Below are 134,466 nucleotides of genomic sequence, written 5' to 3' on the forward strand. Positions count from 1 at the left end.
AAAAACCCCCGAGATCCCCCTTGGGCGGGACCTAAGAGAGGACATCATAATCGTTAGTAGATAGTAAGCAGCAAACCTCTCCCCAAAAAGAGGAAGAGAACACAACAGTAGCAGCGCTAAACAAACACACACGCTTGCAAGCCCAACCATGGCGTGTTGGCATGTTTCAATCTGTACAGCAGTGAGCCGTGAGACATAATGGTAAACATTCTCTGCAATTTGAACTGAGCGACTAAGAGCTGAATAATGAATCACAACCTAGTACAGTACTAGTACAGGACAGGGTGGCTGGAAAGCTGATCCGACTGCTGCTGCAATCGAGCTGTACAGAGCGCAAACGGTAACAGTGAACTTATTTCTAGCGAGCTAAGATTCGTGCAAAATTCTAGTGTATTTGATGTATGTGCATTACTCAAACAAACAAGTACCCCTCTGCTGCAGACGAAAAAATGGAGAAAAAGAAAAGAAAAAGAAAATACGAGCAAACCCACAACAACACTACTACGTCTAACTACTACCAGAACCTACTGTCAAGCGCTTTAGTATTATGTGAATATGTGTTTACGTGAAATCGATCAAACAAAAACAAAAGCAAAAACAAAAAAAAACCATAACAAAACAAGCTAGACAACCAGATAAGATAAGAAAACGTCACACGGAAACACGTTGACGTATTGCAGAAGCGAGAAAAGAACAGTAAAGCGAAGTGAACAAAAAAATAGAAAAAAAGAAGAGAAATGGAAAATACGATACGGAAGATAACCGAAAAAAAATGAAATGAATAAGAACAAGCACTATCTATTTTCAAACTCGAAAGCAATAATAGCGTCACGCCAATTTTTAAACCCTCAGAATGTCTCCCCCCGCTCTCTGCGTGTGACGTGTTTCGGTGTTTTACCCCAACGATATTATGGCCATTCAGGTCAAGGTCAGAAGATTGGTTTTCTTTTCCCTTATTTCTTCATTTTTGGTGCTTACTCTGAGCGGGAGTATTATTAAAAGGTAAGTCAGGATTAAGAGCGTGATGGGTTAGGCGCTCGACGAAAGATGAACGACCACGCGTCTCCATCGAGCAGGGAAGCTTGACCGTGTGCTCGAGCAAATCTAGTAGCCAGTGAGTGATCACTACCCGCTGACGCTGTAGAAACAGGGACACTGCATTGAGTAACCATGCAGAATAAGAGAGAGAGAGAGAGTTAGAATGGAAGAGAGTAAGCAAAGTATGTATGTATGTATGTGTGTGTGTAGGTTTAAAGGCACACAGTTGCAAGCAAAGGGTGAGATTTTAATTTCCTTACATATCTTGTCGGTGCGCGAGGATAGGCGAATGTGCGCAGAGTAAACAGAATGGTGGATATTTAAGAAAGTAAAACAAAAAAACAAGTGAACAGTATACTAATCTGATCTCATAGATCTTACCAGTACGTACAAGCGGCCCGGGCAGAAGTGTAAAATAGTGTGGTTATGTTGCAAGAGGGAAGCGAATCACTCCCAAGGAGGAGTACGCTGCATAGCGCTAGGGTTATGTGTCGTTGTTTCCCTCTACTACCACTACCACTGCTACACTACACTCCACTGCGCTGTTCGCACATTGGTAATCATCACCCTCCCCCCCCCCCCCCCCCCCCCCATAGAGTAAAGCATAGGACCCCAAAGTTACAAACACACGCGATCCCACTATATACACTCACACGCTAGGTTAAGTGGATAAGTAGATTGATGGTATAACAACAACAAAAACACACACACACACGCGCGCATAACTGAATGCACACACTCACCCCCATACCACAATACATTCGCAAAAGGTACGAGCAATCGTTCCGTAGGTATTTTTAAGTCTCAAAACTCTGTACATTTGGACCGACAGTCTTTGTATGTGTGCGTGTGCGTGTGTGTGTGGTGAATGGTATTAAGTAAAAAACAAACAAAAAATTATCGAAAGAAAAGCTAAAGGGAAGCGTTGTGTGGGTGTGTTCCTGCGCAAATTCCTGGTCGAGCGAGCTATTATTTAAAGGAAGGTTTAAAAAAAAACAATGGAACAGAAAACAATTTGTGTAATGATTGTAATAAAATTGTAGATAAAGTATAAAATTGTATACAAAACCACAGAAAAAGGTAACTTATTGAAAATAAAGTAAATTAATAATAATGCTAATGGCGTACATCGGTGCATTGGGGATTCTTGTCCGAAATCAGACCGACCGGTCATCTACGACAAATGGGAGGTGTTAGTAGTTCAAAGAGGAATACCTTTTTCAGTACCTAGTTTCCTCCTTATCCTTGAAAGATTCATATTTCTATTTCAAAATTTCGAATTTCCTATTTCAAATTTCATTTTTCTCTTTTGTGTATTCATATTTGTCGTTCATAGTTTCATGTTTCTATTCTTTGTTTAGTCAAGTTTTTGTATTTCCCCCTTTCAAGTTTCATACATCTCTTTCAAGGTTTGATATTTATATTGGAATGTTTAGTATTTCTTTTAAGTTTCCCAATTATTTTAATTTATCTAACGATTTACTGACCATTCCCCACGTGATTTTGTAACGGTTCCGTGATTAATTGGCATCGTCCCAACATTGTCTAAACAGCAGATGTGTTTAAGAAAAATTGTGAATCATTCAACATTGTGGGAACATATTAACAGTCAATATTGTGGGATTCGGGAATCGATGGGGAGTAGTCAAACAAATCGTGAGAAAAATGCAAAACATTATCGGGAAACGTAGAAAATCTCTTTGCAAACCCTTTAAGAAATATATGAAAGCTTAGATATCGCCATATTAGGGGTATCCAGCCACAGAGATTGCCAAAAGGTATTAGTTAGACTTAGTAAATAGAAATTAACGGTTAGTTAAGTCTGCAGGTGGGGTTTACCATTTCAATCTCACCCAAAATGTCGGATATTATGTTCAGAAAGAAGTTCACGATTAATGATCCACCAATGTATTAACTATCATCTGTGACGACTTTTGTTATGTTTTGCGACACCTTCCGGTAAAAATCGAATATCTTTTCCACCGCTTTCCGGCACACACTCACGACTTGCTCGTACTCCTCGAACGTGAAGCTGCCGTGCACGTACGACGTGACCGTGTTCTTCCCAATGCTATCGAACACAAACGTGAACGAGCTGCGGGCCAGCTTCAGCTGTTTGTGATCGGGATCGAGTATCATTGCACCGTCCTCGGTCATGATGCAGTGTACGGCGGCGACGGTAAAGTTAAGCTCGACCCCACTCGTGATCAGTGCCAGGCAGGACGCATTGATGGAACAGGCAAGTAGCTGAAAGCGAAACGACATGGTCATTGTGACTGAGCTACAGAAATCTAGCGCAACGGAACACTCACCCCACCCCGATCGGTCATTTCCTGCACATAAATGTAGACGGCACTGCGACAGAACGCGGGCGTCGCGATAACGCGCACAAACGAGCGCTTTATAAGACTCTCCATCAGCCGGTGCTGGATGTCTTCTTGCCCCGCATTCGAGCGGTACTGTACCTCTAGATGGCAGTTTTCCGATTCGGCATTTTTAAACTTTACCTCGGCGGGACCATTGGCAGCCACCATCACCTGTGTTGCACCTGGAACGAACAAAACAAACGATGAATTTGTGCCACCAATCGAGCAAAGCGAACCGATACATACCTTGTGATAATGCTGCCGAACAGTCCGACCGGGAAAGCACGTTCGTTTCACATACCATCCGCCGTAGGTTGAGCGAATTTGCCATCGTTTTTGTTGAATCCGTAACCATGTTTTCTCGGTGCGCCGCGTTTTGGAGGTTTGTTGTTATGCCGGAACGATGTGTCAAGTAATGTTTATAAACAAAGGGGTTTCATCGTGGACGGTATGTCTTTTCTGAGCTTTCTTTAATACATCACGATTTTGACGTTTTATGCCAACAAGTGAAGGATGTATTCCACTTTTAACTATACATTTTTCTAGGCTAAAAAGTCTATTTTTATCAAGAAATGGCGTTGGAAATAATACTAAAAATAATATTACCTAGGTTTTCTTCCACATTAAGAGTGATTTTATTTTATTTATCGTTTCTACATAATTGGTAATGTTTGGACATTCTACCGGTTCTACCGGTTGTATGACAGTTTTGTTCTCGCACTTGCGTGCAATATTCGTTAGAACGCAGCCTAAACTTAGCGCCTCGTTTGAAATTTGATTTGAGCTGTGGCAAAAAAGGCAAAAATAACGACCAGCGCAAGGTAAACAGCTACTAAATGTTAATCACTAAAATACTGTGAGATATCCTCGGTTCAACATACCACTAGGTGTTCAAATGCATTCCTTTATTTATATTATCAAAGATGAAATTTATTTGTTCACATAATGATTTTAGGGTTGATGTTGATGTTATTGTTCGCACTGTGGTCAAGGGGGTGGTGGGGTATACTACTACTGCCGTCACTTGCTAGTGCTGCCGCTAATGCTGCTGCTGCTGCTGCTGCTGCTGCCGCCAGTTCGATTATGTGAGTACAATAGTATACATTTACCCATTTGTTTTGGCGCATCTTTGCCCAAATCGGTACAACAAAATCATCACTTGCTAGATAGTTGGTTTTTAGTAAATATAGTTGCATTTGTATTTTATACGTCTATATACAAATCAATACGCTTAGAGGACGAATGATGGAGCTGATACGGAGTAACGGATGGAGCAAAATAGATATTCAAAAAAAATCCAACAACCCAACGCGGAACTATCGATAGAATCTTCCTTTGGAAATGTAATAACGGGTGCACTATCCTCTTCACCTATCTCTCTGTCTCTCTGCTATGTATAAATAGACAACAATTGAAACCGGACGGTATCCATCGCTCGGAACGGTGTGCGCTCCACCACGTTGGGCCTTCCTGTTGCAATCGTTTTCCTTACAGCCCTTCACCTTGTCTCGCTGCCCCGGGAGTGTCTCGGCCCAACCAGACCAGACCTGAGTGTAGCTAGCTGGGCTAACCGCGAACCGAACGGAAAATGGGATTGGATTTGTGTTCGGTGCCGCACACACGCACACACCAACACAGTTCACATTTCTTAGACGTTCCACACCCTCCCAGACTGACCCCGGCAGGAGGTTGGTAAGGGTTGGTTAACATGCTGGTTTAAAGTGCTGTTCGTGCTTCCATTGAATTAGATGATGTTGGCAAGCTGCTCTACAAGGTAAGAGATATACAGCTCTTCTCAGCTACCCCTCATGAACATAAATACTACAAACATTCATATGTATAAATATATATATCTATGTATATATGTATAGAGATCTATATATGCGCTATGCTGCCATTCCAGGACACCATATACCTGTGGGGCGTACTGGTTGTGTAGAAGGTTTTTATATGTGTCTTAGCAGTGTGGTGTATATATGTGTGCACGTTTGTAGGTTGGTATTTGTGTACGTGTACGTGTACGTGTGTGTGAGTTACATTACAGACGGTTACATTTTAATTGCCGTCCTTATCTTCGTGAGCTTTCTTTACAATCGCCAGCTTGGAGTGGGGCGAAGCCGGAGACAGCGTTTGGTACGGCGGGTCCTTGGTACCGTGCAGCACGAGCGAAAACTCCTTGATCCAGCCGGAGCGACTTTCCTGCGAGTTGAAGGTGGCCTGTGCAAAGTGCAATGGAGGGGGTAAAAAGGGAGCGGTTTGCATTAGCATTAGCAGCGGTTTAGCATTATTTGGGGCAAAGTGTATGCGCGAGGCAATGCTGCCCCCTGTCTCCTACCTCCAACATCCACGTGCCCTGCGGATATTCGCCCCAGGTGTGGGTCGTCATGAACGGCCACTTGGTGAAGCCATCGCGTCGATCATCGTCATTGGCCCGTTTGCTCAGTATCATTGATCTGGTGGGATAGAGCAGCAGTTAAGTATTTCGCCAATATTTTTGTGACCAGTGCTGCAAAATGTCACTGTCAATGTCATAAAAAATCTGACAAAATCCATGTCAACCTCACGTACGCCATTGTCATGATCAGAGGTGATACTCAAAACGATTGGCGTGATCAATGCATGCTTCGTGACATTTTTACGTCCAACGGTTGGTCAGTCACTTTATCATGACTTTTTTTTACTGTGTTCAGTTCTGCAAAATGTCAATGTCTTAAAAAATCTGACTGAAACAAAATCCATGTCAGCGTCACGCACTCAATTGTGATAATCAGAGATGATACTCTAAATGATTGGTGTGATCAATGCATACTTCGTGACATTTTTACGAGCAATGGTTGGTCAGTCACTTTGTCATGACTTTTTTTGTGTGTTCTGTTCTGCTATATGTAACTGACATAGTTATGACAAATTCGGGCTGAAACAAAATCATGTCAGCGTCACGAGCTCTACTATGATGATCAGAGGTGAGACTCAAACAGTTGTTGCGACCATCACATGACATTTGATGACATTTTCAGTCGGTGATCATCCCGATAGTCATGGGAAATATGGGGTGCGTGCGAGTGGTTCCAAGCGACAAAATGAGCATGATTTCTCGCTCTGTTTGACCCGACAGACCATCAAACAGATTTTGCTTGCGGCGGCATTAAGCTTAGCTTGAGAGTCAGTGTATCGCGGTTCACTCAAGCACGCGCATGTCGTGTTCGGCATGTCAAGGCGCTCTTTCATTGAGTATCAGCAATGAGCATCAATCTAACACGGCTATGTTTTTTGTTTTCGTTGGTGATGCTCATGACATTTTGCAGCACTGCGTGTGGACACCATACTTTACCTAGTGCCCATCGGGGAGGTGAGGAACAGCTCCAAATCCCCACGTCTGCTGGCGTTCGCCGTGATGACGGCCTGCACATGCTCCAGATAGCGTACCTCCGTGTCGGTTCCCTTGCAAGCGTTCGTCTTGATCGGCAGGTACAGCGAGCCCGACGAAGGTATCCGGCTGAAATCACAGAGCGTCGGTTAGCACAAGCGCAGCTGTGTTGGCCGGCCGCTAGCCATTGCTACTACTCACTGCATCTGGGTGATTGCGCCGGCTTCGCAATGGTAGCGTGGTGGCACCGTTCGCCATTTCTTCGCCAGCGCAACCATCGCACCGGCGTCGAGCACGCCGAACCCGAACAGATGGTTAAACTCCAGCCCGACCCCATTCATCGTCCAGTGGAACCGGTTCTTGGCGTCAAAGAGCGAGTTGCGCTTCGACGTCAGCACGGTCAGATGCTGCATATCGCGCCAGGACAGCGATGGGCTGTGGGTGCAAGAAAAGTGTTGGTCAATATATTGCATGAAATACACCGAACCCCGACCGGCACCTACTTTGCTTCCAGTGCGAGGGCAAACACTCCGGCCGCTTCCGGTGCTGCCGCACTAGTGCCCGAGTGGGTCGTTGTACACTTCCCGTACAGGTCCGTCGTGGCCTGTTGCGATGTAAAAGCGGAAGAGAATAGAAGCAAACCGTTATTCACGTGCGAACTTGCGAATTTCCCCTTGTGCAGCGTGATTTTCCCCCACTTACCACACCGGTGTTCGGATCCTTCGCGCCATTGCTGAACGTGCTGGCCAGCGTGGAGCTGCAGCTCTCGTCGTAGTGCGCATTCTGCCCATCGTTGATCGCACTGTTGATCGAGATGGTCCACATGGAGGCGGCATACCCGTCGCAGTTGCAATCGTCCTCCTCGCCCCCGTCACCGGACGCCCACACGTAAATGTTGCCCAGCCCGTTCCGGCCCTCGTTGACGCCCTGTACGATCGCGCGCATCGTCGCGTTCCGGGGGCCGTCCACCGTTTTGCCGTCGTCGGTCGGGCCCCAGGACGCGCTGTAGATGTGGATCTTGTGCGGCTCGTGCCCCATCGAGTTCGCCTCGATCAGATCGGTCATGTACGGCTGGTCCAGCATCCGGATGCCGGCGATCTTCGAATCGTACGCCACGCCCACCCCGCAGATGCCGTTGTCCCGGGCGGCGGCCACCTCACCGGCGCACCGTGTGCCATGGCTGAAAAGGGGGAGAGAGGGAGGGGGGAGAAAACAGTGATCAGTCTTAGAGAACTTGCACACTGTTGTCTTGTCCTGTTGTGACGCACCTATTGAACCAATCGTCCGTGTACCGTGGGTAAGGGAACGGATCGTTGCTGCTAAAATCGTAACTCGCTTCGGCATTCTGTCAGAGTGAAAGGAAGGAACATAATCAGAAAATAAAACCCACCCGTCAGTGGCGTCACCATAGCAAGCAAGAATCACTTCGGAATACATACATAATTAAACTTCAGATCCGCGTGCATGTAATCAACGCCTACAGCGGGAAACGAATGGAAAAACGTATTGAAAATCAGTTTGTGCCCCGGACCTGGGCGAGGGAGACGTCTGCCTACATACCGTCGTCCATGATGGCGGTGGTAATGTTTTTCCCGGTAATGCCTTGGTCCCACGCAGCCAGCACGTTGAGGTCGAGCTTCGCTTTGCCGCCGTTTTGTCCCGTGTTTTTCAAGTACCACTGGAACGGGAAGTACGGATCGGTCGGCACATTCTCGCCACCGTACCCGGGCGCCTTGTCCGGGATGTAGTTCAGCGGGACGGCATGGCGGAAGCCGCGCTTGACGCGCTTAAATCCGGACTGCTGTATTGCGGTGTGTATCTGCGGGTAGGGAGTGGAGTGGAGAGAAAAAGGTTGAGATAAATCAAGTTCAAAAAAGGTAAAATATGTTTTGCGATTGCAAATTCTTCGCAAGGTTGGTGGTTCGGTCCTTCTTCATTCCATTGTTGTCCCAGGAGAGAGGAACGTTTCTTTTTTTTTCTACTCAGGATTTCTTTAAACTACGCCAAAGCGCAAGATGGACGCTTCCTCAGCAAACGGCTTCTTACGGTGAGACATTCATCAGGTTTTAAATATCCCTGCGAGCTTTTATGCTGCCATTTTATGGAGGAGCCTTGTGGCCGGTTTTAAAGACACGCGATCGCAAAGTTTATGACGTTTTGTGATTGAATTTATGCAATAACTTTATCCGTTGGAGTTGGTGACCACCGCCCAAGGTTTCGTTCTTCCCCGTCCGTGTTTGAGGCGCGGGTCCGGCGTACATGAGGACGACCCTACTAAGCCATCAAGCTTAATAATTAAAAAGATAATGTTATCAGCTGCTACCACCCACACGGATGTGACGTTAATCCACGAAGGGTTATCTGCATATCGATCCGCAGGGCGCAAATGGAGTGATTAGGAGTTATCGTTTTAGTGCCAAAAATGGAACATGCCCACACAGACACACACACACACAACATACCCAAGAGCGCCATACTCTGTAGCCGAGGCAGTCTAATTAACGGTTTCCCCTTCCACCCACCCTCTTTAACCACACAACCCCGGCAACTGCTTAGTCTTCCACCAAAAACAAAACTGTCGTCGTTCGCAACGACGTCCATTACGTCAATCGCTCACAGCACGACCGGGAAAAAACGCTGCAATCAACCGCACACGACACGAAAAGTGATTCTCCCGGCTCGAAACGACCCCAAAATAACCCAAAATGAAAGAAGCAGGTTTCAAGCATTCCAGTCATGTGGCGAAACAGAAGCTTTTTCCATCGCCAGGCCCGGTATTGGGCGGGATTCACGTTTCGTTCGATTGCAGAGATCGGATTTCAGCCAATTTTCACCCCAATCTCCATTTTGCCACGGCTGCATCCTTACAGCACTACCGCGCTGGGTTCAATACCATACACTACTGGGTTCGTGTCGTCTCCATCCGGATCGTGTTCGATGTAGTGCCTTTACAGGGTTTGCCAGGAGTTCTCATAGCTGTGGGACACTTTATTAACTGCTTCTTACGTGAAATGCACTTAATGTAATAGGAATTGGACTCTATAGCACCCTTGTGGGACAAATCCAATAGGAATTCACAAGTAGCCTGTCTAAAACGGGTAGCCTAGTGTCAAATTTCCATCATAGTTCACTTCCCATAGGAAAGAGTCAAGGAAGTGTGAGAACCCGCTGGAAACAACTATGAGAACCCGCTGGAAAACCCTGTAACCCAGTAGGCAAGGCGTGCAAATTACATCCCGCGCAACAGTGAGCACGTTGATCGGCACAGGATGCGCCACATGTGCCACACGCCGTACTGCTCGCGCTCGAAATAGATGCATTGCCAAGGGGGAACACCATGGTTACAACAGTATGCGGCAATGTGTTTGCTTTCTGGGGAAAATCTAATCTATCAAATTATGTTTGATTTAATTAGTAAAATATTACTCCAAATTTTAATGTCCCCATTTCCGCTTGTAATAGGATGCCCCTGGGCATCACCACGCTGTACGTTGATCCTTGCCGTTGCACAATGTGTGTATTGCTACCACCGGGAACGACCGCGGCAGGATCCTCAGCGAGCCATAATTGGTGCCATTATTGTAGCAACGGCACCGACCAAACAGCGAGTGAAGAATAAATTAAGTTTTCCCAACCGACCCTTTTTTAAAGAGGACCGTCCACCTCACACTTGACTGCATCGCATCACCCGCGAAGGACACGCGCACACACACACACACACACACACACACACGCACACCCACACAGCTCAACAACATAAAGCATGTTGTGCTGAACGACAGCGGCAGCAGCAGCCGCCATGCGACGCGCTGTGTGTGACGTAAATCGGTACGTGGGAAAAGCATCCTTCCGATGCCGGGTGGAGGAACGTCAGCGGTGGAAATGGAAGTAAGGGAAGTGAGGGAAATCCATCCGCCATCTTCCCCATCTCGCCGCACACACGTGCGCGGTGGGGTAATAGGGGTAACAACAAAAAGGCACGGAAAAAAAAGAGAGAAAGAAACCGAAACGGGGACGATAATGGAAAACAACATAAATATACACACCGAGAGCCGAACTTTGCGGCTGCGTTGTGTGACCCCCATCTCCCCTGTAGCTCCTCCACCGCTCCACCATGCTCCCCGGCGTACTCCTCTTCACCCTGAGGGCGATCCGACTGTGTTCTCATACCCCTGCACACTTACCAGTGGTTCCTTTTTAAGCACACGCGTATGGGAGATGCTTCGCCTGGTGCGTACCAACGGCAGGGTGGTGTGCTTGAAGTGAAACTCCTTACCATTGCTGCCAGGAAGCTGAAAGTACGGGGGGGGAGAAAGAGAGAGAAAAACGAATGTTCCCAATCAACACACACACACGCATAGACGAACACTTTTCACTTTTTTTACACTTGTTCACACAGTGCCACCACGGCGGCCATATGTTTTGTATGGGAGCGTGACAAAGCACCAGCTTGCAGCAGAAGGCTCTCCAGCATCGACGATGCCATTCATGCCGCCTTTTTCCATCACAATAAAACCCCCACCCTCCTCGTTCTCCCAAAACACACACACACACACACACACACACACAAACAACTCCCCAACAAGGACGATGGGTAGAGTTTGTACGGAAGTACGGAATGCTTACCTCGCCCAAATTTTGGAATCCATTCCGCGAGGCAATCTCGTGTACCAGCTGCTTGTCCAGGCTGCGCTTGAACCGCACCAGAAAGGAGCTGGTGAACACGTCCCCCGTCTGGTGGCCCCCTGGGCCCTTGGCAGCCGATCCCGCCAGTCCGGTCGCGGCGATGCACCCAATGCCAAACAGGCAGACCGCCACCACCATCAAGTAGGCGAGCTTCTTCACGAACATGGTTGGCGCTGATGCTGGGACACAACTAGCGATGCTGTAACTTTTGCCCTTTAATCTCGGTATCCTTGCTGCTCGCGCGCGTCCCCCCTTTCGGTTTGTTTCGGAAGGGCCTCTACTGCTTCTGCTACCCTTTACAAAGCACACGCACAGCTACTGATTCGCACTAAACCGAGGCCCCATTTGGCAGGCGCTCTCCGGGCGATGTGCGTCACTTCCCGTACAAGCACCAGCAGCAGCAGCACACTACAACCTCCGTTAAGCCGCCATTCCCTCCGATTGCGTTCGGAGCTGGTGGAGAACTGTTTTCCCTGCTGTGCTTTTGAAATTTTCCAAATGTGCTTTCACTTATCCACACACACACACACACAGAGACACGGGCCCGATAAGCGACGGATGTGCGCGGCCAACCTTCCGACACTGAACTAAAGAGTGTGGAGGAGATCAGCTTTTCAACGCTGTGGCAGCCTGAATCTCGACTAACTATAACCGAACCCGACTGCACAGACAGAGAGAGAGAGGGAGAGGGAGATTGAGTTGCGACCAAATTCAGTGTGAATCGACGGCGACGACGTGTGAACTTTTTTTTTTTGTGTTGCCAACTCCCTTCTGTGCCGAGAGGTAGCTTTTGTAATTCATGGACTTGTTGGAAAAGTTTCCGTCAACTTTTTTTTTGTTTTGCCGTATTTTTTGGCGCAGGCGCACTCCAACCCTGCACATGATTTTCCGTATGGTGTGTGTGTGTGTGTGTTGTACCTGTTACTGGCTGCCGGCACAGCGGAAGGCAGTTGGGAGTGTGGGTTGGCTCGTGCGGAAAGGGAAGCAATCCGCCAGCAGTCCGGCGGCATACACGACCCAGCGTGCTATCAACCGTTGCCCGTCACACCAGCGCACCGCGAGTAGCTGCTGGGCCCAGTGCGGCCCTTGTGCGTTGTGATTTATGAGCACTTTCTCGTTCTATGCTGCCTTCACGTGTAGGGGGGGGTGGGAACCACCCGTATATTACGGCTGAGCTTTTCGGCACAGAAGCGTTGGCACAGAAATCGCAAGAAGTGCGACCACTTTGCCAAAGGGTACAGTTTTACCATGAGGGGGGGGGGGGATTGATGCAGGTCCCATTATTGAAGCCGGAGGTGAACGATAAAAGTCACGTCACGTTAGCCAGTGCCGGTAGGAAAAGGGTCACCGAACGGAGGGCTGTGTCTTCAAAGTGTTTAATCCTGCCCTGTTTGTGCCATCCTTGAGCGATTGGGTTTAATTGTCGCCCTGCTTTCACGTATGGGTGTTGGATGGAGCGCGTCCCTTGGCTATAATAATTAAATTAATATGATTTCTCATTTGCGTTTTCTTTCCACATAAAGTTTTTTGTTTATGGAGCGAGAGAGCTTTAACTGAATGTGGGGAGGCTATGTGCTGTTAAAGTTTGTTGTAAATAAACGTTTACTTAATGGCAGTTGATATAATAATAATAGTACCGCGGCAATGCGGTGTGCAGAAAGTTTTACTTTTGGTGTTTAAACTTAAGCCATATGGTTCAACGTGCGTTTGCGGCTGCTAACTTTGTGAGTAATATGTTAACATATGTTTTATAAAAAGCTCTTTACAGTACAACCATTCATATGGTGATAACGAATTACTGTATCCCTATCTAATATCGAGAAAAAGAATTAAACAAGTTTCAAATGAAGCTACAATTACAAAACGGCACACTGGCAGCCGTACGTTGGGCATTAAAACAAAATTGACTTACGGTGTTTATTTTCCATTAAATGTTCCACAATAAACAGGCGAATTATCATTCGTTACGCAAACCCCCGCCTATCAAACCGCCTAAGCACTCGCCACTGCCGTATCGGTCACAATCAGATGCACGGTAAGCCAGAACGCCAGCACCGGCTGCAGCCCGGTCACGAGAAACAGAAAATAGAGCTTACGCTTGCGTCCTAGGTTGTGGTCGGTGTGCTGCTGATGCTGCTGCTGCTGCTGCCCGTACGGATCGTACCCGACCGCGCTTTGCGTTTGATCCTGCCCGGACAGTACCTTGGCCTTCATCGTCCGCAGCTGGGATAAGGGGATTTGAAGGAGCGGAACCGGTTTTTTTTTAAGTCAAATTACACTCTAGCTGGCTAAATGCGACTGCGCCCGCCCGCCTACTTACCAGAAACAGTGCCAACATGGCGGAGGAATAAAACAGTGCCAAATAGTAGCCGGTGCGTTTGAGCAGTATCGTACCGGCGACGGTTACCACGATCGCCGCATACTTGTACCCGCTCAGTGCCAGCAGATCCAACGTGCTCAGTGACGTTGATATGTTCCCTATGTACAGTGTCAGGGTGTAGATGACGATCTCGAAAATGCTGTACGCCAGCGCACTCGACGCCTGGATGCCAAGCTGCTCCGACGAGAATCTATTCTGCATGCCTGCAAAAAAAAACGAGACGAGTGTGATTAGCGCCACATCGAGCCATCCTGCGGGCCGTCGCATCGCTTACCCAGTGCAATACCCGCTAACACGACGTACGTTATGTAGCTCATCGATGGAATATACATGTCCGGTGCATTGATGTCGTACCGGGGCTGAACCGGATTATCGTGATCGTACTTCATCCCCCAGTCCTGCGAATAACATGAAACTGGTTTTAGGCACTGGTTCTGTCGTGACCCCACAAACGCACACGATCGTACGTACCTTTTGCAAGAACGGAAAGAAAATGATTTTCAGCTTGTTCACCACGTAGCTGTTGTCGACCGAGAAATAGTACTTCAGCTTCGACATTGGCAAGTACTTCTCGATGTGGCTGTGCACAATCTCCTTGCCCTGGTCGGCAAGCTTCTGACCGTACTGCATGGCCATATCCTGGACGATGGGCTGCTGGAACATGGTGAATTGCCCCCCGCCCATCCCCGGCATCGACGTTGGCTGGCCGGGTTGCCTTGGGCCACCGGTCGGCTGTGGCTGCTGCGGTTGAGGGATGTAGTAGTTTGGCTGCTGCTGCTGCTGCTGCTGGTCCATCGGGAACTGTTGCGGTGCATACTGTGGCTGTCCGTACACTTGGGTAAGGCGAGCAAAGAATTACGAAACAGTAAAGCCAATGTAAATTTATCCCCATTCACTCACGATTGTTAGGATCAGCGGGCATGTACTGGTTGGTCGGCATTTGTGATGTCATCTGTTGGTACGGAATGGTGGAACCAATAGCATTCACATCGCTGACTCGTTTGGGCTTCTTCGAGACGGACCGGTGGGCTGCATGTACACAAAAACACAAATGCATCCATTAGATTCCGGCAAAGTACTGCAATGTGGCGTTACAACTTACCCCGTCCATCGGCACCAGCTTGAGCGTTGAAATTCATGATTGCAACCGCAGAATTCCCTCCGGATAAGACGATACTTTGGCCACAATCAAGCAAAAGCCAACTTGCCAGTTTTTAACTTGCTGGCTGACGTTTGTCATAATAAAGATCCGTCAACTCGGGTGGAAACCCGCAGAGCAAGGAGAGGGTTTTTGACGTTCGAAAATAGCTGCATCTCGCTCACTTTCTCTAGCCGTCCTTTACTCGCTTACATTGCTCGCTCGAGAGGTGAGCTTCTGTGCCCCCCTTTACAGTCATTATCCGATATACGCTATCGTACGGGACCGAGCGCAATAGCGTATCTCGAGTTATCGCGTATAACGGATTCCTATGGAAAATTAGTTTACACTACCGGTTCAAGGGTTGAAAAATATCGCCACAAAGTTTTGCATTGAAGTTTTTTGTTATAAAACAGGTATCTTTTGCACAAATTCAATGCAAAATGCATTAAGAACATTAAAGAAATTCAAAGAGAGCATCAAATATTTCAAAGAATTAAAATATTTGCAAAAAACACATGGAGCTGTCAAATTTAGAGGAATCGCGTACTGCGAATTCGCGTATATCGAGTATCACGTACTGCAGATAATTGCTGTACTGTTGTGGACGGAATCAAAGTTGCGCAACATTGTGCTCTGGGCCGCTCGCTACGTGCGACGGTTTTCAGACGCTAGAGCTGTCAGCAACCACGTGCAGCTAAAGGGCGCAGCCATCGCGATCCTTCCGAGGACCGAGATCGGGACGACGACCTCGGGGTGACCGTTGACATACACTTCACTGCAGGCCATCCACGATAAGAGGTGCGAGCGTGAGCATTAGGGACTAGCGGGCGTATAGTTTTTTTGTATGTAAAGTTTTAATGCGTTGTACATCGTTATTGTAATATAGTGTTTTAAGTACTTTTTATCCTGGTGTTCGGATTGTTTATTTATGTGTTAAAGAACATAAAATGTACCACGTCGCTCCAAACACTTCAAACATCTTTGTCCATATGCCTTTTCGCTCAATTTGTCGTACCATCTCTTTCGCTCATGTGGACGTAAACTGGAACGTAAACAAACTCGGCGGTGATGTGAATTAGAAATGCACAATTTTGTTGATAATTTGCATTGAAATTGACTTTAGTTTATTGCAAATGTTATTACTATTAATGAGTAAGGACCATAAGAATGCTGCGCAACGGTGTTTAAAGCGGCCGCAGCAGCGCAAGAATGTGACCAGGATGTTACATTTGGTGCCAATAAGTTTTGAGGCAGGCCAAGACCGCAAAGCGGTTGTAGCGCCGGATAAGTAAGTAAGTAAGTAAGTAAGTTTTGTTACGAAATGCTTGATCTTAAGTATCAGATTAACAACGGGTGCTATTCTTGACCTTATAGATAAATAAAATGTGATGCTGTGTGACAAGAGTGTAAGAGCTGTAGGAAATGTTTTTGAAGAGGCTGGTTCGGTAGTGTAACGCTAGTACGCTTATCCGGATGTGTTTATTTTTTATTGTGCAGCAAATTGTGTGGTGGAATAAATCCGGCGCTGCAGCACCATCCAAACCCAAAAATTTGACAAACTTAAAATTAACTTGAGGAAAGGTAGGTAATTTTTATCCGATAACTGTATGGCTCGGAAAATGATATTACCACCGGAAATGCAAATAATGGCAGTGTTGCCAGTTGTCATTGAAAAGAAATTTATGTTTTTATTTTTAATTTCTTGCTGATAACGGTTACACACATTTCCAAATATTCTATATCTACCCGATGTTGAATATATATATATCGTGTAAACGGCTTTTGGAGAAAAAATAATACCTTATGGAACATTGTTTTAAATAAAATACACGATTTCCTATATTCTGATTCTTCCATTTCGGTTATAAACTTTATATTCACAGATATTCGACATACGACTATTTTGACTTACGCCTTGCTTTGAGACATTTTTACGATCCCAAATACAGTCGTGTATCGGGGGACACCTGTACTTACAAAACGCTTCGCCAGCGAGGGAAACCGCACCGATTTGGAGCGTTGGCGAGCTCGTAAAAACTGGTTTTGGATCGGCGGGATGAGACAGTAGAGTCCTTTTGATAGAGATGGGAACAGTTCGGAACAATCCTATCCAATGTAACAAATTCTCACTTCTCATCTCTCGTTCGATTTCAATTCAGCTCACTTCTTTTGCCTCGTTGTGGCAATATCTCGGGGATACGCGTTTATTTTTAATTTAGACAGTTCTTGGAACTAGCTTTACCAACTTAACGTATACACTGGTTAATGGAAAATAATTCACGTTTGAGTTGAATTATTGGCATTATTTAAAACCATACAATGTAAAGGACGGCTAGAGAAAGTGAGCGAGATGCAGCTATTTTCGAACGTCAAAAACCCTCTCCTTGCCCAACGGGTACCGGCGGGCGATTGAAAACAATTAGCCTACGCTGGAAAGTGATGTTATTTTTCGTTCTTCGTATCAAATCAGTGAAATGAGCAGCCGCAAAAGCAGATTGAGCCTCTCGAAAGACTTCCACAAGGACAAAGATGGTAAGACCGGTTGCTTTGCGACTTGCACTGCATGTGCACTATTTAACACACATTCCATCACACCTACCCCTTCTAGTGAAAACCCCGAACGCACGACGCACATCCGCACGCACATCCTTGGCCTGGAAGAGTCCCGAAACGCACCGGAATGGGGATAGCTGTGAAGTCTCGCCCTCACAGAGCAGCGACTACTCGCCCCTGGTATCGCTGACGCAGGACAGTTCGTTTCACGCCATAAACGGTGTGTCGTGGGAATGGAACAGCCCGCAGCGGCTTCGCGAACAGCAGAATGTGCGCACGGTTGCCGTCAAAACAAAGCCTCCACTGAGGCCGAAGTACACGGAAACGGTTCCGGACATTGTTCCGAAAAAACCGACCGGATTCAACAAATTCATCTCCAAGCTAAATCTACTGATGGAGAAGGAAAACTTGGGCGAGCAGCAGTTGAGCGCGCCCGAACCGGAAACGTCCCACGAGCACTTAAACGCAGCCGAATCGAATTCACCCCATGAGCAGCAACAGCAGCAGGATGAACAACAACAGCTCGATCTTCCCGGAGATTCATGTTTTATGGATGATTTTTTCGTAAACGTCGATAGCAAGGAGACTGCGGCGATCAGCAACAGCGGAGAGAGTGATGATGACATTTTCCAGGAGCACGTTATAGCAACACCCGTTAAAACGAGCCCATCTATCACCGAGCTGGACGATTCTAAGCTCGATAACTTGCTGATCGAGGCTAGTCAAACGATAGAGCAGAAGCTTAATCAGCCAATAGCTGTGCCACCGACGTCACCGCCACTGCCACCGGTTGCTGTGGAAACAAAAAAAGTCGAATCAAATCTAACCATTCCGATCGAAATGAACGATTCAGACATGGACGGGTTCCTAATACAGGCGTCACTTATGGTGGAGGAAAAGCTGAGCGACAGTTCGCAGGAATCAACGTCCCACGGCAACAACGCACAAAAGCAAGCGACCCATCCGGGCGGTAGCTTAGCGACCACGAACTCTGCTCTTCCGCCGAACACTGGTTGCGATAAGCAAGAAACTAAATGTTCGGCAACATCCAACGAAGGTACATGACCGAAAGTCCTTTTCCCAGGGACCTTAACTAATTCATTTTTCTCTTTTCTTTTGCCATCGTTTCGTTTTTCTTTAGGTACGAGCGAAATAACCATGTCGCAGGAGGAGCTGAAGGCACTGATCGAGAAGAAGCGACAGGAAGCGCTGCGACGGTTGCAAAACAATCGGCTGAAAAGGGGCATGAAAGGACCATCCTATCATGGATAGCGTTGTGATCGAATGAAAGCAGATTTTTTTTCTTCTTTAAATTTGTTATGAACAATTATCAAGTGTAATCCCTTCTATACGGTTCTATAAAGCAAACGCAAGTATTAAGAGAGTCCCTCTGCGAACGTGCGCTGTTTGGTTTCATTCTTTCCTTTCGGTTCGGTACAGGTTCGGTTCTGACCGTGGAAGTAAAGAAAATAGGCTTGCTTTGATTTTGATAGGGTTACGTACTTATTCTTTACTTTTACTCGTACGGATATTAAAATGTGTGTCGTCTCGTTTTTATTCCGCAACATAAAGAACATGTAATAGGATAAGGTGCGTCGTCCTCCTATACTGTTGGATGGCTAGGAAAGTCAGAGGACCCGAACGGAGTGTGTTGTGGGGAGATTGGTGAAGTGGGAGAGTAAGGTATGGGAGGGTATGGTGGTTGTGAACATTCAATAGTTAAACTTAAAATATTTACACTACCGTTCCCCCAGGCGGTGCCGACGGTGTTGAAGATAAATGCTGTGGAATATTCTACCGTTGCGGAGCGGTCGGAATGCATGGAATGGATGGAAAGATGGGACATAAGATTTTTTTGTGTATGTGTTGTAGCGTGTTGGAGCGTCGTTGAAGCCACATTGCGCGCCATGCCCCCGCGCGTCGGTCATGATAATTGAGGCGTTGTGTGTTGGTTTGGTTGGTTGGTTGATTGGAATGGCGATGAAACGGAATGGAAAGAGAGGTGCAAAAAGGGAAAGTAAAATGAAAAAAAAAAAACAAAAAGTCAGGACACACTGGTTAAACGAGAATCGATCCAAAACCACAAATGGCACGCCTTCCAAGCCCAGCATTGAAGCACACGCGCCGGCGCGGCTTCAAAACTCGCTCGGCCGCACGGCCGCTCGCAGGATGGATGCGGACGAAGAGCTACTTACAACAAAGCCCGGCCGTGCCCACGTGTACACGAACCCGTCCTGGCACGCGGTCAGAAAGCAGTCCTCGCGGAAGATGAGCGCCGTCAGCCGCTCGTGCGCGATCTTTTTACATATCAGCGGCTCTAATACTGGACAGTCGTCGAAGCGCGGGCAGGCGGGCGTACCGATCAGCTTCATCGGATCGTACGACGACACGATCCGGCCGCACGGTGCAAAGCCGCCGGCACCGATCGCCCCGCCGCCCGAGCCCTTGCCCTTCGTCAGCGACGACGTCATGATGGAGGTGAACGTGCTGGACATGCCGCCCGATGGCGAACCGGACACGGCCGGCTGCTGGCCGCCGCTGCTGCTTAGGATGCTGCCGCCATGAAGCGCATGATGATTGTTGTTAAGAGTGTTGCTATTGCTGTTGCTATTGCTGCTGCTGCTAAAACTTTTGCCACCGAGCGCAATGATGCTGCGCTTGCCGGCGCCTCCGCCTCCGCCGCCACCGATGGTCGACTTGCTGCCGCCGGACTTGTCGTTCTTATCACAGCTGCTTCCGCTGCTGGTACTGCTCGTACCACTGCCTCCGCTTCCGAAGCTTAGACTCGTCAAGCGTTGCGTTATTGAGTTGAACGTGCTGCTGGAATGGTGTTGCGTGCCGGTTCCACTGCAACCACCGCCGCCACCTGCGCCGTCGCCGCTTCCTCCGCCCTTGGACTTTTTGCCACCGGAGGACGATTTGCCGCCGGTGGGCGGGGCGGCTGCATCGGGCTCGCCCGCATTGCTGTTCGCCGCCGACCGCTTAACAGTTTTACTATCGACCGATTCCTTATCACTGATACTACTGTCGCTATTAGCTTTATCATCACAATTCATATTAGCGTAAGTGCTACTACTGCTAGTGGGTTTGATGCTGCCGCTATACAAACTATTATTACCAATTGCGCCTAATGTAGGGGGGATTATCTGTTGTTTAAAGCTAGCATTATCAACTACATCGTCCGACGGTTTGCTGCTGCCTTTGGGTGGGCCACACTTGTCCAGCTTGCAGCCCCCGCCGCTCTCGCTATCCCCATTGGATAGTCCGTTCACCATCACTTCTCTGCGGGAAAATGGGGGAGGGCAAAACGTAGAAAAACGTGATTAGTGTCATTCGACCACAGGTGCATCAAACGAATTTGTAACACTACACCGTACTTACCTTTTGCCCGTATGGTTGGCCGATTTGACGACGCGTCCGAACGATTGCCTCAGCACGTCCTCCGTTATGTCCCACAGACATATCTGAGTATCCTGGCTAACCGAGCCCAGCCGGTAGCACGTGGCAAGCCTGTTCTGCGCCTGCGACAGCTTATCGCAGCCCGCCGCCGCCGCTGCTGGTGGTCCGCCGGACTGCTTCCCACCACCGTCCGGCAGACAGTAACCGCCGGCAGCACCGTGATGGTGATGATGGTTACGCTGCTGCTCGCCGTGCGACACCACCTCCTCGTCCGACAGATCCTCCTCCTCCTCCTCCTCGAGCGCACTGTACGAGGTGGTGTACGGGTCGAATGCGACCACGGACACCCAGGACCGGTGGCCCTGGCCGCGCGCCACCACACGCTGCTCGTGGAGCGAAAACACCGTCACCAGGTCGTCCTCGCCGCCCACCACCACGTACTTGCCGTCCGGGCTCCAGCACACGCACAGAAACCCGCCAAAGTACGACCGCGCGATGCCGACCAGCTCCATGTGCTCGTAGTGGAAGATGCGCAGAAAGCCGTCCTGCGACACCACGGCCAGATGCTGGCCGCACGGCGAGAAGCAAAACTCGTTGACGCTCGCGTTCTCGTGCTGGCCGAAGCACCACTTGTGCAGCGGGTTTTTCGTTGCCTTCGATTTGCTGGCCAGCACGACGAACCCGTCGCCGGCTTTGCACGGCTGGTAGCTCGGGGTGGCCGGCGTGCAGGGCAGCTCGTCGTTATACAGATATATACAGCCACTTGCGTGCGAAACCAAAAACTGATTCTGAGATCCCGGTATCCACTTTAAGCAGGTAACTTTAGTTTTGTCGATATTCCTCTGAAAGTGAACCGATTAACGGGTGATGTGGAAGATGTTGCATTTCAGTAATTGTGTGACGATGGGTGCAAGTTGGGTGTTACCTCTTCGTTGAATAGTTTGCCCTGTTCCCGGCGGCCCGGATGGACCAGCTGAATTTGCCCGGTGCTGAAGCCCACCAGCAGCGGGGCTCCCTCGCACGTTGCCGCCGTTGCGTTGAAGTCATGGCAGCTGGGCGAGGTTCCTTTGTAGAGCTTCTTATCTATAGGCTTGTTGAGGTCCGTTGCCTGTGCGGTTCCGGTAATTGGAACCAATATACGAGAGAGAAAAAAAAAACATTTCTTTTAGTAAATTGATAGTGAACCATAAAAGGTGCAGAAAATATAACAAAGAATAATAATATAACGGAATATTCATAGTGAAATTGTAGTCCAGCATTTCAAGGACAGTAATAGTACTAACGAGACCGATTCCTTTCACCGATGCATAAAACATCGCCATTCCCCCTGTGGGGAGAGAGGGTAGAGAATTCTCTAGCATCAAGATCAATGCCACCCCCGGGTTACAAAATGTGTGCATTATGTCATCCATATCGTGCATTATCGTGATAAGAACAAACAGCAACAATAACAACAAAAAACCCATCTGTGCTGGAGGGCAGGGGGTGCGCTTTCTCCAGCGGATACACTCCCCTTACTCTCCGCACACGAGATACAGTACTTTCTCGAGCCATGTGCAAAATTGGCAAACACAAAGGCACTTCCCATCGTTACTACAGAGCAATGTTTGCTTTGATTTAATTGCTGGGTTTTTTTTTTCAGCACGGATTTTGCAATTTAGCACCTTTTGGTGTGTGCGGTATCTTTCAAGATTAGGAGAGCACTGTGCACGATGGACAGACACACACACACACATATGCGCATAATTACCTTCTTAGCTCCTCGGTATGAGTAAACGTACAGCTCCTTGCCGTAATTGAAACATATCCGATCGCCCCCGACCGGTGTGCTGAATCCGGGCGCCGTCTGATGTTCCAGGCCGTTCGTAAAGGATTGCTGCTTCGGGAGGGCGATATTATTGCTGTTCGCGGTTGCCGCCGCCCCGGCCAGCTGACCACCGACAACACCACCACCACCACCGATGGCTGGGGGCGGCTGCGGCGGTGGCGGCGATGGCAACGACACGATCGACACGCGCACCTGGGGACTGCTCTGATTGTTCTGATATCCGACACGGTTGGGCCGCGAGTACTCCGAGAGCGTCATTAGTCTGTACTCTCCCTCGCGCGTTGCGAACTGCGTTTTCAAATCATCTTTTCCGCTGGTGTCTAATTGCACAGCCATCTTTCGAGCCGCGAGCCACCTTGCTATCGGAAGAATTCGTCGTCGTCGTCGTCGGGCGGGCGGGACGTGTACACACGCACTACCGGGCACGAACACGATGCACAACCGGGCGAGCACACCTTACTATTTCACCATCGCAGCTCGATCATAAACAAATGGGTTTGCGGAGTAAAATACATTTTCTTCCCATCGGCACATACTTTTTTTTTTGCTGGATACGTCAAATGTTATTTGATTACTTAATATCGGTGCGAGGAAGGGTGGTGCGCTGCCTGGGAACGGGGGGAGGGAGTGGGTGGACGAGGGGATTTGGAGAGGGTGTCTCGGGGGCACTTCAGTGACAGCTGCAGCACGGGCAGTGGCAGAGTGAACCAAAAGCGACGACCGCGACGGCGACTGGAATCGGTGCAGGCTTCACATTCACGCGGCACGGCATCTTACGGGCGGGCCGATGGAGCGCGGTCCGCGTACGGTGCGGTAACGTAATTAATGTGCTATTGATTGATGAACCGTCCGTCGTTTTCTTGGCTTTTGATGCTGTAAGCACTTTTTCCTAAATACAATTCGATTCCTGAAACAATTATTGACGTTTTGCGCAACTGACAGCTGTCGTGTGCTGTCAGTGGGCGGTCTGGTTATGGCTGCTCGTCCAATGCTTGGCGCGCCGCGAAAAGGTACGACTGTTTCAAATTGCCTTTCAGTGACCGTTATTTGCGTACAGTTTTTAGTACAAAAGATTTTTAATTCGTACCCTGTTTAATGATAAAACAATTAGTTTACTTGTTGTTGTAAAGGTAGAGCTTTGATAGATTCTAAATCTGAAAAATGTTACTTTAAGTATACACAAAATATCTTATTGTACAACCGTTTCTTTCAAGCAAATTGTTATTTATAATATCAATGTTTCATGAAAACTTAAAACTATTGTCTGCTTTAGGTTTAATTAAAAGCTTTTAAAACGAAAATAGTCCATTACATAAAATACGGTTAAATCTAACGCTAGCATAAGGAATGCTTTTTTGGTTAGACGTAATGAATCCTTCAAGAATGAATCCCATTCGGATCGTATTTTCCGTATGAATGATTCACGGACCTGTGGTGGGTGAAAATGGATAGCAAAAATGTGTTATGCAAAATAATTTGCAGAGAAAAGTCCAGGGTGTGAGAAACCCTATTTTTAATAAATAACCAAATTCCATGGTGCCTCTGCAACCCACGATGCACAAAAACGGAATATGATCGATTACCAGAAGTGAAATTTAACTTAAATCCGCACCCGTTCTGAGACCAAGTCTTAACCCATAGTGATACTGGAATTGATCTTTATTGCAGAATGGTCCTGAAACTAATACAACATCCTCGTCGATCCTGCAACATACCCATTACCAAAACCCGTATCGGTCTAGGAACTGATACTGAATCCATGCTAACCCCTGGAATTGATTCCCAGATCCATATCGGCCCTGGAACTTTTCCTGAACCACTACCGGTCGTTGAACAGATAGTGTATCCATATCGTTCCTAGAACTGATCCCAAACCCAGACCATTGCCCGAACTAATCCCTAGTACTAGGAACTACTCTCGCACCTAATAGGCTCGAACCTCGAGCCTAAAACTGCTCCCTTTATTATTCCGATTCAAGCATTGTTTTTGGATCTGTCTCGTGGATGGAACGTATCGCAGACCGAAACAGAACCGATACTCAAATCCAGTAACTTCGTTCAGTCAGTGTAGAAATATAACCATCTTATCAGCCAGGAAATAACAAAACTAACGCATCTTACCCCTTACTAGGATTGGCTTTCAAAGATGTGAATATACAGATGTGCAGTCAGTATAATATCAGTTATACTATCTTCCAAAATCACCTTGGAGGCTCAATAAACGCAACTGTTTTCTATGTAGAATGACTTGTTATCAGATTTATTTCTGCATTTGTGTTTTTCTCTAATGGTTTTTTTTTGTTATATAAAAATTACATTTTCCAATTTTATTGTTTTTTTTTTTCGTTACTTTTGTATTACTTTTTTTATTATGTACAACTTCGCTACCACACAAATTACAAATGAAAAGATTCAAACAAAATCACTGTAACTGCGTTTGCTTTGCTCGTTCGTGTTCCTCGGTTGCTGCCAGTATGTGTGTGTGTTTGTGTTGTGTTGTTTGGTTTTGGTTTCCCTATTATTACATTATCCTTTTGCAGGCAAGCGAACCAATCCACTATCTCTTGTGTGCATGTAATGTTTGTTGATTTTTCCTTCTCATGTCCGTCTTCGGGCTGTTACATCATGTTCGTGTTCGTCTTGTAACCGTTTCCATCCTATTTTTTTTTGCTTTATTATTTTCTTCGTATCCACTAAATTGATCTTTTCTTTGCCTTTGTTTCGTGTAATCAGTTATTTTCTTTCCATTTTCCCTTTTTATATGACATTCCCTTCAGCAATTACACTACTATCTCGCAATTACACAAAAACTTGCTAACCGCCATACATATTGCACTTTGTAGTGTTTGGCCTTATTGGGAACCAAACGACCTAAATAATCCCACCGTATCCAGCAGGTGGGGTTTTACAGCATTACTCTGGCTCGCATCCTTTCGCATCCTAAAATGTACTGCTGCTGTTGCTACTCATGTGCTGCGCGCAATTTTGCCTGCCTAGTAAGGTGTGAAGGCTTAGATCTACATCTCAACTTAAAAGTGAAAAATCACAATCCTGAAGGAGTCGGAAATTATATACGCACTAATTCACTGCAATTGCACTGTCTCCGCACCCTTCCCCTGCTACCGCTGCGGCCGGCAGCCTATGCTGCTGCCGCGGCTGCCTATTGCTACTAGAATGCCTGTTGATTGATGCCTAACCTTAAATGCATTACTTCCATATGTACAACAATCCTAGAGTTATCTGTTATTCTTCAATTGGTTCCCGTTCTATTTTATGTGTCGTAATTTGTAGTATGCACCTCCTCCTTTTGCATAAACACTACCATCGTGACCTTCTCCTCTCCCCCCCCCTCCTCCCTTCCCATCTCCACTCACTTGCTTCAATGTTTGCTCAGGCCCGTATTGCTTTCTGGCGTATGTTTGCCGTTTCCTGGTGGTGGTGTTCTATTGCTACCCTTCCTCGCCACCGCTTAAAACGACACTAGTAGACTAATATCCAAAACCAGCTACGTTGCTACCACTAGTAAAAGTCACACTATTCCCTAACTCGTGCTGCCCGTCCTGCGAAGGTCAGTGCTGGGCCGCAAACTTCATGCGCTTCTGTTTCTGGCGTTGGTTGCAGAACCATACGCGGACGACATTCTTTTTCAAGTCCAGCTTCTCCGCTATTGCTGCGATCTTCTCGCCCGAGGGTCTCGGTTGGACGGCAAAGTATGCTTCGAGGGAACGCTTTTCCGGTGCAGCGATGGAAGTCCTTTTTCTTGAAAAAAGACTCGATATAGATTACTTTTATTAAAACAACGGCGCTCTAAAACCAAATCAAATGAAACATGTGCACGGTAAAGAAATAGCAGATAAGCAGCGGCAAATGAGCGGAGCTAATGAACACAGCAAGGACAGACCATCTTCCGTGCTGTCGGGTGCGCTAACGTAACGGAAAACGAAATGAAGAGTCGAACGAATTAGAAATGAAATGAAATGATACAACGAAACACATACACACACAACTGAAACAAAAGAACAACAAAAAGAAGGAAACGAAAATGAAATAAAATAAAAAGAAAAATAGTACATATGAAAACAAACAGAACCATAACGCACGAAAACAAAACAACAACAAAAAAAAGCTGTCCACCGGAATCAGAAACGGGCGCTACCTTTTTTTCTCTCCCGCCGGCAGTACGCTCGGAGCATCCGGGTCTCTTCGCTTGTTCTTGGCCTGAGCTTCGGCCTCCTCCAGCCACGCCTGCAGGATCGGTTTCAGTGCTATCATGTTGTTGTGGGACAGGGTTAAGCTCTCGAAACGGCAGATGGTGCTCTGGGACAGTGCACCGACGCCTGGTAACTTTAGGTTCGCTAGCGCCTTGCCAACATCGGCCTGGGTTACACCTGGGGACAGAAAGGTGAGACGGATTTTGAATATTTAGTTGATGGTTTAAACAGTCGCAAAAATCGGGATTTGTAAGATTTTCATCGTATTGAACTTAACAAGTAGTCTTATTATTATTTGGAAAGTGTCCCTCATAAAGACTTTTCCAACAGTCCAATAGGGTTCCCAACGCTGTTCGTTTTGCAAACAATTTTTTTTTATTTGTTTCAACACATTAAGGACTCCTGACACATGGTTGAACTCCTGAGGGCTAAATTACAGGGTTTTCCGAGTCAATTTCCAATGTCTACAGCTTACATACGTCTTGGAAGTGGTGAATAATGATGTGCACATTCCGATTTCAAAACTCTACTTTTTCGAAAATCCTGCCGAGTACGGGGTCTGATATCTAGACAATTTGAAGATGTCTCAATATTATGATACTGGAACTTCTGACGACCATATTATTTGGTCTTATAAGGTCTTGGAGATCTTTTCCGAAGTCCTATCAGTCTACCTGAAGGCGTATTAGGAAACGACGCTAAACCTGGATATAGAAGACACACTACCCTCGAAGCCTCTAAAACGACAGGGACCCTGGAGTACATTTCTGGTTTCATCAGCATGCCGACCGAACTAAATGGCGTTTTCGGGCATGAACATCGAATTATTTATACAATTCTAGGAGTTTCTGTCTCATACACAAACTCGAAGATCCACGAAAAATGCATTACATTTGTTAGGATATAATGTGCTGTCTGTGTTGTTTGGATGATGCGGGACTTTTTAACGCTGGATATTCTGTAAAAATCTTTCCATAATCATCAGGAATGAGAAAACTCCCTCTATTCAGTAATTTGAATCAAAGGGGTCGTAAGGTTTGCAATATTTAACTCACTCTAAACATTAATAAGAACAATAAAAGATTGAGATTTTACTCGCTAAATCAATGGAAAGTAACTCCCAACAGGTTTATCCACAATAAAATGGAATAAATAGTGTAAAGATTCATATCGAACTCCTTTGAATCTGAATCTGTACAGTTAATTGTAGGATTCAACGGTTTCACTCACTCCTACTCAGTATCACCATCTGTAGTACATGTACAAAACGTCGATTGAGCAAATTAATCGTGCTCGATTTGAGCATCAATAATAACAAGCATAAACCAATAACCAGTGAAATGTGAAAGTGCCCTTGCAAGAATTAGAAACATCCTTCTGCATCGCTACTACAGCCCAGAATAGGGAAAACTGTTGCCAATAAAATAGATTCTAATTCACTGAACGCTTATGACAGAACGACACAATTTAAAGCCAATCAAAAGCCCCTCCACCCGAAGGTAGAACATAAAATTTAATACCATTACAAAACAAACCAAAAAACACCTTCAAACGGCGATTCTGTGGAAGTTTTTATCGCCCCTATCTCCCCCCCCCCCCTCCCCATCCATCCCCACTGGCCTCCTGAAGCAGATGTTTCCAATTTTTATTGCCAACCAGTAATGATAAGTTATACTCATCACAAATCGCACGTTAGGAGTTGCGCCCGGCGTACGAGCAAATCTGTCGCGGTTCGAACCCTGCACCCCGGCTGCCTCTCTATTTCTCACTCTCACCCTCTCGTTGCAGAAATTGCAAACACAGACGACGAAGTGCCATTTTCTTCCTCTTCCACAACCGAACAACAGTTTAATTGACTTGCTGAAGCGAAAAGTCCCTTCGTTTTCCCTAGCGATTATGCGCGATGTGCTTCCGCACCACTTGTGCCGTGTCATTGTACGTGATATGCGCGAAAACCCCCATACCGCTTCCCGTTGGTTTCGAGTGCCTTCGGTACTGTCGATCGATTTATATTGTCTTTTCAGCGTTCCCCTCGTGTATTTTTTTGAATTTGCTGCTTCAAATATAAAAGGGAAGAAAATTGTACTGCAAATTACGCCCCGCGTTATCATACGTTGCGTGTGTAATCATACCCGGTGCGGTGTAATGGGCGATGCGAGCGAAAACAAACCATCGCCCGCCGGAGGTGGTCTATCGGAAAATGGTTAGTGTTGCATCGTCAATTCTGCAACACAGTGTGCAGTTGTGTGTCAGCAGGGAGGGTCCATTTGTGCGTTTGATAAGTTGCTCTCTTGGTACCCGGGACCCGAACACCAAGGAAAGGGAAAATCAATTTTAACCACCCCGTGGTGTTTGATGTACTACCACTGCCTTGCGGACTAGAGCGCTCGGCGGATCGAAGGCAAAAGACAGAGCGTACCTTCCCGGCATTGCAAGACATACTCCTTCCCGGGTACCGGTTCATCTTCAATATTTATCACAATCCATTCACCACGATTCACCGTCCCGGCTTGTCGGATAATTTAAATGACAAATATATGAGCACCATCTTCTAAGGCAGGGCAAGAGTCGTGTATGCATATTGAAGGGATTCGTTCGCTCCCAACCTCCAACTTCTGTGTGCGATACGAGTCCCCGAGAGTTGCTGCAACATTGCATCCCGTGCAATCTTTGAACTTTCCCCAACCCCGAGCAGGCAGGGCACATAATCTGGCCAGTGTTGATTAGATCTTGGATGCACCGGGCATCCCTACCCTGCCCTACCCTGCCACCGTCAAAGCCAGCTGCGCAAGCCCTTACCTAGCTTTATTCGCCGCTGCTTAAACCGCTCGGCGAACGCTTCCAATTCCCTCGGATCCGTATCGGTGTCCGGGTGCAGACCGGCCGCCGCCACCGCGGCAGCCATCGCCGGATGATGGGCCCCCAGGAAGCCATCTGCGAAGATTGCATTATAGGTTGCATTAGAGACGCAACTCCCGGCCGCGCCCGGGTGCTCCCGGTCCGCGCCCGCATCCGTACTACCTGGCGTGTGGTTTCCGAGATGACTGCTGTGATGGTGGCTCATCATGTGATTCATGCTATGGTAGGAACCGTGCAGCTGGTGATGGGACGAGGTGATCGGCGTTTCCGCCATCGGTGTCAGCGTCGTCATCGAGCCGGACGGATCGAGCATATCGATGCCATCCATCGTATGGTGCATCTGCAAGTGTGGGGAGGGGGAAAGAGAGCAATTGCCGTTGATTAGTGGGATGGCCAAGATAAGAGAAATTGCTTCAAAGGAGGCTGGTTGTTGGCAGTGATGGTGCGGAAGAGGGTTTTAGCGAAAGTACACGTTAATAATAAACTATTAAGAAAAGTCTGCTTCAATATATAAAAGATTCCTGTTTTTAATGTCATGTTATTATCAATTAAGTGTAAATTATTGTCTTTTTTTCGAGTACGCTCGAATAAAAGGAATTGACAAGGAGAAAATGCTTGCCATTTGTTATCTTTCTATTTGTTAAAAAAATACTTATTTTTTATCTTAGCTGTCGATTAAATCATTTTTTTTATCTTAACTGTCCAGTGGGCTAGCTCAATCAATAAAATGCGCCTGTAGTTAAGTTACCATTCGAAAGATCAAAATAAACATAATTTGAGGCAACTACTCCAAAAACAGACCAAGAAAATCGAGCCTTTAACACACTTAAACGAGACTTACGAGACTTAAACACAGCGCAGAAACCCTGCTTCATTGCGAGCAATTGTATAGGAAAGCCCCTACGTTGCGACAGTGGTCTCCAACCTTCGACCCGCGAGTCTAATGCTACCTACAAGAGCCTCTTTCAATAAAATGTGACCTATAAGGTTATTCAAAAAAAAATATTTTTAATATTGATGAAAATTTGTCTAATAAGTAAAATAAGAACAATACATATCAGTGTCAGTCTCAGAATATCAGTTGTCTTCATCAACAAACATTTGGTGGATGACCCCTGGACACAATCCTGTTTATGATTTAATATTATGTAACGTGTAAATGAAGCTACTCAAGTTACTAAAAGTGAATTGGCAAGTAATCTTCTTCTTCTTTCTTTTGGCTCAACAACCGTTGTCGGTCAAGGCCTGCCTGTACCACTTGTAGACTTGGCTTTCAGTGACTTATTGATTTCCTCCCATAATAGGACAGTCAGTCCTACGTATGGCGGCACGGTCCTTTCGAGGCTTGAGCCCATGACGAGCATTTTGTTAAGTCGTACGAGTTGACGAATGTACCACAAGTCTGGCTAAGTAATATCTAATTTAAAAAAAAACTTATACTCAATACTTAATACTTATATGCGTATTTAAAAAAACAGTTAGTTACAGGAAAAGTATTTCGGGAGTTGGTAATAAAATCCTCAGGAAATGCGTATCCCTCATAAATTCTCGAAAAATAAAACTATACCGAACCGTTCCGTAAGCCAAATGGCATTGCCAATTCGTCGTAGTACCTCAGCGGGGCAAGCATAACCTTCCAACAGACAGGTTAGCCATTTTAAATTTGCCCACTTCTTAATTACACCGCATTTCATTTGCTACGGCCACTAACTATCGCACCCGACCGTTACCGGGATCAACCGGGACCCGTACGGCCGAAAGGATAATGCGCAGCATGGGCCCACGGCCACGGTGGTGGTGGTGGTGGACCTGAAACCATTCCGGGATGAATATTAAACCAAACCGCAAATATGCTCCCATTTGTGGCAGCAAGCAATACACACACACACATGCCAGGGCCGATACACCGCTGCACCGGCGTAGTTTGTGCCGGCAAGTTCATTACTATTTGCAAACCAATTTTCCGAAGATGTATCTCGGTCGGACGCAAACAGATGGCCGTGAAGCCGTTTTAATAATGGCCCGGCGCCACCGATACGCACGGTTTATTAATTTATGCCAAACGATAGCACGCCATAAAAGTTAATTGATGTTTACCAGCGCCGAACTGTTTATATTACTGCATGCGTGAATGTTTTCCATAAATTCGATTCAGCTCGTACATTCCCGCACAGTGCTCGCCGTATTTCGACAGCCCGTACTTGGTCGACTGTGTGTCCTGGCTACCCTGTGAGCGTGATTTTGAGCTCCCATCCCTTGCTAGCTATTGTCCGGCGGTGCATTTCCACGCTGTTCCAACTGCGGTGACTTCGTGCAGTGAAGCGTGTTACTCTTGCGCCGCGCTATCTTTGTGCGAAGAGATTTCTGTTTGTCCTGTTTGCCGCAGACCCGGGCTCGGGACGGGTCCCCAAGACCATCTGCCTACAAACTTCTGTTGCTGTTTGCCTTTCATTAACCTTGTTTAACCCCGCATCTTCGTCCCCGTTGGCCGCAGCGAAACAGCTAATGGAAAGTACGGCACGGCACGGAAGCAAGGGGTAGGGTCGTAGCGGGAAATCTATTGGGAAACGGTCAGTTCGCTCTGGCACAACAGCAACAGTGAGCAGAAACCATCCGAGATGTATTTGCCGTGCGCTGCCTTCCGTTCGCCCTAGACGGCGTAGCAAGTTTTGTAAGCCAAATCTAACATTCATTGCGAAATGTACGGATAGAAGAGACGCAGAATGGACGGCAAAATGGGGAAAACACACAGTTGAAACGGCGCGATTGATTCCTTTCCACCCCTTTTCATCTTGCATCCAGCCGACCAGCGCAAGCAGCAGCAACGGCAGCAGGCTCGGCGAGAGACAGAGCGAGCATACGTCACACATTACGGTGGTAATTTGTAAATAATGTGTATTGAGCGCCTCGGCCCGGAGAAATAAAGGATAATAGCAATCGAATTGGGGTGCGCCCGGTAGGCAACCACTTCCACCGTGTGCTGCGGATCATGTTTTAATCTCATCACAATCGAATGGAAAAGTTATTCCCAAACGTTTTAACTACGTACAAATTACAAGGAAATCGAGGCGTTCAGCAGCCCTTCTCGGCACCCTTCTCGAACGGTGTTTCGGGCCGCGGCCCCCTTAAACTCGAGCAGGGCTGGCAAATTTATTCATGGCCCCGGAAACAAGTTGGTTACGGATAATGCAAAAATATTGTAGGACACCAGTTGATCCTGTGCGGTGGTGCGGTGGCAGAGTTTCACGGCAGCCTGCCGAGGCGGTCTTCCTGTGCGGTGATCTTTATTATTTCGCTTCTTCCTTGCGGGGTAGAAAACTAGAGGAAAACTTGTTTGTTTTTCCCCTTGTTTTTTTCTTGTTGTTGTTTCTTTCTCCTTAGCTGTCAGGGTACGCCTAAAAGGGAAAATATGTTGCCAGATTTACAGCGCGCTCACTTACGCCAAAAACGCCCATCCGTTTAGGAGGCGAAGCTACACTTGTTCCGCAGTGTTCGCTGAGACCGGCAGGCTCAAATGAGGGGGAAAATTATCATCCCCCGCGCGTACACGGTGCGACAAGGGTTAGGCAGAACCGTCTCCGATGACCCGCTGTCTGTGTTTTGACTGTAGCGTTACTGCAAAATGGTTAATCTACACCACTGGAAGGATGTGAGAAAACGCGCAACCCGCCCTCGGATGTTTCGTCAATTTTTGAATTGCGCTCGGTTGCGCTTTTTTTTTTTTGCTGTTGGCTCCGTTGTTCCCCGTTCGTTAACACTTTGAAGTGGACCGGCAGCCGGGTTGACACGTCAGCGCGCAAAGAGCATTTGCTGGCCACTTGAATGTTGACAGATGTTCACCGACAGCAAGGCTCGGGACATGGTGCCGACACGGTTCACATCCGAGGACAGAAGCGGCCGGGCAGCACAGGGCCCGCGAGATTATCATCGAGCACTCACCGGGAGGGACGTGGATGGCCCTCCTTGCGGACCCATACTTTAATCGCATTTATTACTATTATTTTATCCACTTCCCGGGACAGCATTACAGGTTTATTTCCGATTACGACGGTGTATGATTTTTGCAATGGTACTTTTGGTTGAGCTCCCTTTTTCTTCGTGTGCGTATGCGTGTGTGTGTGTGAGTCCATTACAAAACACTGCATTAGGATGTTGGGTACAGTTCTCCTGGTAAAAGGGAGTCAATCCGATGACCGGAGATGGTCGAACATTGGACCATGTCAGCTTGCACGCTAAAGCCGATTACCGGTAGTCTTTGTTTTCGATCCATTTACAAAAGTACAAATCGTCCTGTCCAAGGGCTGTTTTGACTGGTGAGCTGCTTGTTGTTACAAGCCGGACGTAAGACGTTTTGGGAAATTAAATTTGCATCCAAGCAGAAAGTGAAGGTAACTTACTGCTTTTAGAACGACAATGTTGTATGCAAAGTTCGACAATATGCAAAGCAACAATAAATCTTGTTCAATCACAGTGAATCAGAGAAATCCACTTTGGGTGATCTGACGATTAAACATGCGAGTTTACCAGTAGCAGCAAAGTCAACATATCAAGATTAGAGGACAAAAAAACATAAATAGAGTAGTTATAGGGATTGGCCATTTTTTGCCCCTAAGACAATAAAACCATATAAAAACAATACTGAAATGCCAGAAATGACTAATTTAAATAGTACTAATAGGACAAACATTAAAAGACAGAGCAGTTCAAAAGAACTGGTAATGAACCGCATCTCCATTCTAGTTGTGCACAGTGATTTGTTAAACATATTAAACCTCCCTTAGGCTAATTTCGCTTTCATAATGATTAAGGACTAAATCCCGTTCCAAACACTGCAAGAAGCTTGCTTCCTTCATCGACCACAAAGCCAGGAGTTTGTCTTGAGTCTCCCGCCCTTCGTCGTGCCGCTCACCGGTCAATCATTGTTTGCTAATAGAATAAACTACCACACACACCCGAACAAAATGGCTTGTTGAGCAACGGCGGTAATGAATTGCCCGTGTAAATTAATTACGCTCATCATATGGTTTGCCGCCCGAGGGGCAACGCTCATTTGTCAAAAGGCACCCTTTTTCGGTCCGGGTGGGATCTCTTCTCATGCCCGCGAGGATGCGGTAAGTACGCTTTCCAGTCCCGTAGCAGCAAAGAAAGCAAAGGCAAAAAATACAACCAAACGCGTTCTAAAAACTGATGAGCCTCATTAATTTGCACGGTGTAATTATTAATCTGTCATAGTTCAAACTTCAACAACCCAGCAGCTCCTTGGGCGAGCAAGCGGTGCGGCGACAGGCCGGAGAGCGAAAGAAGATTAATCATGTCGTCGGTTCGTAGTCTGGGTTGCTGAATTCCATACCACCGGCGACAGTGTTGTGAGACCTGTTGTGCCCGGATGCCTGTTGAGCGCACTAATTCCTTCACACCGGTGGCGACTGGCAGGGAATGCGCTTTTGCTGCACGAGCTCGAATTTCCTCGCAAACCTCGGAGATGAAAGCCTGTAGTAGCGAAAATGGAAAATGGAGATGGCGGGGGTATGCTCGAGCACGGGAGGCAATCCGTCCTAATTGAAATAAATGTAACCTTTACGAGATAGGGGCTATAATTCGATCCATAAATTACAATTACAAGTAGCACCGTGGCTTGGGCCCACCAGCGACTAACAAAACGACAAACGGAAGGAGCGGCCCAAGGTAAATAGAAACAAATGCACACCTTGCGAGCAGACTTACGACTGGATTCATTTTCTTGCAACGTTGGGCGGTCGTGGGCATTGCGGCGTGGGTGACGACGACTGTCTTTGATGTAGTTACTTTTGTTCCCCCTGGCACAGTCATTGTTTTTATTTTCTCTCGTTTGCACCCGTAACAGGTTTACCGCAAGCACGTAACAAGAAGTCACCCTCGCGATAAAATACACCAGCCGAGGGAAGTTTAACCAAAAAGGTAGCAGCAATAGCAGAAAAACACACACACACACACACACACACACACACACACACACACACAATCCGTAGTAGTTTGATTGTTGTGCACCGAAGCGTGTAGAGAGCCGTGTTGTCGACATGAAAACCGCACACACCTGACACAGGTCGGGCGGCCCGTAGAGCGGGCTTTAAGGACCTTCGGGAAAGTCGTCCCACTGTCTGTGACGATCGAGGCAGCGAAAATTGCCCGCAATCGTACGAGGGGGTACCCCCGGTAATCACGAGGGAGAGAACAAGGGTGGGAGAAGAACTTGATACCACCTGACACAGAGGGAAAGAAAATGATTCGTCCCATTCCCATGGCCGGCTGGAGTACAGTGTCTTCTTCCCCGTGAAGTACTCGCATGAATCTTTCTCCCCTCTATCGTTGCGTACCAGCAGGTGCAGTGTTGGGGAGAGGGCAGAAAGTCCACCAGGACACCGCGTCCGGTGCACCTCCAGCGTTCGCCCCGTGGAAGGGATACATCACCAGCAACAAATGGGTGTTGGCGATTGTTTTGAAGTTTCATTTCCAACCATTGAGAGGTGGTAGCACTCCGGGAGTTACTTACTGTCTCACCCTTAACTGAGTGCGTGTGGAAGTGTGTGTGTGTGTGTGATAACCTATCGTGCCGTACCAAAAGAGGAGCATCATCGACCAAATTTCAACAACAAAGAGATATAATCCTACCACCACCAGGGATACACGGTTCGGGAACGGTCGTGGGGCTCGGGCTGTTTTCAGAAACGAAGAAGCCAAGAACCTATCCGCAAACGTCCGGGAGAAACCGAGAAACGAGATCACACCACCAAACCATGCACCGGCCGTAATCCGACCGTTTTTTACGAGTCCTAAGACAGTCTAATAAAATGGTACACGCCCAACGTGGGAGAGCGGGAAGGGAAAAGACATGAACTCCACACTAAAAGACGGTTTTACATCTTTATTGAAAACCGGAAAAAAACTTGTTACCAATGTGAAGTGAAGAAATGGCATCGTTGACCCTTTTTCTGTTGTTTTGTCTTGAGGTATTTCGCAATGGCACCGCAATGTGACCCAGGCGAAACGGGCAGACCGGTTTCCGTAACGAACTGTCAGATACTATAACACCATCCGAGCATGCAACCATCGGCGGCTGAAGCGAATCCATTTGAAATCCCTTTAAAAAAGCAATCCTACAACGGGAGCAGAACCATTTGAGAGGAACCTTGTTACCGTTTTTGGGCTCTACCGTCAATGGGCTCTGCCATTCCAGGTTGCCGTTATGCCGTACGCTACGCTATAAAAGCAATTGAGTTCTCCCCGGAGTGCATAATCTTTCTCTGTCTCCGTGTGTGTGTGAGTGTGTCGGTGTATTCGCTTCCCTCTTTGATGGGGGAAAAAAGGTGAATAAAAAAGGAAGTAAAACAGAAACAACAGCAAACAGGCAAGACACAAAACCATCATCCTGGGCCTGAGTTGTTTTTTTTTATTCGCTCTTACGACACAAGTTGAAAGGATTTTCCCTATTGTGATTGCTGTTTTGACTGGTTCAGCACAGCTTTTACATCTTTGCTCTCGTTTCAGCACCTTCCCCGCGTACAATCGATTGCTGAGCTGGTCGTTACTACCAGGCCAGGGCTGCTTTCCACGCCACACACGCCGGTTCCGTGGCGAGGGTTCGTGCGCCTTTTATTTCCCGCGAGGGTTTAGCCGCGATGGCCCCGGATAACCCGAACAATTAGATACAACAATGATGCGAACGCTGAAGGTCGGAGGAAACACCAAAAAGCGCATCTGTCCGTAACGCACCAAGTGTCAGCCGAGTTTGTGTGTGTGTGTTCTTTAGCCAAGTGCACAGATTGACACACGGAGTGGAACGGGAACAAGATCATAGAAATCCTATTAGCGAACGCATCATCAAGTGCTTAAGATCGGTGCGCACTGATAGCCGGGGCGACGGGTAGCTGTTACACTGAGAGAGCGGGGCAATAAATCTGCGCTAATGTTTGGGCTTTTGCAGGCCCGTATTCCGAAAGCATATCTGTCGGCGGGGATCAAAATCCAGGGAAGAACGGAACACTTTCAGCCCGCAGCTAATAGAATACGCATTCGCGGCCAAACGCTGTCAGGGGTAGCATTATTGACAAACTGTACTGATAGTGTTGCTGTAACAGATACAGATCAGACGCAGTAAGTAATAGGCCACTCTTTGCCGGTACGCACTGTTGAGCAAAATATGACAAATGCTTGTAATAATTCCTTCCCGGGATGATTCACGGCCTCGCCACTGCTTTTAAGTACCAACTAGTGGCAGCATAAATCAGGGCCAAAACAAATTGGCCTACCTAATTTAATTAACTGCTGTTTTTCGAGTTTGTCTATTAGCAATTAGTTCCATTTATAAAGTGCGAAATGATTCACGGAACAAAGACACAACAGCGAGCAAACAAAAAAAAACAACTGAAACCCCCCTAGAAGAAAAACAAAACCCTCCGTCAGATTCGGCTTTCATCGCCTGTTCCCGGTCCAGTTCCAAAAAACACCCGGGCCGCGTTATGATATTTTCATTAAATGAATATTTCTTCCGCCCTGAAAAATGAATTCACTTCCCAAGAAAGGCGACGGGCCAGAGAAGCCTACGAGTGTGTGTGTGTTTTTTTGCTTTTTAGGTTTTTTTATTCATTCATTCACTTGTCGCGTCACACAGCCCTCCACGCGGCACAGTGGTACCCTCCTCTGATCTCGTTCGCTTTGCTGTTTTGTTACATTTTTTTCTTCGCTTGCCTCGTTTTTGTTTTTTACCTCAACTTATATCCATTTCGAACCTGTTTCAATTTATTTTACGCTACGGTGCGTTTTTTTATCATTTCATTTTCATGCCTTTTCTTTCTCTCTCTCTCTTACTGTGTGTTTGTGATGTTCCTTTTTTTGTTAGCTCGCAATAAACTGAACAAAACAAAAAAGCACACAACAGATAAAAACACAGAATCGAAAATGGCCTGATTCCCATTGAACGCGGAATGGCCGGCCGAAACGAAACGCATCCTCTGCGTGCGTGCCTCTGGTTGGGCCACGGCGCGATGGCCATTTCCGGGCGGCATCATTTCGGGAATGATACAAATGGCTGAGCAGCGCGACCGTAGCAAATAGCAATCCAGGCCCGCAATCACCCGGATGGAACGGGCCGGGATGAACAATGCCAAATGCCGATGCCAACCCCCAGACACAATATGCTCGGACGTGGGGCGAAATGGGGCGAAAAGGTGGTGTGTTTCGCGCAGACGCACACCGCGCCCAATCATGCCGGTGTTGTTCGTTTCGTACGGTACGTTTGGCGCACTGCTTCCGGTATGCTAAAAGGCTTTCCAGCGGGTGCCCTTTCCTCTGCCGAGAGCACCGGATGGATGATGTTGTTGCGACCCGTTTCGATTAGTTTCCGGCCGGAGATGTCGAGCTACGCACACCCGGGGAGCCGGGTACGGACAATCGGGTCCGGTGGAATAGATTTATTCAAATGATCCTGCCAAGCGAATGGTGCGGATATGCGGACTGTCCAGCTCCTACAATGGAACATCCTTTCCAATGCATGAAAACGGGCACCAGTCTCTTTCTCTCCCTCAGCACTCCCAATTTCAACAATATCGATTTATTTACGCACAATAGTTAGTGGCCGGACGAACGAACCAACGAACGGGTTGCTCCTTTTAACTCACTTATCAAGCATTGTTGGGAGCGGGCAAAACAAATAGCTCCCCATTGGAAAACCGACACAGACCGCAAACAATTTCATCGTCATCATCGTCATCATGCCGTCCATCTAGTTCAACGCAACATGTAACGCAGAGCTAGTTGGGCGACTTGTTTTAAAAACCTCCATGATAAATCATCATCATTGTCCCTGCATCAAAGTTTTGCCTAACCAATCAGGTGAAATGGTGCCTCGTCGTCATCGCCGGGGCACTGCGCTTTTCGTGAGCGACGTGGCCATGGGAAGCCCGGGGACAAGTGTCTACCGCCGGTGATGGTGCGTATCGGCGGCAGGATCAGGAGTGGTAGCGTCGCACACTTAATTTGTTTCATCTCTCCCAGGCCCACTCTCCCGGCGAGCTGACTGAATGTTGATGTTGATATCGATTTTTCAAAACCTTCACCATCTTGTTTCCTCCCAGCTTGCGCGCACTCGCTCGCCGAACCTTCAGCACCGTCGACGGTGCCGCCTTCGTCGTTCATTACTTATTTATGAAGGCTTATGCTTTTCGACAACTCGGAGGTTGTAAGAAGCAGCGGCAATAGCAGCAGCAGCAGCAGCAGCATACCAACCAGGGCAACATTAGTATGATCCAACCGGGCTCAAGCCGACGAGACGGGAATGAGATTTGGTTGCCTAAACAAGAACCAACCTTCTACCCCGGGCTTCGCCTTCGACCAGGATCACGCTCCATCACGGGGCGAAGGAGGGTGCTTTCGGCTTTGTGGTTGCGTTTTGTAAAGCTTACCAATGCTGTTGCCCCCGCAGGGTTCATCTTTAGCACGCATCGATCGGAGAGGCAAGGAGGGCACGGCGACCGCACTACACTGCCAAGGCGATGCAAGATTTGCTGCGGATTTATAAAGGCTTTGTTGGATATAAACAATGACTAAAAGTATAAACAGCAGGGAGCACACAAACAATTATGCCTCTTCCTGGTGCCCACTTCCGGCTTGGGGCGGCTACATTTCGTTCATTGTGTTCGTACGCATGGGGAAACATTGTTTAAACAGTTTAAAACCATTCGCCGAATTCGATGAACGTCTTATATCGTACATTTGATCGCAATGGACTCCGAATGGTTTCATTAGCATAGCAAGCGAAATGTTTGATGGACAAGATAGTATCCGTATCCAAGATAGTATTCTATAAAGAATTCATCGAAACAAACAGTTTGCAAAGAGCCTATGATGACACGGAATACACGAAATGGCCGTTCCCATAGTACAACATACTCACTTAAGAGTAGGTATAACTTATCAGGTATTAGTTGTTTGGCCAGTTTAAGAGAAATATTGTTACTAATAGCCAGAGGCGGATTTACTCATCTCGGGGCCCTAAGCGGGGGATCGAAACAGGGCCCCTAGTTTCTACAAAGGATCTCAAAATTTGACAATATCAAAAAAAACCCTTCACATGTTTACGAATACCAATTGCATAATCCTGAATTTGTTAAGGATTAATTATCTTCTGTCCTTTTATATGGTAGTTATTAAATTAATGTAATAGTATCCATAGTTTTCGTGTAATCAGGTCTACATAATTTGCATATTTTACGTTGTCCGTCATCGGTGTTTGCGGTAGTGATTATTGTTTCAAAACCATTATCAAATACTAGCCAGTGTTTGGTGGAAAACATTTTTCAATTTCTACAGAAGTCTTTCATAACAAATACGCATTTGGTCGTTTTTCTAAGCTAAGAGAAGTGTAGATTGAAATGTAAGCAATGAAAAGATTAACTGTCGTCATTAAAACTCCAGACTTTCCAGAATCTTCAGTACTGATCCAGGTGGTCTATGCAGTTGCAGATTGCAGTTTGTGCAGATGCGGTTGCCCTGAACTTGGCCAATTTGACCACTGTAGCAACCTGTCAATTCCTCTAGTCTAGTACACTTAAAAGACATATTTGGTAAGCCTAACAACAAACCCGAATTTTACTCTTTTGTAGTTTTGTATTTGTAAAGAAGATTTTCCTATGCATTTGTTTGCTTAATTATATGAAAGGTATATAAGAGGTGAAATGCACAAAGTTGTCGCGATTTCCTGTTTCCTGTATTTTCTTGTACACGCGTATTTATAGACTTGTCATCCTTGCAATTGAGACCATCAACGAAGTTCATGAAAAAATAATTAAATGTCCCAGCAGCTTTTTCATGCTTTCTTGTGATGAGAGGTTTTATTGCTAATATGGAAGAGCGGGAAAATATGTCAAGTTTTTATATCTAAACCTTATAAAATTATCTCTAACCCTAACAACCTAACAACGTTTCATTGCTCTAAACGTTTTCAACACATTCTACACATTTACTTGTAAGAATGTACTACTTTGAGAAAGTTTAAGTTTTCCATTGATATGTACATTACTGAAATAAAAATCAATTGCATATACAAACGAATTAACATCTGGAGACTGTTGCCGCTTTAGGCCGGGGGCCCCCGCGGCCGCTCAGACCGGATATAGGAATATCCGCCATTGCTAATAGCAATCAATTCCAATCTTTCTATTTGGCTTAACGTTCTACGCGGACATTCCGGCCTATACAGGCTTCCGAGACTTATGTAGTCCCATGCAGCCAGATAGTAAGTCCTTGCTACGGGCGGGACGGTTATGATTATTCCACAATTTTGGCAGGATTGTTTGCGTGCAATTATCCGGGAATGATAATAGAGGTGGAAAAGAGTTTAATTTGAACAGTAATTATAGACTTATTAAACTTCCATTCGGTATCTAAATTATAGTTTTTTAGGATATTGATTATCATGCATACTAAAATAAATTCAAATAAAAGCTAATTGTTTCTGATCAAGAATAAAAAAAATCTACAAGAATGAGCTACAAATAAAGTACATGTACGACCTGATTTAGGCCAAGTGACAGTTTTGCGTTTCCTGGATCTTTTGCGTTCCCTTTCTCCTTGCAACAAACTTTCTACTGCATGGCTTCGGAAAACACTTAGCTCAAACTGCCCAAATATATCGCTCCAAATGATCATTAACCTTAATATTGCTCCACTACGCAACGGCAATCGTGTTCACCAAACTCCAAAAGCAATGGAACAACCGACTCGACCAAAAGCACAAGTGTTACTCCTTGCTGCATTAAACCTTACCTCCACTATTCGATTGGCTTGTGGGCGAAAGCAACCGCAGCCACCTTGAAAACCTTCCCTTAAAGCATGATAAAAACAAAAGACAAATAAAAACAACTATAAAACAATTTGCAACGACGGCGCGCAACATTACAGCCGTTAAATTTGTGGCAATCGACACGGGGCGTGCGGGCGTTCGGGCGCACCGGGACCACAACCACCAACAACGGTACCATGACGGTCCGTGGTGCGAACAGCGGGCCTCCTGTGTGTCATGTAAAGTGCAATTTTCCCGTTTGCTTCTCATTACCGTAATTGATTTTGTTTGTGATCAATTACAACCGAGGGGAAAGGCGGGACAGGAAACGATCGACAGGCGGGAAGCGCCAAGCCCTGTCCCTGCCGCCTGCCCGCCATTGCTCCCAGTTAAGAAGCAACAAAACTAACAGCAAGCGTGTGCGTGTGTCCCTGTGTGTACCGACAATCATAAATATCAATTGAAACAAAATATCTTTACACTCCGGCTTTTGCGCCGGAGCGATGGAACCATACACACGGGCAGGCGAGGGAGTGTGGAACTTCGAGAGGGTCACGTGTCGTTCACGTGCCGCCCGGCGGCGGGTACGGCCACGGGAGAATAGAGATGTCGTAACGCACAAGAGTGTCGCGTCACCATCGACGTTGTCCAAAGTGCAAACACACACACACACACACACACACACACACACACACACGCACCTACATGTACAGATCCCTCAAGGAACAGGTCGGGTAACGTCATACAGCACTGTTCCCAATCACGACGACCACGAACACGGAAAATTTACATGTGTTTTTGGAGCAGTTCTTTACCACACGCAGACACGGCAGCACCAAAGCAGTGCTGTTTGATCGGCCGCACACACACACACACACACACACACTCCCGCTTATGATAAGCGGAAGCAAACTGTTTGAGAACTGTTTTATCAACAGCAAACCTCCATTGTTGTGCTATATTATGCATTGAATGGGCCCGCTGGGGGAAACAAAACGAGAAGAAGTCGTCGTCCTCGGCCCATCGCTACAATTCCCCGAAGGTAATAATGGGTAAGTTTTTCCTTGTTTTCCTTGCTTTTTTGCGGCGCGGCCCTTTGCGCACCGGGATGCGGACCGAGGGAATTGTGAATAGGTTGGGTTCCAAACAGGTCTCTCTTCCCTTGCCATCTCCCTTGCCCATTAGTTCATCCTACCCCCCCCCCTCTCTCCGCCCCAACCCCATCATTGCTTTATTGTTAGCCCCGCTCGATTGGTGTTTGCGTAGGGAGATGGAAATCTTCTTGGCTGGTCCGAATGGGGCAATTGAAGGGCAAGTAATTGTAATAAAAGTGAAACGAATGAAAATGCAGAGCAATAGACCGAGCACAACCACATTCCAGAGGGGCAAACATTATAACACTCAAAACAAAACCTCTCTCCCACACACCCTTACCGCATGTGTGTCTGGGTATGTGTGTTTTCTTGCTATTTTTTTTTTCTTTTCTCTATTAACTTCTTCAAATATTTTGCACAGGAGTTTTAGTGCTCCTGCTCCTGTACCGTGAGCTTAGCTTTCCAGCGGGTTCATTTTCCTGCGACGGCGACGGGTCTCATTTGTGTGTAGGGCGCGCGCGCGCGTTAAAACCACTCCACTCAACAAAAGGGATATAAAAACCTTACACCACTTGTTGTTGTTCGCCCAAGCGACGCAGCGAAAACATACAAAAAAACACCATACCAGGGGAGGGTTCGATCATGCACCCGGCACTCGGCCAGAAACGTGCCACGTCAATCGTGGCAAATTAGAATGGGAAACGCACAATTTCCTTCCAGCTATTTGCCACCGCCAAGGCGCGGACAGTGGCGGCGGTGGGTGGTTATGGCTCACGGCAAAAATCACATTTGCTACTACACCACCGGCACGACGACCAGAAGCGGGGCCGCCGGGCCGGCTGGCTGCCAGTTCGTTCCGGTGGTTAGCAAAAGGCCAAACACCATAACCAGCTGGGGATGGGGAGGGGGGAGAAGGGCTGTGGGAAGGGAGGGAAACCGAGCGCGCGGTACGCACCAAATCGCCGGGAGGAAATTGAAAATTATTTTAATCCACCCGAAAAGGCCCTATGAATGGCTGACGGCATCATCGACGGCGTAAACCTCGCTTCCCCTCGCTTCCCCATCCCAGCACAAGCTTACGATTGGTTTGATTGTTTAAATTTCAATCTTACAACAGGTTCTTGTGGGGTTTTTTTTTGCCGTTCACGTCTAACCGAAACAGTTGGCAAGCGGGAAATGTCTACCGAACTGCGGGTGTTTATTGTTTTCCTGCCGTAGGGTACGTGTAATAGGATAATTATAAAACTGGTTCCGAGTTTTCCTCGGTTTCCCACTTGCAGCGGGACCTGCGTCTAGGGTTACGGCGATCGACTATCTGCGTTGGTTGGTCGATTGAAAAGCCGTAATCGTTTGTAATTATCGTGCAAGATTTACAGTAATCTCATGCTAGTCCGTTGTACGGGCGGTAATCAGTTTTGTATAATGTTTAGAATTTCGATGATGAGTTTAGAATTAGCTGGATTATTTACTTGTGCAGGGAACAAAGTTATGCATCAAACAGTTCCTTCAGTTATCCCTGCTCATTGCTGTTTGTTGCTGTAATGTAAAATGTTATAATAATCCTGTGTCATTGCAAGACTTTAATTTGGATTTTGGTTCATTCGATCATAAACTTTAAGCCATCCATCCGTCGCACTTGAGCCTCAATTCGTAGATTTAATATAGTTTACGTTGTAATAAAAGTACATCCAACGAACCAATTCTATTTGGATATTAAAATTTTCTGCTAAATAAAAATGTGTTAGCATTCAGATTGATATGAAAATCTATTGATTCTAAATTCTAATACACAATTAACTTAATAAAGCTACTTATCGAACTGCTTAAACAATAATATTTTACTAATAATTCATTATTGGGGACAGTGCTACAAAATGACAGTGCTGCAAAATGAGCATCACGTGACGATCACCAATGAAAACAATGAACATATCCGTGTTAGATTGATACTCATTGCTGATACTCAATGCAAGTGCGTCATGATATGACAGACAACCTGATCTTAACACCGTCGCAAGCATAAACTTGGCGTATGGTTCCATTCAACAAAATGCTTTCTCGCTCTGTCTGGTTTGATGGTCTGTGGTTTCAAACGCACGCCATATGGCCCATGACTATCATGACAATCACCGACAGAAAATGTCGCGACCAAATGACTCATCAAGAGTTGGTTGCACACAAAGTCACCAAGCATGCGATGGTCGCAACAACTGTTTGTGTCTCACCTCTGATCATCGCAGTATAGCTCGTGATGCTGACATTATTTTTTTTTTCAGCCGGAATTTGCCATGGTTATGTTAGTGACCTTTTTGCTGAACCACACTCATTGAAAAAAAGTCGTGACAAAGTCAATAACCTAGAGTTAGTTGGTAAAATGTCACCAAGCATGTATTGGGGCGGTCCCGTGGTACAGTCGTCAACTCGTACGACGCAATAACATGACCGTCATGGGTTTAAACCTAGAATGGACCGCCTCTCCGTAGCAAAGGCTAACTATTCGGCTTTGTGGTAATGAATTAAGTCTCGAAAGCCTCTATAGGTCGGCATATCCGCGTAGGACGTTACGCCAAATAGAAGAAGAAGATGTATTGGAAACACCAACTGTTTGAGAATCAACTCTGATTATCACAATTGAGTACGTGACGCTGATATGGATTTTGTTTTAGTCAGAATTTTTGATGACATTGACAGTGACATTTTGCAGCACTGATTGGGGTATACATAATATCCCCAAAGAGGCATGGAGCCGCCCAGTGCTTTGTACTTGTACCTTGAATCTTGTGAGTATTTATTAAAATTCGAACTTCGATGTCTAGAAATTCTACGTTAAGAACAACATTTCAACTAAAAACCCTCTCCTCTAATATTGATTAATTATTAACTAACGAATTTGTTTTAATAAATTACACGCACCACACTGCAAACTACCACAATCCGTCGGGTCAATGTCGATCACCTACCTGTAGCGGCCTCTGTGGCGGCGCGCCCATCCCATGATGGTACATGACGTCATGCTTTAGCTGCGTTGCCATCTGTGGATGATTGTTCTGATGCTTGCCAATATCGACAGCGGCCAGCGCTTCCGCTCTGCTCAAAATTCCATCGTTCAGGCCCGAAAAGATGTCCCCCTGCGAACGAAACCAAACGACATCAACAAATGAACGACTATGTCTGTGTGTGTATTTGTGTATGAGTGCAAAGTGTTAGATTCAACTGCATAATGTATGTGGTGCCTGGTTTTGGCCGTGGCCGCTTTTATGCCTGCCCACCAGCCCGGTAACGGATACCGTCGTTTCAAGTTTTCGGTAAAGGGGGTTCGGCGAAAATTCGAGAGGGATCGGGGCCAAACTTTTCATAAACCTAAATGAGCAACAAAACGATATTTTCTACACAATTAAAAATCCACATGCTCGCCTCGAGCAACACTCGCTACTTCATCAAGTGGACGATAAATTTCCATTCCGGCTAGCAAAGGCCCGGGCGGGCGGAAACCCAGCCAACCATCTGACCAGCAAATTTCATGCTGACGCCTTTCTAATTAACGTCAACAGTCCCAGCGGAAACATTTTTGAGCAGGCAAAATCAAAGGGTTAATTGTCACTTTTCGGTCGGAGACCATGCCAACGATGATGCTGATGGTGCCGATGATGATGATGACGACGGGCACGCCTCGGTGTGCCGGCATTAGGGCTTAACCCTGTCCTACGCGCAAACGCAGGGTTCCCAGTTCCAGGGGCCAGAGTAGCAGGGGAAGCTGGAAAGCTTATTAGTTATCTTGTAATAATTTTGCCACCAGATTGCCAGCTGTCTCCCACTCTTCTACTTTGTCGAGCTAGGGTCGAGCGCAGTGAAAACCTGTCACATTTCGATTTTACAATCAGCGTAAGGGATTTACCCCCGACATCGGTCGAGTGGATCTGCTGCAAATGGGTTTTAGAATTGATACGGGTTCAAAAGATGAGCTAAACGGGACAGGCCGAAGGGTGTGGAACTGTTCTGAGCTACGGTGGGATGGTTAAAATTTATAGCATATTTGTGGTGGTGGCATTCAAATTTTAATGATTTTTAACGATTTCAAGCGAGTAGGTTTATTATTCGAACATTAAAATTGACTGCTATTGTACGTACGGAAATGTTACGGAAATGTAAGCAAATCTGAGCATCGGAGCATGCTGAGCAAAAACATCAAACCAAATTATTACGATTAGTCATAACAACATGTTTATGGCGGTAGCAATACAATGCAATACAGGCTGCTTTGGTTTATACATATAAAGGTAACGGTGTGATGTAACTTTTTAGTTAAACACTTAAATCCTGATAATTGCATATTAAATTAGGAACGCATATGTGTCTTACAGCTCTCCAAGCCTGCCATTTCTATTTCTCTATACTCTTTTTACTTCAATTAAACTAGGACTGGCTCAGAAAGGTTTGATACGAGAACATTTAAATGGAAAAGACCATTGCACTTGTTTAACTCTAAGCAGCAAGGCTTCTAGCTGTATTGTTATGTTTAGTTTATTATTTATTCATCAAATCTTATTGTATCCAGCACTACGAATCAAATCTCAATATATCAATAAAATCATAAACACGATCTCCTTAATCTCCAATAAAACCTTAATTCCAAACCACCCTTCACAATGGAACACACCGAGAAGATCATCCAATTCGTTCTCTTCCTGAGCCAATTTGTCATTTCTTTAAGCACACACTTTAAGCGAGCAGCGTGAACCAATAGCGCCCGCACCGTAAACGGGAGCACAGCACAGCAGAATCAAACTTCCGTACAACTTCTCTCAACCTCAATCAAACCGACACCGACCGAACCTTGAGCCCCTGGGTTTAACGTGCTCGATATTGTTTCCCTTTCTTCGCTGGAAGGAGTCCCCAGAAGAAGAAGAAGCAACAGAAAAAACAACCCGAAATCGAAGCTACAGAAATATATTGGCATTAGGCAACGGTAATCCTAATTTAACGCAAACTTTCACCAAGCGGTGGAGTGTTCGGTTTACGAATCATTTGATCCAATTTGGGCCACAGTAGCAATATCCCACTTGTAATTTTCGTAAACCACTAACACACAACGCAATGGAGCGGAAGAGAGCCGGAAAAGGTGGAACAGCGTATCGGTGGGAAAAAAGGGATACCTTACTGGGGAAGGTTACACCATGCGGCGGGACACAAAAACGTACATATGTACGCGCACACATATGTTTGATTTTTGATGGATGATGACTCGTTCGGGCGTGGGTAGCATAGCAGTAGGCAGGAAGTGGTAAAGAAAGGAAGCAGAACAAAATGCCAACCTGTCGAATCGATTCTACCAGGGGGGGGGGGGCAGACTACGGCAAGGGCCTGCAAAGACACGTGACCGGATGTTATTTGTGGTTTTCTTGTAATAGTGGCTCGCGTTTACCACTCGAAGCCGGGGAAAAGCGAAACAATAACGCAAAGTACACTTGCACGATGGTCACGATAGTGTTCTGTTTGAACTGGAGCATATGTCGCTGCTGGACAGTTGAATTCCCTTTCCCAAATGAAAAAAAGAGCCGTTCACCCTACCGCGTACACGAAGAGAAGGGCCGCAGAGGCCCGGAGCGTTGAGGAGTTGAGCTGAGGCTCATAATTTTGTAGCCGGTAAAACGTTTACGAATCAAGATCGATATCAGTAGACGGAAGGCGTTGAGTGCGTTGACGGATTACCCTTTGCTAGAAAATTCAGAAAAATTCCCGACCATGTTTTACGTGCAATTACTGTTCTCATCACAGTGTTCTCTTCTTCTTCACTCATACAAGAAATGTGTGATCCTTCGTCTAACAGTGTAACAATTGGGCGGGTTCCAGTACGGGTATGTAACAGTATCAAGCAACACAGGAAAAGATTCTCTTTGATGTGTGCAAGATTTGCTTCTCGTTAGTGCAGGTAAACCCGTTTGCTTATCCCGAGACCAAAAAAAAAGAGGGAAAGTACACCGCACATAAAACCGTAAACCATCGACATTCATCGTGCGAAGTGCTACATAAATTTGTTAATTATCATACAAAAGCACTTGATGTCAAGTGCATGTCTCACCCCTTTGCCCCCGGCTCGGACGAAATTTATCGAAGAGCCGAAGAGGTCCGGGTCCGGGGAAGAAGCTACAACATTACGCCCCAACCGAAATTCGGGCCCAGCAAAAGCTAGAAATCATCATCGAGCGAGCGAAAGGCGGCGAATGGGAAATAAAATCCCTCCCTTTTGTGCACGGTGCGCTGTACAGTGGGCTGCGTACCCTCTCTCTCTCTCTCTCCTTCTATCTCTCTGTGGGGAAGGACCAAGTGCCGAGTTACGGGAGATTTAGGAGCGAACATCGTCGAGGACCCATTTCCGGAGCATACAAGGCGGCAAACAAAAAGGGGTACGCACGAGGGGACCGAAAAGAAAAGGGTCCCGTTGTCGTTAACGCAGCTCTTACGGTGCTGCGGGTTGCTCGAGGAAGGGTGGCACGGTGTGTGTGTGTGCGTATGAAGTATGGTGCAACAGTCCATCAAGGGCCCACCCGCCCTATATCATGGTTTATTTTCCGCAGTGAGTTTATTTTATTTTTATTGAAGGACTTCCCAACAGTAACAGGTGTATTTATAGGCTTTACGAAGCGAAGGGGCGAACACAACTGCAGCTTGAGGGGTGGTTGCGTTCCCGCACCACTACCCGCCTGGCACCATGGGCCGGGGACGGAAAATTGTATTTACACTTGCTGCCGCTCTCACCGCACCAGGCAGCATGGGACGGAACATGGGTGGCAAAGGGAACTCGATCCCGAAAACCCGGGCCATTATTTGCTACTGAAACATATTTTCGTCCCTTATTATTTCAACATTGATTTGCTTGCCAGCTTTCCCGGCCCGGTCGTTCCACCTGCCCCGCCCGACGGTTGGCCTTTCGAAAGGTAAAGGTACAACTATTTGAGAATCGTTGCAATTTCCAGCAGCTCTGAGTGCTGTCAAAATTTCTGCGTCATCGCACTACGCACCACACACAGTGTGTGTGTGTGTGTGTGTGTGTGTGTGTGTGTGTGTGTGTGTGGTGTGTGTGTGTGTGTGTGTGTGTGTGTGTGGTGTGTGTGTGTGTGTGTGTGTGTGGTGTGTGTGTGTGTGTGTGTGTGTGTGTGTGTGTGGTGTGTGTGTGTGTGGTGTGTGTGTGTGTGGTGTGTGTGTGTGTGTGTGTGTGTGTGTGTGTGTGTGTGTGTGTGTGTGTGTGTGTGTGGCGTAGGACGATTTGATTGACGAGAAACGGTGCAAGTACTGCCGCGGTGCATTGAAGTAGACGAGCGTATAATTTGGATAATTGAAACATGTGCCAACCGATGGAAAAGTGTCCGTCGTTTTAGCGTGCGTTCCCGGGCAGAAAGGGTAAGGGGAATGAACCGCGATGGACGCTACGGAACATATCCAACCCTTCTGCTGAGGGTTGGCTAATGGGGGATTGGAGTTTCTCTCTCTTCTTTTTTTTTGCTCTGTCAGTTCCTCAGGGCACCATTCCTACCTACACGCGTTCCAATCGTTCACCTCTACCGGCTACTTACTAGTGACATATTTGGTTCCTTCTCGCAACGAAGTTTCGGGGAAAAACGTTTCCTGATGTGTCCTGAAGCTGAAGACAACAAAACGGAAAAAAAACAAAAATACACTTTTCCCCCACAACGCTATTTTCCCGGTGGCAGGTGAAACTTACGTCCGTATGACATGTTGGTCAGTTGGTGTGTCGAGGTGGACAGTTATTGTTTTTTACCACCTGTCAGGAATGAAAATATTTCCTCGCTACGGTGCGATAGTGACAATAGCATTTCCTGCGACTAATTTGACGCGCGTGTGGTACGCTTTCGAATGGTTTGTAACAACATTTGATAGCTGCTACACATCATATATCAAAACGCTTTCGGGCACCTAAATAACGTAATCACATTAAACAATGTCAATAGACTTTCGGTGACGGAGCGGTCACGTGTCGTGGTGGAGTTTGTGTCACCGTCACCGCTCCAGAACTCCAAAGATAGAAAAAAACGGAACAAACCTGTCCACCACGATAAGGCTCGAAAGCTCGTAACGACCTTAACCAGCCAGCGATGACAGGTGGCCCTACAGTGAGGGCAGAAGTTTGCCCAAAGATCTACCCAAACGTCCCGTTTGCACCACTCCACACTAATGGTAACATAACATTAGGATCAATCTGTCAACTCATTGTTTTTATTTTGGTCTTCCACTGTCAACACCTGGCCTGGATAGGTGAAAGCATCAAGGGCATGCTTTCAGTGAGTTGAATTTTCGACCAGCAAAGTGGGGGGAAATAGTAACTTCATTTTGATTACTAGTAACGTTAATTCAATTCTGTTCACACCGTATGGCCTAGTTCTATTCAAACAATTAATAACGAAAGCCAGAAGGTGGTTAGATGAAGCTACGCGTCGTGTCATGTTTATGTACAGTCGCTGCACTAAAATGATTAACTAGGTGGCATTCAGGTGCTGATTGACAGGATTGCTATTAGCGTTCTAAAGGTTCAGAATGAAAAAGTACATTGAATTTATCCTAAACCAAATTAATGTAACGAATAGCTTTACATAGCTTCCTTACTACAAAACAAAAATAGAAACATCTCCCCACCTTACGAGATTAAAACAATGCCAAGCAAGTACCATCCAAACTGTGGCACATTTCCATGCCAATTACTTGCCAGAGCCCTCGACAAACGCTGCTACTCCTCCCGAAGACTAGAAGCCTTCAGATGTTTCCCAGCCCGCTTGACATCGCTGTCAGGCGGGGAAAGACACCGGAAAGAACTTAGCATTATCCCACTCGAGAAATGTCAACTCTCGGCCCTCCCGGTGACAGTCGGAATCGACATTCTCGCTCAAATGACACTTAAAACATTACAGTAATCAATACGGATGGCACGGAAGACACGAGACGGTGACAAAACAGAGGGCAACAGCATCGGGTAATCGTGCCTCTACCGTATCCAGTTTGGTTTTTCACACACTGCACACGCTGGTGGTGGCTGTGTGCAATGCTGTGTTGTTTCCCGTGCCATGCGAGTCGGATCGATACCGGCTCGTGATGTTAAGCCGGAAGCTACGAAGTACTGCGGGAGGTGCTGGGAAGAGAAACGCGCGAGACCGGTAAACTTTTCTTCCGAAGTGAAAAGAGCAAACGCAGACCAAGTTCATACAAGAGTTTTTTTTTTGTAACCGTCGAGTAAATTCAGGCCTGCAGGACATGTGCGAGTGTGTGAGTGTGTTGTTTTTTTTTATCATTCATCCGGGCCCGGTGACTGGTGGATGAGCCTGAAGTCTGAAGTTTTACAGAGCGCGTACAGGCATGGAGGAGATGGTAAAAATAAAAACAAAACCTCAACATTTTCAAGGCCCGTTGCTTCGGACTGACCGTCGTCATGTGCGGGACGACGACCAGCGAAGTAGTTTCGAGATCGTCAAACTCAGGTTTAAACGGGACCGGGTGCTAGCAACGGTGGAGCTTCCGTTTTTACAACCCGTTGAACTTCGATGGTTGGGGTGCAGGGAAAAATCGTTGCCCAATCGTTGAGGGAAGGGAGAGCGAAACTAAAACATCTAAAGTTGGGTTTTATTCACTTCAACTCCAGTGAACTGTATTTTCTGGAAGTTGTAAAGCGTTTAGTTTCTTATTTCTATCACGCTGCAGTTCAACTCACACGAAACAAAGCTAGTAGAGTGTGCTGTGGGCTGGTGGTAAAGCATTTGGGGTGCAGTTTGCAGACGAACGTTGAAATACTTACATTATGCCTAGGTGACCAGGAGTTACACATCAGCGATGCATCCTCCAGGAATCGACTCTGGAGAGGGAAAGTTGCAAGAAGAAAGAATAGCATTGTCACAACGGTGCATGAGGAATATTATAAAAAAATGAAACTAAGAGATGGATATGTAAATAAGATAAGTAAAGGTATGAAAATTCGTTTGTTTGCGCATACGAGAACATTGCCATAAGCACTGGGTCGATCTCAATACAGACTGTGGGGGCCTTCGCGATTCTAGTCAGTTTTTTGTATGAAGTTTGACAGTTGGAGGCTGAAATCTTGTAAACACTCCATACAAAACCACACAAAAAACTAGCCTGCAATTTTCAGTCTAGATTATTCTAGCCACAAAGCTAGAATTAGATTCAAGTACCTGCTCGAAAACACGGAGTTGTTTACATTTATCCCAAGGTGCATTAAAGAAATCAGGTGATCGAATCTGGAATCAAAGTGTATGTAGTCCAGGTGGTCTCAAAGCATTTTTTATAACCAAATTTGAATATCACTTTTTGACAGAACGAGTGAAAACTTTTGCTCCAACGAGCTTTCTGGAGGCTTGACGAATACTCAAAACACTCTTAAAATCTTCATTGAGAAGCAGAAGCGATAAAAATCAGTCTTCTAAATTCATACACCTTGGGATAAGTCCACCTGTATATTATACTCACTTAGATAGCTGCTCGAAAACTGCGATACAATGCAAACAGCTGACAGGCTGAAATTTCAGCCTACGAGCTTCAAACGGAAAGGGCCCCTGTATTGGTAAAAAAGTAACAGGACGCTTAAACTGAATAATAAATAAAACTTAATAAAGCCAGAACGAGTATCTCATGTTTATGATATTCTTTACGAATTTTTAAATTAGAAGAGTCCTGTCTCCTTATTCATAATATACAAATAATCTGGTATCGGATATCTTAGATCATGTTTACGTGGTTTGGACTAACTAAGTAGTTAGTGCAACAAGGGCAAGGGCTACTTGTTTCTTCAGCTCGGCAAACCTACAACATTACTCCTGCTAATATGCTTCTTCTCGAAGCACTCCGGGAGCTTAAAATATTGCTATAAATTAGTCGACGTTGTTCAAGAAACGTTGTTCAAGAAAATAGTTGTTCATATTCAAGAAAATAGTCTATTGTTTGTATAGTATGAATCCTATAGACATGCAAAAAAATAAGATAAATAACTGAAGGTAAACAAATTTCAATCGCAAACATCACCAACACCACGTTTTCGCATCGCACCACGAGCTGTACTGGCTAATTCGCTTGATATTGCCCTCAGTTAGTGAAGAACTTGGCAAACATTCGCTGATGAATGGTTCATAAATTTTCCAACATCCAAAAGCCAACAGTTTGGCAAGAAATAAACTATCCAATTGGGTTTTATACCAATGCGTACCGGCTCCATATACTGTACATTGATTTGCATGCCACTACACTAAGCTCTGCTCGATCACGTTCGGGATCGGCAGTTGTCAGAAGCACCTAATAAAACCGACCATTCTGGTTCGTAATTATTTTACCGTATGCTGACAAATGGCGAGTGTAAAAAGAAGGGAAACCCCATCCCAAACTTTACCATGGCTACGCGTGTCCTGCGAACGGGGACACTCGTAAACGTGTGCAGCGCACAGACCACGTACCGACCATCAAAACCGTGGGTCCGCAAAAATTAAAGCCACGGATATCAATTTAGTGGACTATAAATCTGACCGATGGCGGACTCCGGACTTGGCAAACACTGGACAATTTAACTTTATCGAACTGGTGCGGGAAATGCAAACATTCGAAACCCATCACTCCTCCAGCTGCCGCAGCACGATGGAGAAAACGTGTCTTCGTGCAAAGCAAGACATGCTTTCGTGAGGGGTTTCATTTTATTTTATTGAGATACTATAAACTTTTTTCTCGATGTTCGTTACTTGATTTAGGCTTTATTGTTTTGATAAAAAAAGAAGCGTAACCTCAACCAATGCTGTACAACTCTTACATTGTTGGGTACCGAATTTGAAGTAAAAATAGAGCTTCCCCTAGAGGACGTTCTATGCAGGTAAAGAAGATTTATTGAATTTTACTTTGAGCTCATCCGCCGGGTCCACTGCGAAAGGAACCTATTGGCAACTTTCCCTGACGTAGCGAGACCAGTCACCGTGTGGTACACCCGGTAAAATCCACAGTTGGCAACGTTCACCTATACCGTTGCGGAAAGACGAAGATTGACGGCTCGGCGCAGTGGGAGACACTGATTAATTTTGTTAATTTTGCTAATGAAGCGAGAAGAACCATTTGCGAAGCGAGCGACCAATTCCCGCACTAATTGTGGCCACGTACGTCCCGGGGCCGCGTGCACCGCAGTACGCGTGATATTTATCTCACTTTTACCCGCCGGCCCAACGCCGAGGCGAAGGCTCCCAGTCCCAGTCGCTCCCGGTGCATTGGTTATTCATTGCTATTTCATCGCCAAAATAGGGCAATCCGGCCAAATGTCCATCCATGGCCCTGCTCTGTATCCTCTTCCCCCCCCCCCCCTTCCCGTTTTCGCCCGAGGTGGTAACAATCGACCATCATTATCATCAACGCTTCCGCTAGGCCGGACGGTCCAGCAAGGTGAAATAGGGAGCTTTCCGGAGGGGGTAGCCGGCAGCAGTGGACGTGCTTGGGGACATCACACTCTTAGGCAATTGCACTTAGACCGACACGCTTACGTAAGGATTGGCACAAGCCCGTTGCGGATATTGAGGGGGTGGATTGTGGTAAAGGGGCAGATGGCCCCAGGACCCAATAGCTTATGAAAGTTTGATTTTACGCTTGACTAGCTATGGGAAGGGGAAAGGAAATGGTGATCCATTTCCTGAACCAAACGCTACTGCTCTGCCACGCTGGAAAATGATAAATCAAGCAGCACTTGAGAAAATTTAACTGATGTGGTCAATACGGTGGACGCCCCAGCACCTACAAGGCCGGACAGGATCGATTCTCATATGGAGCGTACTAACGACTCCATATAATAGATGTATTATTATATGAAACCAATTAAAGGAGTTTAAAAAAAAACAATTCTATTCCAACAAATAAGTCAGTAAATTATCACGATTCCTATGAAGCTCTCACAGGCGTCTGCTTTAATTATCTTAGTATTGCTTTTTAACATGATCTCTTGAAAAAAAAAACAGAAACAAGCCCTAAACAAAGAGGAAAAGGTTACTACTTTTGAGCACACTGGCTCGTTAATTTTTAATGTTTTCCTACACAAAGTTACCCTTTTCCAACAGTCGGGAGTTTCTTCCGTTCACAGATTTGTTTAAGGTCATAGTTTAAAGGTCTAAATGTGTGAATGGAAAATGGAAGATTAAAAAAGCACTCGAATAATAAACCTTAAATGTAGACGAAATAACAAAATTAATGCAACTTTGCATTTAATGAAGAAATTTGACTGATAACGACAATTTAAAGTACGGACAACACAGAAGAAAAACATAAACTTACCGATGGGTTCGCCATACACCGTCGCATCTGCTCGGGCCCCCTGTAGGTGGGACTGTATCGACCGGGAAAGCAGCTCGGAGTACTCATTTTCATTTTATCGGCTGACGGATAAACGGGCATAGTCATGCCGGTAAATTCGTCCTCCAGCTTTAACGCCTTGGAGGCGTCTAAAGGCGTCGGTGAGTAAATCTTGACGTCGTTGTAATGCACTGCGGACACGGCACGAAAAGGATTGATGCTAAGGATCGGTGCGTTCTGCCCGTCCCGACTGTCCGTATACGGCCAGCAGTGCGTGGAGCTGGTATACACTTTGTTATCTTGATGTTTCCTTCGCGCTGGGTTTTTGGTTTTATTTATTCTAGTCTAGTAGTTCAATTTACCCTGGCCAGTATCGTGAGAGCCAGTTTGGTTTCTGCTCAATACACTTTACACACTCTGTTACACTTGGTTGCATACACGGTGTTCACTGGTTTTAAGTTAGTTAACTTGTCGCATTGTTTTGTGTGATCTATAAAGAAAGAAGATGGCGAAACAGAAATGCTATTAACGAATACGAAGTGTCCGGTTCAAAGTATCTCTGTAGCCGAACTGGTCACACTTTTCATCGAATTCCTTCCAAATTCGATATGCTGATCATTAAGACAGTTATCAAATGGTGTGAAATTCATTATGCACCAAAAATTCAGGCCAATAATTAAATTCGAAGAACTGCGGAACCATAAATTGGATTGTTCGAGAAGTACTACTGCCCAAAATTCGCCATTTAATTGGTTTTCAGCCCACATCGGTATGATAATTTAGTGCTATCGTTAATTTTCGATTTATGGGACTTATATCGAACGCATCGGGAGCGCATGCATATAGCTGCAGTCCGTACGACCATCAATTGCATTCGCGTTCACATACCCGTCACATACACACTACTGTTGTTGTTGTTTTATTTTTTTACGAGGCTTTTTAGCATTCGCCTCTCTTACACACTACTGTACGCAGCAGACTTTATTGGAGAAATAAGAAACAAAAAACTCACTCACACTCATCCAAACCTCAGAACACACGACACATGTCTGCATTTTTATGCACTTTTCGTGCAAAGCTTTTACTACCCCTTTGCTGCTGTAACAATACTCACACCACACACACACACACACAGGGACACATTGGACAGGGCAAAGTTCAGCGGTTACTATGTTTCGTACGGTTGTAGCTCTTTCTTTTTTTCCCCCTCAACACAAACCAACCAAGGCAAGGATTCGCGCTACCAACACAAACGCAACCCGTCGAGGTGCGAATGAACGAATTCGACACAATCACCATCAGCCCTCATTCCAACTGAGCCCCGCGTGTTGTTTGAGTTACGCTTAGATTTGTGGCCGTTGTCGCTTACCATCGAACTCTTGCTTTGTTTTTTTTTTTTTTGGTTTCTCTTTCAGTTTTTTGTTGTGTTGTGTGTCGTGGTACCTCCGCCTGTGTCTGTACCGATTTGCGCTCCGCCAGCAAACGCCAAACAGATTAATTATGGATGCATTTGATTAGGGGTCATGATTATATTAACCATGCTGTGGTCATTTTCGGTTGAACCAGTTACCGACGCCGTGCGCTGTAAACAACATCCTCGAGCCAGCCGTGCCCGCCAGCACACAAGCACGCTCTGTGTGTGTGTGTATATATGTGAGAAAGCTTCCTCTTTTTTTGTTTGCTTCCTCTAATAGCAACACTTCTATTGGTATTGGTAAAGTTTGCTGCCACAATTTAGTTTGCCCATAGTTTCGTGTTTGCACAATTAACGTTCGCTCGATCGTCATTGACGGAAATGCTTCACGCTGCCGGAGGGGGAAGCATGCTTTCGAAAACATTTCTCGCAACCACGGGAAGCGCGGGAGCGAGGCGTCTAATCAAAGTTTTCGACGGTTTTAGACAGGCTGGAAAGGAAAATTTGGTCTATAATGGAGTGCGATTCGGCGAGTGATAATGGCGTAAACTCTGGCGCCATTGTTCGATTGGCAAGGCGATGTTTACCGGGCGCTACCGTACCAGATTACAGCTATTTATGCTGTCGTATTATCGATGATTGGTATGAAAATGAAGAGTTTTTAGGGAAGAGCATGGGGAGGTACTTTTTTCGAGTGGAAAATCCAGTAAGGAAACTGAAATGAGAGCTAGGAGGAGGATTTTGCCGAAAATAAAAATTATTCAGAAGCAGAACGCATATTTTCTTCTTGAATGTTTGTGCTTTCTCCAAAGCGCTAGAGACCTGGCAGGGACATTTATGTCATTGTGAATTTGTTCCTGGAAAATACTTCTTCTTATTTTTCTTCTTCCTCATCTATTCATCAGATTATCTCAATAGAATCGTCCCAAACAGTTCCTGTTAGATAAAGTACTCAGAGGATTATAATAGTTGATGCACACAAAAGCCCAAGAAGATGGCCAGTTTTGGTTATTATTCCTGTCTCTTTCTTAACCAGTTACTGTCACTCATTGTTACTGCTTATATTCTTGCAATTGTTTGCAGTTCTTTTCATTTTCTATGTATTTCATTCCAGTAAATGTACCAAAAACCTTCAATGCTTCAACTCCGATAGCTGTCTAGGATCCAACATTGATCTCATATTTAATGGATTCGATTTCAAACCTGACGTTCTACACAGAATCCAACTAGCTCTGTTTAATATTAGTTCCAATTTTGTTATCAGATGCTTTGTGTATCGCGAGATTGCTTCCCCTCAAGCAAAGGTTTGTTTGGAGTAATGCATCTTGGGCAGTGCGCGAAACTAATCACTTGCTAGTAGAGAGATGTCGCTAAATCGTAGAATTGATGCATAGCGTTGGTTGGCTAACTCATCGAAACAGAGTAGCAAAAATACCTCACAGAGATAAGAATCATAGACACAGGTATCGTTGAAATAAGTATTTTTTGTACATATAAATATATAGAAACATGGCAAATACGTCAAACAGGTTTCCAAAAATGTGTTCACCATCACTCCTTGCCCAATGTGAAAATAGTCCTCAAACCTGCTCACGGCAACCGTCGTATCACGCTCGTTCGAGCCAAATTCAGCTAAATCCTGTCAACGCGCAAACCCTCAACCCCCAGGTACAGTCAAATCGTATGAATTTTGAAGCAGTACTTCCGCTAAACGACATCAACGGTCTGCTGCTACCGGGGCCGCGCAACAACGAGTCACGTCCGATGCACTGCGCCGGCCATCGGCGTACGAGGTCCCCAGATGCGTACCGCGATTGTTTTGTACTACGCGGGCAGCCTTTGTATATTTTATTTCCCGCACAACTCGTTATCCTCATCGATAAATCTCAGGCCAAAAATGTCATCGTTCGCTCCCGGAATACCGGCTTTCGTGAATCAATGAAACAAACACGACCAAACGAAATGTGTATCCACACAGCATCCGGAACGTGAACGAAACAGATTGAAAGCACCCGTTCGAATTGTCAAACAGTGGCCAAACCTTCGCGAAGATGAAACGGAATTTGGCCGCTGCTGCGGCTGATGACGCGGTGACTCCATACATCGGAGCATCGGTTTCCATGCCGCAGGCAAACGCGGCTGGAACCCGGAACCGGAAGGTGAAACAGAATTAGTTCTGTTCCGCGAACCGTAGCTCGATTGCAAACTTCATGCACCCGCGTGCATAATCAATCATTCCCCCGGTTGGATGTGTGGAATTTTGTGTTGCTAAAATCGTATTGTATTTCCTTCCTCCCCCATTCGCATTGGTTGGGATGGTGGAGTGGAAATATTCAACGCACGATATAACACGGTTTAAGAATTTTCCTGCAGCAAACTGTAAAACATCCTGTACAAGTATTGAAATGTTGTTCAAATGTATTTATTCTCAACGAACGCCAATCTCGTACAAAATGTATGATACCGTCTATCTACCCACCCATTACCAACAATACATTTGCTTTTGTCCATTAAAATAAATTTCTCCTTTCTATTATCAGTCTTTGGCTCTTTGTTCGCGAAATTATCTCCAGCTATGTTTTGTGCCTTCGAGGGCCGTTCCTTGCGACGTACGTACCCCGTCAAGTAAGCACACACTCAAAAGGTGGAGCTCCGCGAACGCATTCGAACTACTGTACTGTTTGGGCCCCTGGTTTCCCATTGCATTGTTTTTCACTTTTATGGAAGCCAATTATGTTATGCTGCCGCGGTGGAAACAATAAAACCTCGTAAAAGAAACCATCTCCCACCCGTCGCCCTCGCCCTCAATTCTTTTCACACGATGGGGGGCGAACGTTTTGACGATAGCGTATGAGCTTTTTCTTACATTTACGGTTTCTCTCCATCTTTCTCGCTCGCTGTTGGTTGTACTGTTGGTACTGTGTAATGTTTGCGTTTTTGTTGTTGTTGTCTTACGGGTTTTCCCCTACTTCTGCAACCACCCCAAACGGTACAGAACTAGGACCAGGAATGGTCGCAATAACCGCGGCCAGCAGAACACACTGTACCACCAAAATGCATTTATCATCTTACAATTCCACCTTCTCGGCGTATCACTGTGTGTGTGTAACCGGTAGGAAGTAACCATTGCACCGTTGAAATATGTTTATGGTCGCTACATTCGGTACACGTGTGGCCATAAATTCCTTTTTCGTACTTGTGTGTTCTTGGGCAGTTCCTTTTTTTTTTGTTTCATCTTTTTGGCTTTGTTTGTGGCTTTCTGTTGGAGATTTGTTTGAAGTGTTGCTATGCTGAGAAACAATGGGTTTATTCCCGTGAAATGTGTAGTTTCTTAAGACAATAAAGTGCAAGAAACATTATATGTGAATTGTATGAAAAATTGTAAATACTATTTATTGATTAATCACATTTTTTGTTGCATCATGCAGCACTTTAATTAATTGTTAAAAAAACGAAAAATTAAAGTAGGTTTTTTTATTAAACATCAAAAAAGGATAGCTCTGTGTATCATTTCAGACAGTTTCACCCAACTATATTTCATTTTCTACGAAAAAAAAATCGCGCCCAATGTATCATGTCACCGATATTTACCCACGGTAATCGATTTCCAATAAACTAATGCAATCTAACCGTGCAGAAGTAATTATGGTTTGCATGTCGAGCAAACATTGCGACCCCGTTTGATGAGTTTGTGCTTGCCTGCAATCAGCGGAAACGCAATACTATCTGTATTTTATTTGGCAGCCCACTGTTTGATCAGTTAAAGCGATCGAGTTTTTTGTTTTATCGTCCTTTCTGTTCCGTCCCTCATCTCGCACACAGCCTGCCATTTCAAATTAGCGCAGTTTTGTTTGTCGTTGCTTGAACTCCATGCTGGTATTAAATAAACGGCCGCCAATGGGTATGATGCCATGCCCCGGGCACCACCACTCCCCAATGTTACCAGCACCCGAAACAGGCAAGTGGAAAATCGCTTCTTTTTTGCTTGCCTCATCAGAACCCCTTTCACCGCTGCGTTCAGGTGAACAAAAAGCACTAATAAAACTGAGTGAAAAACCACTCGCAAATATTAGCTCATTAGCGAAATGTTCAATCGGTTACGTAAGCCTCCATTTTCCATTGCGCAAAGTCCATTTCCCTTTTGCGCCACGCATCACGTCCGCCCGCCCACCCGCCCAGGCGAACAACTATAACGTTTCGCGAAGGGATGGCAAATTTAAAAGCATAAGCATGGCACCGAAAAAAGTATCAACCAGCGCAAAAGTACAATTGTAATAGAGACAAAAAATTATGTACTCTACCATTTGGGGAGGGGAGGGGGGTGGTAGGAGACGGCACGGAACAGACCTTTCGCGGCTCTCTCCCTTTTGTGTCAGCAGGGACGTGATTTTGTACTCATCCGATTGGGACTCTGGGTATGTATAAATGAGTAGATGTAAGCGGCCCACCGCTTGTCGCGCGTTCAGAAATGCATAAATTATCGCTATCCAAAAGGAACGACACAAAAAAAACTTGCGCGCACACACACACGGAAAGGAAAATAGAAAAATCTTGCGCTCTTACGCCGTTGTCATCATTCGTTGCCGTTGTCTTTGCCGGGAGTTCGGCCGGTTTGCCTATGCTGAGACTCCCATGCTTTGTGCTTCAATCGGCAGCCTTTTTTCCCTCCTCCCCCCCCCACCCCCCCGAGCGCGAATGCTGTGACCCTTTGGAACTCCCTCGACCCCCCAGCAGGCCTGGGCTGGGCTTTAAGTCGCTAGCACCAGCAGCAGCAGTAGCAGCAGCAGTGTGGCGCAATGGAGCACGCGACGGGGGAAAACGTTTAGGATTAAATATTCAGCGCCGTAGTCAGATTCCACCTTTAAAGTGAAACCGTGGCACACATCTATAGTACGCCACTTGATACGCGTGTGGTGCTGGATCAAAGGGGCGTTTACGCGATTGCTAAGAAGTTGCGGGGGTTGTGTTTTCTTTCTTTTCTTTCTTTTTTGTTATTTTGTTGGTGTTTAAATTTTAACGGGCTTACGATTGTTGCGAATCGTTCGGGGAGGCGAACGAACGCTAGAAATATTAGGCACGGGGTTTGAAACATACACCGCTGCATATCATAATAATGCGTCGTAACATCTTTCGTAACAATGAATCTATCTTTCTTTAAAACACGTTACAAAGTTTGTGGGTTTTACTACTTCTTCTGTGTAGTAGTAATCGAGTCCGCTCTATAGCGAGACTTATTAGTATCACACAGCCAGTGGTAATTCATTCCTTGGTACGGTCCCGGATGGTAATCGATATCGTTCGGTCTTGTTGGAGCCGATGATTCTATAGAATAGACCGGCCCATTGGTCCCTGGTATGGTATACTGAAACATATTTTGTGCATCTTTGTGTTTCATTTTCTCCACGTTTATTCAATTGTGTTAGTTATGTGTCTTTGCCAACTTCATTTAACTTCTTATTCTGCTACACATATAAAGTTACGAGCTTTCAAGACTTATGAGGATTATAAGATATTAAATGTATCGGACAAGCAGTCGAATAGCCATGTTCTTGTTACGAGAAACCAAACAGAAGGGTTCCCCTTTTAGGCCTTGCGAGAGCCGAAAAGCTATCCAACGGACGAAAAGGTAGTATCTCTTACAGATATAATCTGTTATCTATAATCAAATTATCTTTTAATCGTACATAGTAAAAATACTTCCACAGCTCAACACACCGTTGCAAACTCAGTGTCAATACTACCATTTTAAACTTCTGAAGGAAGGAGTGCTCGCTACCTTTTTAGGATCGCGGACCACTTGGCTTTGAAACTTCATATGCACATCCATTGAGGGCATACATTTAGTGGACTTACTTCAAAGTTTTTTGTCAAAAATATGTTTTAGTTTTATTATGGACATGCCTGTTAAAAATATAATATTAATTATAGGAAAAATTGCTGTATAATAATAAGCTTTTCTTTTTCAAAAATAAATTCTTTCGCGGACCAAGTCTGTTTACGACACGGACCATAAATGGTCCGCGGATCACAGGTTGGAGACCACTGCCTTAAGGAACCTTAAGGTATTTACATGGCATCAACTGTAAACAGAACGTTCCTGGAATCAAATCCTGCCAATACAGTTGACGCTCTTTCTCGATGTTTTATGGACACGGACACATTTTTGAATATTCTTTCAACTTTTTGAAGATCAATAAGTGCACGCATTAGTTTGTTTGGTCAGTTAAGTCTCTCTGCGTGAATTGCTACATTAAGGCTGTCCATTTATGTCCAAGTTATTGGCCTTCTACGTAACATTGTTCGTTAAGAAACGGTAGCGTTCAAACAGCGTCCTCTCATTGATCGATTGCTCTGCGATTTAGATTGCAATCTGCATAAGGGTCAAGTAAGGCGTCATTTAACTCTGAGCGAGCAAATTCAACTACGCTAATTCAACTCACCTATGCTTCCATTGTAACTGTTTTTAATAAGACTACATGTGTATTTACATTTCTGCTACTACACTTGTAAGTTTTACCCAAATTAAGCTAATTCGTCTAGCTTCGTTTAAAACTAGTCGCAATCATTAACTACTAACAACTGTAATAATTGGCACCGGTCCCATGCGCACTTAATCAACATCCCAACCTATGAATGACAATTGTGTTGCCCTTTCCCCCCCCCCCCCCCCCTTAACAAGCATTACACCTAATTAGTGTTTGTGCGCATATGGTACCGTGACCCGCGACATAATCAACTTAAAAGTATTCAGCTAGCTAATTCACTTGGCTTAATTAGAACCGGTTGAGAGATTACTTTGTCTATCGAACGTCAACCTGAGTGCCCGCTGTACGGTGACAATGCCCATCTTCAGCCCCTACGGCATAGGCACCACGGGCCACATGAATGACAAATTATTATGATAAATGGCACACCTTTCCTTCCTGTCCTCGTGTGCATGTACCGTACAACGCATACAGCTACACAACTGTCAATTGCATTTGGAAATGGAGTCAAATTGTATGTTCGTGCAGCAGAAAGCCACTCTTTGCTACGATTGCTACGGAACCCAAAGGCGTCGTGCACGGAAAGTTGCATGGTAAAAGAGCCAGCACCGCAGTGCCCAGAGCTCGGGAAGACATGCGGGCACACAAAGCTTCGTGCCTTCGAGGCGATCGATATTGTTGGGCCACGTCGATGTTGGGTAGGGTTGGTTTATGACGGAGCGCTTACTTTCGTAAGCTACTAATAAACGTACACCAAGCTGCTGCCCCCGCCCGACGTGCTGCGGGGTTTATGATTGGACAGTCGTTCGTAATAATCACCGGCAACTCCTACCGATGGTACACGTAAAAATAACCGAATGGCTGTAATGAACATTTACAAAGCCTACATTAAACTCGGTCTCCCTATGTGCCGTTGTGTCTGAATAAAGCTTTCCCCGTAATGCTGCACGATTTGTACTCCATTTTCTATTCCTGCCTGCCCTGCTAGCCTGGCTGAAGTGTTTGCTCCCCAACAGCCAACTGTGTGTGCCAGTGAATTGAGCTCACCAATACAGCCGTACGTTAGACGGAGCTCCCACCAGCTTAGAGCCTGAAGTTGGGTTGGGGGGGGGGGGGTGGGGTGAAGATTCTAGGGATCAAACACACACACACATACACAAAGACACATACCGTGAAAATGTTGCATTTTAGTGGAAAAGGTAATTATTTGCTCACGAAGCGAAGGTGGCGTTGGAGTGGGAAGCAGAGTTAAGAGAGGGAAAGGAGTATTGATCATCAACACCGGAACGGCGAAAGCTTTAACCCCCTCCCCCCCTTCATGGCAGGAATGGGGACGGATTTTCAGAGAAAAACACCCTTTCCCCTTCGCTTCTCCCACCGCTATTATTGTTGGAGCTGGACGTGGTAAGCAGATGGTGCGCATGTCCGGAACGCACGGGGACACAGCGACATGATGACACATTCACCATTGCCACTGCTAGTACATCCACTGTGCTAGCACTCACACACACACCCACACACACACACACTTATACAATCCACCTGAAAGCGGAAAAGGATTTAATGCCGAGGCCGATCATCGAGCAAAAAGCAAGGAGGTAAATCGTGCATCGGAAATGGAAATGTTTCGTATGCGAAGTGACACGGAAAACTGCCGTTTTAATTATGTGCTGGTGCCATCTTTTACGCGCTGCCGCATCTCACATTCACGGCGAGTGGGGTATTTTGGCGCGAGGGTTTTTGTTGTTTTCAAATGAATTGAATTTGCATAACGTGAGCGATAATTTTTTTGAAATGGTTGTAAACAGCACGTCCCTTAAAAAAGTGTATGACGTAAAAGGATGATCTGTTAAAATTTACAACATCGTGTTAAGTTCTGATATATTTTACGGAGTTAACATTTTCTTTAAACCTCCTAATCTAATTCCAAACTAATCTAATCGAACACCCAAAACATAGTAATGAAACCAACAGGAAAAATGAACAATATGCAAAATTTTCAAAAATGATATCAAACTCGATCTATCTTCGAGGAATACATAACATACAATTGCAAAATAAATTGCAATCACCTTTAACATTCATTAACTTAGGAGAATCATGTGAAAACATAGGATCATTAGGATGTTAAAAGCACAAAAAATTCTAAACCAAAAAAGAACACTCGTCTACCGCACTAAAACAATGCCGATGCATATTGCAATTGAACGGCAACAATGGATATAAATAAATATAAATTAACCCTAACATGTTTAATTTCGTTGTCTTGTTTTTATGAAGAATTAATAAAAAAGCTCTTCCAACAACAACAACAACAACAATACAAACTCCATTTGTTTTCCAATCTCTTTTTACGTTCATATGTTAATCTCAATTGTACAGTTGAAGTTCAAACACAACTGTGCCCCTTCTCCAACGTGGTGATGATCGTTACACCGATCTAATTGAATTATGGTCACTGTGGAGTGAATGACAAATCTGGTTTAGATTCAAACTACTCAACGGCAACCATCAGCAAAAAAAAAAGGAAGCCATCGCACACACGCTTAAATGGCTAACCCTGAATTTATTCTACTAAACCTGTTGCCAGCGTCCAGCGCGTCGCTTGGTTGAATTTATTAAACATTTATCATTCATTCATCATTCAGCGAGCATTTATTGAGGGTTTTGCGGTTAAAACCATTGCAACGCCTCGGACAAACGCACTAACCCGCCCATCGTCCATTCGCAGATCGAATTTATTGCAGTTTAGGTGGGTTAGATAAGCGTTAAATCGTTTGCACGCATCACTGAAATAAAAAAACCAATGCACTCAAACCCATTCTACCCACAGATCCTAACTTAACTAAACTGTTGTGTGCTTACAAATTAACAGCTCCATAGTGAAAAAAGGTAGTTCATGATAGTTTTCACAAAAATAATGTTTGTTGCAGCAAATAATTGTTATTAGTAGTCCGTGTGAATGATCTTAAACATGATTTTTACCCTGAGTACAGTAAAATGTTACAGCTTAAAGAAAATTGACTGTAGTTACACTGAAGCTTGTAATTGGCTGTAATAAAACCACCGAAAACGCAAATTCAATGTTCAATGCATTTGTTAACAGCTCAGCGGGAACAGTGTTTAGTTTAATCGAACGTAAAACGTGTTTGCGCTTATTCCACGTACAAGACAATACAATTTCAACATTAAAAAAAAAACATTCCGAATCTTCAGGAAAATGCACATTGCAATTAAAATAAAACCAGCAAGTTAAATGTTGAACAACATAATTCGATAGGGATCAAACCAAACAGATACATTTGCTGGCCAATTCTCTTCACATTTGTCCCCATTCGCTTTGGTTCACCCTTTCATCAACTACGTACGCAGCCGACACGTGTGTTTATTTAAGGTAATTTGAGTGCAAACACAAACAGGGATATTATAGTTTTTTTAACTGTATAACTGTTGATCCTTGGTCGTTGACAAATAACTAATCACAGCGTAGTGTTCAATGAACAATAATGTAATATACACCCCATGAGTTTTATCTTGCATCAAATGATAAATATGGCTTAAACGCACGTATTTTGTCCTGTGTTTTTATGAAAATATTCACTTCTTTGTTTAGCAAAACTGTACTTTTAAGCGGTACAACACGATATTTACCGGGAAATCGTTGTGTTAACAAATAGTATAATTAATAGCATAGTGCCATCAGCAACAAATTGTTTGATTTTAAAAGGATGTAACATGATTTTGTATTGTATTGTATTGTATTGTATTGTATTGTTCATTTTAAATAGGGTAATTGGTCAAGGTAATAAATTGTTTCTTTAATGTGAACATTTTGACGAACTCGTCGTATTTCAACCATTGGATGTCTTTTCAAGATGAATATCTCTTCAAGTTGTACATTCTCTAAGTTGTATATGCAATTTGGTAGCCCAAATTCTCTATGACAAATGACAGTTCACAAAATATCGGTCAAAGAAGGACAAGTTTTCTCATAGATTCTTGGATACCTTATAACAAGCACCTTCATTAGTTTTCCTGAACATGAATATCTCCCTAAGCTGCTCTTAGTTCTTTGAAGCTTAATTTTAGAGAGATTTCACTGTAGTTGGGTCCTGAGAGGTCGATAGTTGTGAAATTTAAAAAAAAAATTCTGGAAATAAGTGATATTGCATTGTAATAAATACACTATTATCATCTGATTGGTACAATAGTATTGTAGTTATTACTTTAAAAACTCAATGACAAACTAATAATTTCAGACAACTCACTAAATATGTATGTAAAAAAAACAACTATGTTAGTATGCATGTAATTGCAAGAATGATAAACTAATGAGTTAAAAAAGGAAGAGCTCTTAAATATAAAAAAATAATTATTTATGTTTAAAATTGCACTAGTGGTTAAAATCATTGTATTAGTATATACTAATTAAATTAAATAGCAAAACTAAATTCTTTAAAAATCCACCTCATAACGAATAAACGAATCATTGACGTATACCATTTCTAATTCGTACCGTCTCACCAAAACTCAGACTGATCATCCGATAAATCAGTAAATTAACTCATTTTTTTAATGCCGACGCTATCGCATAATGCGTAAGACATTATCAACTTGAACTTTACTGTAATTTTTTTATAATTTAATAGAATAACATTTAATTTTTTTTGTCATGTGCTTTTTCACGTATGATGCCTAGAATCGTCTTGTGGCAGAAGTAATATATACCTACGGCAAAAGAGATTATCCTGTTATACTTCTTTGAGCACACTAAACTCACACTCACGTTCATCAACAACTACTCAGTAATATCACACACTAATATGCTCGACAGAAACACGTGTCCACAAAGCATTTGATTTTATTTTTTTTTTTTTAATAGTTTCGGACAACACGTGACAGTCAACCTAGATACATAATGCCATTTGCAGAGGAGTGTATCGACATTTCCTAGATGATTGCAGCCTGAAATTGTGTATCCAAATGTAACTTCATTTCTTATATCAATTCAATTGAAATATCAATTGTCTGTATTGAAGATCACCTGGACAGCAGAGGTTACAACTGTCACTGGTTCATTTTTGTTTTCTGTTGGCAATACAATCAATCAATCACATATAAACAAACTAAACTTGTTCATCAAGTTTGCTTAAGTTCATCACACTGTTATTGTGTAAACTGTTCAGCCACGTTGTCACTCGCAATTTTCGACCAATAAACGCTCTGCAACAATGTGCATCTCCGTACAATATCACAATTCACCATTTGCAGTAACCACGAATAATCCTGAACCACCAGATATCGGATATCCATCGGGTCCACATCCGCGGCAAGGCAGATTCACAATTGACGGTATCGCCGTATCGCCATGCAGCACCATCGGACGCGGAGTGAAATTTAAATGAAATCCTGTCCACAACAATACGGTGTGCTGTGGGCGAATGTCCGGAAACGTCAAACCCGATCCCGCGCCAAACGTCAACTCAAACACGGAATCGATCGATCGACCTGCTCCGTATCGTTATGCGGAACAAACACACATTTAACGCGCGGATTACGGGCGTGCACGAGAACATGGGGAAGGAGGTTGCGGGGGGGGGGGGGGTAGTGCAAAGGGAATTCGGGAACACAGGCACGACAATAGAAGGATACGCACGCGCACCAGCACTGATTGTAGTGGCCATAGTTCCCGGGCACAAATCATTCGAGTTTCGTTCGCTTTGCACTGTTCCTTTCTTTGTTCCTTTCTCTGTTTTAGTTTCACAATGTCCATCTGACTCAACCTTTCAGGCTAACTTTAGCCGCATATTAGCGATTAATTGTATCCTTTTCATTTCGTTTAAGCGCGATAGGTTGCGGACGCCACATTGCTTCCAGCACGTACCTGGCTTTTATTATCACTGCAATAGGTAAGGAAAGCAAACACGTGCTTACTGAAGAACCAACACACAAACAGTCCAATAATGCGCCCGTGACACTAAAATTTAACTGCCTCAAGAGTGCGATCACACACGCACCGTACGCCGAATTGCGACGCCTGCCAAAACGTCACGCTGTCAACAAAAACTTCCTGTAATCGGCCTTGCCCGCACGGCCACCGTCTTCACGGTACCGTCATGTAGCGGAGGACTGGTGCGTTGTTGTCATCCGCACGACCGGGGGAACGCATCCTTACGCGTGTGCTTACCGCCAGACCGCAACCTGCGACAGCGCCGCGATTGTGACGCAAAGACAAAAGCGCACACACACACGCATACACACACACACACTCACAAACACACTGCGCGTAGCAATCCGTGCGGTAACGGTAGGAATTCCCGAAAACTTCAATCCAAACCCGATAACACGATTGTTGCAACTGAATGTAATTTTCCGCGTTTCGCTGAGGCGTACCGCAGCAGCAGCAGCAGCGAGGGAGCAGCACACCGAAAACACAACAAACGCACGGTGGGAGCGAAGGGAAAGCGGTGCAAGCACTCCCTTCGCACGAGGGAGCAAAACCCGCTGGCAGGACATTCGAACACACATACACACAGCAGCAGCAGGCAAAACCAGACGGAACACACAAAACACGACGAACGGACGAGCCCCTCGGTCGGTGGTGGAAGGGGAGGGGAATACAGAGGTTGAATTGTTTCTAAATCGTAGGTTTCGAGGGGAGGTGGTGGGAGTAAAGGAGGAAGGAACGAAGGAAGGGGTGAAGAATTGAACGGAACGATTGGTCGGAAAAACGGTGGCGGATAAAACCGGCCCGCCAGGGGTTTGCACCGCGGCGGTGTGCGGTAGAGCGGTGTGCGAGAAAGAGACGATAGGAAAAAGGGACGAGAGAGAAAACTATTGCCACCTTTAGTTTAGCCCAACAAAGCGGGTTAACGAGGAGAGGAGCGGGGACGTCTTTCCCGTGCTGGAAAAGGACGAAATACGGTGCTAAAAATATAAAGTACCCCACCACCATCCCACCTGGCGCTGGGCAGGATTTCCTTCCCAAAGTTGTTGTGGAAATAACCGCTCCCTCCCCCTCAACCGGACACAACAATAGGCGGATGGAATTGAACGCTTTCGGTTCGGAATTAAACGTGAAGCAGCGCTTGGTGCCAACAACAACAAAAAAGGAATACGAGAGAGAATAGTTTTCCCACCCTTCAGCCCCACTTTCCCTCCCAGCAACGTGGAGAAAGCAACGTGTGTGTGTGTGTGTGTATGTATGTGTATGGCAGTGAGCAGGACAGAAGATCGCATCAGCGGCAAAACAATCAAAGGACGCAGTGTTGTACCCCGCCTGCTGGTATGGGTTTTATTTTCCACCTGATTTTCCACCAGCCTCATGCGAAATAGTGGCCACGTGTGTGCGTGTGTTTATTTGCTGGTCAGGGGGTTGTGCAAAGGGGGGCTGTGCACGAAAATATTTATAAGTAGGCGTTGCTAAAAGGACACTCGCTGTGCGAGGCGCACGTCGAGCTGTGCTGCTCTCACCACCGCGCACGACAGAGATAGCCCCGAGCGGCTGCCGAGCGTGATGAAAGAGCGCGCGTGCAAAGGAACGCACCATCCTTGCTCCCTAAACCAATGCACGAAAGGCGCGTAGCGCAAGGGTGCAAGCGTGCCGGCAAAGGGAAGGTTTCGCCTCGCCTGGCGCAGTGCGCATGAGCTGCTGCACAAACCGAAAGGATTCCGCGCCGCAACTCTCACTTTCTCGCTCTCTCTCTCTCACGAGCCACAACCATCCGCTTCACAAGCGCAATGGCGCCCGCTAAAACCCCTTTTGTTTGTCCCGCTTTCAGCACGGATCCACCGCACGGACGGACGGTCGCGGGCAGGTTCAATCGCGCGAAAACATCGCGTCCGTCAGAACCGTCGGCATCCGGTCGCCGGGGACGAAGAAACGGTACGCCCGAACGGGAGCGCCGCACCAGACCAGGGAAAGAAAGGACGTCGCTACACGGACGACGGCAAATAAAACGATACACGGCGGCACCCAAGCGCTGGGTCTGCACGGGGTCCAGGGCTGTGCGTGACGGAAGGCGACCAGAAGGGGGGCAAAGGGGGACGAAATCTGTTCGATTTCGCTTCACATCACATCATATCAATGTGCGGAACGGCTCGGCTCGGTTCGATGGCACGGTGGAGGAGGCACATGCGGAAATGCCGGTGCACCGCCATCATTTCCGCGTGTCGCGGCCAGAAGCAACAAAACACAGCAGAAGCGGGGAAATGAAATGAGATGACAAAATGATTGGTCGGAATGCATATTTCAAATCTTATGCTAATGAAAAATAAAATCGTGAAATCTATCCCGGCCGTCCGGACGGGCGGCCATAATGGGCGAGAGAGAGAGAGAACCCTCCGCCGCATTGGAGTTCGAAACGTTGGGACTCAAAAATGGACGAGCGGACGAGCGGAAAATTCGATGCGAAAGCTGAACGACGACAACGGGGAAAGGTTGAGCGGATCATCTTTACCTTCCCCGCCCCTGCCACCACCGCCCTGACGGCCTCTGACCAGGGAGGTGCCATTAGGATGTGGACCTCATCGCAGCAACCCATCGAACGGTCATTTCGAGCAACGGACCCGGCGGAGGGAAGCGTTTCCGACGGGTTACGGCTGTTCGGGTTATAGGTTTCTACTTCTTTTTTTCTTTTGTCAGGTATCGTTCAGCAATCCGATTCGGAACCAAGCACCGTTCGAAATGGCAGAACCAATTCCATCTGCTTGGAGCCGTTTAGTGGAAACAAAACACCGACGGGTCGGACCGGGCAGTCGGATTTGGCGATGGAATTGAAAGGAGATAAGATGGAGCTTGAGAATGTCTTATTTTCCGGGTGGAACATTAGAAAAAAAAAACAAAAAACAAAAAATCGAAGTCGTTTGATCCTTATGCATGTCGCTGTTAATTTCGGCTTAGTTTAACCGTGTTCAAAGTGTGGTATCAACCGTCCATCCTGAATATAAAAAAATGTAATATAATTTGATTGAAGTTGCTTAATAAATGGAAATTATTGAAAAAAAATTAACCAATTTGTTTTAGTCAAATCAGTTCCATAAATTAAAACTCAATTTATTTTTAATCTTCTTAGCACACAATAATTTTCAATAAAAGGACTACATTTTTTTAATAGTAATATAACAAACGCAATCAAAAATGTTGGTTTATTGTGTAGAAAAAGATCAATCCACAATAGTCACGCGAAATCCTTACCAAAAATCCAAAAAAAATATGCCGAAAAAAAGACACGATGGACATCTTTCCACCACCGGAAAAGAAACGTATTCCACTCCCCCGACACAGAAGCGAAAAAATGGAAAACAGCATGCCCACCACGGAGACACAGACACCAGGAGGACCATCGTAGGACTAGAAACCGTTTTTCCAGCATCGTAAATTTTCATATTTCATGCACTGTGGAAGGTTGACGCTTGCGGTTAAACGGTTGATGACACCCCGACACCGATGCTTTCGATGATAGTTTGGCCCACCGTTTCTTTTTCTTTCTTTTTTGCCACTGGCTGGCGGAGGAGGATGTAGCTGGCTCACAAGCGCAGCAAAAAGTGGCGGCCCTTAGAAGAGGCCAAAACCTTGTCGCCAGAAGGAGAAGAGAGTGGCGAGTGGCCAGAAGCGAAGGAAGAAAAAACAACAACAGCAACGTACACAACTAAGCAACCTATGCAATTCGCCACGTCGCCATGTGTAGTAGAAAACACGTGTCTCGTGGTTTGGCCGGGGCAAAGGGACTACTAGATGCTGCTGCTGCTACTGCTGGTGGTGCTGCTTCTTGCTGGTGCGTGTGCTTCCAGGCAGAAGCAGCATCATCATTGGACAGAAGAAGTTTGAGGCTGATGTGATGGAAGCGAAAATAGAAAGCAACAACATGCCATGTTTTCCGCGTTCCGTGTCGGCAGGAGTTTTGCTACCAGACATGGAGGAGATACGTTGCTGAATGTGTTCAGATTTTGGTCTTCGACTTTGATTTAAGCGATCGCGTACTTTTTGCGTAAATAAGGCGTCCTTTTGCTTGGTTTTTTAACGCTTACTGCAAAACTTGAACTTGAAAAAGGTAAGCAAAACTGAGTGATTCAGTACAGTTTTCATCGTATGGTTGATGTAGACTCTACGATCAGCTCAGGCACATCGGCTGCACATTACAATATTAATCTTAAAATTTAGCGCTGATTTCATAGATCGTTGCCTTTTAACCCCTTTTCGACCCTTTCCAAAATGTCCTCCGCTGAACTCACTTCAGTTTCCCATACATCCCGGATGGAAACAAACCAATCCCACAGGCCACAAATAATAATTAAACGAATATCGCCGGATCATACACCTTCACACATGTGATCCGCGCGCTTGATTAGATGTCTCTGGTGGCGGGGGGGGGGGGGTGGATGATCCAGCCCGTACTTACCGGAGACACAGCCATGAAGAAGCGTACCGTCGCCGCACCGACGAAAGTTGTTCCATCACAGCTAATAATGTTCGATCATTTGCCGCGTGTCTTAGTGCCGATAAGGCCACAAGCATCACTCAACTGGGAAATTACGCGCGCCACAACCAGAGCACCGTTGCCAGTAAAACTTTGCTTGAATTTTTAATCAACCACCGACGCGAGCACCACTTTCCTCGGCGGGCGGAAGGTACTTGCTCCTTCGTCCTTTGGAGCCGCCACTGTACTAGAGTGCCGTCGCCCTTTTCACCATTGTTGTTATCGCAACACCAACGGCACCGATTCACTCGTCTTGTCTTGTCCTAATTTAATAGAAGCGGTAAGTTTGTTCCGTTGTGCGGCAGTAGACACTGCTACGCGAACGTGCTCAGATGGAAAGGCAACAATGTGATACACGATATAACGTTCGATTTGGGTTTAGGTTTTTTTCCACGATTAAAAAATACGAAAATAGTTTAACTCGTAGTACGGCGAGCCTTTTTAATCCCGACGGAACGAACCGTGTACAACAACTGCTGCCGTCCGGACACCAGCACGCACAGCACGTGGTGATATGTACTAAGCACTACTTCTTCGCTACACCGCGCTGCCATTTGTGCTTGATTTGCTTAACGGCAACCATATTTCCTTCCTGAGCAGTGCCGCTGAACCGGTAGAACGCGCAGTAACACAAGAAGATGGACGATGGTCGTGGTGCGGGTAGTGGTGCGAAGCGCATTGCTTAGTGCTCGCGTTCAGATTTATTGATTTTCTTGCCTGCTTTTAGTATGGCAGGTGAAAAGTTCACGCGGCGAACGGCGGCTCTCGTATTTGTAGGCATATGGCCTCATTTGACTTACGCGCACGGTTGGTACTTGGACGGTAGGGCGAGGAGTTACATATGAACTGCACGCAACCAACCGCTCCTCCGGTGGGATGTCCTTACGCTGCTCTCCTTCACCCATTTCCGGAGTATGCGGCGGGCTGCTATGATGGATGGTGTTGCTACTTCCCCTCCAATCTGTCACTGTATTGGTGACGTGATGGCAGCAAAGTACAGTGACGTACTTGCTGTGTGCAACACCCTATGGCGAAGGATGAAAAAGATTTAAATAAATTGAACACTGAAATTTACATGTTTGAGGTAAGATTGTTTATACCAGTCAGGAAAGTGTATGTAATAATTTCTTCTTCTTCTCCTTCTTTGGCACAACAACCGTTGTCTGTCAAGGCCTACCTGAACCACTAGCGGGCTTGGCTTTTAGTGGCTTATGGGGACCCGGTCCGTTCAGGACTTGAACCCATGACGGGCATGTTGTTAAATCGTACGATTTGGCGGAATGGAACCTTGGAAAAAGGTTATAATAGGAATAGCAATGTTTCGATTACGTTCAATTATGAACAATTTCGGACATTCTTCAGTGCTTCAACTAATTATGAAACCAAATATTTCACTTAGAATTCTATGTATTTTGCAAAAAATATTCAGTTTTACATTTATCTTACGCACTACATAGTATCCTTATCTGCCGGAGACGAAAAAACCCTCTAACAATCGTACATTAATTACACGTTGTTGAGTGTAATAAAAGAACGAGTGTAATTACTGACAGTAAACACATCAAAATTATACTTTAACAAGAATTTAAAAGGGATGAAAATTTAAAAAAAAAAACCTATAATTTGTTGTTTTGCTGGTAGATTGCAAGAGCGATTCTGTTGGTACCCGGTTATAGTGATTAGAAACACGATGGCTTACTTTTCTGAAAATAGGTAAATTCCAAAAAAAACCGGTACGTGCAGGAGGTTGGAACTAGTACAGTAAAGCAATGCTGAATTTCATTAACCGGCTGGTTAACTTGGCTGGTTGTTAAAGTGTTATTATGCTGTACAACATATACAGCACGGCAGCGCGCATTGCCCTTTTCCCAACATGTCACTGTCAACGAGTGGGTGTATGTCAAGGAGATAAAAATGTTATCAACATTCTCCCGCTACCTCCCTTTCTGGCTCTTAAGATATACATAAATCTATGTACCTTGTAATATAACTTTCTAAATCCTACCACGAACAAAATCCCCGCCCTACTCATCATCCTGCTCGGCGGCTGCCTTTTTCGCTTTGGATTTTTTATTCTTTTTTGTCGACGTCGGTGTCTCCTCCTCCGCCGCGGCGACGCTATCATCCATCATGCTTTCTTCGGCCGCACTTTCGTCCTTGTTCTTCTTCTTCTTTTTCTTCTTCTTTTCGGTTGAGGGTTCTCCCATTTCCGGCTCTACCTCCTGTAAGAAAGACGAAAAAAAAGGTTAAATAACAACTCCCATAACTGATGTAATTATTTCAATAGTCCTGGCTTGTTGCGTTCACCTACCTCAATCTTCTTCTTTTTAGGCGAAGGTGCATTGGCCGCTTCATCCTCTGCCTTCAGCTTCTTCGACGAGGTGGAAGGAAGCGTACTGTCTGTGGCGACCTTGAACGTTTTCACCTCGCTGACGGCGTGGAACTTCTGCAGCTTAGCCTTCGCCTTCACGCCCGACAGCCGCTTGTTGTTGCCCTCCTCCAGCATGCGAAGTCTCGTTTCCAGCTTCGCCCTGTGGTCAATGCCCAGCTGCATGGTTACATCGTCACCGAACGCGTCCACGCGGGTGGCCAGCGAAGCCTTCGCGGCCAGTGATCGCGAGATGCGACCCTTGTTCTTGATGCTGGCGGAACCGACCATTCCGGCATGGAAAATCAAACCGTACTTCGGTGTGTCCTTCTTGGCCTTGAGGGCACGGAACAGCGCCTTTTCCGCACCTGGAGGGGGAAGCGTTATTATTCGCATTTTGTTGGAAATTGTGAAATATTCTTCCCATCACTTACCCAAAATCTGAAGCGTGGAAGCAGGATGCTTCGCCAGGTTGACCAAGGAGCCCGAGTGAGCGATCAACCTAGCACCGACCTGCTCACCTACCAGCACAGTCAAGTTCGGTGCCATGGCCATCATACGCGCCTTGAGATAGTCGGCCAGATGGGTACGATATTCAGTGATCGAGATGATCTCATCGCACAGACTCTGGATGTTGCTGATGTCTTCTTCCGAGATTTCCGTGCCTGCGATACCGCACAAAAAAAAGAATCCCAGTTAGTACAGTTTTAACGCATGAACGATTAGAAGGGGGAAAAGGTACTTACCCATCGAAATTTCAGCCGCTTCCTTCACTTTCTGCTCAACCTCTTCCATCAAAATATCGGACAAATCGGTATCGGCCATGTTTTCACGCATACCGACCAGCTTGATGGTCTTCACGTACGCTACGTTGTCGGTCAGAATCTTTCCCAGTTCGGGGAAGTGCCAGCCGTACCTGAAAAAGCAAATTGATTCAGTTACCTTCAGTCGTGGACAGTTTCGACCGATTGCTTACCATTCCCGTACGCGCATCATGTAGTTGTTCAGCTCCTTGTCCAGATCGTCCAGCAGGCACTGTGCCTGCACGATCATCGTATCGATCTTGTCGGGCGAGAACTTGAGCTTGTAGCGAGAAAGCGAATGGGCCAAACCCAGCGACATGGCCGTCATCTCCTTCTTGGGCAGTCCGGAGAGCAAGCTTTCCGACTGCGTGCGGATGCAACGCATCAGCTCCTGCACCGACGTGTTGGCCACGCACTGCAGCGACATCTTGTCCTTGATCGCGTTACCGAGCTTGGCGTCGGCAACGAGCAGCTCATTCTGGACATCATCCACCACCAGCCTCTTCAGTGCCTTCTTCAACGGTTTGGACAGTTTGCCCTCCACGGCAGCGGTGGCCGCCGAAAGAGCTTCCGTAGTGTCGGCAAACTTTTCAAAGTGCTTTAGCTTGACGCTGTGAGAGAATGGTCGCAAAAAAAAACAGGCAAATCAAAATTACTACCCTGTTTCGGCTTCTCAACTCATTCTAGATCGAGCGAAAACGGTATGTGCATAAAAGCAAGACAATTGCATCTACGCTTTTGGATGCGAGAGGTGAAGTTTTATGCTATGGTTAATATTAGACGCGCCTAAAAATTCCACCATTTAAGCTACCATGGTCGAAAGGAACTTTGCGTCTGTATGAGCGTGTACGTGTGTGTGTGTTAGGGTTGTCGATTGACCAACCACATGGTGGTCTGCACACTTACATCTTGTTGGCCTTTTCCGGTGTTTCAAACTCCAGGTACAGGTTGTCGATCTCCTTGAATTTGTTGTCATCCAACAGCTAAACACATGGGACGGAACAAATATTGTTTTAGTTTTATAACCTCAACACACATCCCAGGACATGCTTCCCCGAGCGATGCCATCGATCATGCTGCTATACTCGCATCGGCATCACCGGCACGCCAGGAAATTGGTTCAGTTACCTTGAATATGGCATATCCTGCCGGTGTTTCGTAAAGAACGAACATGGTGCTACACTTTTAGGCTTGCGCCAATACTTTTCAGCTTATTTTTCACTAAAATTTACCGATTCTAGCCAGACGGCGACGCGCTTCGCCTCGCAAAACCAAAAACAATTCAACAACGTGCTCTCCGTCTGACAGCTGAAGGCCGCTTTGAAATGACAGCTGCGCGGCTTGTGTTTACTACTTGTAGTTTGGAACTGTTGCTTCACACGTTGTCCGACTGAAAAATGAAAAAATAATAATGTTCATAAAGTAGAAAAAACAGATTCAAATTGTAATAAAAAATCAAAGAAACATATTTCAATGCATGTCGGCTGTGTATTGCATTTTGAAACGTAATTATTTCATCATTGAATTGTGGGTGCTTTATTTTCCCACGCGAACAAAATTCCAAATGTCAAACGTCAGCGCAGAAGAAAACATAACATTGGGTAACCAACATCTGTCAACAAAAAAGGGAATTTTCGATTGGCCACTCGTCTTTGCGCTGGTAGAAAATTTCATCGTTGTAAACCGTGCACGGAACAATAGCGATGTTGCGCCTGTTCGCCAACACCATGGTAAGGAGGGATAGCTATCTAAACCGTCGGTGGGAGATTGTACCGGTCACCGTTGTCGTTTGTTTTGTTTGGCCGAGCAGTATTACATAAGTTTCGATTGACTGTTTGCAGCGACTCGGGGCTACCCGGCCTCTGAGCACGTCGGCGGTGAAGATGAGCGACAACCTGTTCGTGCATCGTGATACGCCCGAGGATAATGCCAGCATTCCGTTCGAGTTTACCGCAGACAACCAGAAGGTAATGCTACGCGCCTAATCAATAAAAGCGTCGAGCCTGGTCGTGGATTAAACCACCCGCTTTCCCTTGTTGTTAATTGCAGCGAGCGGAAGCCATCCTGAACATCTATCCGGAGGGTCACAAGCGTGGTGCGATGATTCCGCTGCTGGATCTTGCCCAGCGGCAGCACGGTTGGCTGCCACTGTCGGCCATGCACAAGGTGGCCGACATCCTGGGCCTGCCTCATATGCGCGTGTACGAGGTGGCCACCTTCTACACGATGTTTATGCGCAAACCGACCGGAAAGTATCACATCCAGGTGTGCACTACCACACCGTGCTGGCTGCGCGGATCCGACGAAGTTCTGGATGTCTGCAAGGTAAAGCAAATCGGCGAGGCATCTACGAGCTGCACACAATTAACACCGTCCATTATGTTTGTTCATGCTTCTAGAAAAACCTCGGCATCGGTGTCGGTGAAACTACCAAGGATGGTAAGTTTACCATCTCTGAAGTGGAATGTCTCGGTGCATGCGTAAACGCCCCGATGCTGGCGGTCAACGATGACTACTACGTAAGCATACGCGACAAAGTGAAATGTTTTGTACCTGTGATTAACGTCCCCGTCCTTTTGCAGGAGGATTTAAGCGTGGCTGATACGGAAGAAATTCTAAACAGTCTCAAGCAGGGACAGCAGCCCCGCCCCGGACCACGCAATGGACGATACGCCTCCGAACCCGTCGGACAGCTGACCTCACTTACGGAGGAACCGAAGGGTCCCGGCTTTGGGCTACAAGCAGGGCTGTAAACAATCGCTAAGCGTTATTGTTCTGTCGCGTCCTAGTTGAAGGAATAAAAAAATGCAAAAAATACGGATATTCTCATTTTGCCTTCGATTTCCTGTAAAACGTAGTTCGTTTTATTAGCTGCATATATACCAGTTTAATGATAATGAAGCACGTGCAATTTCAAACGAATTCCAAGAACTTTCGTTTACAAACACGGCATTGACCTCGTTATGCGCTCCAGCCAAAAGAAAAGTTCCTGCTAATCACAACCTTTCTTTGATCATTCCTCCTGCTACGGCCTGCTGCTTCTCATTCACCCCTACACACACACACACAACCACATTTGCTTGCTGACGACGTAAACAAACATGCGCTGTCAAAATCGTGCCCCCCCCCCCCCCCACAGTGCAGAAGGAAAATGTCAAAGTGAGACCCACTTTTTTTACCTTCCCGTTTGTTTGCATCGAAAAGAGAAATCTTCATCTCAGGGATTCACTAATCTTCGTTCGTCCGTTTCGGTCAGGATTCTGCACACACAAACACACACTAGCCAGCATGGCAGGTTCCGCCTTGAGGCGCCTAATGGCCGAATACAGGCGTAAGTGTTGGCTGGTGCGATCGTGATGGTGCTGCAGCAAGTACCCAGCAGCAGGCAGCCCGTAGCCCCCAAACCTAACGGGGCAGATTATCTTCCTGCTAATACAGCTGCTTACACGTACAATGTCATCAGCCAATCTCACTTCCTTTTTTTTTTTTGCAGAACTTACGCTCAACCCTCCGGAAGGTATTATTGCGGGCCCAATCAGTGAGGAGAACTTCTTCGAATGGGAAGCGCTAATTACGTGAGTTTCACCTGTTGGTCAAAGTTCAAACAGGGGGGACGGTGGCATACCAGGCAGTGGTGTGGTCCGGTGTAAAACTCACTCGTGCCTGCGTTTTCTTTTCAGCGGCCCGGAAGGAACCTGCTTCGAGGGAGGAATCTTTACAGCCAAACTGATCTTTCCACCGGACTATCCGCTCAGCCCACCGAAGATGAAGTTTACCTGTGAAATGTTCCATCCCAACAGTAAGCTGCTTCCTATTAAATGAATCAATTTGCAATTGGAAAATGATTTTAATCCCCCATTTCTTTTTTTTCAGTTTTCACCGACGGACGGGTCTGCATATCGATTCTACACGCACCGGGAGACGATCCGCTAGGTGTGTTTTTTGTGTTGTGAATGCTGGAGCAAACATAGCGGAGCTATATTCATTTATCATTTTCATGTTGTTTTTAACCTTCTCACAGGATACGAACTATCAGCCGAGCGCTGGAGTCCTGTACAGAGTGTGGAAAAGATTTTACTAAGCGTTGTTAGTATGCTGGCTGGTAAGTGAACGTACATACTTGAATTGGACAATTTTTATTGACGAATTTGTTTGAACATTAGCTGTTTAGTTTTTGTTTTGTATTGCATTGCGTTGCGATGCTCCACTCCACTGTTACTCTTGCATTTTGAAGCAAACAGTGCTACAGTGCATCGTCGTACTGGCTTGCCAAAGCTTTCCAAATCTGACACGCCGTCTGGCGATAGTTGAACTTTGCACACTGAGATACGGCCAAGTTTTGAATCAGTACATTGGTACACTTCAGGTCCAGCAGCCGGAAGGCATGCAGCACCATCTGCTGCATGTCCAGCTCAATCCAACGATCGGACGCTAGCACATAGCGTTCTAGAAGCGCTTCCGGTTCGTGCTGAATGCACTGCAGCATTCCCTGGCTGGCAAGATGCAGGGTCATCCACGCTTTCCAGCGTTCGAAATCGGTTCCATCGAAAATAAACGTTTTACAGTGCATGGCAGATAACCAACGAAAGGGGGAAGCTAAAAATGCTAGAAATAAACTTCTTAACAAACCAACGCTGAAGACTTTTCTTCAGTTTCCTCTCGGAAGATTGTACTGCAGCCGTTGGTGTATCCTTTTGTTTTGATGGCCTACTTACGATTCACTTTGATCCATTTTATATATCGAGTAGATTATTTCGATTTAGAATTGTTAAACCCCCAAAACCATCCAAGTAATCCATAAACACATGCTCACACCTTCTTCTTGTTTATTTTATCCGCAGAGCCAAATGACGAATCCGGCGCAAACGTGGACGCAGCGATAATGTGGCGCGAAAATAGGGAAGAGTTTAACAAAATTGCCAGACGCATCGTACGCAAAACGTTGGGCCTTTCATCGTAAAGCTTCCGAAAGAGACGAAAAAAACCCCGCAACGAATTGGAAGGCGTCGTGGTGATGGTGGTGGTGGTGACGTTGGGTTCAACGGTGGTGCTGCCAACCTATTTCCGGTACCACACGCCGGTGGTAAAGGGCAACCCCCGGGACACGCGGGATCGAAAATTGCAATCGTGTGTAGTGAAAGACGTTTGTTTTGTATGTTGTTGTTATTTTGTGGAGTATAGGGCGGTGAATTGGGTGGTTGGTTATTTTGTGGCGATTAAACGAGCACTACCGCCCGCTTTGCGCGATACCGTGCAGTGGCGTGGAAGAAAAATACTGTTTTTTTTTTTTATAAATTCATTTTTCCTTTTCGTCCTGCTTGTACGGGACAAGTGTATTTCGGTTTTTAAAAAAAGCTTTACCGTACACACTCATATTCGTATCGCGGACCAATGCGTGTTTGTGTTTTTCTCCTTCCCCCCTTCTTTTCATATGTTATCACCATTCCGTTGAAAGGCTACGTTTAATTAGAGTTTGATTAGTTTGCATGTGATAATAATAAACAAAACAGAAAAAAAACCGAACAAATAAAGCAACAACTTGTATCCTGTTAAATTTCCGATTTGTATGTAAAGAATGTAAGAAGCGTCAGTTTACCTTTACAGTTATCCAAGAAAGCGAAAGCAAAGTTTCACCTTATCGATAACGTTTCGGCAGAATAAGGCGAGACGATAAAAGTGTCAATTGCCCTGCCTGCCTGATTGGACAACCAGTGGAATGGCTGTGTGCTCACGTTTCCAACCACCTTACTGGATGTAGAATCCACCAAATCCACCGCGCAAAATGCATGCAACCCCCACACGGCGCACGACGGAATGTGCATGTGCAAAAGGCTACGGCCGCGGCCTGCTGCTGCTACGAAGGTACGAGCACGATCGAGCGATCGCCCTTTCGCTAGTGAAAGCTTCTGCGTCAATTGGGGTTGGAAAGAAATGTCTCCAAAACTCCCTCTCCCCCCTTGTATGTGAAATTGACACATTTTATCCCATTTTGGGCAGTGTGGTGAACCATTTGGCGGCAGGTGGTGGTGATGGTGCGCCCCGGTGCGCTATGCGATTCAAACCACTCAACCGTTGTGTTCGCCCATATCGATCGTGGGCAATGGATGAGCAGTTGGTGCGTTCTTTGACCGCGTGTGTGCGAATAAAGTACGACCACCTGCCTGCCTGCCGATTGCGCGATCTTACGGCATTTACACGCGAGAGAAGATTGGTTTGAGGTGGGCAAAACGAGGCAAAACATCTTGCATCATATGGATTGGGCTTTTCCCCGGCTGCTGCCTTTTCCGAAAGCTCTCACGCACGCGTCGATATGTGTGTGTGTGTTTAATGCTGCGCCTCTCTGCGCCCGCTGGCAATGAAGAGAACACCGTTAGAACACCACACACACCCCCCGTCACGGTCCAGGTTCGCGCCCCGCCGACCATAGAACGGGCGGGAAGAAACAAACAAAGGAGCCAATCAAATCGAACGAACGAACCGTGTGCGAAGCGAAACCGAAACGCTGAACGCGCATCATCACCCCTACCGCCCCTTTCATTAGGGGGCGGGAAGGGTTGGTTGGGAAAACACTGGGGGCGGACAAACACATCTGGGAATCGGTTAGTCAGCAGCAGCAGCAGCATGGCATGGAGTGGGGGAGAGTATGGACGTTCGACGAAATTGTGTCACGGGCTGCTTTCTTCCGATCCGATCTGCTCAGCGCCGCTCATTCGATCGTGAGGCTTCGAAGAGAAAGGTACGAGAAAGGTGTGTGTGTGTGTGTGTGTGTTTTTTTTTTAATATTACAGAAGACATTCCGGTTCGCAAGTGTGTTCTTGCGGCAACGTGTTTTTAGAAAATGGAAAAACAAAAACAGATAAACTGAGCCCCCGTGGCCACATAAATGTGCAAAACAAAAACCGCCGTTAGAATTCAATAGCCATGTTTGTTTGCCTCTGTTGCATCGAGACCTAGACCTAGAAATTCACCTGCCAGTGTTTATCTTTGCAATCGGCGGGTTCGTTAAAGTGCGAAAAAGTGGAAAGATTTTTGTTTTTTCACACTAAACACATTCAAAACGATCGCATGCGGTGCGATCTTCCAGGCTGTGTGTGTGGACCGTTGGCAGTAGTAGTTAACTGTAGTAGAGCTTCCTGTGGACATCTGTGCACGGTAACGGTGTTAAGATGAGATCGTAACGGTAATTAGTAGAATGAATCAAGCGAGCATACCCAATGAGGCTTGCCTTCTTGCATATTCGATCGCGTCGATCGTGCACGCCTGTATCAACCATTGCATTGATGGTCTCAGGCGGTGATGATCAGAACCCTGATAAAAGTGATTAGAATTTGAGGCATTATAATGAAAGCTTAAAATTATTTCCTTCGTTTTTAAACATTCTTCGAAAAAGATTGGTACACGTTAAAGCGCAAGATCGTAAAAGGGATCTTTGAATTAAAAATGTTAGATTAAACCAATTAGTTAGATTTCCAATAGACTTGTGGTCTGAAGCGTGTGTTTCGTGCACTTTTCTCGTTCTGCTTTGCTAATTGGATTTCTGTAGAACAAAAAAAGTGAGAAATTAACATAAAAATTGAATGATTGATTGTTGTTTCTTCATCTCTCCTCTTATTTATGTTTCTTCTTGTTATTCTATTTTGTTTGTGTCTTGGCCTTAGTCTTTATAAATCTGCTACACAGCTAGATATCATATCCCTTTCTATTAGAAGAATAATCTAACCTATTAGATTTTATAATGTGCTGTAATCAAGACGCTTGGGCGCGCATTTTGGATGCGATATAGATGGGAGAATCGATACCCTGCGGTGTTGTGTAAGCCAGCGGATCTGTGCATTAGACTACCGAGTCGGATATTTTATCCAGCTATTATAGTGCTACAAAAAGCGAAGCCACGGCAAGCAACCTCGGCAATGTTCTAAGCCTGTACGCTAGTATTTTCTATTATAAAGATTTCTCTATGCATTAGTGATAATTAAATCGTATAGTCACAAATAATAAAATTGATTTCGAAATGGCAACCATTCGACCACCATCAACGAAAATGGTGAACAAATAACCTCCAAGTTGCAGATATTAATGATTTAATTTTGGCGGGTTCATAATTAAAGAGAGAGAAAACCCATCAGCAAACATTTAACGGTTTTTATCTTCACAAGCCACTAAAACTCCATCGTGATGTGAGTCACGCACCCTAACGGTATGCCATCATCCCATTCGGGCGTTAGAGCAGAGGAGAGTTCAACTACTGCAAACCCCTTGTCTGCTAACTGTCTGCTCCGGCTCTCTACGGGCGATTAAATTAGAATTCAGATCCATCGCAAATTATTTAGTTGCTCCAGTTAGCGGTTGTTAGTCGCGGCGCATTAGCTCTCAGTAGTGTACAACTTACACGAACTAGCTAATCAGATAATTGCCCACCACACACACACACACATGGTGATTGCTTTTCGGGAGGGTTTTTTTTTTGTTGCTCTTCTTAACATAATGCTTCTTCTTCGTTAAATTTAAATTACGAATTTTATTGCTTTTCGCTCGCACTTTTATGCTTATGGTTGGTGGAGCGGGTAGCAATTAGCATAAGAGTTGGACGGTATCAACACAGAACGAGAAAGCACGTTCGAAACCCGAATCCCCCACACCCAACCAAACCAACCAACCCAAGGTGGCTACTGAACTATCACGCTTGCGCCTGTTTGCCTTCATCCTGAGGGTGGACGCGAGGGTGTGTGATCGAAAATTTCGTGAAAGTTTCGGTCAGCAAACGTAGTATTATGCGTAGATGTGTGACCTCCTTTTTCCGGGGCCGCATGAGGCAGAGTGCCAGAGTAACGGAGGGCCACACTGCCGTCACCACACTCTGCCCATAGAGAGGGGGAATCGGTGGCAAGTTCGGTGATCGATGCAACGCGATCGCGGCCAATCTGCATGCCGATCTCTATTTGTGTGGAAAAAATCATTTGAATACTTCCCAACTTCCCGGATCGTGGCCAAACGACGGCTAACCTTAACGAATTCTTTCTTCAACAGGAGGTTTTTTTTCTGTCGACTGTCTTAGGCCCAAACAACACCTAAACGATGCGGTTTCCCTACACCGTCTGGACGGTTGCGATCGTGCTGTGCGCGATTCTGAGCTGCTCCTCCGCGCGAAAGCTGGACAGTAGTGAGTGGTCAATTCAATTTAAAATTTATTTTATTTATTTTTTTTTTTATGCACTAACATCGTTTCGTTTTTCAGACATTGCTGCCAACCTCATCCCCGGCAGCAATGCGCTGGGCCAGCAGAAGCAAAATGCCGTCGTCGATACGTACGAGGACGTTTCCGGTTCGGAAACGCAACAGGACGCCGGAAGCGAAGCGGTGCCGGAGAGCACCGAAACGAACGAAATCGAGGACGAGGTGGCCAGCCCGGAGGTGGTGAACGAGGTGCTGGAGGAATCGAACGTGGTGCCGCAGGAAACGGTCAGCGAAGCGTCCGTCGTCAACATGGACGACTCGAGCCTGATCAATCGATACTGCCGCTGCACCGCGTACGAGTGCAACTGCTGCCGGAACATCGACGTGCCGCTGTTTCCGGTGAAGGGGCCGGGCTGTGCGGTGATCCAGTATCTGGACGGCGATCGGATGTCGGTCGGCATTAAGTTTGCCGATCGCATGATCCTGAACCGTGTCATCTCGGGTAGAGTGTGTGGTATTGGGAGGAGAAATCAAAATCGTTACTCACCGGACGTTTCATTGCAGCCAGGAGAGCGACACCGGTTTGCCTGCCCCTGCCCGGTGGCTACAATCGTTTCTGCGGGCGCGTTTATGGTATTTCCCGCAAGGCGAACGAAGGCTTCAAGGCGTGCCTAGGGTTGGAGCTGCGCGCGGACGACGAGGTGGAGGCGGTGCTGCGAGTGTCCTGCTTTAAGTTTGGCCCACGTGGCCTGTCCGTCATGGATCCGGAACCGCTGCCGCCGGTAGATGATATCGACGTGGGGGGTGATGAGGAGGATGAGGACGACGAGGACGAAGCGGAGGAGCTGTTCGGTTTTTCGCTCGGTATGTATGGGGGAGGGGTAGGGGGGTTCGTTGGACTTCCCATCTTGAGATGAGAGCGTCATAAAAATGCATTCCCTTTTGCTTGCATACCGTACAGATGACGATGATGATGATGACGACGATGAGGAGGACGATGACGATGACGGTGGTGCCGATAGTAGTAGCGTGCAGGAGAACGAAACCGATCAGGGCGATTCGCCCGACTATACCGGGTTCAGCTTTCTCGATCGTGACCTGATGGGCAGCATATTTGGAGTGAAAAAGTTTTGGTAAACCGGGGGCAAGGTTGAATAAGAAGATGAAGAAGCTAGAGTACTACCGAACGATCGATCGATCGATCTAAACCGTAGAGAGAATTGATTGGGAAACATGTAGCAAATTACGATTACATCTTGAATGGAAGACGCAATGCTTTTTACCAGGTTAATGTTATGTAAACTTCCAAATTTGCGTTGTTTTTAAGCTTTGGGTATTGTCAGCAGCCCAGAAATCACAACAGCACAGTGGGATTACACCCATTACGATGCATTCACAGCGAATGTAAATAGTCATTAGCTGCGGTGCGCGCAAGGCAAGCAGTTTTTATAAGTATTTATGAAGAGCATGTGTATTATTTATTATTACGACGCGACGCGGCAGACGCTAAGAGGATTAGGGATAAGAAATAAACAAATACAAAACCATTAAAAGGAAGTGTGTGTTTCATGCTTTACCGTTACCCGTTTCCAGGACGACGCGATTTTCGGAGCTGCGAACCGATAGGCTTCCGGTACGTAAAGACTCTATCGTATCGTAAATTGAACAGGAAAAATTACCTTTTTTTGTTGTTTTCGTGTGATTTTACTCATTCTATTCTTCTCTAACCGCCTAACCAAATCCAGCCATCCATCAAGCCGTCCAAACCCCCCTTCGCCACAACCGCAACCACCCCATCATCACCGCAAACACACTGGACCGGAGCACACCGTTCCCCGTGGGGAGAGTCTGGTAGTTGGTACCGCGCCACAAACAAAAAGAAGAAACGAAACATACACCCACATCCAGCACACGCGGTACAAACTCTCTCCTCGGGGCTGTTCGGTGGGGTCCGATCATCACCATTCACGCCCGTCGCGACATCCGTCGTCGTACCCACGGTGTCTCTCGCTCCATCCGGCGCGTGGATAGAATCAGTTGGCAGCTATGTCCGCTGCCGATGTGCTTTGATTTATGTTGGCTTGATCGTTTTCGTGCTTTTCCACCTGCAAGAAGGAGGGGGTTAAATGTGTGGCGTGAGAACTAAGATCTGTGTGGAGGGCTGGAGGGTGTGGACGAGGAAACACTTACGATTTTCTTCACGTAGCTCAGCTGCCGCTGGTCGGAACTGTTCACATTGTCTACTTTGTATGGAGGTGTTATCGTTACGTCTTTGCACACCACAATGTTTGGACCGGACCAGGTGACCTACAAAACAAAAAAAGGACAAAACAGACACAGCAGTTTCAGAAGGAGGCCACTCTTAATGCAAATATGTTGTTAATTAGTAGAAAACAGCTTTTGTAACCTAGCTTAGCGGCTATCCGTCCGATGGCACAGTGTTCGCAGCAAGAACGTGAAGAAGCGTCGTCGCCCTCTTGCCAGTTTTAAGTGCGAACTTACTAATTTCATGCAAAGAGTAATATTTGCTCGCCCTCTTACCTGTTTGATCGTGCGTGCAATAGCCATGTAAAGGTTCTGACCCTCGGGACTGACACCGGCGGAAAGCGCGGATATCTGAAGCCGTTTCTGTTCCACCTGATTCCTGGCGCGGGTGCTCAACTGAAGGCGAAACAGGGAAGCGATACGGAACTTTAGCAAACGTGCACCGAGAGAGAGAGAGAAGAAGAAGAAGGAAAAAACGCGCGACAAAGGCACCGCAGGCAAGTGCTTGCGGGGTGCGGTTTGCATTGCAACGAAGGGTTGCAGGTGGTGGCTCCCGACTCCACGGGGGAAGCAAGCAGTCTGGTAACGCACTGGGCATTGATTGTAGGGCGGTCCACAGTGCCGCTCATACTTACGCGCTCGAGGTTTAGCGATAGTGGCTGCTCCGGGACTATGCAGACTTCCTTTTTCACCTGCACATCGCTGCACATTGCCAGATTGACGATGTAGACGTCGTTCAGTTTTGCTGATTTACTTGCCGACGGACATTCTGTTGATGGGGAGAGAAAGAGTTGGCGGGGGTAGGGGGGGGGGGGAGAAAGCTAGTTAAGGAAAACCCGTTGCGGGAGAGCGCGAAAAACATAACACCGGAACAATTGCCTCACTGGCCCACGGCAGCAGCAGCAGCAGCAGGGGGTTAAAGGGGCCAGCGAAACTTGGGAACATAAACAAAATAAATCGTAATCAGACGCAATCCATTCGGGATTGGATCACACCGAGTTGCAGGCATCAAAACTCGACCAACAACACCACCAGCACCGGGTGAAGCTGGCGGGCATGATGCGATGTGCTGCTGCTGCTGTGTTGCTTTCTGCCCCTCCAGCGCCATTTGCGGAAAGGGGGTTTACTTTCACGCCACTTTGGAAAAGGATACTTAGTATGAGCATTTTCGTTTGCTGGTCGAACGCCAACACCTCGCCCTCGATGTTGGCATTGTAGCAGGTCGTACACTCCACCGTGCTGCCGATGGAGAAGCAGTCCTGTACTAGACCAGCCATTACGCGACACGGTGTTTTTGTATTTTCGTTCAAGCCGCTGCGTTTAGTATTCTGCTTCCCACTGCCTGGTCGTTTCGCACTGGCTTAGCTTTCTCAATCGTTCATTTATTATTATCAAAATGACAGAATTGCAGTTTTCTCCACAACATGACGTTTGGCCCAAAGGGGAGAAACGCGAGCTAGCGCGTGCGAGAGGCTGCGTCATGGACCGGGCGGCCTTTTTGTCCGCGAGCCGCCATGTTGGATTTGCTGAATGATCCGTTCAGCAGTTTTCTGGTGGTCCTTGGGAGAAATTTCAACTTCATTGCTGATAAGGCCGCTCTTTAGGGTTTCTTGATGGATGCAAAACGAACAACTTGGAATGACGAAACTTTTAACGACGTTTTTTTCTTTGTGAAGAACAGTTGTTTTGAACACATCCAATGCCATCGTCTACATGACCTAACCTCGCCCAGAGAAATCAACACTTTTATCTTTCAATTTCGCAGTTGGACAGGATTCGCTTCAAGTTAATGCTACTTTTCTACGCTTAAATAAGATAAAATCTATCTCTGTTGTTTCTTGCGTTCCTAAAGTTTGGAACAATGAATTATGTACTTTTGCAACCAGATCGATCTGCATTGAATTCAAGAACGAAAACCGTGTGGAACGTTCGTTCGGTGGCTAATCGCTAAACAAAACCGACTGCAGCACGAATGCAACCTTCACAGTACATTCTAAAACACCCCCTGACTTCGTTCTCTTTACCAACTGAGCATAGAAAAATCAACAAACACTTCCAAGGACAATCAATTCACAGGAACAGGAAGGATAGAAATTTGTACTAAAACTTTAGCACAGCAAAGCAGCCAGCAATTGCTGAGCACAAATCCCGCTGGGCAAAAACCGGTTTTGGCCTGAGGCCAACGTTTATAGCCACGGGTTAGCGGGCCTCCCCGCGTCGTCTCGAGCAAAAAGAACGCTCGAACCAGGGCACGTAAACAGACGCCAATGTGTCAGTCGGTTTTGGCAGGTAAAAAAATGCATGCGGCAGCAATCTTCGCAAAGAGAACGGGCAGCCGGTGTTCGAGATCGCCATGTTTGTATTAGCCAACATAAAACTCAATACACGTGTGCGTTGGTCGCCAGACTAAAGTGTGAATAAAATAGGAAATTCTTCAAATTTTCACCCAAATACAGTTTCTAACGCTGAGCGCTAAGGTGAGTGTTGGCCGTGGCCTATTATCCGGCGGGGGCCGCCGGTATTTCGCGAGATTTTTCCCATTTCGCCGGGTTGCGCGAGCTACGGCGCAGCGAACCACATGTATATGTATAGAGCTTTTGAAATTCCGCATCATTTCAGTGCCGCATTGCAAAAGCAGCCCCCATCCCTCAGTTCAGAATGATTGCCGGTCGTCCACTGTTGCTACTGTCGCTGCCAAGTCTCGCTATAATTGTGGGGCTGGTTTGGTACCGCCGCAAGTTTAAGCCGGACGCAGGCGATCGGGGCGGAGAAAAAAGCAAAGAATGTGAAAGTACGATCTTGTCGCGCGGTGTCAGCAGCACGCTGGCAGAGCATGAGCCGGACATGCGACAGAGCTCCTCGCTGCCGATACAGCAACAGTCAGGCGGCGGTGGTAATGGTGCGGAAAACTGGGATAACTGTTCGGGCTCGGGTCATTCGTCGGCCGGGTCGTCGCGCTCGGCCCCGATAGACATCGTGCCGAATAAGAGCCCGTCCAAGGACGACCTGTTGGGCCGGTCGCACCTGCTCGAGCACGACAACGAGGAGCTTAGCTTCAGCCCGTCGATCGATTTGCCCGGCTCGGTCGTGTCGCGCTACCCGCAGAACCTGCGCAAGTTCAACCAAATGATGGAACCGACCAAGGAACCGGTCGTGATCCGGCCGACCAAGGCGGCATCGCTGCAGAGCGGCCACTTCCGGGTGCCGGACGAGAACGGGAACGCGAACAGCGCCACGCCGGTCTCGCCCCGCTCGCCCAGGAAACAATCACCCCAGCCAAAGCCATACGCCACTGCTACGGAGAGCGATCGGTTGAATGGAAACTGCGTACCGGAGCCGGACGCCGGAACGATCGAGGACGTATTTGACCCCAAGCCGGAATCGTTTGATGAGCGGAACGAACAGACGGGCAGCCCGCCGCTCAGCATCTGCAGCGTGCGCTCCGAGGATTCGGGCAAGGGTTCGAGCCCGCCCCACTCGGTCGGCCCGTCCGTCACGACGTACGAGTTCCTGGTGCCCGCGTTCCTGGTGGCCGGCATGCTCGGCAAGCAGGGCACGTTCGTGAAGCAGATCAAGCAGAAAACCGGCGCTAACGTCATCATCAAGCGCAACCCGGACACACACAACAGCAAGATCTGCACGCTCGAAGGCTCGCAGCAGGAAATTCAGGATGCGCTAGCGGTGATTCGCAAGAAGTTCCCGCAGAAACGGTTTCCCGGCCTGACCCTGCAGCGGATTGAGATTAGCCGCGTCGAAACGGTCATACCGCTGTCGCTGATGAATGACACGTGTTCAAGCGTAAGTGTTTGCGATTGCGACTCGATTCGCTGCCTTGTTATCGCTCGCTTTGGGCGGCAGGCAGGTGCCACCCGCTGCCACCGGTATGACCTGTTGCTTCACCCTTCCCGTTCTTTTCTTTCACTTCGAACCGTTTCAGCTGCCGCTGGTGGAGGGTATCAACAATGACGTCGCCGTTAGCTGCATCATCAACGTGGGCCATCTGTTCGTGCACCAGCCGCTGCACCCCACCCACCTGACCCTGAACAGCATGCAGAACTCACTGAATCAAAGCTACACCCAGAGCGAGGCCCCCGCCCTGCCCGAGATCGTGCCGAATGCGGTCTGCGTTGCGTTCGTCGCGGGCAGCTGGTACCGGGCGCAGGTCGTGCAGAACGTCACGGAAAGCAATTTGGTTTTAGTGAAATACCTGGACTACGGCGGCTACTCGATGCTGCCCCCACAGAACCTTCGTCAAATCAGAACAGATTTCATCTCCGTACCGTTCCAATCGATAGAGTGTGTGCTATCCAACATTCAGCCGATTGGTAAGTCGTTTTGGACAGCCGGACGAAATGTTCCAAAACAGTCCGTGTGACTACATTGCTACAGCTACTAACAACTACCCTACTATTCGCCGCTTCTTTCCAGATGAAAGCCAAAACACCTGGTCGGAGGAAGCCACCGGGCTGTTCCGTAGGTTAACAAGCAATGCTATCATGCAAGCACAAGTAGCGGGATATACTGCCGAGGGTATTCCGGAAATTTATCTATTCTCTTCAATAGCAAAAGATGTAAGTATTGGACCGTACAGTTAAGCCACTTGCTCGCGATTGGTGTTGTTTTCGTTCTCCTTTTTTCTTGGCACCACAAAACAAACCCAAATCATCTGATTGATTTTAAATTCATTCGCGCGTCATGCAAATTTACTGCTAATGATGTGTAAATTAGGAAAGCGTCCATTTTTTTCTTCTTTACCCTTTAAATTTAAACAATCTCCCTTCTACTCTAGCTTATCAAAATTTAGTTCAGCAGTAGATGTTTATAGCTGCGGTTAGATTGGCGCCCTTATCTTGCCGACCACTTCTTCGGCTTTGAACGGGAGGTGGGAACCGGGTCTTTGTGTCGTCGTCGTCGTTGTTGCGGAAACTAAGCGATAACGCGTTTGATAATGAACTATTTTGTGTTTTGCTTTTTTACCAAGTGGGTATGTGTTAGTGGCGCACTGATGCAGCAGATTCGAATGTTTCAAATGATTGTTTGGTGTTAGTGTGTTTTATCGTTGGGTTTCATTGACGAATTCGAATTTTCGAATTTATTTTCTTAAATGATGTTGAAACGATTTAATATTTTTGTATTTGGAATGTCCAAATGCATTTTTTTTATTTGTTGTATTTATTATGTATTTCTCTATCTAACTGCAACTGGCGCAAGTTCAAACCATTGTAACGATTTTTTCCCCCTTCCTTTTTCCTTTTTTTCAGAACGTAGTTTTCATTAATCAAGAAATGGTTGCACGCGGATACGCCAGATGGATTGACTGAATTGTATGTACGCAAAGTAGGTGAACAAATTATTAACAAATTTAAAAATGCATATTATAAGGAAAAAAGAAACAGTGAGATTGAAGATAGTGAGCTCGTGCTACGGAAAGCATGATAAATGGAAAGCTAAAACGGGGGAGACTGAGCGAGGCGCAGTACTGCCAACGGTGTCAGCAGACGGGTGCAGCCCGGTTTGCTGGTGGTGATATTAGTGGCGCGGGAAGGAAAGGACTTGGATATGTAAATGCATCGATGTAATCGGCAATGGCGGACAATTGAGAGGCACCACCCCATACCTCACAGCATTTCGGACTACACATAACAACTAAAACTACCGCCCGGCTAGGCTTCCGGTTCACTCTCACCCTGCTCTCCCGCACACGCTCTACTACATTAGTATCCATTTTTGGGTATGCTGCACCGGAACCAAACATAACAGCTTTCGTGCGCGTGTACCCATTCAACCACGGTACTCCTTTTGTTTCGCGTCCCACACCTGCCACCAACAGCAACGCTCCCCGCGTGTTCTGTTGACCATCATCATCGTCATCACTGCGTCATGGCACCCGAGAAGAAGCTCCCTATCATTCATGTTCATTACTACACCCTTCCTCGTTACTGTTACAATGATTAAAACGAAGAAAACTTGTGAATACTACGTTTAAAAGAAAACCATAAGAATGCGAAATCCCGTCGTTCAAGTTTTTTTTTTTGTCTTCACTTATAATTGCAGCTAAGGCAATTTATTATTTTAGTTATTTTTAATAAGGGTATTTATGAAATAAATTCAACAAAATTAAATTGATCTTACGCTTGCGCTGTATGTTATGTACGTGTGCGATACAACCAGGAAAGAAAAACTACACGCTGAGCCGTGAATCATCGAAAGAAAATTCTCTTTCCCCCAAAACGCGCCGTGATGGTGAGCTCTTTGACCAGTGGGCAGGAGCAGCCGCATCAGCAGCAATAGAAGAAAAGGGGACCGTTTAAGCTGTTCACTCAATACGGTTCTGTCGTCTCACTGGTGGTGGTGGTTTCGTTACGCAGATACAGTTCTAAATTTAGTAACGGCTCCGCATTAATTAGGCCAAATTCGAGTGCCGTTCGACGCCTGTGCAATACAGTTGCGTATTTTAAGCGTCAAAAAGCGAATAACGAGACGACAATGAAGAGTCGGAGTGCGTACGTGGAGAGAGCCAGAGAGCTCGAATAAGGAGAGTGTCTTGAGTTTTCCCACACCGTATGCAGCATCGCTCCAAACATTCCCGCACGCATTTAAACACTACGCACAGGAACGAGAAGTATCTTTTGCGCATTTTCTCTGGCGTGTGATAACATTCTGTTTTTGTTGTTTTTTGCTGCACCTACCCTTTGTCAATCGAACGAATCGGTGGGGCGGCAACGACGCCGACGACGACGTAACGACGCGTTCAACTTTCAGAAAAGTCGTTTGGCGTGTGTGTGTGCTGTGCATTACTTTCAAATCTTTAGAGAGCACAACACTGCTACGACACCGCCCTGCATCCGCTTTGGTGCTCAGCGTGGCCGCGTGTTCAACTTTCGCCAAAGCCATTGCGTCTACACGTTGCGTTTTCGCTGCTATCGTTGCGCTGTTCCGACCAGAGGCAGCAACAGCAGCAGGTTACGGCGAGGTTTGACCGGTTTGACGAAGATTATTGTTATGTTGTTGTGTATCGCTGGCTCTCTTTTAAATATTAATGGGTCAATGCAGTGCCGATATGAATCACGCACCGCGAATCGGCGCAAAGCGAACTGTTGAACGGCGTGTGTGGGGCTGTGAATGTGCACTACGGTAGCCGCCATTGATTGATCACCGCACGGTCCTGCCGGTCCTTTTTCGTGAAGGGGGTTTTACAATTTCATGGTAGTGCATTTGTAATGTGCTTTGTATTGTACCGCGCTGGTAGTGTGTGAGGATAATAGCAATAACGGTTTTATGGCATGTTGCAAAGAAAAGGCTTGAAGTATGCACGACTGCGATCGAATATCGGTTATTGGAGGCTACACTCTCTATTCAATCGTCTTGTATGTAGCTATGGAATTCTAAAAAATGCCATTTCTTTGAACTTAGAATTTACAATCGTATCTGAATCGATTGGCTAAATTAATTCTATAAGAACTTCTTCTTATTTGGCTCTTGGAATTGATCCTCGTTGGACACAGATTTCAGAAGATTTAAAAGTTTTCACCCAGATATCTTTTTTGGAAATGTTAGTTGTCGTTTTCCTTCTGCTAACGAATGGGAAACGGGAATAAAATTTCAAAATTTACGTCTTGCGTTGCACATTCCAACGGATTCTCGCCATTTTAGTTATAGATTTTCATCATTCGGTTCCACGCCATTTTTTCAATGCGTTTCGGGTTCCGAATTGGTTGCTTCACGAGTGCCCTTCAGTAAGCGCAGTAACTTATTACCTTCACTTGATCATATTGCCTCAATTGGTTCTTTATAATCTTTATTTAAATGATATCAACTCGTTATTTGTTTTAGATCTGTGTCAAGACTTCAAGCAATTTTTGAAGATTTGGACAATAAACTCTAGATCCAAGTATCTGAACTTTGCCAATCGTGGTGTGATGGTAACAAGCTATGTTTATGCGTCGAAAAATGTTTTGTTATGTGCTTCACTTGTGCACGTCATTCTATTTTAACAAATTATACAATCAATGGATAAATTTTACAACGGAAAACAGAGGCACGCGACCTAGGCGTGATTCTAGATAGTAGGCTCTACTTTGCATCACACCACGAGGAAACCATTCGACTAGCAAATAGAGCTCTTGAGCTTATATTAAAAGTTGCTAGGGACTTTGATGATCCTAACTGCCTCAAATCGCTATACTGTAGCTTAGTTTGACCGATCCTAGAGTACGGTACCGTTGTGTCTTGTCCGTATATCGAAACATGGAAGAAGCGGATTGAGCAAATACAAAGGAAATTTACACGTTACGCCATACGTTGTCTTCCATGTATGGGATCATGATGCACTGCCTTTATAGCATTCGCGCTGTCTTCTTTTAGGTTTCGAAACTCTCGAAATGAGACAGACCAACTTCTAGACACGGGCAATTTTTAAGGCTGGAATTTTGCTACACACAGTATGGATCAAACGACCCCATAACTGCAATGTCTCGCGTGTTAAATTATCTATTCGTCCACTTTGATTTTGTGTCCATTCAGGATTTTTTATTTGTATGCCATTTTTTAAATAGTTTGTAACATAATACTTAAGGCACATGTTAAGCCAGCATAGCGGACATGATGTTTTATCATTAGTAAACAATTAAACAATTGCTGCCTGTGTCCACCGCACATTATGCGGACATCTTTCAGGGATTTTGGAGTCGCAGAAAACGGCACCGAGAACGAAGGAAAGTTAATCGCAAGCACTGAAAGTTTATTGGATTTACAAGCAAAAAGGAAAAAAGGATCACCAGTTACAGGTGATCGGCACTCTGAATTTTAGTAGAAAGTATGGAGAATTGGAGTAGAAATGGCATGTTTTCTATATTATTCTGCGGGCAAGTGATCGAGCAGTGGGTAAAAAACCTTGAATCTTCTCATCTCACTACATCTAAAATCGAAAATCGCCACAATGACGTGAGAGTAAACATTCAGCGAGAGAGAGAAAGCGGTGAGAGCAGAGCTCTCTTAGCAACGCGCGTTGCTGCGAAAGGACTTGCTCCATGCCACCCTGCCAGCCCGCGGGTAATGAGGGCAATGGTTACTTAGATTTTTTGTTTACACAAACCGATTTGAAAACACATGGTATTGGATATAATGTTTTTTTTTTTTTAAATAATTAAAGTTGCAAATTAGCCAACTGATGATGATGTGTCGTACCTCATACCCCTTCCTATTATAAATCAAGATATTCAAGGCAATATTAAAAAAAATCCTGTTTCGAAAACATGCGAATTAAATTTATTATGAAATGGTTGATATTCCAATTACATCAATCATTCATTAAGCCAGTATAGTTTGCTTTATGCACCTTAAGCACCTGGAGAACTACATACACCGTCATCATCAGCCGGATATTCAATCCTTGCTATGGGCGGACGGTCCATTCTGGGCTTGAACCCATGACTGGCATGTTATTGAGTCGTTCGAGTTGACGACCACGTACCACGGGACCGCCCCAAATCTGCTACTCCCTCAAATCTACTACTCCGCAATATTGACTGAGTCGGGACAAGGACAACGCATGACAATAAGAGGCAGATGGTGGTTGGTGTTGGTTGTGGTTGCTGCTACTGATCGTGTAGAGTTTGAAAATAATTCTAAATTTGAGGACATCCGGTAGATTTTACCGGGCCTTAACTAGTACGTAGCAACGACCAAACTGACCAAACTGGCACCTGCAGTGGCTCTACTAACAAACCCAGACCTACGTAGACCAGTTACGTACATATAGATGCATTTTTTGAAATCGTCCAAGATTTCACCAAGCGTGTAAATCAAAGATCCCAAAAGATCAAAAAGATCGAAATGGTCATTAAAGATCACTAACACCTGTAAGCATGGGTCATTCTGGCCGTACCGGGTTCTATGAAATTGGATGTGTTTGAAATTCTGGGGCGTAAGGAACGAATACCGTCAGTACACACATACGCCACTGAGCCATGAACACTGTCCAGATCTGACAAAATCCTCCTACCCGCGTTTGAGAGGAAGTAGCTTAGATTTTGGCCCTGTATATGGGGAAGGATAATGGTGAAGCCGATATAATGACGAACTATACGAACTGTACGGCGATCTTACTGTCGTGCAGCTTATCAATCCCGTCAGGTTGGTCATGGTTATGCGGAATCGGACAACCTAGTCCGTAAAGTTCTTTTAGGCCGTCCACAAGAACCGAGAGGGCGTGGTAGGGACAAGTTGAGGTAGTAAGATGGCGTGAAGGTGTCCACCATTAAGACCGCGTTAACGGCTTTGGCAGCGGTTGCGGACATTCCTGCAGCAGGCCAAGACTACAAAGCGGTTGTAGCGTTGGATAAGGCCTGTGTCTTTGAAAATGTTGCCAACTCGTATGGACGAACCTGTCAAACTTATGTTGGGGGAACATTGTTGATGCAAGAGAAACAAATCGATTTGTTTCACGTTTATTTGCCGCAGGGCGATTTTCGAACACTTTTCCCTACCAAAATGGATGCAAAACAATTTTAAATTGATTTTATGAACATTTTTATGAAAAAATGCTTCTTGTATTTATTGCTTACAGGAATATAAAGAAAGCTATATAAAAAAAGAGAAAGCTTCTACTTGCCGTAACGTCGTACGCGGACATGCAGGCCTGTACAGGCTTGCGAGACTGATCATGCACCACACAGGCGGATAGTTATGGTTTTAAAATAAAAATTAAGACAACCATCGCTACATTTAGTGTTTTTGATGCTGCTAGAGATGTTGTAAATGCTATCCCTGCAGGTTGTTTGATGTTACTACCATACCAATCCGAGGTGATAACTGTCTTTTAATTTAAAAAAAACTTTGATACTTAACGAAAACTGTCATTGCAATTCACGAACAAATGGAAGCCTTTTATCGAAGGCTCATTCCCATTTGGGGTTTTTCAAAAAGGCCGCCCTTTGCCGTGCCGCTACACTCCAGTGCACCTCCGGTGCTGCGTCGACACCGTTTCCGGGGCATTCTTTTGTCTTATTAGTATATTTTAAAAATTAATGCATGTTGCTAGCCTTCAGTGCAATTAATTATCCTGCGCGTGTGTGTGTGTGTGTGTGTGTGTATGCGTCCCGAAATGTGCTTCGTTCCATGAAGGCAGCTCGTTACGTGTTTTTTTGTTCTTCTTCTTTTCCATCTTTTTCTATTGTATCGACAAACGCGAATGCATTATATAAGTAGTTTGTGGTTAAACATTATGTAAAACCATCTACATGCTAGGTTTAATATACACAAAAAAAAAATATACACAGACACACACTCACAGCACCAAAACAAAAAAAAACACAAAAAAAGTACCCAAAAAATCGACCAAAACGTCCAAAAAATACAAATACCCTTTCTGGGGGATGATGGCATGTACCGATATTTCACCGACCTCGTCACTGCGGCCACCCTAGCAACCTTCCCCTTTGCACGCCCTGCTGGTGGATTTTGTCCACCGATTTGCAGGTGTGACTGCAGGGAGCTTCCGCTCTTCTTAACCCCACTCCCCCCCCTCCTCACCCTCCCTTCACCATGGGATGGGATCGGTGCAGCGTGTCACGCCCGGTTATATGTGAGTGCAATAAAACATATAAAGTATTTGCCCGATACTAACCAAACATAATCTGCGCCGCCCGGTCGGAAGGGAACACCATCCACCTTCACCTCCACCGCTCGATAATACCAGCCCCCCCCCCTCTTATGGTGTCATAAGTGAAGCATTTTATTATATCCTAGATCAGGGACACGGGAGAGACCACCCTCCACCCATTCCCAAAAAAAACAAAACAAAAAAAAAGGAAGGAAGCAAAACCAGCACCCATCGCAACAAAACCAAAAAATTGACAAAAATGCAGTGGGACGCGAAACAAAAAAAAGACGCAACGCGAACCAATCGAAAGTGTGCAGCAGTAAAATAATAAGAATTAATTATCACCGAAACAACAAAAGCAAAATAATTATGCACTTTTGCAGCGGGCTACCCATACCTTCCCATGACAGTCTCTCTCTCTTTCTCTCTCTCTCTCCATCCCCCTATTGCACTAGTTCTCTTCACCCCCCCCCCCCACCTTCCTTTACTATTGGGATTTAAAATGAGCTCTCTCGAAATGAGGCTACCAAGGGACGTGGGAAGGAGCGGGCATCCCGGCCAGGAGGTAGGGCTGTTGATATGCAAAATGAGAATCGCGTCACGCATATGTCCAGCAGCAGCCCTCAGTAGTGTCCCGTTTCGTCCGATTATTGGTGGCCTGGCCAGAAGCCACTCGTTGCCCGGACAGCGCGCAAATTTTCGGACAGTAAATAGAGCTGAATGGTGTAAATAATTATTTTTAACTATTGTTTGGCTTGCTGGCTGCAACCGGCATGTTTCCGCTTTGGCATTGCAACTGGCGGGCTGGGAGTGGTAGGTAAGCTTATTTCCCCAGCAACTCCAGCCAAGTCGGTGCAATTTGATTGCTCTTAACACAAGACCTGAATCCGCCTTTACCAGTGCGCTGCTGTTATAAGTTTTTGGGAAGGAATTGGAAAAAGTGTATATTAGCAGAGCATCGCTTTGTTACTCCCAGCCAAATCCATGGACAAGTACGTTTTGCATCGTTAGCAGTGCCCCCCCCCCCCCTCAACAAACATAATAATTATAATACTATCCGCTTTGTGGGTTTCGTTTTTTTCTGGTTGTTTCTACCCACTTCGGTAAGGGTAATAAGCAAAAAATGTATGCACATAATAATATATAAAACAACGAAAAAAAAAACAAAAAAAAAACAATCACATATAATTCAAAACTGACCAATCTGAGCTCGCCCTGGCAACAACAATCGTATTGATTTTGGAGCGGCTTGAACAAAGTTAAAATATAAAAAAAACGAAACAAACTGATTTAAAAAAAATGCACTGCAATTGACAATATTTGTCATTTTTGATATCCACTTACTCTTTCTCCTTTCTCTCTCGCTCTCTTTCTCTCTCTCTGTACGTGTACGGTACGGAACAAATTTTGATGCGTTGAATTATTTCCTTTCAAATGAATTATTATCATCTCGCTTGGCTGTACGTGATGCGCGAGAAAACAGCGCGAACCGACTGTGTGGGTGAGAGGACGTTTTGTGCGCTGTTTGAAATGCTTTTCGAACTATTCCGCAATGAGTGTTGTTGATATGTTAATATAAAATACTTTAAGCAATGATATAGAGATCCTGATCCTAAGATCTCTGAAGCTCAAGTACTTGCCAGTGGGGTTGCCAGTGGGGGTGAGGTTACACATACCTCCTTACTAACTATGCTACCTTCAACTATCCTATATTAATTAGTCTATCCTTATCCTAATAACTGAACGAAGAATACACTGAAAGTAACATGGTCACAAATGGGAAGAGGAATTTATAGAGGATCTTAAACGGTACGGAAAACAGACAGGGATATGTGGAAATCAAAAACGGTTACATGAGGAGTTAAACGAAGACAATGCACGCAAGAACAGATCGTTTCGACCACATGCGGAATGGCGTCTCGGAATTAATAAGGAAGGGCGAATACGGATCGATCGGTTGGGCACGTAAATTGGAATAGAGCTGAGTAAAGTAGGCGCATCTTTTTGATTGTATAGAAGAGAGGCAACGAATAAGGATTGGGCATGTTTGCGGCGGATTTCGAGGGAGATTATGTGCATTGTTTTATCTACCCGCAACTATTCTCGCTAAGCAAAATTCATTAGTACGTAGCGTAGATGAAATCCGTACAGAATACTTATCGTATTAAGATGGACGGACGGACAAAAACAATAATATACAGTAACGCGTCGATTATCCGGGGATGATTAATAGGCAGGCTAGCAAAAACATTTGTTGTGCTGTTATCTGGTGTCTAGTGATCATTTTTGAAAAATAAAAATTGTTAAATCTCTTGTGTTTGATGCAAAAAATATTCTACTAGTGATTAATCGATTGGTTTAGGGCGAATTCCTAGTAAAACCAGTGAATTTTAATTTTTTCATATGAATTTCACATTTATTGGACCGATTGGATTCGTGGAAATCGATTAACCGGCATCCGTCCGGCTCCGAGCTGTCCGGATAATGGACGTTCTACTTTATTTGTTTATCCTATTATGGCGCATGGATGATAGCCTTACTCTCTCAGTGAAGGCCAAAATCAGCATTCATTTATCATTTAGTTTAATGACAAAGAGTTCTGGATCGTAAGGAATGATGCATTGTAGATGAAGTCTATACATCATACCTAGGCAAGAAAGTTGTTATAGTTGATCTTTAATTTAGATTTTGTGATAAGAAATGTCCCGCCGATCCCTTAGTACATTCGTCAGCTCGAACGCCTTCACAACATGCCAATCGTGGTTTGAAGCCTAGTATGGACCTCGGCCGTCCCTGTGTAGCAAGGACTGAATATGTCTGGTTGCGTGTTACTGGATAAGTCTCGATAGCCTCTACACAGGCTGGTATGTCCGTGAAGAACGTTACGCCAAATAATAGAAGATAAGAGATGTTCTAATTAATGCTAAGAGAGAGAGAGAGAGAGAGAGAGAGGGAGAGAAAAAAAGAAAGAAAGAGAGAGAGAGAGAGAGAGAGAGAGAGGAAGAGGAACATTAAAATGGGCTGTTGTATCCAATATGGACCTCGGAATGGCGCAGTATATTGTTTTTTAGGGTGCATTACATCCTAATACGCTTAACATACTCTCGTCATAAGTGCAAAATAGTTAGCATGCTTCCAAAATGAGGCCGTATAGTTGAGGAAACGTATATAGCTGAACAACTACAAACTTCATGGTATTTTTTTAAATTACAGAGTGATTTTTTATTATTTTTTATTTTTTGTAAAACTTTTCGTAACATTGAAATATTTCTGAACTATCGAACCTAACTAACTGCCGAACAACTTATTTCAACTGGATCAGTACTGTCAAAAAGGAGGTACATTACATATTCTAAGACAGAAATGAACTCACGGTACTCTACCGTCTCGTTGATCTTTTCCTGACGCGCACTCAACGTTTTGTATCTGAAACTAATTCTTGAGTTCATTCCTTCCCCTCCATAACAATGATTTATAAAACCAATGTTCATTAGACCAGCATAATAAACAGGGAAAAAGTTAAAAAAAAATCACACATACGACGGGACATTAACTTTTGGTTTAAAAAACGGGACTGTCTCGTTAAGCACGGAACACCTGGTCAAACCTAGTGTTGTTTGTGATAACGTATAGTCTATTTACAGTTAACTATTTTATTAACAGTAGTATAGCTTAACTGGGAATTTACAAATTATAGATTACAGTAGTTATAGATTTTTGGGCCGGTCTGGTGGTACAGTCGTCAACTCGAACGACTTAACAACATGCCCGTCATGGGTTCAAGCCCCAAATAATAGACCGCGCCCCCATACGTAGGACTGACTATCCTGCTATGGTAACAATAAGTCACTGAAAGCCAAGCCCACTTCATTAGTGGGTACAGGCAGGCCTTGACCGGCAGCGGTTGTTGTGCCAAAAGAAGAAGAAGAAGAAGTTATAGATTTACAGTTATGTTGCTTTTTCTTCTTTTTCTGTCTGTACCACTAGTTGGCTTGGCTTTCAGTGACTTATTGGGCTTCTCTAGCCAGCTTACCATCGGAAGCGAACTCAAACCCGTAAAATACATTTCAACAATAACAATGGAAACTCTAATGATCAGTCATTGGTTGCTCGGTATACGCTCGACATGCATTTGACAATGTTGAATAGGGATATTACGGATAGGAAATGAAGCTTACAGTGTTGGGCGTTGTCTAGAGAAACACTAATATGATTATTAATAGCAGGATAGCCAGTCCTACATATGGAATCAGTTATTTTGGTGGCTTGAAGCCTTGACGGGTATGTTGTTGAGTCGTGTGAGTGGACGATTGCACCATGAGACCGGTCCGTTGCAATGTTACTTAATAGAGGCTAAATCGAACGTTATTATTTTATTATTATCTCATTAAAATTTTCATTTTGAACAAATTAGCTCACTAGAATAACTACTTATATGGCGCAACGATTGAAGTTGGTGTCTAGGTCCTGCCATAAGCCACGAATGGATTTAGTAGCAAGATTGTTAGTCCTAGGCACGGGGATATCGGTGTTGAACTTATGTAGATCATGTTGCTATTTTGCACAATGTAACGCCATTTTCCACAAACCAAACTAAAACTGAAACTTTTTCTGAAGCTGTTCATTAGTCGTTAATGCAGTCCTCGTACGGGTAGAATATGAGAGGCAGGGGAAAAAGAGTCAAAAAGAGCTTAAAATGTATTTCTAGGTAGATTTACGTGACTGATCGCTTCGCGATTATTTACGGCTGTTGTATGAAAGTTATTATTGCATGCGATGTTGATCCCATGTTTTCATGCAATGATCTAATTCTAAATATTACTTGCGTACTGCACTTACATTAGGTGCATGCATCAAGTTAACATTATAAAAAAAGTATTATATGTGTTTAGAAATCTTTCAAATTTCTTCCAGGAGTTATCATCTAGTACTGTAGATTTTATATCTCTTGCTGCGTTTTTACTTTTTTGACGGTCATGTATATTCCTTGCCATATCATGTTGTAAGTTATGTCTAGGTTTAATATTTTCTTCTTATTTGGCACAGCAACTGTAGTTGGTCTAAGGGCCTGCCTTTTGCACAGCCTTCAGTGGGTTATCAGTGATGTATTAATATCTTGAACCCATGAAACACAGTTGGTTAAGTCCTACGAATGAACTACGGAACTGGCTTCCTTGAAACTTTAGAATTATCCCATTAATAATGTATGTAAGCAAATAATGTAGTCTTTGGATACCTTTTAAACACAAGATATACTTAGCTTGATATTTTAAAGTTCAATACTTAAGTCCCTGCTGCATTGATCCGCTGATAGATCAACAAACAGTTGGGAAATATTCAGCTTTTCTATGTAATTTTAGCATTAATCCTATTTAGCTTTCTTTTTATAAAACAACCGTCTTTAAACAAAAAAGGGAAAGTGTGACAATTTCCTACATGCACAGACGGTGCGTCATACGAAACCCATTCTTCATTTCGCGGTCATTTGACTGCCTACCTCTTCCCTATCCCTTCCGTTCCGCCTGCAACACGTCTCGTCATTTGCGGAAAAGATTACAAAATTGCATTTTAGCACCAAATGGCTTTTGAATCATTGCCTTTGTCGTATGCTCTCACCGCAAGTAGGTCATACGGACAAATTAGACAGCTTTCGCACAATCATCGCCGGTTGTTAGTGGTTTGTTGTGGTTGATTTTTTGGCGCTGCTCCCGCCGCCGGTAACGACGTGCTCAGAATTACCGATCATTTGAGGCGCGTAGCGCGTTTGGGGAGCAATCTTTGCAAATAGTCTGCACATTTCTCCGGATGCCTGGATGTGCACGATGTTGATGACAAAGCAAGCACTATGGGGGTTTCCTACCAATGAATTGAAATCCGGCTGCGTTTAACACGTTTTTTATAATGTTTATTTTTGACGGTATTTTGGTAGAAAATCTTTAAACTGAAAGAATCGTAGAAGAAATTCGACATGCATATAGTACATCGATTTTCATTGTCTTCAATTTGGGTACTAAAACCCGACAATAGTTGAACCAAATCACCAAACCATGATTGCCATTTCGTCTTTTTATTCTGACGGAATGAAGCACTCGCTTTTAATTTTCGAGCATATTAAGGCAATTTGAACACAAAACTCGCAAATTATTAGTATGATTGTAAAAATGTCCTAAGACCACGGGACTTCTTAAAGTTGTTTCGCTCTTTACTGAGGCTTTGTGATAACTTATCAAAAAGATTTAAATAGTTTCTGCGGGTTACTTGAGCATTTGATTGAAAACAATTTAATCTTGGGAGTTTTTGGAGCATCTTAAAATATGCACAAAATTTAATTACAAACACACTCTAGTGTTGTAACAGACTTTGAGCCTAATTGTTCTATCAAAAAAGAAAGTTAGGTCCTATCTACCTACCTGTTAGGACACCAGTGCCTTATTTTAGTCGAACCATTCTTAATTCTATAGCCGTACGTTAAATTATGCTGTTTTGTTCATTTAAGCGTCAAATATTTTGTGTACATTACCCATATTACAAAAAATATAACACACAAAAAATCCTCTATCTATGTCTCAACAAAACTTGAGGGCTGAAGTTCTTTACGCACTTTATATTGTCGTAAATGTTTTCATAATTAATTAAATGCTCTACAGCACAGGTCTTCAAACTTTTCAGTTCGCGGCTCGCTTTGCTTCACATATAATGGTGTTGAGGGCTATTTTTCCGTTGCCTGTATCTAATTCAAACGTATAAATTTCGTCTTTATAAGAAAATATAAACGTAATATACAAAACTTCTATAGCTTTCTATTATTTAAGCTTGAACTACGTCTCTGAAAAACAACACTTAGATTTTCTTTAAAAATAGTCACAATAATTAACTCAATTAACAAGAGTCACAAGATTAACTTAATCTTCAATAAACCCAATGATGCAATTGGTCTAGGAGCAAAGATCCTTTAGTTTGATTTTTTAGCTTGCTTAGCTAATATTCAATTTTTTTTTGAGTAAAAACAGCACCTAATAAAATAACACAAATTCAGATCGAACAAACCAGGGACTTGATACTTTGGAGATCAGTAAAATTGACAAGCAGTGCTATGTAACTAACTCGATCGAACGTAGCCTTCCGGTCTGAATACACAAAGTCCACCGGAAATAATTGTGAAAATGCTTCACGTTACAAAATACATAATTGCGGCAGACTTGAACCGGCCGATCGCTGATGGACGACGCCGTATTAGCGGATAGATATGAGGAAATGGCAATCTGTCATTATTGTTTGGTACACAAGCATCTCGAGCACCCTGGCAGTAGCGCACATCGATGTGCCACACCGTTTTTAAGATGTTTTTAATGTCAACACCTGTATCAACTTCACGTCTGAAAACTTTCAATATGATGTATAGCATAAGCAAACTATTAGTTTAAACAAATTACTCAAGCCCAAGTAAAGCAACAAATTGAACGTCTCATTTGCTGTGTCCTGTAAATATGGCCCAAGCAATGAACTACATTAGGTCATTGGGGACTAACCGCAAACAAAATGTTTGCAATAAATACACTTTTCATGATACTTTCATTTCTATAATTATTGGTGGAGATAAATTGCTACTAAAAATCAGCTACATATTGTATTAAACATTACAGATGGATACAATATGGTGTGGCTGTCTGTCAAGTGAGGTAACAGCAACACGCATTACCTCAACAAAAGCGTTTACTAATAAATAAAGTGTTAAAATAAACGCTCTCGCTATGAAGTATGAATAGAAAAGCTTGCAAATCTCACGTCACGAACACTCAACAAGATCAAACGATCATAAACAGGACAAGGCAGGAGAAGAATAAAAAAACACACACACACATTGATAACATATTTCACATTCAATTAGTTGCAACGATTGGTCTTTCAGCCCGGCAACAATGCCGTTACGGTGCGAAAGGTGTGAGTGTACCACTAGAAATGGATACAACGCTCAAAATCAGTGCTCAATGTATCCGTTTCATTGAAACTGCTGTTTATTACCGCTGGCAGATGGAAATTGATGTTATGTAGAGCAGGGGGCTTTTGTTTGTTGGTTTTTGTCATAAACTCTTTTTTGCTAGCTGGCGTCGAGTTGTGTAGTGTCACGACGTTACGTACGCTACAATTCCGACTGTTTATTGCTTAATCAACAATTAACAAATAGCGCATAGCTGTGTCAGTCACATTCCATTAGAACAACATATTCTCCACCAAACAATGTGAACCCGGCGAGCCGTCGCAGGATAGGGTTTTTACTCAGCATGTTTTTTTTTCGTATTAAAAATTGTAAAAATCTACCTTTACATCTGCGCCGCTGTGTTGCAAATGGAGTGCATTTGATTGCATTTTGTGCAGCATAACGTGCTGCCAGGTGGCTATCACTTTAAATTAGTTGTTTATATAAGATACGGTTAGTGCAATCATCGATATTGATATTGGAAAAGAGAATTCCGTTTTTTTTATTCCGAATCGAATACGTTCGCCGCTCGCGATGGTAGTGGGTAGGTTTTCGTTTAATTAAAATCCTTTTCCCCGGCACGGCAATGGTAAACCGAAGTGCATGAGCAGCTGACACAGCAGGATGGTTTGCACAAAAGCAAAACTGCATTTCATCATTACAGCGCAATTGCACGATTGAAGGAGCGGGCTCGATTTTTATCTTCCGGCCTGTGAGGTCAAATTTGAGCAAACGTTACCCTAAGTAACGTCGACACTTGCTTGACGACGAAAGGCAAACACAGAGACGTATAATTTCGGCGCACCAGGTTTTGATGATTATTTCTCTAGCCTTCTAGAAAATACTGCCCTGCCTGATGTTTCGATGATTGCGGTGTGGAGCAAGACGCAAGCTCGACGAGACAACGTCAAACCATCAAACCTGAACCACTCGCCTCGAACCCCGGACGAATGATTAATCTCCGTGAGTTCGTGCGGCGGCAGGCTGCTCGCTGCACCTTCTGCCACGCTATCCGCCACCTCCACCCAGCCTTTGTGCGCTTTCGTACCATGATCCTTGTGTGCCGTCAAGAAAGCTCTCTACACAAAATAGATGGCATAAAGGAGATGGTAAGCCTTTCAAAAATAACACCCAAAAACAGAACCCCACACGAGCTTGCTACTTACAGGCAGGCAGGCAGGCAGGCAGGCGGGAAACTAGCGGCACTTAGGACCGGTTTTTTGTTTAGCGGGGAGGAAGTGCATAGGGGGACACCAATCCAAAGTCCCAGGCTCCGTTTTCCTCGCACCGGCCACAATCGATCGCATTGTTTTCGGTGTTTTTTTCGGCGAAACGAAACGATCATTATGGTGCACCCTTGGACCCCGGTTCCCCAGGAGGAGACCAGTTTCCTTTGGCTCCGTGCTGTGCTCCTTGCTTGCTGGGGAAGAGGAAAAGCAATTGCATCTTTGCGTGTCTCCCTCACTCTCTCTCTCTCTCTCTCTATTTTGCTGGCTTGCATTGCAATCACGAATGCATCTTTCACGATCGTTTCAACCCACCTCCCCGCGGGGTACAACTGGGTCCGGGTCGGATCGGAACAAAGCCACGGCGGCCATGGGACCAGCAGCTTCGGGGACCGAAAGTAATGGAAACAAAAATGCACTTCACCATCGCCGCTGTTGCAGTGTTCCTTTGGTCCCTTTGGAACAAATAGAGGACTCTCCAATTGCAACCGAGTCCTACGTAGCTAACCTGAGTAGTCCGATTTTCGTTATGCTGGCTTCGTTTTTGTGGTAGTGCTATCTCTCTCTTTCTCTCCCTATGTGTGTTCTGAATGCATGCTAGCTTTGTGAAAGATCGAGGGCATGGTATGTTTTTTTTGTCTTGCTGGTAAGCAACCGAGAGACAGTAAAGAGGAACGGTAGGCTGTCATATGTGCTGGTGCAAGGCAATAGAAAATCAGGTGGTGTATGTTGAAGGAAAGGACATTTATTTGATGAGCTATCGAAGCAACCAGAAGTTGAATTTAATTTGATTTTCAATAACAAATTCAAACCAAAAATGTAATAGCATTAGATCACCCTCGGAAGGAGCTGGAGCTTGGGATCTAGTTTTAAGGTAATATGTATACACTTTGGAAAGATTTATTGCATACAGATCGTCTAAAAACAAGCATAGGTTGTAAAGCGTGGAAGTCTTCCGGGACTACATATAGTATATCGTTAAAATCACTCAAACATCTACCATGTGATTGCAGCTTATCATTCACATTTACCTTCTAGAATTCGTCCCACCAGTTTTCGAAGCCGAAAACAAACACTGCCTAATGAAAGATAATGACCGCAAAATATACAGTTACTGCAAAATATGCAGTATTGCCAAGTTGGCAATTCGATGATGTGGCGAAGAAATGACAATCATACCTTAATTGAGTATTTGAACAGCAAATACAGCACTGGCACCTGTTATAGTGATCAATAATCTTGGATGGAGGACTGATGCAACTGGTGTTGTTATCAGTAATAAGAAATGAAAGAAATTCTATCACAAAAATCAAGAAGAAGCGTTATTTACTTCTTTTAATAACATTTGATTTAAAATAACTAAAAACTGCAAAACATGATTACCTGACGGGTTTCTTTAGCCGGCTAAACATTGTACGCTTGGTTTCTAATCTATTAAGTTCAGTTTCAGCTGTGTCAAACTTGTGAAAACCTAATGACGATTACTAGCCGCTGACAATTATTTCGGATTACCATAATTATTGTTCTAATATATCTCAAGGGTTTGGATTAGTGATGTGCTGTATGGAGCGCACCCACGATTCCGATCCCACTCCGACTATTGTTAGTCCGATTCCGACTCCGGCAAAATTGATCCACCAGATCCGCCCGGAGTATGAGTCGTCCGGAGTCGTCCGGAGTCTCCCGGAGACGCCCGGAGTCGTCCGGAGTCGCCCGGAGTCAGAGTCGTCCGGAGTCGTCTGTTGTCGCCAGGAGTCTGGAGACACCGGACGATTTCATATGACTCCGGATATTGCAGCGCGAACCTACTTTCCCGAATCGATTCCGAATTTATCGGAGTCGGATCGGAGTCGACTCCGGATTTTTGCCAACTTTACCCATCACTAGTTTGGATCAATTTGTTTAAGGAGTGATTCTGTCAAAAGAAGTAACTTTCTGACAAAACGAAGAAATAATTTACACAAAAGTTAGTAAAAATAACCAACCCAGAAAATACAAAACGTTCTAGCAAGTGCACAATAGTACTGCACTGAGCTGACTCAAAGTCTTACACCAAATGTCAAAACACATCAAAACAAAGGGGCAAAATGGACCTCAACATTAGACTTTAGGCTTTGGTTTACGCTGTTGTATCTACGACGAATTGTAAAAGTAGAGATTTATATTTCCTATTGAAGTGTTTTATTACATAATTCAGTAAAATGCTCGAATATTTCAATAATCCATGTGTTGTCAGTAATTGTTCTTGTCGATAGAGTATAAATAATACAATATATTTGTTTTTCAAGAATAAAAGAAAAACAAATAAATTCTAGCGGCCCCGTGCTTACACGACAGCCTCATCATTTTGCTCCTGTCAAAACATACCGATCATTTTACCCTAAGCAAAACATTTTACAAACTTTAACTTGAAAAACTTTACATTAAATTAAAATGGTTACTTCTTTCACGTAAATCACAGATAAATGTCATGTTCCTGGATGCACATCCTTTTCTTTCTATATTTTTTTGCTAGAATCTTACGAAAGTTTATTTTCGAGACGGTGAAAATCTCATAATTTTGAGCAAAACAATTTTTTTACTAATTTATTTGATTATTTTGAAGTCTTAGAATATGAAACGTTCATGGCGGGCTTTAAACATTGTATTTGATGTTTTACAATCATTAGAAGGCATTTTAAATGAGTTGATTGGCCAATAGTACAGGTGAACATTTCGCCCCACCTAATCATTTTGCCCCACACGTTCCCCTGTTAGTATGGGAAGGTAGGTAAAGACGGACACGTTAAGGGAAATGGTAAAAATCATTTTCGGATAATATATAATGTATGCACATTGTTATGGTCGTTGCACTTATATATCAATGTGCATACATTATCTATTATCAGAAAATGTGTTGAAACTTTTTAATTTAAATCAATTTTTGAATTTTTTTTTCATGAAAAGCATGCTTTTTTTGTGCAGTTTTGAAATTTTCGGTTAAGACGGACACCTTATATGGGAAAGCTGGACACCATGAAGGGTAAGATAGACACCTATAAAAAAAGACGTTAGAAATTGAAGAGGTTTATAGTATTTTAACATATCCTATTGCTTTTCACATCATGGTACGTACATAAACCAATTGTAGGCCAATTGCAATGACGGTTCATTAAGCGATGAATTTAGAAATTGTAATCGGTACTTGCAACGATATATTGTACGATTCGATTCTACGATTTATTGTAGAATGTCGCACTAACAGCTGACGTTGCTCCAGCTTACAAAACAACAGTCTAGAACTTGCTTTTAGGGAATTACTCCGCGAAAATTCCACGACCCCGTGTATTTTTTGAGGGACTTGTTAATAGTTTAGCCATTTTCCACCATGTCAAAATTCAATATTTGATATTTGTAATCTCATAGAATCTCTCATCTATTCCTGATCGATGTCGTATCAATGCCTCATCTTTTTATTGCTTACAGTTGTCCAAGTCGTGACAAGATATTGGATTTCGTGAAGCGCCTCATCAGCGTCGGGCGAGTAATAGCATAACGAATGACTACTACCGGGGTTTCGTTTCTCGCTTATTTCTATACTTTCTCTAGTTGCTGATTGATTTATAGCTTCGGAATACCCTTAATTAAGGTATTTGAAGAAATTTAGTCAAAATTAATTGATATAGGAAGTAAAATAAATCAATTAATTCGGTGTCCATCTTTCCCTACAACAAAGTTTCCGTCTTTCTCGCTTAGGTGTCAGGATCTTTAAACCACCAGAAAACAATATTTTGTATTGCTTTCATCCTCGTTCTTTCGCCAGTTTTTTTTTTTTATTAATGATCACTACAACTCATTCATGAAATAAAACTTCCCGAAATTTAAACAATACAAGTTGCAGAGCTTAAGATCCGCAATAGTCAAATTAGATCCACAAGGGTGCACACGATTGGAAATTTATTTTATTCGTGGATTTAAACAATTTTGCATATATTATGCCAAAAATGTTCTCAAATGTGTTGTTTAACTTTAAGTTAGGATGCTGCATTTTTTTATTTTTTTCTAAAATTACCTTTTTCATGTATTTATGAGAAGTATCCATCTTTCCCCGTAGTGTCCGTCTTTACCCCTCGGTCCCCTACCATGCAGTTGAATAATTTTCTCTATGGAATCGATGCCTGTACGAGCCGACGCTGTTAGTGAAGAAAAAGTCTCAACCATACTATTGCACATTAACACCATAAATATTACACTAAATAATTTACTAAAAACAATATATAAATACAAACAATAGAAAACTAGATCAGCATAACTGTGACCAGTGAAGGAGTTATAGTTCTTATATATCATTTCATACATATATTTAAACATTTCATTAAGCATACGTATTGTTCTACAAAACATTCAAAACGCAAACCCTTAATCACCCGTAGTTGACCAGAAACACACACCCACACACACACACAAATGAACTCTGACGCTGTGTGCACATGTCCTTGTTTAGCGTTGGCAGCAAGCTTTCACCCAATCATAGTAGGCTAGCTAAAAGCTTCAGAAATTTCAACGCTATAAAAGCGACCAAAGCGGCTCTCATCTCAGCCAAACTATAACTATAGTGTGCAACGCCAATGTGGACACGTGATGTATTTGAGTTTGGTAACTGTACACGAACCTAAGAAGCGTACCGTATTCGTTTAACGTTACCAAACGTTTGTTTTTTCTCTCTCTCTCTCTCTCTCTTTCGAGAGGAGAATCTTCTTCTTGTGTTAACTATTCCCAAACATTGCCAAAATGCGCACCGGATAGAGCAACTTTTGGAAACTTCGATGCGCCTTTGCAGGCGAAAAGAAACACGCACACAAACGTTCACCGAAGGGGTGCAAAGATAATCGAGACGAGACAATGAACTTTTAGTATGTTTTTTCTTTGACTCCCACCGCTCCCGTCCATTCCTTCCGTTTTGCTTCCCGACGGGACCGGGGTAGGATTTTCATGTTTTACCATTCGATCCTTTGGGCGATGGGAATCGGTTTGATTTCAACGACGTCTTAAAGAAAGGCCGTGTGAGGTAGAACGGAGTGTGACGGACGAGCAACATAGGGTGAAACATCAAGCCAGTTTCCCGCCAGTTGCGTCTCCTCTCCCGCCAACACGCGTAGGATGCTCGGAAAAAATGGGGGGAGGGAGATACATAGAGAAACAAGCCCCGAAAGCCCAAAGATCGAGCTGCTGCAGCGCGCAGATAGCCGAAGCGTCGCTTGACCTCCGTTCGAACGGAGGACTACCAACCTTTGCTACGGCCGCTGGTTTGTCGGTTTACCAGCCCCTCGGCCCGAAACGAAAGCTCTAAAAAATCGCCCCAAAAAAAATGGTGCCCTCCTTGCTGCCCGCCCTTCCCGCGCCACTGTACAGCACAATCCTCATTACGCGCCTTCAATTCTGCGTGATCATCCGGGGCCAACCGGGATGGATTCCTTCTCGGCTGGCGGCTGGCTCCTAAAAACCTGCAAATCGGTACCACGTTTCATCCACCACCGCGTGTCCCGCCAACAATTACCCCGTCTCCCCGTGCTGCGCGAGGATCCTATCCTCCCGTACGCTTTTTCGCTCGTTTCCGTAGCAAATCCATCGTTATGCTTTAGCTTTCTTTCGTTGAGGATACGTTGCATTTTCGGCCTCCCTTCCCTTTCGCTGTTTCGTTGCCCTTCTTAGTTTGCAATTCCTCTTTGCGCTTGCCTGATGGAAGGGATTGTTGGTGAGGGGTTTTTTTGTTCGCTGGTTAATGTGCCTATCCCCTTGCACACGGAGATAGAAAAGCCCGGGAATTAACAAAAAAAAAACCTTTACAGCTCCACCAAAGTCAGCTCCCCGTGCAGGTAGAAAGGGCACCGGGAATAAAAGGGAATCAAACATTAACTCGAAAAATAATGCGTTCGAGGGCAGTACGCCAAAAAAAAGGGAGGAAGGAAGGAAGGAGTTGCACAAAGTGCAACTACCACCACGCTACCCCTCCGCCTACTCGCCCCCATATCCGCCTCTCTTTGCTCGCGCTGCTCGTACCGGTATTTGACCGAAGTCAATGTTTGGGGGCCCGGAAACTGGTTCGGTTTTGGGGGTTGATTTTTTTTTATATATCTTTTTCTTCCTCTCATCCCTGTGTTCTCTTTTCGTTGCTTTCGGGGGAAATAGTTAAAATTTTTTTTTCAACAGTTTGATGCGAGCGAAGAGAATAAAAACCTGCGCCAGAAGTAGGTGTTTGCAGCAGCATTATTACTGTTATTGTTACGGGCTGGGTCTGAACTTTTAGAGCCATCCCACTGGTCATCCCACTCTTGGCTGCATTTAATGTGTTTGTGTGTGTGTGTGTGTTCCTTTTTTTTGTTGTAGTTCATTGTATTTTACGGCCAACATTATTTGGGGAATGGAAAATGATGAAAAATGAACAAGTTTCAGTACACATCACAGCCGCCAGACTCCTCCCTGGGTGTTTGTCGAATCCTGACCCCCTTTCCATCTACCCCTAACTCCCCCCCCCCGCCCCTCCCCCTCTAACACTCGAAAACGACCTGGGCAGCGGTACATAATATGAAATTTATAATTAGTTACTCCTATGTGCGTCCGCTAAAAAAGCGTCCGCAGAACCAAATGGCTATAATAATAATAATAACAATGCCAGCAGCCATCATCGCTTACACCGCCCCTCCCACCGGTCTCTTCCTCACCCATTGCTGGAAAATCCCAATCCTGCTGCATTGGTGTGGGGGTCGACTGATTTGGGTCTTCGGTCTGTTTTTTTGTCTATGTGCATGTTAAAACTCCTCCCCCCCCTCCCTCTCCGTTCCCACCAAAAACTCCCTTTGCTTTGCGCCTTGCTTGCTGGCACGGTCCAGCCTTGACGAATTGTGGCGCAGATGTGAATTTTTTGGGCGGATATAATTATCCGAAAATGCCTCCCACCCATCGCCTCAAAAACAAAACCCAGCATGTGTGTGTGTGTGTGTGAGAGAGATAGAGAGGGAGAGCGATAAAGAGAGAATAAAATAATATAACTAATATAAAGCGGGAACGGCGAGCAAAAAGAACCAAAAACAAAAAATCAATACACACGCACGCACACGCACATGCCATTGGCGATAGTAGCAACAAGAGCGAAGGGAGCAAATGCATAATGCACATCCTCTCCCCCTCCCCATTCGTCTTACCCCATTTTCATCCTCTTTTTTCCCCGATTTCCCCCGACAACAGCAGCAGCAGCAGCGACAACAACAACAAAAACACTCAAAAATAAAATAGATAAAATACAAAACCACCTTCCCCCAACTCCCATTTGAAGTGCAAAAAAAAGGCAACACAAAACAGGACAAAACAACAAAACAAAACCAAAAGAAAAAAAACCTCTCCACGCTCGCAACACATCACCCATGTACGCTAAATAAAATGCAACCCAAAATTCCTGCCAATCCCTCACCCTGCCGCCATCCGTTCGGCACGCATTCATTCCGACACACCACGGCCAGGACACACGCACTAACGCATGCACAAAATATCGGCCCATGGTGAAAAATAAAATACCTCCTCTCTAACACCCCCCCCCTCCCTTACTCCCCACCCTCACCGGTCGAAAAGGGGGGTTTGCAAAAAGCCCGCCACCCAATTAGTTCGTCGCCTACTTTGGCACCCAAACCCTCCGGTGGTGTGTGTTGGTAGATTATATTTTTACCTCTATCCCTCTCCAATGCGGGTAATGAGGCAAAAAGAGTAGTGTAGAAAAAGAAAGAACATACCCAGAGAGAGAGAGAGAGAGAGAGAGAGAGAGAGAGAGAGAACGAAAGTGGGTGTAAAAAATGCACACACATATACAAACGCGCGTATAATCTGTCACTGCGTAGTGTTGCGTAAATCAAATTCATCCTTACTTAAACCTGTCAAACTGTAAAGGCAAAATGTGCACCACAACTCTAGATAAGTGGGTACAGCGCTGAGTCCTGCGTGACTGAGCAGTGGTGAAACCCCCCACCCCCCCCCCCCACTTACAATCTAAAACTGCTTGCAAACCAACGAAAAAGATAAAAAATTTATAATAAAATTAGCATCAATTGTCACGATTGAGAAATGGAAATAAAAATTCAAACCGTATCGCATTTAGGTTCCTTTTTGCTCGCTGTCGCCAACTGTTTACCGTTTTTTTGTGCCGCAACCGTTTGGGAGTGCGGGGTTAGGTCGGAGTCCCAATAATCGGTTAATCGAAAAACAAGAAGAAGAAGAAGAAACAGCGAGAAATGAGAATAATAGCCGAAAACAAGAGCGCACAATCAATTGCACCGTGCGTTTGATGGCCTGCACACGCAAAAGGGTGGACAAAAAGGGGTGGAACGATTTGGAGGACTGGTGGGCAAAAAGTGCATCTCACCTCCCTCCCACCCCCACTCTGGTTGTGTCGAAATGCATAAAAGTTGAAAAAAAGGGAGACAAGCTAACACAAAAAACCAAAATGAACAAAAAAACAACCAGAGTCAAACATTCTACATATCATATTATATGCGTATTTCCATCTTTTTTTGCATCTATTTATCGCTCTCTCCTGCTCTGATTGTTTTATTTTCGTGTGTGCACTACTCTTTCCCCTGTTTGGTCCGTGCCCTTTTGTTGGGATTCAACCCCCCCCCCCCCCCAAAAAAAAGATAGGAAAAAAATGCGCCACTTGATGTCCCTACTTTACATGTTAACTATCTTTTTTCGGCACTTGCACGCATCGATGCATCGCACCGGTGCAGTTTGTTGCGATTTTCGCGTCGGTCATTTCGTCTATTGCATTATTTTTATCGAATCTCGGATTCGCTTCCCTTCGGCCACTCCGTGCCTCCGCCTTTAACCCCCCCACGTATGAGAAGGTCAAAGTGATGCCGTTTTTGTTGCTCTCTTGCTCTTACCCTCCCGCCAGGAGGTGAGGTTAGTGTGCTGATTATCACGCGCCTTTTTACGCTCCCTTTTTACTCACCATTTCTTTCCAACTCTGTCTCTCTCTCTGTCTCTCTCGCTCAGGTTTTTGGAAACCCCTTTTTTTGACTATTTGGCAACGAGTGAAATGTGCACACGGCTGCCCCATCAGCACCAAATGTGGGGAAATGAGAGCAATGCAGTTGCATCGACCATCCGTTTGTGTGCGTGTGTGTATAACTTTTTTTCGGCCCATCAGTTCCCACACACACACACACACAAAATGGGGCGGAGGAAAATGGATGGGAAAAAATAACTAAAAATTTGTGTTTTTCCAAATTTTTATTCCTCCCGAACCAGGTGTGTGTGTGTGTGTGTGTGTGTGTGTGTGTGTGTGTGCGTGTGACCGTGGGTGGAGGGCAAACGCATAGCCTCACGCATTACCAACATGGCCCACCTCCTTGTCACGCGCCTTTCCAATTATCCTTTCCGATTGTCCACGCCCGGGTTGCTAGGCAAATTGATACAAAACAACGGGGGAAGAGCGCAAGCACAATACAAAACAAAACAAAACAACGACCGAACACAACAACAACAACAACAACAAGCTGGAAAATAAACCATCCCCACCACCCGCACACAAACACCCAAACCGGCAGCAGCCGCTTCGGTTTAATCTTCACCAAATTATTATGTGATATCAAACACGCTCGTACACGCACACACACACACACACGCACACATACACATCGGAGGCTAGGCTAACCGAATCGGAGGGACAGGGCCGAATATACCGAGCCCCGAGGAAGGGACACAACTGGCGCTGAGGTCAAGGGCTGTGCTTTTCCCGGGTTTTGTTGGGCACATGCAATTTTGAGCAGCTTTTGATGCTTTTCCACCATTGTTCCATTCGCAGACACCTTGCTCGTCAACCCTTTCCCCCACCGGCTCGCATCCCTTGCCACCCGATCCCGAACTGCAGCTGATTATATTCTGTTTTTGCTTATTTCTATTGGATCCTGTATGTGTGTGCATTGGTACGTACGGAGAGGTTTTTTTTTTAGTTCTGTACATGATTTTAAATATATTTTGTATGTGTGTACCACTTTACCCCCTCCTTCCCCCCTGTGCGTTTGATTCTTTTTATTTGATTTTGTTTTGTCTCATTTTATTTCTACCTCCGTGTAGCTGTTTTTTTTGTTATTGTTTTGTTCTGTCCATCTCTGTGTTGTGTTTTGTTGCATTTCATAGGTTTTGTTTCGGTTTGATGATAATGGATATTTTTTTTTTGTATTTTGTTGTTTTATTTTTGAACGTTAATGTTCCCGCCACTCATCCATCGCTCCATGTTTCCACTAACCCTTTCCTCGTTGCCCCCCACAAACGCGCCCATGTATATCAAATTTACTTTCTAGTCCAATCGGACGGCCCGGCCCAGGGTGCCGTACACGTACCGAGCCATTGCCGAGCACGACCAGTGGCAACTATCTCATTTTATGCTCAGCCCCCCATGTGCGCGTTTTCCGAAACCCGTTGGTACGACGCATCAGTCCGAAAATCCGTCACGCTCGAACAACTGCCCAGCACTGGGGCTGAATGCACTTTTCTAGCGCATAATCATCTGCCGGCCTTTTTTGACTCTCCGCAATGTGTTCATCCCTTTTCGGAGGTTCCACAAAACCTTCCGGTGCAGGATGGGCACAATGGAAAGCTTGGCAAGTGCTGGGGGCAAGCGTCGGGGACACACTTAGTCAACGTATTCGCTGCAGGTGAATTACATTACATTACTGCACCGGCCAAAACCCCGGATTTTTGATGGTTTGATGCTGAAAGTTGATAACTATACTATAAACGTCTACAATAAATTTGTTTACAATCACCTCATATTCAAATTCACATTGCTTCTGTAGACTATATAAGTAATATATTAAGGTCATCTTAAAAAGGTGACATTGTAAAATCAAACTTTTTTTACTGATCACAAGGATTCTTTTTAGATTAGAGAAAACTAATAAAACTTATAAACTTAACATACGCATAATCGTCAATCAGCAAAATCTATACTTCTGATCGGAATTCACATAATCAAGCTCAACAACTGTGTCTGAAATGTTCTGACGTCTCATACGCTGTAAGAGCTGGCTCAATGGTTGATGTATATCCTTTTGTTGTGAATCTTTAAAATAGAAAATTGCTGTAAAACCATAATCTTAACAGTAGAAATGTGACTTTTTGTAGAGGATTTTTATGGAGAACCCCGAGCACGATGGAACGAAGCACCAGGTGACTCCATTATCGAAAGCACGACAATCATTACGACGGATACGTAATTTTCTCGTTGAAATTTGATACTTCGAACGAGAGATATAGAAGCTCAGTGTTTTTAATGAAGATGTTAAACAAAAGTCACTTTTTATACCACCTTTGAAAAGTTTTCTTGTCGGCCTAATAGATTCAGGGGTCTCCAAAATACGACACGCGGACCGAATGCGACCCTCAAGAGCCTATAATGCGGCCTGCGATGAGTTTTTAAAGGTTAAATTAAATGGTGACTTTATTGTGAGTATTTTTATAGAAAATTTAATTGTTGCTTTTTCGAGACGTTGACCAAACTTCAATAATAGAAAGCTATAGAAGTTTTGAATATTCTGTTAGTATTAAAAAAAACTAAATTTAAACGTGTTTTAAGCTTCTCTTCATCTTATTCGTGAACGATGTCACACTCGTCTTACCGCCCGATATTTATGTTCGTAGTGCAAGCGCAACGGCTTGATTATCTGCATTGAGAAAGTTTCTGTGTGTCCTTTTGTCGATAGAGGAGTTCAACAACTGCTACATACTTCATAAATGGCAGCAAAGTTAATCGAAAAAATCATGCCAAAGACCTGAGTATTCTTCTAGACTCCAGCCTATGTGCATTAAGGCTGTCTATAGTAGCATCTTGCGCTCGTTTTTGGAATAAGTGGAATCGTGCGTAGTCTGGAGCCCAATTACGGCTTCTTCAATTGCTCGACTTGAGGTGATTCATCGAAAGCTCTACGCCTATTTCCCTGGCAGGATCACAATAATTTTCCTCGGTATGCAGCGCGGTGCCGTCTTCTGCACCATGAGCCTCTTTCGGTTAGTTGACGCAATGCAAAGTACGCTTTTATCGCTGACCTACTAAATGGCTTTGTCGAGTGATCGTCTTTGCTTCATCGCAAAGACATCTATGCACTATCCTGACCACTTAAGTCTAGAGAGACTGTACGGGTTGTTCAGTCCCGCTCCAGCGCTGGTCGGTGTGACCCAATGTTCCGCATGTCGGTTGAATTCAACACTGTTTCGGATTGCTTTGATTTTAATCCATTTCATTCATTTAATCAATTTATTTCATTCACAGTCTGCCTTTAAGGATTAACTGAGTATCTTAGCTTAACTTAAATATAACTACAATATTTCAATCATGTGGAGAAGTAGCAAATAAATAAGAAATATATAGAAAGAGAGAAAAAATCGTAAACTCAGAAAAACCAAGATAATATAGAAGGAAATATGAAGAGAAATTAAGAGGATGGTTGAAAGGAAAGGGCACGTGAGCGCAAAGCATTTAACAAAGAGTTAAAGTCAAAGAGATCATGATAGTAGTTAAACTACCTGAGACAGGGCAGAAAAGCATCATTATAACAATACAGTGTATGTCGTGTTTCCACATCTAAAGGAGGACGGCGACGGAGGGCACGGCATAGTATATACAGACAAATAGAGGCAAGCAAATCAGGAGCATCAATGGAAGCAGTAAGTAACCCGCCAATGAAACAAGCTTGACTCACATGACGTCGCTGGCTTAGTGATTGCAAATTAAACAATTTTAATCGTGTTTTATAGGGAGGGAGTTGTGCAGAGCGAAAAATACGACGAAATGCAACCCTGGTGCAGTGTCTTTGAACACTTTCTAATCTAGTGCATCCCACAATACTAGAAGGACTCCATATAATACTTGCATATTTCAAAATTGGACGCACTAGACTGCAGCGAAGAGTTCTTAAACAGGAAAGTTCTCTAAACTCAGATGAAATCCTGAGTATGAATCCCAGGGTTTTATTTGCTTCAGCTATTACTTCCTCCAACTGTTCCTTGAAGTTTAACTGGCAATCAAGTGTAACCCCAAGATGACGAATAGACGTAACACGAGGCAGAGGTACATTGAGAAGCTCAATAATCAAAAGAATGTGGAGAACGAGAATGAGTAAAATAACTAATAAATAATAATTAGCTAAAGGAAATGGAAAATGGTCCTCAACACCGTTATATTTGACATGCGAACAAGTTTGGAGACCCTGTCATAGATGCCCATTATGATATACAAGGAGATGGAATAATCTATGTTGAGCGAATATTTCCAAATATTCCTAATGTGAAATGCATTGAATTGAATTATAACTACGCTGGTTACTCTTCCAATTGCATGCTTGGTAGTGAATTAGTCTTCTCTAATTTTTCTACTTCATAATCGTTCGTTAATCAACATTTCATTAATTTGCATAAATATATTCATCAAACAATATAACCATTTCTAAATTACATGTAGCCATTCTTAAAATTTAATAATTGTGAGCTTATTTCATTTAACAAAATTATTCAGTTAACCATTTACCATATAATACAGCTTCATTGTTTGAAAATGTGTTCATCAATTATTTGATTTGTTCCATTTTTTGGAGCAATTTTGGCGATCGAGGGAAACTTTCACCTAACATATCATTGTACAGATATTTAATCTTTATGATCAAAATGAACCGTATTTTTTTCAAACTCCTTTCGATTCGTAGTGCAAATGAGTAATGGTGGTTTTTCCTACTTTCATTTCATGGCAGTTGAAGGTGTTTTGTTACATCTATTCGTTGAGCGTACAAAACTCCTAGACAAGCCTTTAATGTTACTTCCGGTAAACTCTATTTCATTTACAACAAACGCGATGCTTCATTCTTGGTTATACCACATTACCATTTCACATATTTTAAAATACATTTAACTGCGTCAAGTAGTCGTGAAAAAAGCGCTAGTTACATTTTTGCGTATTTTTGCTATATAGTTTTAAATATTGTACCAAAGCAACTCTGTCTTTTATTATTGATTCTTACAGTACAGTACAGTAGTTCATTGTCAATACTTTCATAAACTGTATAATAGATGTAACTGATTCAGTAGTACAAGTTTTAACACTAAAACACAAAAATCTATTACAAAGAATGCACGTAAAAGAGTTTGCAACAAAAAGACACTTTCAAGTACGAACAACATCTTTAAAAGAACAACTTACTTAAACATACAACATATGAACAAGCGGTTAAATATGGTGCAAGAGTTGGCACAAAACTGTGTAAATTAGAAACATTTTTAGCGAATATTTTTCATTTAAGATGTCCACCAATTTGCATATAGCTACGAAAATATTGAGATTGAATCTTTCTGTTATCTATATTTTTCTAAAGTTAGTCATCCATTAGATAGTGTAGAGTTTTGCAATATGTCTTGACCGATCACAAACGCCTTGACCAGTCTGATGCCGGGATCCTAAGTGTAGCAGTAGAAGACCACTTGTCAACGTCGGCAACAGAATTGTCCAACATGGCGTTGCCACCTATGACGTATGGGAGCAAAGAAGGAGGTCGACCGCAAATTGTGCACAGGAGGCATCTCCGGACCGGAGGCCATTCGAGTGCCAAGTGTCGTCCACACAGACGACAATACCATTCCGCTAGTCCTCCTCATACAAAAGGATATGCAACGATGAACAGATAGCGAGTGGTGGTTCGTCGGACATCTGTAAGTGACCACGGGATGATACAATGAGGCGCTGGCAGGATCAGTGTAAAACCGGGTGTTGGGCAACTGGGAGGATCTATAATGAAGACGATGGGGTTGGTTCCACACGTTAATGGTTGGCTCGGCTTCAAGCATAGGGATTAAGACCGTTTTCTTTTAACATGTGATGTTCCATTTTCCGAGAATTTTCTCGGGCACGATATGAGATGCAGCGGTACCCCTCTAAGATTACGATGGATAACATCGTGACGGGGACGTGTCAGAACAATCATTATCATGCTGCAGGTGGCCGTGCGCTCAGACACAGCGCCTAACAACGTTGCGCCGTGAAGCGTGAAGCTCCAATGACATTGGATACTATTCTTTGAGAAGTCCATAAAGGCCCATCGGATTCATGGCAAGTTTTTCGAAGCCATGTGAAGACGCGTGAAAAATTTAACGGACGGCGCAAAATGTTTCAGTCATGTTGACTTTCGCTATTTTTTTCACGCTTCATGGCATGAAACTGTCTAACTGTCAAGGACCACAATGAGCTGTAAATGTGTAATATTCTTCCCGCTTCTTGTTACAGCTTTCCTTCTCTCCTCGCTTTCTCTCTTTCTATTTTCCCTTACCTCTTTCTTTTCTCTCGAAAATTTCGTTAAAGGATAACTTTGGTTGTTGCAGAAGATGCCCTCATAAAATTGGATTTAATAATGAATACAGGCCGCGGCAATAGTTTCATTCCTTAATTATCAGCCAGTTTTTAGGTATAGCTAAAGTCTATCAGATGTCCTCTAGTTGGGTATTTTTATTATCTAATGACAAATTCCACTAGCAATAAGATATGAAATAATAAACAAAATGATTTTTTTTTCTTAAACTAAGGATTGACTGAAGAAAATAACCGACGGTATTCGTGGGGATACGTAGGACTGCCTATCCTGCTATGGTTAACAATAATACACTGAAAGCCAAGCTCACTTCACCAGTGGGTACAGGCAGGCCTTGACCGACAACGGTTGTTGTGCCAAAGCAGAAGAAAAAAAAATCGTGGGGAAATCTATAGCGATACGATCTTTCAGTAGTATGTCAAAACAATCCACCTCAAACAAAGCAGCAGCTTTGTATATTTCAGTACTCATTTTTGCTTCTAAGATATCGATCATTTCCTATCTTCATAGTCACATTCTAGAACATGATATTCGGAAGCATTAATGGCCTCGTATGATCTCCAAAACGCTATGATCTTCCATCTCACAGTTTTTTTTTTTTAGTTTAAGATGATCTTACTGTTTGCCATCCTATGGTTTCGTTGAGCTAGTCTTATCGCTCGTATAAAATTGGACCACCTGGGGCTATGAACATGATACTGTATTATATATACAAATACACTACAATACGGTATTAGTGTCGGGTAAATATACTATACCAATCACTGACATTGCGAAATTTCAACGATGATATATATACGCTAGTGAACATGATATTTATCCAATATACTCAGTATGATAATAATAAGTATAATATTATTATTCTTCTTCTTCTTTGACACAACAACCATTGCCGGTCTTATTGATTACTCATTGTAGCACAGTCAGCCCTACATATGGGGTACGGTCCATTCGGGGCTTGAACCTATGACACGACTGGCGGGTATAACAAAGTCTATATAATACAGAGGTCAAGTCGAGCAGAACATTTAATAAAAAAACATGGTAAAGTTTTCACAGTTAGATAGTTTTGAAAAAGCTTCAATAGTTTTATCGCATCATCAATTCAGATTTTAGTTGTGGTGCATGCAGTGGTCTGGATGCAGTTTCGGTCATTTTTACAACGTTCGTTCATAATGTTGTACATAAAAAGAGTACGAATATCAAAAAAGGTAGAATCATAGTACAGGTATAGATTATAACAAGATCAGTGCCCAAACGAAATCATATGCAGCTCAAGAGGACCAAAGCTAAAAGCCTAGTTGCCTGAGTTTGATCGTTTTCAAGTGCTGAATTACTGAAAAAAAACTACTCCATGCCACATTCATGAGAAGGTTATGTGCACAGCAAATTTTCTCATCCTGCTTCAGTAAAGTTTTTTTTACTAAAACGGTTCAGTAATAGAATATTTTATTGGTTTTCAGCACACATGTCATGTTTTCACTGATTTTTAGTGAAACAATTTACTGGATGCATTTCAGTAATACACATTTTACTCTGAAATCAGTAAAATCAGTGTCAAATCGGTCGTTGTACTGAATATCAGTAAAACAAATCTCTGAAAATGCAGCAATTCATTCTGTCAAATCGACCTGTCAGGCAGAACATCAAAACAAAACAACGCGGTGTCCTCTTGCTCATCATTAGCAAAAAGTTGTTTTGGTAGACGCTTACAGGCACATCGATAAAAGTTTTGGTGAAATTTCGGCTTGCGGAATTAATTTGAAAGAAATGGCGATCGTGTTGGTGTTTAAAATCTTTGCTTCAATTCACTGTGCTGGCTGAAATTTCGTGGAGTCTGTGAGCGCTTTTTGAACCATCAAAACTTGTTGCAGAAAAAACATTATAAAAATTGTATTATACAACATGAAACATGAATGGCTATGAATTGAGAGACTCAGCGCATCTAATTAAAAAACTAATTTTTTTAAAAATATTTCGTCATTTTTTAATCGCTACCAACTACTATCATTAAAGTAATATAAATAAAAATCAGTATTTTGAGAAAGACTTTTTCTGTGATTTCAGTAAACGAGCTGTTATTTTGGTGAGCACCGAACATTACTGAATGATTCAGTAAACATTGTTTTTACTGAAAGGATTACTGAATCTTCAGCTCAAAAAGATTCAGTAATATTTTACTGAAGTCCAGTAAAAAAAGTTTTCTAAGTGTAACTAAGGTTTAGTACAGAAAATGCTCAATTGGCCCTAAAACATGTTTGGTTGTGTGGAAATGGTAGTAAATACTTTCACATCTAACTGTCAAAAACAAGCATTGAAAATGGAACACCAAAATCGAGCTATGCATCGACCTCTTGACATGCATCGACTAAAGCCTATTATATTGACTTTGATAAAAACGCATGAACTGTCAGCTAGCTATCGAGTGAATTAAAAAGCATGCCAACTAAAAAGTGTCCAACGACTGAATTCTGATTACATAATTTCAATGCAAAGCAGCCAGCACTCTACCCCTATTACACCGGATCCGCTACTGCTCACGCTCAAGCAAGTTGTCTAAGGAGGTGTTTGTAGCAAGGAGGAACTTTTAAAATTGTAAATTGGAATTAGAAGGTGAAGAACGTTCCACGTGCCGCATTATGTTGTAGATCGACAAATCGAGGTAAGGCTAAATGAAGTTCCTGTACCAACACATCCTGGTCCTGAAGACATTTGAAGTTTGTATCCTCTGATAACTGTCTGGACGATAGAGTATAACCAAGCTATCCAACACTTTTCCAATGACGATTGAGTGAAAAATAATGTTTTTGTAGATGGATAGCAATCAAACAGACGTGTTTTTTCATTACAGGAATGCACTGAATTTCACCCAATTGATTGATATAGACATGAATTAAGCCATAAATGTTAAAGCCATATATGTATATTACATTACAACTGCCATTCTAGATGAATCGAAACTGAGATCACACAGCAATCACCAGAACTTTTGGATAGTTGTATGGAAACATAAAACAAAATGTCTCACTAATCGAACAGTTTCTGCATCTTCTAATCAGCTGCATCCCATCTTCGCTTAGGCACAAGATCATTAGCAAACATAAATAAATAATAAAAAAGCATTCCCACACAAACGACGTTAGAGAGCTTTCAATCCGAAAAGTCAAGGTAGAGTAGAGTGGTCAAGGTAACGACCGGCGGCACGAATGCGATAAACGATCATTTTTATGGAGTTTATTCTAACCACCATTTAGCAACGCGCGAAGACGTTTTCTTCGACCTCTTACGGCGTTGTCCGTTTTCGCTCACTATCATCAGTGTGTGTGTGTGTGTGTGTGTGTGTGTGTGTGTGTGTGTGTGTGTGTGTGTGTGTGTGTGTGTGTGTGTGTGTGTGTGTGTGTGTGTGTGTGTGTGTGTGTGTGTGTGTGTGTGTGTGTGTGTGTGTGTGTGTGTGTGTGTGTGTGTGTGTGTGGTGTGTGTGTGTGTGTGTGTGTGTGTGTGTGTGTGTGTGTGTGTGTGAGTGAATGCTAAAGCCGCTTGCACGCGCGTATCGTGCACATATGTGCATGTGCAGGTCCGTTTCTCGCCGAAAACCGCCTCGTGTACGTTGCTGTCCGAAGATAAGAAATTCTAAGTTCACTCCGCCCGGCTCCGTGACCAGTTTTCGGTGGTGGTATTTGCCAGTTTTCGGATGGCCAAGGAATAGCTACGAACGTTTACATGTATGTGTGTGTGTGATAGAGTGAAAGAGTCAGAGCGTGAGTGCATCTCGGTGTATCTTAGTCAGCTTAGGGCCACGCAGTCACGGGAGGACTGGTGTGGCCATGCAGGCATGGGATGGAATTGAGCGATGCAGAAAGGTCAGTAAAACTTGCGGATGCGGATGGATTTGAAAGACTTTCCAGTGGTAGCGTGAGGGGGGGGGGGGAAGGGGTAGTAAAGTATTGTGCGGTTCGCGAGATAAAGAAAAGGATTCACGAAACTGGTTTTCTTTTTTTGACGGACTGATGAGTTGTGCTCTTCGGGTTCGTCTCCTGTTTGATTTTCCTTTTTTCTGATTCTGCTTTCAGTTGAGTGGTTTTCTTTTAAGTTGGTGCTTTCGAGTGGGAAGTGAAACACTTGTTTGGAAGGTGGGGAAGGAAAGGGTTGGATTTGAAGAGGAGGAGTGCAATAAGCTCAAATTTGTTGCCATATTTCAGCGTTTCTATTCATTGCCAGGTCGAGTTTTCTATTTCCAATCGTAAAAGTAACATTAACTGCAACAATACTACTAAAGAAAGCTGTCGTGTAGAAAAAGATATAAAAACTACTAGATTTTACTTCAATTCTAAACTCCATTTTCACACATAACGTCCTGTTGAACCTAAAACTCAGTACCAGGCACTATTTTCACAACTCTAGAAATTTCTGCGTGCGCTATAAATTAATGAATAAATTAATAATATAATGTTAAACAGCGCACACTGCAAACAAAAAATGCAAAAAATACATCCATTTCATCGCCCTGGCAGGGGAAGTAAAAGGGGGAAGAGGCAGGGAGGGTTTCTATCTACGTATATGTGCGTTCCCAAATGCATTCAAACACACCCATTGGGGCACGTATGCGTTGTTACATTCTGCACTGGAGTGCACTGGGGATAAGGGCAGAGATAAAAAAAGGCAACAGTTCAAGCACGGCCAAGCGAGATGGAAAATAGTAAAGTATGAAATAAAACTAAAAGAGCGAGAGAGAAAACGCACACACACACACGTGCAAACGAACCAAGCATAAAAGGAGAAATACATCAACCTATCAGTTTTCGGGAGTTGCAGTTTTTCGGTCCCTCCGATTCGGGTGTATGCGTTTTGGGGTGCGCTCGATCTCGTATATTTACCCGTTCCCTTTCATTCTACGCCATTCGTAGCAGCATCGTTTCGATCCTCTGGGTGGGGGGAATTGGGTGGAGGTCGCTCTGGGGACAAAGTCGCCAAATTATAGTCAAACCTACCGAGGAGCAGCAAAAACCAAACAAAAAAAAAAAACAACAACTCCCCCTCCGCAAAGGCCACATCTGGTTTCGGGTTATACTTAACCGAAAGTGGCAACCCTCGTCGGTCTGCAGCCTGCACCCATGCAGCCGGGTTTGCTCTCCAGCCACCCTAGATCGCGGTGCTGGTAGCCTTCGATCCTCGTCACCAACACTAGCGTACGGCGTGAAGTACTCGAAGCGCGAATGTGAGGCCCTGCGTCAGGGCCAGCTACAGTGTGGTTCTAACTTTTATTTTATTATTTACATGCCGGTAGTTGGGAAGAGTGAGAGAGAGAGTTTGATTTTTGTTGCTGTTATTGTAATGGTATTGTTATTGATATTGTTATGAAATATATGTTCAACGTGTTCACAATGAAACATTGTAATGTTTTGCAGAGGTTTCTGGGCATCGATGCAAGTTGCGAGGGTTATTTTTTTATATCCTGGTCACGGCACCATTTTTTTTTAAAACGCTTTGTTCGAAGCTTTTGCCTTGCTTTGGACAAATTGTTTTATGCAATATCCTTTCAATTGTATTCGTTATGTTACCTTCAGTTTTATAGCAATAAGTTTCTAATTATGTTAATAATAATGCATTATTGTTTTTTTTTTGTTTTTTTTTCTGCACTCTAACTAATCAACTAAATGCATTGAAAAGTACATTCACTATTTGTTAATTTTTTAACATTTCACCTAAACCATAAAACACAACATAATGACTTTGAAACGGCTGCAAGCAAAAAACTTGTCACTTCCTGTGCAACTTCCCTCCCCTGTGGACACATCTGCCGCCCCGGTTCGCCGATGAGGCTCCGCCGAAAATGTTTTTTCCTCCCACTCCCAAAATTATTTGCACTCTCTCCCAGCCGCGCACTGCCAGCACCGCACCCATAGCAACCATCGCAGCATGCGCTCCCTGATTAACTGCAACCACACCATCTCCCTCTTTCGCTGGTCATGACACTCACACACACATACACACGCCTGAAGGAAAATGGCAAAATGTGCGTTTGCACTTGCAGGCTGCATAGTAGGCGATGCTATAATGTCGCTTCCCGCACCCCGCAGTGTCTACACACCCGCGCTCTTGTTCCATCGCAATCGCTTTTCTAGTGGACTGCATCTGTGTGCATGTGTGAGTGTGTGTGTGTGTGTGTGGGTAGGCACGCGTTTTTATGTTGCTTTTATTTTCACTCGTTGGAGCTGATTATCGGCTTCTCCTCACTGTGTGGCCCCCCTTGTCACAGGCGTGCCCATCCTTCACCATCCGTGCGTGCGATCCCTTCGCACCCTTTTCACCGCACGCCCGCCTGTTTGCGCTGGATGTGGGGCAACCTCGCACCCCTTCATTCTCCATCCTCCACCCTCACACACACTTGCACACGTGAACAAAATAGTGGTGTCAATGTGTGAGCTAATGATGTTTTTTGGATGCATTTTTTTGCTTGTTTCTGGCCACTAGCTCCCTTTCACGTGCGCGCTTGTAGCTTGGATTTGTTTTGTCTTGTTTTTTTTGGGTTAGCGGTCACTCTCTTTTTCTCTTGCTCATTATCATGCACCGCGCTATGCACACAATTGTGTAGATGTAATTTTTGGGCACTGTCAGCCTGCGCCAAATGTAGTGCGAGTGCAAGAGAGAAGCCAGTAAAGCTGCATTACTAGACGCGCATTGAATTTGGGAGGGAAAAGAGAGGAAACAAAGGAGAGAGGAAGAGAGATAAAGAGGGAGAGAGAATGAGAGGGAGAGAGAGAGAGAGTGAGAGAGAGAGAGAGAGAGAGAGAGAGAGAGAGAGAAAGAGACAGCAGGTAAATGCAGCAAAAATGCATTACTAGATAAGGAAGATAGTATAGAGTTAGTTTTTTTTTTTTTATTGCCAATGATTTCCTCTAATCAAATCGAATGGCGTGATGCAACATAAACTAGCGTTAATTTAAAAACCACCCCTCTGTTTCCCAATCCAAAACCTTGCGGCTATGTGTCGATAGAAACAATGGGGGTTGCAAAAGGACGCCTGAGTGCGATGGTGCTGGTGCTGGTGATTAGATCGGAAGGTAAAATATTACAACAGGGATGCACGGCCGCGCACTGTTCGTTTGGTCGTGTCGGTATAGTTTGCGCTCAAACTCCAGCATCGACCGAGCAAAGGTGGGCTCTGTCGAACCATTTCAATAGATGAGACGAAAGGGTGTGTAAAGCAAAGCAAAGCAAAGCAAAAAAAGCACTCAAAACACATCGAAAGGGGGAGGGTGGCCGGCGCGGAACCAATTCCCTAACATGGGGCTCTAAATGAACCAATACAGCGCGATAATGAATGACTGAAAAGGATAGATTAATGCGATTTTCCCATCCCTGCCATTTTCGAAACGGAGAGCGGATAGCAGCAAAGGTGGACACACACACACACACAGGGGCGAATGGGAGAGGGCGAATATGGTGGATAGTGACAATGGTCGAAACATAAAATGTGCAGCACCGAAACATAAAATTGCATCGCTGACCGCGGACCGAAGAGACCGCGGGCGGTAGGTGATGTTTGGGACGTTCGGGATGCAATTGATTTTTTAACCAACGAAATTTTTATAATGATGTGAGGAGCGCGGACAAGCGGCCAGAATGAGGCTTTGCTGTATTTTTTTTTTTTGTTGTGTTTTCCGCTGCTGCTCGGATGCTTCTGCTTCTGCTCCTGCCGCTATCAACGCGTTGATATTTTTAGAGAATCAATCCCCGTTCCACCCCCTCGATCCACAGACAGGACACACATAGATGATGGTGGGGAGTGAAGTGGCGAGGAAGGTGCATGGGTCTGGGCTTGGGACACACTACACAACAACAACGGGCGGCTGCCTCACACCTCTCGCCGCATGTGAGAATAATGATTGTAAGCGAAACAAGCGAAGAGAGGAGAAAATTGTAAAACACAATAGTAGGAAAAAAGAGTGGTGGAAAAATGCTGTTTTTTTGTGCACGAAATTTGCTAAAAATGATGAAAAAAGAGAGGAAAACACACACACACATACACAAACATGGGGGGAGAGGGGGGGCGGGGAAGCGGGGGTACTCTCTAGTGTAAAGGGCATCGGCGTGCAGTGAGCTGAAAGAAATAACAAAAAAAAAAAGGAATGCCGATGCAGTTTTTTCGGTTGGAAATGTGCTGACCCGGCCCTGCGCGGCAGGCAGGGCGTCAGGCGGGTCAATCTATATAATAATATATAATATCCGAAAAA

At 44.8% G+C, this 134,466-nt stretch overlaps 12 protein-coding genes and 1 long non-coding RNA gene across 21 annotated transcripts; 5 read left to right on the forward strand and 8 right to left on the reverse strand.

Moving 5' to 3' along the window:
- Nucleotides 1-2,930: 2,930 nt before the first annotated feature.
- LOC121600991 (exosome complex component RRP46) lies at nucleotides 2,931-3,828 on the reverse strand. The gene is made up of 3 exons (XM_041929776.1): nucleotides 3,651-3,828; nucleotides 3,351-3,586; nucleotides 2,931-3,285 (listed from the first exon to the last, which is right to left on the reverse strand). Exons 1-3 carry the CDS (start codon nucleotides 3,757-3,759, stop codon nucleotides 2,950-2,952), a joined length of 681 nt encoding a protein of 226 aa, XP_041785710.1. The 5' UTR covers nucleotides 3,760-3,828; the 3' UTR covers nucleotides 2,931-2,949.
- Nucleotides 3,829-4,294: 466 nt separating this feature from the next.
- Nucleotides 4,295-12,239, reverse strand: LOC121603559 (neuroendocrine convertase 2). Its single transcript, XM_041932455.1, has 11 exons — nucleotides 11,398-12,239; nucleotides 10,956-11,063; nucleotides 8,332-8,590; nucleotides 8,211-8,248; nucleotides 8,040-8,116; nucleotides 7,474-7,951; nucleotides 7,275-7,375; nucleotides 6,973-7,206; nucleotides 6,736-6,900; nucleotides 5,740-5,857; nucleotides 4,295-5,621 (listed from the first exon to the last, which is right to left on the reverse strand). Exons 1-11 carry the CDS (start codon nucleotides 11,620-11,622, stop codon nucleotides 5,460-5,462), a joined length of 1,965 nt encoding a protein of 654 aa, XP_041788389.1. The 5' UTR covers nucleotides 11,623-12,239; the 3' UTR covers nucleotides 4,295-5,459.
- Nucleotides 12,240-13,342: 1,103 nt separating this feature from the next.
- LOC121603561 (protein YIF1B) lies at nucleotides 13,343-15,073 on the reverse strand. Its single transcript, XM_041932458.1, has 6 exons — nucleotides 14,940-15,073; nucleotides 14,738-14,866; nucleotides 14,309-14,670; nucleotides 14,112-14,235; nucleotides 13,778-14,040; nucleotides 13,343-13,680 (listed from the first exon to the last, which is right to left on the reverse strand). Exons 1-6 carry the CDS (start codon nucleotides 14,974-14,976, stop codon nucleotides 13,450-13,452), a joined length of 1,146 nt encoding a protein of 381 aa, XP_041788392.1. The 5' UTR covers nucleotides 14,977-15,073; the 3' UTR covers nucleotides 13,343-13,449.
- Nucleotides 15,074-17,374: 2,301 nt separating this feature from the next.
- On the forward strand, nucleotides 17,375-18,928 carry LOC121603560. The gene is made up of 3 exons (XM_041932457.1): nucleotides 17,375-17,510; nucleotides 17,587-18,588; nucleotides 18,673-18,928. Exons 1-3 carry the CDS (start codon nucleotides 17,453-17,455, stop codon nucleotides 18,801-18,803), a joined length of 1,191 nt encoding a protein of 396 aa, XP_041788391.1. The 5' UTR covers nucleotides 17,375-17,452; the 3' UTR covers nucleotides 18,804-18,928.
- An 82-nt stretch (nucleotides 18,929-19,010) lies between these two features.
- On the reverse strand, nucleotides 19,011-23,677 carry LOC121603558 (WD repeat-containing protein 20). Its single transcript, XM_041932454.1, has 5 exons — nucleotides 22,681-23,677; nucleotides 21,856-22,038; nucleotides 20,913-21,772; nucleotides 19,727-20,813; nucleotides 19,011-19,325 (listed from the first exon to the last, which is right to left on the reverse strand). The coding sequence occupies exons 1-5, from the start codon at nucleotides 23,092-23,094 to the stop codon at nucleotides 19,266-19,268; spliced, it is 2,604 nt and encodes an 867-aa protein (XP_041788388.1). The 5' UTR covers nucleotides 23,095-23,677; the 3' UTR covers nucleotides 19,011-19,265.
- Nucleotides 23,678-25,345: 1,668 nt separating this feature from the next.
- Nucleotides 25,346-76,339, reverse strand: LOC121590071 (inhibitory POU protein). 8 transcript variants are annotated; one of them, XM_041909442.1, is made up of 7 exons: nucleotides 75,362-76,339; nucleotides 57,045-57,552; nucleotides 53,536-53,592; nucleotides 46,697-46,864; nucleotides 29,769-30,168; nucleotides 26,915-27,146; nucleotides 25,346-26,529 (listed from the first exon to the last, which is right to left on the reverse strand). In XM_041909442.1, exons 2-7 carry the CDS (start codon nucleotides 57,168-57,170, stop codon nucleotides 26,328-26,330), a joined length of 1,185 nt encoding a protein of 394 aa, XP_041765376.1. In that variant the 5' UTR covers nucleotides 57,171-57,552; nucleotides 75,362-76,339; the 3' UTR covers nucleotides 25,346-26,327. The 8 variants fall into 8 exon arrangements, with proteins under 8 accessions (XP_041765376.1, XP_041765380.1, XP_041765379.1 ...); XM_041909446.1 differs by lacking the exon at nucleotides 75,362-76,339 and adding an exon at nucleotides 71,149-71,314 and having other exon boundaries at nucleotides 25,346-26,511; XM_041909445.1 differs by lacking the exon at nucleotides 75,362-76,339 and adding an exon at nucleotides 71,149-71,314 and having other exon boundaries at nucleotides 25,346-26,517.
- A 489-nt stretch (nucleotides 76,340-76,828) lies between these two features.
- LOC121588554 (nucleolar protein 58) lies at nucleotides 76,829-79,918 on the reverse strand. Its single transcript, XM_041906626.1, has 7 exons — nucleotides 79,739-79,918; nucleotides 79,517-79,593; nucleotides 78,784-79,221; nucleotides 78,554-78,723; nucleotides 78,242-78,472; nucleotides 77,751-78,175; nucleotides 76,829-77,661 (listed from the first exon to the last, which is right to left on the reverse strand). Exons 1-7 carry the CDS (start codon nucleotides 79,781-79,783, stop codon nucleotides 77,464-77,466), a joined length of 1,584 nt encoding a protein of 527 aa, XP_041762560.1. The 5' UTR covers nucleotides 79,784-79,918; the 3' UTR covers nucleotides 76,829-77,463.
- Nucleotides 79,919-80,190: 272 nt separating this feature from the next.
- Nucleotides 80,191-81,427, forward strand: LOC121588556 (NADH dehydrogenase [ubiquinone] flavoprotein 2, mitochondrial). The gene is made up of 5 exons (XM_041906627.1): nucleotides 80,191-80,340; nucleotides 80,452-80,577; nucleotides 80,660-80,935; nucleotides 81,010-81,129; nucleotides 81,193-81,427. Exons 1-5 carry the CDS (start codon nucleotides 80,314-80,316, stop codon nucleotides 81,361-81,363), a joined length of 720 nt encoding a protein of 239 aa, XP_041762561.1. The 5' UTR covers nucleotides 80,191-80,313; the 3' UTR covers nucleotides 81,364-81,427.
- Nucleotides 81,428-81,848: 421 nt separating this feature from the next.
- LOC121588558 lies at nucleotides 81,849-83,326 on the reverse strand. Its single transcript, XR_006004187.1, has 3 exons — nucleotides 82,731-83,326; nucleotides 82,387-82,661; nucleotides 81,849-82,305 (listed from the first exon to the last, which is right to left on the reverse strand). It is a non-coding gene; the product is annotated as an uncharacterized LOC121588558 (long non-coding RNA).
- Nucleotides 81,853-84,141, forward strand: LOC121588557 (ubiquitin-conjugating enzyme E2 G2). Its single transcript, XM_041906628.1, has 6 exons — nucleotides 81,853-81,941; nucleotides 82,104-82,185; nucleotides 82,291-82,409; nucleotides 82,484-82,543; nucleotides 82,632-82,712; nucleotides 83,452-84,141. The coding sequence occupies exons 1-6, from the start codon at nucleotides 81,899-81,901 to the stop codon at nucleotides 83,568-83,570; spliced, it is 504 nt and encodes a 167-aa protein (XP_041762562.1). The 5' UTR covers nucleotides 81,853-81,898; the 3' UTR covers nucleotides 83,571-84,141.
- Nucleotides 84,142-85,257: 1,116 nt separating this feature from the next.
- LOC121588369 lies at nucleotides 85,258-88,948 on the forward strand. Of its 2 annotated transcripts, none has more exons than XM_041906217.1 (5): nucleotides 85,258-85,346; nucleotides 87,638-87,770; nucleotides 87,846-88,286; nucleotides 88,349-88,648; nucleotides 88,746-88,948. In XM_041906217.1, the coding sequence occupies exons 2-5, from the start codon at nucleotides 87,686-87,688 to the stop codon at nucleotides 88,919-88,921; spliced, it is 1,002 nt and encodes a 333-aa protein (XP_041762151.1). In that variant the 5' UTR covers nucleotides 85,258-85,346; nucleotides 87,638-87,685; the 3' UTR covers nucleotides 88,922-88,948. The 2 variants fall into 2 exon arrangements, with proteins under 2 accessions (XP_041762151.1, XP_041762152.1); XM_041906218.1 differs by having other exon boundaries at nucleotides 85,333-85,357.
- Nucleotides 88,949-88,992: 44 nt separating this feature from the next.
- LOC121588370 (LSM12 homolog A) lies at nucleotides 88,993-91,512 on the reverse strand. Its single transcript, XM_041906219.1, has 5 exons — nucleotides 91,203-91,512; nucleotides 90,685-90,818; nucleotides 90,326-90,445; nucleotides 89,975-90,091; nucleotides 88,993-89,889 (listed from the first exon to the last, which is right to left on the reverse strand). The coding sequence occupies exons 1-5, from the start codon at nucleotides 91,324-91,326 to the stop codon at nucleotides 89,818-89,820; spliced, it is 567 nt and encodes a 188-aa protein (XP_041762153.1). The 5' UTR covers nucleotides 91,327-91,512; the 3' UTR covers nucleotides 88,993-89,817.
- An 833-nt stretch (nucleotides 91,513-92,345) lies between these two features.
- Nucleotides 92,346-96,180, forward strand: LOC121588368 (A-kinase anchor protein 1, mitochondrial). The gene is made up of 5 exons (XM_041906216.1): nucleotides 92,346-92,526; nucleotides 92,669-93,847; nucleotides 93,987-94,374; nucleotides 94,478-94,620; nucleotides 95,311-96,180. The coding sequence occupies exons 2-5, from the start codon at nucleotides 92,708-92,710 to the stop codon at nucleotides 95,368-95,370; spliced, it is 1,731 nt and encodes a 576-aa protein (XP_041762150.1). The 5' UTR covers nucleotides 92,346-92,526; nucleotides 92,669-92,707; the 3' UTR covers nucleotides 95,371-96,180.
- Nucleotides 96,181-134,466: the final 38,286 nt, after the last annotated feature.

This window comes from Anopheles merus, chromosome 2R (genome assembly GCF_017562075.2).
Source record: "Anopheles merus strain MAF chromosome 2R, AmerM5.1, whole genome shotgun sequence".
NCBI classification, from domain to species: Eukaryota; Metazoa; Arthropoda; class Insecta; order Diptera; family Culicidae; genus Anopheles; species Anopheles merus.

What these genes read in the sequence shown, in the direction of transcription:
- LOC121600991 (XM_041929776.1), bottom strand. Translation starts at nt 3,759, where the DNA reads ATGGTTACGGATTCAACAAAAACGATGGCAAATTCGCTCAACCTACGG. An exon ending in TTCGGCAGCATTATCACAAG is followed by an intron (nt 3,587 to 3,650) that starts GTATGTATCGGT and finishes TGTTCGTTCCAG; the next exon opens with GTGCAACACAGGTGATGGTG. An exon ending in AAATGACCGATCGGGGTGGG is followed by an intron (nt 3,286 to 3,350) that starts GTGAGTGTTCCG and finishes TTTCGCTTTCAG; the next exon opens with CTACTTGCCTGTTCCATCAA.
- LOC121603559 (XM_041932455.1), bottom strand. Translation starts at nt 11,622, where the DNA reads ATGTTCGTGAAGAAGCTCGCCTACTTGATGGTGGTGGCGGTCTGCCTG. An exon ending in GATTCCAAAATTTGGGCGAG is followed by an intron (nt 11,064 to 11,397) that starts GTAAGCATTCCG and finishes CCGTACTTTCAG; the next exon opens with CTTCCTGGCAGCAATGGTAA. An exon ending in ACCTCCCCGATGGGCACTAG is followed by an intron (nt 5,858 to 6,735) that starts GTAAAGTATGGT and finishes CTATCCCACCAG; the next exon opens with ATCAATGATACTGAGCAAAC.
- LOC121603561 (XM_041932458.1), bottom strand. Translation starts at nt 14,976, where the DNA reads ATGAATTTCAACGCTCAAGCTGGTGCCGATGGACGGG. An exon ending in GTTAGCGGGTATTGCACTGG is followed by an intron (nt 14,041 to 14,111) that starts GTAAGCGATGCG and finishes TTTTTTTTGCAG; the next exon opens with GCATGCAGAATAGATTCTCG. An exon ending in CCATGTTGGCACTGTTTCTG is followed by an intron (nt 13,681 to 13,777) that starts GTAAGTAGGCGG and finishes CCCTTATCCCAG; the next exon opens with CTGCGGACGATGAAGGCCAA.
- LOC121603560 (XM_041932457.1), top strand. Translation starts at nt 17,453, where the DNA reads ATGAGCAGCCGCAAAAGCAGATTGAGCCTCTCGAAAGACTTCCACAAG. An exon ending in CTTCCACAAGGACAAAGATG is followed by an intron (nt 17,511 to 17,586) that starts GTAAGACCGGTT and finishes TACCCCTTCTAG; the next exon opens with TGAAAACCCCGAACGCACGA. An exon ending in TTCGGCAACATCCAACGAAG is followed by an intron (nt 18,589 to 18,672) that starts GTACATGACCGA and finishes GTTTTTCTTTAG; the next exon opens with GTACGAGCGAAATAACCATG.
- LOC121603558 (XM_041932454.1), bottom strand. Translation starts at nt 23,094, where the DNA reads ATGGCTGTGCAATTAGACACCAGCGGAAAAGATGATTTGAAAACGCAG. An exon ending in CATACCGAGGAGCTAAGAAG is followed by an intron (nt 22,039 to 22,680) that starts GTAATTATGCGC and finishes GGAACCGCACAG; the next exon opens with GCAACGGACCTCAACAAGCC. An exon ending in GCAAACTATTCAACGAAGAG is followed by an intron (nt 21,773 to 21,855) that starts GTAACACCCAAC and finishes GTTCACTTTCAG; the next exon opens with AGGAATATCGACAAAACTAA.
- LOC121590071 (XM_041909442.1), bottom strand. Translation starts at nt 57,170, where the DNA reads ATGACTATGCCCGTTTATCCGTCAGCCGATAAAATGAAAATGAGTACT. An exon ending in GGTGTATGGCGAACCCATCG is followed by an intron (nt 53,593 to 57,044) that starts GTAAGTTTATGT and finishes TTCCCTCTCCAG; the next exon opens with AGTCGATTCCTGGAGGATGC. An exon ending in GCAGCGGCGAATAAAGCTAG is followed by an intron (nt 27,147 to 29,768) that starts GTAAGGGCTTGC and finishes TTCTGTCCCCAG; the next exon opens with GTGTAACCCAGGCCGATGTT.
- LOC121588554 (XM_041906626.1), bottom strand. Translation starts at nt 79,783, where the DNA reads ATGTTCGTTCTTTACGAAACACCGGCAGGATATGCCATATTCAAG. An exon ending in CCGGAAAAGGCCAACAAGAT is followed by an intron (nt 79,222 to 79,516) that starts GTAAGTGTGCAG and finishes ATTCTCTCACAG; the next exon opens with CGTCAAGCTAAAGCACTTTG. An exon ending in TTCCACGCTTCAGATTTTGG is followed by an intron (nt 78,176 to 78,241) that starts GTAAGTGATGGG and finishes TTCCCCCTCCAG; the next exon opens with GTGCGGAAAAGGCGCTGTTC.
- LOC121588556 (XM_041906627.1), top strand. Translation starts at nt 80,314, where the DNA reads ATGTTGCGCCTGTTCGCCAACACCATG. An exon ending in GCCTGTTCGCCAACACCATG is followed by an intron (nt 80,341 to 80,451) that starts GTAAGGAGGGAT and finishes GACTGTTTGCAG; the next exon opens with CGACTCGGGGCTACCCGGCC. An exon ending in CGGTCAACGATGACTACTAC is followed by an intron (nt 81,130 to 81,192) that starts GTAAGCATACGC and finishes GTCCTTTTGCAG; the next exon opens with GAGGATTTAAGCGTGGCTGA.
- LOC121588557 (XM_041906628.1), top strand. Translation starts at nt 81,899, where the DNA reads ATGGCAGGTTCCGCCTTGAGGCGCCTAATGGCCGAATACAGGC. An exon ending in CCTAATGGCCGAATACAGGC is followed by an intron (nt 81,942 to 82,103) that starts GTAAGTGTTGGC and finishes TTTTTTTTGCAG; the next exon opens with AACTTACGCTCAACCCTCCG. An exon ending in ACCGGGAGACGATCCGCTAG is followed by an intron (nt 82,544 to 82,631) that starts GTGTGTTTTTTG and finishes ACCTTCTCACAG; the next exon opens with GATACGAACTATCAGCCGAG.
- LOC121588369 (XM_041906217.1), top strand. Translation starts at nt 87,686, where the DNA reads ATGCGGTTTCCCTACACCGTCTGGACGGTTGCGATCGTGCTGTGCGCG. An exon ending in CCTGAACCGTGTCATCTCGG is followed by an intron (nt 88,287 to 88,348) that starts GTAGAGTGTGTG and finishes GTTTCATTGCAG; the next exon opens with CCAGGAGAGCGACACCGGTT. An exon ending in GCTGTTCGGTTTTTCGCTCG is followed by an intron (nt 88,649 to 88,745) that starts GTATGTATGGGG and finishes CATACCGTACAG; the next exon opens with ATGACGATGATGATGATGAC.
- LOC121588370 (XM_041906219.1), bottom strand. Translation starts at nt 91,326, where the DNA reads ATGGCTGGTCTAGTACAGGACTGCTTCTCCATCGGCAGCACGGTGGAG. An exon ending in AACGAAAATGCTCATACTAA is followed by an intron (nt 90,819 to 91,202) that starts GTATCCTTTTCC and finishes CCCCATCAACAG; the next exon opens with AATGTCCGTCGGCAAGTAAA. An exon ending in TATCGCTAAACCTCGAGCGC is followed by an intron (nt 90,446 to 90,684) that starts GTAAGTATGAGC and finishes TTTCGCCTTCAG; the next exon opens with TTGAGCACCCGCGCCAGGAA.
- LOC121588368 (XM_041906216.1), top strand. Translation starts at nt 92,708, where the DNA reads ATGATTGCCGGTCGTCCACTGTTGCTACTGTCGCTGCCAAGTCTCGCT. An exon ending in TGAATGACACGTGTTCAAGC is followed by an intron (nt 93,848 to 93,986) that starts GTAAGTGTTTGC and finishes GAACCGTTTCAG; the next exon opens with CTGCCGCTGGTGGAGGGTAT. An exon ending in ATCCAACATTCAGCCGATTG is followed by an intron (nt 94,375 to 94,477) that starts GTAAGTCGTTTT and finishes GCTTCTTTCCAG; the next exon opens with ATGAAAGCCAAAACACCTGG.